This window comes from Lynx canadensis, chromosome C2 (assembly GCF_007474595.2).
Source record: "Lynx canadensis isolate LIC74 chromosome C2, mLynCan4.pri.v2, whole genome shotgun sequence".
Lineage (NCBI taxonomy): Eukaryota > Metazoa > Chordata > Mammalia > Carnivora > Felidae > Lynx > Lynx canadensis.
This window is the reverse complement of record NC_044311.2, coordinates 58391244-58535422: the sequence shown is the minus strand read 5'-3', so window position 1 is coordinate 58535422 and position 144179 is coordinate 58391244. Positions and strand designations below refer to the sequence as shown.

The 144179-nt window shown below is 33.2% G+C and overlaps 1 protein-coding gene across 1 annotated transcript; it reads left to right on the top strand.

Moving 5' to 3' along the window:
- Positions 1-22895: 22895 nt before the first annotated feature.
- SI (sucrase-isomaltase) lies at positions 22896-124954 on the top strand. The gene is made up of 48 exons (XM_030329639.1): positions 22896-22957; positions 25832-25949; positions 27219-27355; positions 33772-33889; positions 34191-34300; positions 35270-35421; positions 36822-36993; positions 38898-38997; positions 39951-40063; positions 42445-42570; positions 43148-43279; positions 43367-43486; positions 45198-45311; positions 50763-50847; positions 51609-51726; positions 53071-53242; positions 56868-56984; positions 58982-59136; positions 60047-60131; positions 61220-61276; positions 68315-68439; positions 70211-70299; positions 73222-73271; positions 74014-74184; positions 76420-76575; positions 78027-78233; positions 80141-80295; positions 81953-82121; positions 83861-83957; positions 84094-84206; positions 84523-84648; positions 86171-86299; positions 87033-87143; positions 89071-89133; positions 93852-93968; positions 99333-99420; positions 100612-100750; positions 107839-107972; positions 109602-109636; positions 109721-109837; positions 112677-112825; positions 114785-114869; positions 114954-115010; positions 115609-115733; positions 117405-117493; positions 121458-121507; positions 121757-121924; positions 124756-124954. Exons 2-48 carry the CDS (start codon positions 25832-25834, stop codon positions 124822-124824), a joined length of 5484 nt encoding a protein of 1827 aa, XP_030185499.1. The 5' UTR covers positions 22896-22957; the 3' UTR covers positions 124825-124954.
- The last annotated feature ends 19225 nt before the right edge of the window (positions 124955-144179 follow it).

The window sequence follows — 144179 nt, the reverse complement described above, 5'->3', positions numbered from 1 at the left end:
GACAAATACAGACAATCGTTTCTTCTTGAGAAGAAACCCAGGTCCACAAAGCTCAATGGGAACCCATGCCAAGGTAAGGAAACCTGAACTACAACTGATGAATAGATGGGAGCTCAATGTGGATAAGTCTGAGAGAAAAAAACCAGGGGACCACAGTCATCAAGGGCTCCCACTCTTTTATGAGTTTTACCTCCAGGAGCTTAGCCAGTTTCTCAAGATGAATATCTGAGAAAAATCTTCTTCCAGCAAGAGGAGAGAAAAGAAACCATTTTGAAATATTCTAGAGCATTCTGTTCTTCTTAACAAGATCTGCCCTCAGGAGAATCTGTCTAACAAGAGCCTAACCCTACTGGGGCTTTATCAGAACCTAACTAACCTGGGAGAAAAGACATCGATTACTACAGCTGGTTCTAACCTTCCGAATGGGAAAATAGAAATACCCAACTCAAGGCTCCTTTAGCTATTTTGTCCCAACTAAGATGGAGAGGGAAAAAAAAAAAAAAAAAAAAACAAAAAAAAACAAACAAACTAAGAAGTATGAGTGAAGTTCATAGTCTAGAAGTACAGGTCACTAAAAGACTAAAACCTTCTCATAACACTGTAGAATTCTTCCCTTCTCTTTATACATTACCAGAAGATTACTGAAGGACTGTTTATAGCAGTGTTTTTTTACACCTAATACATCATATCTAGCTATCAGGAAAAAAATTACAAGAATTACTAAAAGCCAAACGACAACAACAAAAACAAGTTTGAAGAAATAGAGTATTAGAACCTGAATCAGATATGGCAGAGATATTGTATTTATCAGACCTGGAATATAACAAAAATATGACTAAAAAGTTAAAGTCTCCAATGGATGAAACAGAAAGCATGCAAAAACATATGGGTAATTTTAGAAAAGAGAATGGACAGCCTAAGTAATAACCAAAAGTAAATGATACCAAAAACACTGTAACAGAATGAAGAATGGCTTTGATGGGTTTGTCAGTAGATGTTAAATGGCTCAGGCAAGAATCTCTTAGCTTATCCTAATAGAAACTACTCAAACTGAAAAAACAAAGAAGAGTGTGGGTGAAAAAAAAGAACAGGATATTTAAAGACCATGTGACAACTACAGTGGTGTAATATACTCATAATGGGAATTCCAGAAGGAGAAAAAAAAGAAAGAATACAAGAAATATTTGAAGCAATAATGACTGTTTCCCCAATTTTTTAAAACAATTAATGTTTATTTATTTTTGAGAGAGAAAGAGTGTGAGCAGGGGAGGGGCAGTGAGAAAGTAAGACACAGAATCCAAAGCAGGCTCCAGGCTCTGAGCTGTCAGCACAGAGCCTGATGTGGAGCTCACAAACCACAAGATCATGACCTGAGCCAAAGTCAGATACCTAACCGACTGAGCCACCCAGGCACCCCGAGAGTTTTCCCAAATTAATGTCACATACTGAACCATAGATCGAGGAAGGTCATAAAACTCTTAGTAGGATAAATCCTCAATAAACCACACCTATGCATATCATTTTCCAACTACAGAAAATCAAAGATTTAAAATATATATATGTTGAAAGAAGCCATAGATTAAAAACAATTTACTTATTAAGAATCAAAAATAAGAATTACACCCAGAAACAATGTAAGCAAAAAGAGTGGAGTAAATATTTTGAGAGGAAAGAAATTGCCAACCTAGAATTTTGTTTTGAGCAAAAATTGCCTTACAAAAGTGAAGGAGAAATACTTTCTCAGACAAACACAAATTGAGGGAATATGTTGCCAGTAGACATTCCTTGCAAGAAATGTTAAAAGAAACTCTTGAAAGAGAAAGGAAATGATAAAAGTCAGAAACTCAGATCTACATAGAGAAAAGAAGAATATTGGATAATGAATAGGTGAAGGTAAAATAAAAACTTATTTTTTTCTCATTCTTAATTGGTCCAACCGATAACAGTGTGTTCAAAATAATAGCACCAATGTAGTTGATCATGTATGCTTCTGTATTACATGTGTTGTGTATGTTTATGTATAGGTGAAATGAATCACAGCATGAAACAAAAGATGGAAGGAAGGAATTAGTATAAATTTTTTAAATAAGATATACTACCTGTGAAGTGGTAGAGAGTTATTTGAAAGTGGACTTGGGAAGGACCTGGGTGGCTCAGTTGGTTGAGCATATGACTTTGGCTCAGGTCATGATCTCACATTTTGTAAGTTTGGGCCCCACATCAGGTTCTGTGCTGACAGCTCAGAACTGAGTTCTGTGTTCTGTGTCTCCTCTTTCTGCTCCTCCCTTGCCCTTGCTCAAACTCTGCTCTCTCTCTCAAAAACATTATTAATGTTTTAATAAGCATTAAATTTTTTTGAAGTAAATGGATGGAGAAAAATGTACCATGCTAACAGTGATCAAAAGAAAGCAGGAGTAGTTACACTAATTTCAGACAGATGAATTCAGGTCAAGGAAAATTATTAGGAATAAAGAGGGGCATAACATAATGATACATGGTAAATTTTTCAAGAAGAGAAAACTATCCTTAATATGTGTGCTCCACCAACAGAGTATCAAAATATATGAGGCAAAAGCTGATAGAATTGCAAGGAGGAATAGATGAATCTACTATTACAGTTGGAAACTTCAACACCCATTTATTGGAAATGGACAGATTCAGAAGTCAGAAAATCAGTAAGAATACAGCTGAACTTAATGCCACCACCTATCAACTGTTATAATGGATATCAATAGAATGCTTTATCTAACAGCTAAATGCACATTCTTTTCAAGTCCCCAGGTCATCTTCACTGAGACAGACCACATTCAGAGCCATAAAATGCACCTTATCAAATTTAAAAGAATAGATATCATACAACTCAGATCACAATGGAATTAAACTATAAATCAATAAGAGTTGGTAAGTCCAAAAATACATGGAGATTAAGCAACACTTTAAATAGCATGTGGGTCAAAGAAGAAATCACAAGAGAAAGTTCAAAAATAGTTTGAACTAAATGAAAAAATACAACTTATAAAAATGTTTTGGATGTAGCAAAAGCACTGCTTAAAGGAAAATGTATAGCATTGAATGCATATATTAGGAAAGAAGAAATATCTAAAATAAATCATTTAAGCATCCATTTTAAGAAAGTATAAAAATAAGAAAATCAGAATCCAAGGCAAGCAGAATAAAAGAGATACAAATTAGAGCAAAAATCAATTAAATTGAAAGCAAGAAGTGAGTAGAGAAAATTAAAAGCCAGAAATATGGTTCTTTGAAAACTTCAATACAATTGATAAACTTTTAGCCAGGCTAACTAAGGAAAAAAAGAAATAGGAAACAAATTATTAACAACAGAAATGAAAGAGGGTGCAGAGCCACAGAGTACATGAACATTATGAGGAAGATAATATTAACAATTGTATACTTACAAATTTGATAAACTAGTTGAATAGACTAGTTTTTGAAAGAGACGGTCTGCCAAAACATTCACTAGAAGAAAAAGACAGTCTAAATAGGCACACACCTGTTAAAGAAATCAAATCAATTAAGCACTCATCTTCCAGAAAAGAATGTAGTAATCCTAGATAGTTTTGTGAATTCTGCTAAACTTTTAAATAAGAAATTGTATCAAATATCTACAATCTCTTTGAGAAGATAAAGGAAGAGAGATTACTTCCTAACTCATTCTATGAGGCCAGCATCACCCAAAACCAAAACCAGACAAAGATATTACAAGAAACAGAAGCTACATACCAATTTCTCTCATGAACATAAATGAAAAATCCTCCAAATTATTAGCAAATTCAATCCAAAAATGCATAAAAAGAACTATATACTATGACCAAGTCTGATTTATTTCAGATATGCAAGGCTGGTTCAACATCTGAAAATCAATTAATATATCACACAGGTGAAAGATGAAAAATCACATAGTCATAACAATATATTCAGAAAAAGCATTTGACAGGGGCCCCTGTGTGGCTCAGTTGGTTGAGCGTCCGACTTCAGCTCAGGTCATGGTCTCACAGTCCTGTGAGTTCGTGCCCCACGTCGGGCTCTGTGCTGACCGCTCAGAGCCTGGAGCCTGATTCAGGTTCTGTGTCTCCCTCTCTCTCTGCCCCTAACCCACTCACATTCTGTCTCTGCATCTCTGAAAAATAAATAAACATTACAAAAAAAAAGAAAAAGCATTTGACAAAATCCAGTACCCATCCATGATAACTGTCAGAAAACTAGGAATAGAGAACTTTTCATCCTGATAAAGAGCATCTGCAAAAAAACCTGTAGCTAAAATTGTATGTAATGATGAGAAATTCAAAGCTTTCCCACTAAGATCAGAAACAAGGTAAAATGGGGTGCCTGGGTGGCTCAGTCAGTTAAGCTACCAACTTCCGCTCAGGTCATGTCTGGTGGTTCACGAGTTCAAGCCCCATATCAGGCTCTGTGCTGACAACAAAGAGACTGGAGCCTGCTTGAGATTCCGTGTCTCCCTCTCTCTGCCACTCCCCCATTCATGCTCTGTCTCTCTAAGTCTCTCAAGAATAAGTAATAAACATTAATTTTTTTTTAAAAAAAGAAGGTAACATGTCCCCTCTCACCACTCCCTTTCAACATTATACTGGAAGCCCCAAATAATGCAAAAAATCAAGGAAAAGAGATAAAAATTATACATTGAAAAAAAATGCCTTTTTTTTATAGATGGCATAAATGTCTATGTAGAATATCTGAAAGAATTGACAGAAAAACTCCTGGAACTAGGGAAGCTTGGGTGACTCAGTCAGTTGAACATCCAACTCTTAATTTTGGCTCAGGTCATGATCCCAGGGTGTGGGATCAAACCCCATGTCAGGCTCCATGCCTAGCATGGAGCCTGCTTAAGATTCTCTCCCTCTCTCTCTCTCTCTCTCTCTCTCTCTCTCTCTCTCCCTCTCTCCCTCCCCCCTCCCCCCCTCCCCTGCACCATGGGTGTGCTCTATCTCTCTCTGTGAAAAACAAACAAACAAACCAAAAAAGCCTCCTGGAACTAATAAAAAATTATAGCAAGGCTGAAAAACACAAGGTCAGTGAAGTCAGTATACAAAAGTTAGTCACTTTCCTATATGCAAGCAATAAAAACATGGAACTTGAAATTAAAATCAGAATACCATTTACATTAGCACTTTCAAAATGAAATATTAGGTACAAATCTAACAAAATGTGTAAAGATCTATGTGAGGAAAACTATAAAACTCTGATGAATGAAATAAAAATAGGAGTATTCCACATTTTGGATAAGACAACTCTATATGGTCAAGATCTCAGTTTTTCCCAAAAGATGTATAGATTTAATGCAATTCCAACCAAAATCCAACTTTGTGTGTGTGTATCTACAAACTGATCTAAAGCTTATCTAGTGAGACAAAAGACTCAGAAAGGCCAACTGTATATTGAAGGAGGAAAACAAAGAAGACTGACACTACTGCCTTCAAGTCTTGCTATAAAGAAGTAGTAACCCAGACATGTGATAAGGGTGAAAGAATGGATGAATCACCCAGAAGTAAACCCACATAAATATAGTAGACTGGTCTTTCAAAAGGAGAAAAGGCAATACAGTGGAGAAAGGAAAGTCTTTCACCTTATGATGCTGGAAAATTGGACATTGAAATGCAAAAAATAAATCTAGACATAAACCTTACACCCTTGACAAAAATGTAAAACATGCAGATGCTTTTGTAACTGACTGGTTGGCTCAGTCAGTTAAGTGTCTGACTTGATTTTGTCTCAGGTCATGATTTCAGGGTTCATGAGACCAAGCCCCACATCAGGGTCCACACTGACAGTGCAAAACCTGCGTCAGATTCTCTCACTCCCTTTCCCTCTGCCCCTCTCCCATAAGCACACTCATTTTCTCTTTCTCTCAAAATAAAGTTTTCTTGAAAAGTAATTTTAAAATATGTAAATGTAAAATGAAAGACTATAAAACTCTTAGAAGGTAACATATCAGAAATTATAGATGGCTTTTAGATAATTGATTATGGCAATGACTTTTCAAATACAACACCAAGGACATAATTTATAAAAGAAAAATTGACAAGCTAGGCTTAAATAAAATTGAAAACTTACTCTCCAAAAGACAATGTCAAGAGAATAAGAAGACTACTCACAGACTGGGAGAAAATATTTTCAAAAGATGCACTGATAAATCACTCTTATTTAAGATATACAAAGAACACTTAAAACTCAACAATAAGAAAACAAACAACCTGATTAAAAAATTAGTCAAAAGACCATAATATGTACCTCACCAAAGATGATATACAGATAGAAAATGGCCATATGAAAAGAGGCTCCACATGTCTCATAAGGGAAATGCAAATTAAAACAATGAGACACCACTACACACTCATGTAGAACAACATGAACTCTCATTTATCGTTGGTGGGAATGCAAAATGTTACAGCTACTTTAGGAGGGAGTTTAGCAGCTTCTTATGAAAGTAAATATATTATTATGATATGATTCATACAATGCAATAGATTGAATACTTATGTCCATACAAAACCTGCACACATATTTATAGCAGTTTTATTCATAATTTTAAAAATTAGAAGTAAGTAAGATATCCTTTAGTGGGTTAATGGATTAAAAAAACTGTGGTTAGGCACCTATGTAGCTCAGTCAGTTAAGCATCTGACTTCGGCTAAGGTCATGATCTCCCAGTTTGTGAGTTTAAGCCCTGCAACTGGCTCTGCACTTACAGCTCAGATCCTTGGGATTCTATGTCTCCCTCTCTCTCTCTGCCCCTCTATCATTCGTGTTCAGTCTCTCTGTCACTCAAAAATAAAATAAACTTTAAAAAAAATTAAAAAACACTTTGGTACATCCTGGCAATGGAATATTATGCAAGGCTAAAAAGAAATTAGCTATCAAGGTTCCATGAAAAGACTTGAAAGAGCCTTAAATGCATATTACTAATTGAAAGAAGCCATTTAAAAAGGCTGCCTACTGTATCATTCCAACTATATGATATTCTGGAAAAGGCAAAACTATGGAGACAGTAAAGATATCAGTGGTTGCCAGGGTTTGGTAGAAAGGAGGGATGAATAGGCAGAGCACAGAGGATTTTTAGGTCTGTGAACTACTCTGTATGCTACCACTCCTATAGTGGTAAATATTTATTCAAATCTATAGAATGTACAACACCAAATGGGAACCCTAATATAAACCATGACTCTGGGTATAAATGATGTGTCATTTAGGTTCATGAATTGTAACAAATGTACCATTCTGGTGGGGCATGTGAAAATGAGGGCAACAATGAATGGGGTGGTGGAGTTATACGGGAAATCTCTATACCTTCTGTGCAATTTTGCTGTGAACCTAAAACTGCTCTTAAAAAAGTATTAAAAAAAGAAAATATGCTAAAAGGAAATAACTGTTTATATTTGAGGTAAAAGACAAAGAAACATAATCTTGGGGTATGATGAACTACATTTGTGGTTTACTCAAAAACTATTTACATATAGGTGAAATTTCAATACACATACAATAATTATTTATATTGGGTTACTTTATATATTTTTTAAAATTTAAATTCTAGTTAACTCACAGTTTAGTTTTGGCATCTGGAGTAGAACCCAGTGATTCATCTCTTACATATGACACTTCAGTGCTTATCCCAAAAAGTTCCCTCTGTAATGCCCATCACCCATTGAACCCATCCCCCTACCCACCCCACCTACAGCATCCTTCAGTTTGTTCTCTATGTTTAAGAGTCTCTTATAGTTTGCCCCCCTCTCTGTTTTATTTCTTATTTTGGTTTACTTTTAATATTTAAAATGAGAATGAGAACTATCTGTTTAAAAACATTTAGCAAATTACATTTCACATATTGATTGTTCTAAAAAAGAAACAAATCATAAGCAAACAAACAAAATAGAAAGAGGTAGAGGACAACTGCCTTTAAAATTATTACACTTGATACTGGCACAAAAATAGACACACGGATCAATGGAACATAACAGAAAGCCCAGAAAAAAAAAAAACACACAATTATGTGTCAATGAATCTACAACAAATGGGACAAGAGAAACAATGGAGAAAGTCTCTTCAACAAATGGTGCTGGTAAAACTGGACAGCTACTTGCCAAATAATGAAACTAAACCACTTTTTTACAGTATACACAAATTCAAAATGTTTTACAGACCTAAATGTGAGGTCTAAAATCATAAAATTGCCAAGAGAAAGCATAGGCAGTAATATAACATTAGCCATAGAAACATATTTCTAACTATGTCTCCTTTGGCAAGGGAAACTAAAGGAAAATTAAACTCTTGGGACTACACCAAAATAAAAAGCTTTTGCACAGTGAAGGAAAACAACAAAAGAAAACAAAACAATCTACCAAATGAGAACATATATATGTAAATGATATATCCAATAGGGGGTTAATATTCAAAATATAAAAAGAACTTATACAACTCAACACTAAAAAACAAATAATCCAATTAAAAATGGACAGAAGATATGAATAGACATTTCACCAAAGAAGACATATAGACAGCCAACAACACAAGAAAAGACGCTCAACACCACCAATCATCAGAGAAATGCCATCATGAGATATAGTCTCACACCTGTTGGAACCACTAAAATCAAATACACAAGAAGTTAAGTGTTGGCAAGGATGTGAAGAAAAAAAAAGGAAACTTCATGCACTGTTGCTGAGACTGCAAGCTGATACAGCCACTTTTAAAAAGTGTGGAGGTTCCTTAAAATTTGAAAATAGGATTACCATAAGGTCCAGTATTCTACTATTAGGTATTTACCCAAAGAAAACAAAAACACTAATTCAAAAAGATACATGCATCCTATGTTTATTGCAACATTATATACAATACTTAAGATACGAAAACAACACGTGTCCATCAATAGATAAATGGATGAAGATGATATTACACACACACACACACACACACACACACACAGATTATTACTTTAGCCATAAAAAAGAATGAACTCACCATTTGCAGCATCATGGATGAATCTAGAAGGTAATGCTAAGTGAAAGAAGTTGGTCAGAGAAACACAAATACCATGTGATTTCACCTATATGTGGAATTTAAGAAACAAAACAATAAAGAAAAGAAAGAGACAAATTAAAAAAAAGAAGAATCTCAACTATAGAGAACAAACTAGTGGTTGCCAGAGGAGAGGTAGGTGAGGGAGTAAGTGAAAAAAATGAAGGGGTTTAAGAATACACTTATCATGTGAGCAATGAGTGATGTATAGAATTATTGAATCATAATATTGTACACCTGAAACTAATATAACACTATGTTAATTATACTTGAATCAAAAACTAAATTAATAAAAAAAAATTAGTGTGAGCTGTATGAAAAAAATGGTTACACCTGAGTAATTGGGATGTTGGAGTTAAACATTATTTTGTTGTCTCTGTCTCTCACTAAGCTGTGCAAGGCAATGCATTGTCTTTTTATTGTTAAAATCCTTGTGCCTAGAATAGTGCATGATACAGAGAAATTACTGAATAATTGCCAAATAAATTTTTACAATTTAAATGCAAAATGTATTTTATGATAATTATTTTGCAGAGAATGTCTTTAAGAAATATAAGAAGTTAAGAGATTAAATTTTTACAAATGTATTTATGATAAAAATATGCTTAATACATAAAATATTTTACCTGGCAAGTTAATTTTATTCATTTTATCTATCGCATCACAAATTTATTGAATATTTGTTTCTAAGTTAGAGGAACAAAAGATAAAGTTAAATATGCTTAAAATATATGTAGGGCTTAACTGTCATTAATAAGACAAGTTCTGAGAAAAATTGTAAAGAAAGAAAAGTGTGATATAAACAGATTTTCTAGTACTTCTTTCTCTAATATATGCCTCTTCATAAGCAGATTCCATGGTTGAAATAAATATGATTCCATTTTGAGGAAAAACTCATTTGAGAAAATACTTTAACTACCCTGACTGTCATGTACAGTTCCTCCAACTTAGTTACCTGAACTAAATTATCTGTTTTTAGTATTTGACTTTTTTAAAAAACAAAAGATATTTAGAGGAAGAAGGGCCAAGATGACAGAGCAGCATGGAAGTTTTCTGCTTCTTTCATCCCTGAAATGCAGCTAAATCAGCATCACACCATTTTGCACACCTAGAAAATTGGTCTGAAGATTAACACAACAAGATGCATAACTTGAACTGGAGAACTCGGCAGGTACAAGGCAGGTACAAGGCTCGGAGAGGTGAGCTGGGGGAGAGGGATGCTGCAGAGGGTAGAGAGCTGTGTTTGCTTGTGAAGGAAGGACAGAGACATGGGGAAGAGTATAGGAAAAGCACTCCCTCTGAAAGCAGCTGGAGAGAAAAAACAAAGATTGGAAACATCAAGAGACTGACCAAGAAAGGGAGAAAGGAGAGATTCCGATACCATTAGGACTCTATAAACAGGGGAGCACAGATGGTAGATGCAAAATCCTCAACAAGATACTAACCAGTTGGATCCAACAATACATTAAAAGAATTATTCACCACGACCAAGTGGGATTTATACCTGGGATACAGGGCTGGTTCAATATACACAAATCAGTCAATGTAATACATCATTAATAAAGGACAGGAACCATATGATACTCTCAATAGATTCAGAGAAAGCATTTGACAAACATACAGCATCCTTTTTGGATAAAAATCCAGAAGAAAGTAGGAAGATCATACCTCAAGATCATAAAAACCGTATATGAAAGACCCACTGCTAATATCATCCTCAGTGAGGAAAAACTGAGAGCTTTCCTCCTAAGGTCAGGAACATGACAGGGATGTTCAACACATAATATTGTAAGTCCTAGCCTCAGCAATCAGACAACATGAAGGAATAAAAGGCATCCAAATCGGCAAGGAGGAAGTCAAACTTTCACTCCTCACAGATGACATGATACTGTATATGGAAAACCTAAAAGATTTCACCAAAAAACTTTAGAACTGATCCATGATTTCAGCAAAGTTACAGGATATAAAATCAGTGCACAGAAATCGGTCTCATTTCTGTACACCAATAATGAAGCAAGAGAAAGAGAAATCAAGGAATCTATCCCATTTACAATTGCACCAAAAAACATAAAATACCTAGGAATTCACCAAAGAGGTGAAAAATCTATACACTGAAAACAATAGAAAGCTTATGAAAGAAATTGAAGAAGACAGAAACAAATGGAAAAATATTCCATACTCATGGATTGGAAGAACAAATATTGTTAAAATGTCAATACCACCCAAAGCAATCTATATATTCAATGCAATACCTATCAAAATACCACCAGCATTCTTCACAGAGCTAGAACAAACAATCCTAAAATTTGTATGGAACCACAAAAAACCCCGAATAACCTGAGAAATCTTGAAAAGGAAAACCAAAGCTGAAGGCATCACATTCCAGACTTCAAGACATATTACAAAGCTGTAATCATCAAGACAGTAAGGTACTGTTACAGAAACAGACACTTAGATCAATGTAACAGAATAGAGACCACAGAAATGGATTCAGAAATGTATGGCCAACTAATCTTTGACAAAGCAGTTAAGAATATACAATGGAATAAAGACAGTCTCCTCAGCAACTGGTGTTGAGAAAACTGGATAGTGACATGCAGAAAAGTGAACCTGGACCACTTTTTTTTTTTTTAACGTTTATTTATTTTTGAGACAGAGAGAGACAGAGCATGAATGGGGGAGGGTCAGAGGGAGAGGGAGACACAGAATCTGAAACAGGCTCCAGGCTCTGAGCGGTCAGCACAGAGCCCGACGCGGGAGATCGTGACCTGAGCTGAAGTCAGCCGCCCAACCGACTGAGCCACCCAGGCGCCCCTGGACCACTTTCTTACACCACACACAAAAATAAACTCAAAATGGATGAAAGACCTAAATGTAAGACAGGAATCCATCAAAATCCTAGAGGATAAATCAGGCAAAAACCTCTTTGATCTTGCCTGCAGCAACTTCTTACTCAACACGTCTCCAGATGCAAGGGAAACAAAAGCAAAAATGAACTATCAGGACCTCATCAAGTTAAAAAGGTCTGCACAATGAAATAAACAACCAGCAAAACTAAAAGGCAACCAACAGAATGGGAGAAGATATTTACAAATCACATATCAGATAAAGGGTTAGTATTCAAAATCTATAAAGAACTTCTCAAACTTAACACCCAAAAAACAAATAATCCAGTGGAGAAATGGGCAAAAGACATGAATAGACACTTTTCAAAAGAAGACATCCAGATGGCTAACAAATATATGAAAAATTGCTTAATATCACTCATCATCAGGGATATACAAATCAAAACCACAATGGGATACCACCTCACAACAATCAGAATGGCTAAAATTAACAACTCAGGCAACAACAGACGTTGGTGAGGATTCAGAGAAAGAGAATGTCTTTTGCATTGCTGATAGGAATGCAAACTGGTGCAGCCACTCTGGAAAACAGTATGGAAGTTCATCAAAAAATTAAAAATAGAACTACTCTATGACCCAGCAATTGCACTACTAGGTATTTATCCAAAGGATATAGGTGAGCTGTTTTGAAGGGGCACATGCACCCCAATGTTTATGGCAGCACTATCGACAGTAGCCAAAGTATGGAGAGCCCAAATGTCCATCAGTATATGAATGGATAAAGAAGATGTGGCATATACACACACACACACACACACACACACACACACACACATATTTAATATACACACACACAATGGAGTATTACTCGTTAATCACAAAGAACAAAATATTGCCTTTTGCAACAATGTGGATGGAACTAGAGGGTATTATGCTAAGTGAAATTAATCAAAGAAAGACAAATACCATATGAATTCACTCATGTGAAATTTAAGATACAAAACAGATGAACATAAGGAAAGGAAAGCATAAATGATATAAAAACAAGGAGGGGGCAAAACATAGAAGACTCTTAAATATAGAGAACAAGCTGAGGGTTGCTGGAAGGGTTATGGGTGGGTGATGGGTTAATGGGTAAGGGACATTAAGGAAGATTCTTGTTGGGATGGGCACTGTGTGTTATACATAGGGTATGAATCACTGGATTCTACTCTGGAAATCATTATTGCACTATATGCTAACTAACTTGGATGTAAATTTAAAAAAAAGAAAAAAGAAAATGTTTAATTTTAGGTTTTCTTTCTGTATCATTTTTGAGCACCTTCTATTTTTTATTAAAAAACCTATATAGTTCTCCCTGGCTGCTTGAAGCTTGGCCACCGTCATGAACAACACAGTAACTATACAGACCATGAAGTTCATGACCATCCGACTACTTCAGCAAAAACAAATGGTCATTGATATTCTTCATCCTGGAAAAGCAACAAAACCCAAGACAGAAGTTTCAAAAAAGTAGCCAAAATGTACAAAACCACAGCAGATGTCTTCTTTGTGTTTAGATTCAGAACTCATTTTGATAGTGGCAAGACAACTAGCTTTGTTTGGCATGATTTATGATTATTGGGTTATGCAAAGAAAAATGAACCCAAACATAGACTTGCAGGACTTGGACTGTATGAGAAGAAACAGACCTCAAGAAAACAGTGAAAGGAACAGTAGAACAGAGCAAAGAAAGTCAGGGGGACTGCAAATACTAGTGTTGGTGCTGGCAAAATATGAGCTGGTGATTGGACAAAAGAAGGAGTAAAGATTCTTTTATCTGTAGTCATTGTGCAGATTTTTCATGAAAGGATTAATGAACTAAGAACTTAAAAAAAAACTTATGTAAATTTGCAGCCACAAAAATCAAACAATATAAAACAAAATAACAAAGCAATGACTTTGATTTTAAATAACTCTTCCATTTATGAGGAAAACTAGAGTTGATGGTGTTTGTCATATATTCTTATAAATAATTTTTAGTATCTTTTCATGAATAATCTAATTATCCAAATTTATTTTAAATTGTGATAATTACTTAATATGAAACTTGTTTAACTTAACTTCTATTTTTCTAGTTCTTTGGAACTTCTGTTTTTCTAGTTCTTTGGTTATGTGTTTTCTATTAAGTGTAAACCATTTAGATGAATAAAAAATTCACTCAGAATTTAGGGGACTCAAATCTCTTTAGTTGATGACATTTGACCTTGTCTTCTAAATTGGGGCATATAGCTAATAGATTATAATATCTCTGAAAAAAATGTACTTGTATTTAAAAAAAATTGTTATTATAAAATCTCTAGGAGCAGATTATTCATTGGTGAATTCTACCAATCAGTTGCAGAAGAAGTAACACCAGTTCCAAATAAAAATTTCCAGAATAGGTAAGAGTAGGAAGCCCTTCCCATTTCATTTTATGAGTCCAGTTTATCCAGGTACAAAAATCAGGCAAATATATTAGAGGAAATTTAAAAAAAAAACAGCCAGTATCCTCATGAAAATAGACCCCAAAATCCTTAAGAAAATAGAAGCAAATGCAACCAACATTATTGAAAAAGATAATATATTATGACAATATAGGGTTTATTCTGAAAGCACAAGACTTTTTTCTGTACTTATAAATCAGTGGAGGAAATTCACCAGTTTGACAAACCAAACAGGAAGAGTAATTTGGCCATCTCAATGAATGCTGAAAAAAACTTTTAAGAAATTTCAATACTAAGAGAAGAAAGTAATTTCTTCAATGTGATCAAGAGAATCTGTCAACAAACAAACAAACAAAACCCTACAAACATTATTCTTAATGGTGAAAGATTAAATATTTCCCTCTGATCAAGAACAATGCAAGGATGACTGCTCACATTGCTCCATTTAACATTTTACTGGAAGTTCTAGTAAGTGCAACAAGTCAAGGAAAAGGAATAGTAGACAAATGGATTGAAATTAAAGAATATAAATTTCTCAATAAAAGATGATATACATGGTCATCTATGTAAAAATCACAATGATTCTACAAAATGGTTTGGGAACTTACTATATAAGTTTAGCAAAATTATAGGATACAGGGTTGATATACAAAATTCAACCATTTTTCTATATTCTAACACAATATTTCAATTTGAAATAAGAAAATATCATTTAAACTAGCACCACCAAACAAAACCCTTATGTATAAATATTAAAATATGGACAATATCTGCATACTGAAAAATTCTGATGAAAGAAATCAAGGCCTAAGTAAATGGGAATATATATCATGTTTATGGTTTGAAAGACTCAATACTAATAACGTATAAAATTTCCTTAAAGTGACTTACAGATTCAATGCAATCCCAAGTAAAATCCCAGCAGGAATTTTAGGTGGAAGTCAAGAAACTTATTCTAAAACATACATGAGAAAAAGAGAACTAAAATTAACAAAGCAATTCTGAAAAAGAACAAAACTAGAAGACTCATCCTTCTGGATTACATGAATAATTGTGAAGCAATAGACAGTATGGTCTTTAAGAAAACCTAGACATATAGATCACTGGAACAGAGTAGAAAGTCCAAAATGGACCCACACATGTATGAACAAAATTTCAACAAAGGTGAAAAGATATTTAATGGATAAAGGATAGTTTGTTTTTTAACAGTATTGCTAGGACAATTAGTTATTTATGTGCAAAAAAATTAAACTTTGCCAGAACTTCCCCAGCATAAAAATTAAATCCACAAAGAATATAGTACTAAAATTATAAAACTTAAAACCAGAAAATTTCTAAAAAATAGGAGAAAATATCTATGAGCTTGGATAGGCACGGATTTCCTACATATGACACCAAAAGAATGAACCAGTTAATTTTTTTAATTTATTTCAAGAGAGAGTGAGAGAGAGAGTGCAAGCAGAGGAGGGGCAGAGAGAGAAGAAGAGAGAAACCCAAGAAGTTTCCATGCTGTCAGTGCAGACCCTGACAAGGGATTCAATCTCATGAACAGTGAGATCATGACCTGAACCAAAATCAAGAGTCAGATGCTTAACCATCTGAGCCATTCAGGCACCTCTGAACTAAAAAACAAATAAACAAACAAATAAATAAATATTGATCTTTAAAAAATTGAAAACAACTGTTCTTCAAAAGACATTGTTAACAGAATGAGTAACCAAGCCATAGAACATGGAAAAATATTTGCAAATTATGTACATAATAAAATAATATATTTTAAACATGGAGTTCTGTGCAATTTTTACTGATTGTTCATTCTTAACAATGTGGAAATTCCCTCAGAAAGACTTAGCAGGTTTCTAATCTGGCTTCACTGTTCTTAGCTTATTTGCCAAAGAAATATGGCCTTAAATCTCTAGTGAATATTTAGAAGTAGGTAAATCTCATAAGTGCTAAAGGAATGAGATTAATTTTAGACCAGCCTCTAGTCACTTTATTTTTATTTTTATTTTTCTCTACTATTATTTATAAAACTTCTTTTTCAGGAATGTATACATTAAATAGCCACTCCAGAGAAATCATGATCTGTTTAAATTCATTAGTCTTTTTTTATTGGCTATTTCCAATATGTGAATGAGTTTTCTATATTTTAAAACTAGTTTTTTCCAGGGCACTTGAGTGGCTTAGTTGGTTAAGCATCAGACTCACTTAATTTCAGCTGAGGTCATGATCTCAGGATTTGAGAGTTCTAGTCCCACGCTGGCTCTGTACTGATGGCGTGGACCCTGCTTGGGAATTTCTCTCTCTCCCTCTCTCTCTGTCCCTTCCCCACTCTCTTTCTCTCAAAATAAATAAACTTTAAAAAATGTAGTTTTTTCCCACAATAAATCTCCTAGAATCAAAATATGGAAATAGAGTAAATAAAATTACAGCATTAACAAGCTGAAAATTGTTTTTCAAGGGCTGTTTTCAGGAACTAGATAGTATTTTCATCAACGTTTGCAATATAATTTCAATGATATTTACAATATTTAGAATGATAATTATAAAGATTATTCTGAAATTAATTTTAATTAGTCCCATTTTATGTAACTTCATAGCACTGATAGTATTACAGGCAAAATATATTTTTACATATAATATGATTGAAATTTAATAGGTAACAGTCTATTCTGTCCATTTGTTTCAGTGATGATTAAATGATAGGTTTTAAAAATTAACTTATTAGGAGTTCTCTGAAAACTTATATTAGAAATGAAGCAGCCCCTTCCATATTTAAGTCCACAATTCACACTTCAAGAATGCAGAATAGAAAAAAAACATAAATTTTTCCTATAAAATAGCAAAGCATGAGTGAGACTCCTTTTCATTTTCCTTTCCATTTTACAATCATTTATAGTGATACTATTAGGGTTTTTAAGATTTTTATTATTATCTTAATAGTCCCAGAGGTTTATGCCATATATGTGTACCTGTAGTTTTCTGGTTTATGAAAATACTTGACAAGCTACATAATGGAAGTCTAGAGAAGGTAATAAATACACATAATCCAACTACCAACCTCTTGATCCAGAGTAGACACATTTAACATTTCATCATTAAAATTTATTATCAATAAGCAATGTCTGTTCTTACAATCTGTATTAGATGAGTATAAAATGCTTTAATTAAGAGAGTCAAATTATTCACTGGCTCAAGGAAGGTAGATTATTTGTCTCTAATTGTATAGCTCAGAGAAAGGTTAATGATCTAGAGTGAACAGATAGTTTTTGTTTGCTTCAAGTTTTTTATTTAAATTCTAGTTAGTTAACAGTAGTGCAATATTAGTTTCAGTAGAATTTAGTGATTCATCACTTACATATAACACCAAGTGCCCTCCCTTAATACACATCACCTATGTAGACGATCCCCCCACTCACATTCCCTCCAGCAACCTTCAGTTTGTTCTCTGTAGTTAAGAGTCTGTTTTATGGTTTCTCCGTTTTTCCCCTATGTTCACCTGTTTTGTTTCTTAAATTCCACATGAGTGGAATCATATGGTGTTTGTCTTTCTCTGACTGACTTATTTCACTTGGCATAATATATTATTTTTTAATGCTTATTTATTTTTGAGAGAGAGAGAGTGTGAACAGGGAGGGGCGGGGGGGGCGGGGACAGAGGATCTGAAGTGTGGTCTGTGCTGACCGCAGCAAGCCTGATACAGGTCTTGAATTCACTAACAGTGACATCATGACCTGAGCTGACGTTAGATGCTCAACCAACTGAGCCACCCAGGCACCCCATATAGTATATTCTGTCTCCTTCCACATTGTTGCAAATGGCAAGATTCTGTTTTTTTTTTTTTTTTTTTTTTATGGATGAGTAAATTCCATTGTGTGGAATGTGTGCATGTGTATACGTATGTATATATACGTATATATATGTATACATATGTGTGTATGTACATATACCATATCTTCTTTATCTATTCATCAGTCAGTGGGCATTGGGGCTCTTAATATATTTTGCTATTATTGATAATGCTGCTATAAATATTAGGGTACATGTGTCCCCTCAAATAAGTGTTTTTGTATCCTTTGGGTAAATACCTAGTAGTGCAGTTGCTGGATCATAGGATAGTTCTATTTTTAACTTTTTGAGGAACCTCTGTACTGTTTTCCAGAGTGCCTGGACCAGTTTGCATTTCCTCCAACAGTATAAGAGAGTTCCCTTTCTCCACATCTTCGCCAACATCTGTTGTCTCCTGAGTTGTTAATTTTAACCATTCTGACAAGTGTGAGGTTATCTTTTTGTGGTTTTGATTTGTATTTCCTTGATGATAAGTAATGTTGGGCATCTTTTCATGTGTCTGTTAGCCATCTGGATGTCTTCTTTGGAAAAAAATGTCTATTCATGTCTTCTGCCCATTTCTTAACTGGATTATTTGTTTTCTGGGTGTTGAGTTTGAGAAGTTTTTCATAGATTATGGATACTAACCCTTTATCAAATATCAAATTTCAAACCCATTTGCAAATATCTTCTTCCCTTCCATCAGTTGCCTTTTAGTTTTATTGATTGTATCCTTTGCTGTGCAGAAGCTTTTTATCTTGATGAAATCCCAACAGTTCATTTTTGCTTTTGTTTCCCTTGTTTCTGGAGACGTGTCAGTAAGAAGTTGCTAAGGCCAACGTTAAAGAGGTTACTGCCTATGTTCTCCTCTGGGATTTTGTTGGTTTTCTGTCTCATATTTAAGTCTTTCATCCATTTTGAATTTACTTTTGTGTATGGTGTAAGAAAGTGATCCAGTTTCATTCTTCTGCATGTTACTGTCTAGTTTTCCCAACACCATTTGTTGAAGAGACTTCCCATTGGTTATTCTTTCCTGCTTTGTCAGAGATTAATTGACCATGTAATTGTGGGCTCATTTCTGGATTTTCTCTTCTGTTCTGTTGATCTATTTGTCTATTTTTGTGCCAGTATCATATTGTTGTGAGTACTATGGCTTTGTGTTATGACTTGAAGTCTGGAATTGTAATGCCTCCAGCCTTTCCTTTCTTTTTCAAGATTGCTTTGGTTATTTGAAGTATTTCGTGGTTCCATACAAATTTTAGGATTTCTTGTTCTACCTCTGAAAAATGCTGGTGGTGTTTTGACAGGGACGAATTAAATGTGAAGAGTAATTTGGGTAGTGTAGACATTTTAACAATATTTGTTCTTCTGGGAGCCTGGGTGGCTCAGTTGGTTAAGTGTCTGACTCTTGATTTTGGCTCAGGTCATTATCTTATGGTTCATGAGATTGAGCCCTGTGTTGGTCACTGTGATGACAGTGTAGAGCCTGCCTTAGATTTCTCTCTCCCTCTCTCTCTGCCCCACCCCCACTTGTATGCATGCATGCATGTGCTTTCTCAGTTCCTCAAAATAAAGAAACCTAAACAATACATACATACATATATATATATTTTTTTTTTCTTTCAATCCATGAGCTTGGAATGTCTTTCCATATCTTTGGGTCATCTTTAATTTCTTTCATCAGTGTTTTATTGTTTTCAGAGTATAGGTCTTTCAGCTTTTTGATTAGTTTTATTCTTAGGTATCTAATTGTTTTTGGTGCAATTGTAAATGGGATTATAAATTATATTAGTTTTAACCCAAAGTGTATGTTTGATATGCATGATTTAACCACCATATGTTGGAAATTCTGAAATGCACATTAGAAAGTCTAAACAGAACAGAGTCCATAAAGAGAGTAGTTGAACACTAATCTGTTCTGTTTAGTAAAAGTGTCAATCACCAAGTATGGTTCCATTTCACTGTTGGTGTTTACAACTTTTTTTGCCTATTGCACCCCTAACTCAATTTTTGTTAATTTACTTAATGCAGTTTTAAAATTTTGTACAGTTTATATATTAATAAATAAAAAAAAATAAACTCACAATTACTTTTAGATAAAATTATGTTTTAAGTTAAAACACATTTTTCATTATTGTATATAATTTTGTTATGTCTATAATTGAATACCTTTATATTATAGTTTTGTTTGAATTTACTTCCTAGCAATTCATGAACACATTACTCCCCTGGTGGTGAAGTTAATGAATGGAACCAGAACTAGGGTGGGAGGAAGTATGGAACAATGGAAACAAAAGACACTGCTCAAGCAAAAGCGCCTGAGTGGATCAGTTGGCTAAGCAGCCACAACTCTCCTGGTTCCAGATTCAGAGTCTCTGTCTAGCCCTGTGCTGGCAACATTGAGCCTGCTTAGGACTCTGTCTCCCTCTTTCTTTGCCCCTCCCCCACTCACGCATGTGCTCTCGCATGCGCGCTCTCTCTCTCTCTCTCAAAAATAAATAAATAAACATTTAAAGAAACTGTTCAAGGCAAAGGCAAGCTCACACACAGCACCAGACATGGAAACCTGGATATGAAAGAGAAGGCATGAAAATTTCAAATCACATAAACTTTTTAAATCGAGAGAACAAACAGTATTACTTAAAATATATCTACACATAAAAGAAAATCTACAAAATATTAATTAAAACTTGACAGAATTAGTTTCAGTTCAAAGATGTGAGACACTGGAGTGTTTGATATTACTCTTAGAAGAGAAAAAAAAACAAAGGGTAGACAAATTGCTAATTAATTACTTTATTTTGAGCCAATCAGAAAATTTAAATTGCAGAGAAAACAACTAACCTGAATTTTAGGATTGATCCATATAGTTGCATGAATCAGTATTCATAACTTCTATTCCTGAGTAGTATGCCAGGTATTGATGGGCACCTTAGTTGTGTCCAGGTTGGGGAAATTATAAAGCTTCTATAAACATTGATGTAGAAAATTTATAATCAATTTTTCTATATTTATTTCCTGAGATTTTTATTGATAATATATTGAATATGTAGATCTAGTTATGAAGAATAAACAGTTTAATAATTTTCAGTTTTCTAATCCATGAATACAGTTTATCTCTTCATTTATTTAGATCTTAAACTTCTTTTATCAACATTTTGTTGTTTTCAGAATAGTCTGCATATATTAGATTTATACCTAAATATTAATTTTTCATGCTATCATAAATTATCTATCCATTTATATCTATAAAGATATATGTTAGATATATATCTCTATATATATTTCTCTTTATATATATATTTTTTAGATAAAAATTCTAAAAATCTAAAAAAATATATTTATATGTAATACATTAAGTTTCAGTTTGCAATTACTGTTACGTAGGAACATGATTGACTTTTGTACATTGACTTTATATTCTGTGACCTTGCTACACTCACATCCTGACTCTAATTCAGTATTTTGAATGACTTTTCCACATGCATAATTGTGTGCTATGTGAGTAGAGAGTAAATCACTCATAATTTCTATTACATTGGACTTCTGCCCACTGAGACAATCTAGAATGATTCTAATGTTATTTCCATATCACTGCTCTTTATATATTGGAAGTTCTCCTTTATATTCCCCCTGAGTCTTGACAGTAATCCATGTATTCACTTCTTTTACTCCTATTCAGATTGTCTCAAAAAACCAGTAACTGTACTTTGTGTGACCACATTATTTTAATATATATTCCTTTGAAAAGATACTACCAAGATCGTGTGCAGAACTCAGACACTAAGCACTTCAAATTGTAATCTCTGATGACAGAGCTGCAATAATGTTAATAGATTATGTTAGTGCATATAAATCTCACAATGACTCTTTGGGTAGATATTTTTATTTCCTCATTGTAAAGAGGTTTAGGCTTAAAAACATTAACAGATTTGCCCACAGTTTCTTAGGAATATGTAGTACAGCTGGCGTTTGGAACCATGTCTCTTATATTAAATCCTTTGCTGCTAAACATTATACTAACTTAAACAAGTAATGTAATTGATACTATAATTTTACTGTATGAAATGCTGTTTACAATATAATTTTTGATAATTAAATTTGTGCTATAAATAAAAATATAGATAAAATTTTGATTTTATTTCTGAATTACTTATTTATATATCTCTACTTTTACATTTTAGTCTTACGGATTGGCTCAGTCTTTCAACCTTAAAGTTAATAATGAGACACAGGAAATAACTTTTATTTAATCATTGCTTTTTATATTATCTTCTATTTTATATCTATTTTATTTATCTTCCATTAAATATTATCTTCTAATTGTTAGTTCCTGCAAATGTTTTCCAGATCTACCTTACCAATATGTTTCTACGTTTTAGTAATAGTTTAAATTTCACACAATTTGATAAGACAGTTATTCAAACAATATCTAAATAGTGAAAGAAATAAAATCATTAAAAAAAACAATATAAATAAACACTTTTATGTTCTTGGGCTAGTTCATAGCTTCAGGAATCAAAGAATATCTGAGGGCACAATTATTAAATAACTTAGATTCCTATACAGAATTATTTATGCAACTATTTTCAGGGTTGAGGTTTTTTTTCAACGCATGTTGAAGTTTATTAAATGCTGACAGGCTGGTGAAGGTGCAATAAAAGTTTATGAGAAGCTCAATATATATCTGAGCAGTTTCCTTGATCATAACTTTTGCAGCCTTACCCAGCTCTGGTACGGCATAGTGAACAGAACAGGCTATGAAATAAGGTACGTTTATGGATCATATTTCTTCATTACTTTCATGTTTCTAAGTAATTATGTATTCCTTTAATTCATGTTAGCAATATTCCTGTCTATTTGTACTTCTTTAAAAGAGAAAAGACAGCTTATTTTCATTTGCCATTTTAAATATATAGTCTTTGTACTAAAACAGGAGAAAACATTTTTAAATTTTTTTAAGATATGAGAATATTTTCTTTCCCCAGCTCTTCATTATAAGTGAATCAAAGCAAGTTTTGTTTAACTACTTCATATAGAAAAAAGTAAGAATCAAAACATATCTTAAAATATGTAGAAATACTCTAAGTATGACTAAATGTATTTTATTTAAGAAAATATGTATAGGTGGAGTAGAATGCTACAGTTAAAAAACATTTAATCTTTTCTAGCAAATATTTTTTACAAAGTAATTAAACTACCATCTAGTAAAGTATTACTCATTTTTAAAATAAATTTACACAGAAAGGACATCAATATATAATTTCCCGAAAAGTGTTTTGCTTAAAATTGCTGTGATCCAAAATGTGATCAATGTAATTACCACCTACAGCACATGAACAATTTTAGTACTGATTGTTTATGAGTACTCACATGAGTAATTTAATTTTAATACATTAATTTTGTTCTTATTCTTCTAGATAAAAGAAGGTCTGCTTCATAACAATATGCATTTTTGTTTTTAGACTTTTCTTAACAAAAGAAAAGCACAATCCTTATTGGCTTCCTTTTTTTTTTTTTTTCTTTTTTTATGAAATTTATTGACAAATTGGTTTCCATACAACACCCAGTGCTCATCCCAAAAGGTGCCCTCCTCAATACCCATCACCCACCCTCCCCTCCCTCCCACCCCCCATCAACCCTCAGTTTGTTCTCAGTTTTTAACAGTCTCTTATGCTTTGGCTCTCTCCCACTCTAACCTCTTTTTTTTTTTTTTTTCCTTCCCCTCCCCCATGGGTTCCTGTTAAGTTTCTCAGGATCCACATAACAGTGAAACCATATGGTATCTGTCTTTCTCTGTATGGCTTATTAAATATGGCCCTTATTGGCTTCTTGATACCAAAGTAAGATATTACTTTGAGTGAGACAAACTTATCTGAAGTTAAACATTAAATGCAACTGTGTCCTTTCTCACATAACATTGAGCAGTTGGGTTTCATTTTCTCAACAACCTCCTATATCCTCTGTCACTTTGATTAAGTCTAGTTTACATTTGGGTTCTTTGAAGATTACAGATAACAATAAACAGCTTACATATGTGTAATAGGAAATCGTATGTTAAAATTGAATGCTAATCTTTAAACATTCATTCATAAGGTGCAGTTTAAAAAATGAATTGTGCTTACTTGATGTCAGGCTCTGAACTACTTTCATGATTATTGCTAGTAAGAATAGAGCAATACAATTAAGGAAAATGACATATGTATAAAGAAGGGCAGTAGATATGCTATGTAATATGGTAAAATGGAAAAAAGGATGGATTAACTCTGCCTCTAAGAGTAGGAAAGAACTCACAAAGGACATGACATTTGAACTGGCATAAATTGGAAGTGACCTAGAAAAGCAGATATGGAAGGATTGAAGAAAAACTAAACAACATGTACTAAGAAGATATGTTATACAAAAAAGATGTTGCAGTGTTGGAGTTAAGATGAAGGTATAATTCTGAAAATATTTTGGAGGTAGAACCAAGAGGCCTTTTGAATGAATGCATGAAAGAAGTTTTTAGGTTGGGGCAACTGGATATGAACTGATCTAGATAATTACAGAAGAGGCTAGGGTGAGAGGCCAAAAATTTTATTTTAAAATCAGCAATTTATAATCACTATATTGCACAACTGAAACTAATATTATACTGTATGTTAAGTAACTAAAATGTAAATAAAATCTAAGAAAAATAATATCTGCAATTTATTAAAGGATTTACCATGGAAATTCTAAATTCCCACCTGGGTATATGCCATTGAATAAGATTTATATAAAAAATCGTAGAATACAGAAAAGTCAGGGAAACTTGAAGACTAAGAGAGATCAGAGATATATGGTCAAAACTAAACTAAACAAATAAAATTTAAGATAATCGCTGGAAAAAAAAGCTTTTCCCAATCTACATTTAAGTATCCTCTGTATACTAACTGAAATGTATTATGTTATCAGAAAATAAGCACCTGTGTTTGATAGAAGAGTTTAGTATATTTTATTTTCATTTTGAGGGAGGAACTTGGAGATCATGCAGTTCAAACCTTTTTTTAAATGACATCTCCCAAATATATACTGTATACATATATAATTTTTCACAATATTTTATATTTATATTCATATGTATATTCTTTCCAAATATATTTATATTCTTTTCCACAGTATTGTTATAAGAAAGCAGTATTGAAATTGAGATCCAATTGTATAACTATGGTTAAAAATCATTTTGACTTTGAGAGACAATAACTTATTTTCTCTAAGCTTGAAGTTGCTAAGAAGCAAAATGTGGATAACATCATCTCCTTCCTAAAATTGTGAGAAGTAGGGAACACAGTGCAAGTGGTAGGTTTCTTTCACTTGAGAAAGGCCCTAAAATGAGAGAGCAAGGCACATCTGCTGAAAGATCTTTGCTTCGCTTTTCCACTATTTATGTTTCACCTTAGTTACCACAATAATGTGTACCACAAATTCACTCAGTTTATTAAAAATTGCAAGTGTTGTTTACATTTTTGCCAATATTTATTTAGATTATAAACAGAGCCGTCTGCAGCTCTGCTTGTGTTGTAGCTAAAAAAAGAGGAATGTATATACTTTAATGATAATGATGGTGGAGTACTGTAAGTACATATTTTACATTTTAAACATATATTTCTTTTCTTTCTTTAGATGGCAAGGAAGAAATTTTCTGGATTAGAAATCTCTCTGATTGTCCTTTTTGCTATAGTTACTATAATAGCTATTGCCCTAATTGCTGTTTTAGCAACTAGGACACCTGCTGTCGAAGGTAAGTAATGTTAAAAAATACTTACACATTATAGTGAAGTTAAAGAAACTTTACTCCATATTAGTTATGGGTTTTTAAAAGTTATCTACATGAGATGAAATGTTAAGAAAGATCTCTGGGAAGTTACATAATTACTCCAGTTTTTTCTATCTATTACAGTTATTTTAGTTAAGACCTGTTGTAATTAAGGAATCTATCTGCTTTGACATTAATAACCTTCCCCACGTTGTGTTGCTTGAGAAATAGTGAAGAGGCAAAGGGATCAAGGTGTTAATGGAAGAAGGAGGAATAATCATCTACTGTTTTTAGTGAGGTTCTTCTAATTAATGGAAATACCTAGGTTTTTGCTCTGGCCTTCAGATACTTGGAAAAGTGGGGGTGGGCGGTGGAAAATCTATGGGACTTCCCTCTTTATTTTAGGCTCAGTTTTGTTTTTTGTTGTTTGTTTTGGTTTTTTTAAAGGAGAGAGGATGTATAACAAAAAAAGGATAGAGGGAAGGTGAAACAAAGCTTGAAAAGTTTATCTATTTTTTTCTGAATATTTCTATCCTCATTTAGAGTAAATGCATACTACTCCTATCCACCTCACCTGCTTTCCCTTTTTCATCATTCTCTCTAGACCAAATCAGGACTGGAAAGGATAATGTTACAAAGTATCTTCTAGTCTAACCATAGTTAATTTTCTCTGCTCTTAGTCATTTGTTTTACTTTCTTCTAGTATACTGCAAACTCACTACTTTGTGAAGTAACCAATTTTGTTACCCATATCTGATTACTGGAAAGGTCTTATATAGAATTGGGATTTACTTTTCTTTGCTGTGCCCTGCTTTCTCTTCTGTCCACTCCAATGTGTTTTCTCCCTCTTACCTTTCTCTCTTCTGCAGTAATTCTTGTCTCTTTCTCTATTTCCTTCTCCCATCCATATTTCTCCATCTTCTTTCTTCATCTATAAAACACATTTTTTTGTAAATATGGTGGAATGTACATTTTGTTTCCTTTTGAATCTACCTCAAGACCTTCTGTGAAAATATTTTGGTTTTCTACAAAAACACTCAGTAGGGCTCTGCACAATTTTTAAATACCATTTGGATATCTTCCTTTGGTAACCAGGACTTGAAAGTGTCAGTTTTTTATTAATGTAAAATTTATTTTTATTTTTATTATATATAAATTTAGTTGTTCTTACAATGTAAGGTATTTATTACTCCCACAATATGAAAATATTAATTTAACACAGTGTTTTATTTTATTGACCTCTCTATTTCCTAGCGATTAGTCATTCTACTTCAAGCCCACCTACCACTCGTACAACCACTGTGTTTCCCGGTTCAGGAAAGTGTCCAAGTGAGCTAAATGATCCTATCAATGAGAGAATAAATTGCATTCCAGATCAATTACCAACAAAGGTCTGCAACAAAAGACTTTAATGCTTTTTATAAATAGATATATATTATAGTAAGTATATTAAGATAATTGCTCAACATCGGATCAATACCATATTTTTAAAGATCTAGCCATCAATTGGGCTACATTTATCTTTCTCTTGTAGCTCTGTATAAAGAGATGAGAAATAACAGAAATTACTGAGCTTGCTTTCCTGTACTTGTATTCAATTTAAATTCACAACTTAATATTTTTCGTGCTTAACAACCTATTGTTAATTTTAAAAACCTTTATGAAATCTATTCTTACAAATCTACTTCTTAAAAAAATTGTAACCTTTGAGAGTATAAGAGAGAGAGAGAGAGAGATTATGAGAGAAAATGAATGCTCCAAAAAAGTATTTGTAATGATGGCATTAAGAATTGTCTGTGGAAATGGTGCCTGGTTGGCTCAGTCCATTAAGCATCTGACTGCTGCTTGGATCATGATCTCACAGTTTGTGAGTTCGAGCCAGGCATCGGGCTCTGTACTGACAGCTTGGAGCCTGGATCCTGCTTCTGATTCTGTGTTTTCCTCTCTCTGCCCTTCCCCCATTTGCTCTCTCTCTCTCTCTCTCTCTTTTGCTAGCTCTCAAAAATAAATAAACATTAAAAACAAGAATTGTCTGTGGAAAATAAAGTAATATGATTTTTTGGAAAATTATTATTTTTTAATTATTTGGTAGTTTGGGAGAAGCCCAAATGGAGAAAATTAAGGGTAACTTAATGGGTTCATGTAACCCTGAGTTGACTCTTCCTAGTCTTCATAACCTATGAGAATAAAGGTCAGTGAAGGTGTGTGTTTGTGTGTGAATGTGTGTGTGTTCACAATTTGCAATATCTATGTAATCTATAATACCCACATAATGTAAATATATATTAATTATATATTATATATTATTATATTATATATGTTAATGTAATATGCATAGCTATAGTATATTATTTATCTATTATATGCATGTAATATGCAGATCTATAATATATGTTATCTGTAATAGACATATCTGAATCTCACCTCTCTCACTCTTTTCATCACAAGCAGATTAAGTAAATGAACTATAAATTTTTCTATTAGCCTTAACCTAAGCTACCTCATAGTTACCACATAATTTTTTTCAATGTTTATTTATTTTTGGGACAGAGAGAGACAGAGCACGAACGGGGGAGGGGCTGAGAGAAAGGGAGACACAGAATCGGAAACAGGCTGCAGGCTCCGAGCCATCAGCCCAGAGCCTGATGTGGGGCTCGAACTCACGGACCGCGAGATCGTGACCTGGCTGAAGTCGGACGCTTAACCGACTGCGCCACCCAGGCGCCCCCCCACATAATTTTTTAATATTTGCTATGAAAAGTAGCAAATGAATGAGATTTTTCTTAGGACAGTATTAGGAACAGTTAGTCTTTATAGTTTACCTAATGATAATAGAGCTGGATAAATAGTGTTTACTGTGACACACTAAGATAATTGGCCAGATATTCTCTTTAGGTGTATTCTTCTTAGGGAACAATTGAAGCTTAACATAGAATTCTATTAGGGACAATATGGGCTGCTAAGATCTTAAAGGGAAATGACATTAATTATTTTATTTTATTTATTTAGTTTGAAGGCTGTATTTACTTATAATTTATTATTTAATTATTATATGTTAAGTTTTTAGTTAAATTCTAGTTACTTAACACACAGTGTAGTATTGGTTTCCGGAGTAGATTTTGCTGATTCATCACTTACATATAACATCCAGTGCTCCAGGGAAACAATATTTAAAAGCTAATTGTTTAAGGTTTTGATGGCTACTATTAGTTTTTACTGTCAGCCTGTAAGGTTGCTAAAGAGTGTTTTCAATGTGAAACAAATTAAACTTATGAATTTAACAAATTTCAGCTAACAAGTATTTGTCATTTAAGAAAAGAAGGTGAACTTATTTTAACAGCAGCTATAATTCTACCCAGAATGTATTAATCAGCCTGGGGTTCTATAATAAAATGACAGGCCGAGTGGCTTAAATAGTAGACATTTACTTTCCCACTGTTCTGGAGACTAGAAGTCATGATGCTACCAGCGTTGGTTTCTAGCGAGACATCTCATCCTGCTTTGTAGACAGCTGGATTCTTGTATCTTCATTTGGCTTTCCTTTGTGCATGCACAGAAGGAGAGAGAGAGTATATATGTGACCATGCTCTGGCATCTCTTCCTCCTTTTATGAGAGCACCAAACCTTTCAGATTAGCATCCCAGCTTTATGTCTTCATTTAACCTTAATTACCTCCTTGAAGGCCCTATCTCCAAATACAGTCATATAAGGGGTCAGGGATTAAGGCTTCCTACCTAAGAATTGTTGGGGGACACAGTTCAGTCCATAAAACAATCAATTGCTGTAACTATAATAATAACAATATTATTACATGTAATTCTATATGTATACTAACACACATATAATAAAAATAAGAAAAAAACAAATTTATTGTATTTTTATCTACCAAAGTTCATGACTATTGATGGGTATTTAATGTGTTTTAATTTTTTTGCTTTTTCCAATTAAGAAAAAAGAAAATTGAAGTTCACTCCCACGTGGAATTTGAGAAACAAAACAAATGAGCAAAGGGGAAAAAGAGAGAGAGGCAAACCAAGAAACAGATTCTTAACTATAGAGAACAAACTGATGGTTACAAGAGGGGAGGTGTGTGTGTGTGTGGGGGCTTAAATAGGTGATGGGGATTAAGGAGGTACTTGTGATAAGCCCCAGGTATTTTATGGAAGTGTGGACTATGTTGTACACCTGAAACTAATACTCTGCGTTATGTTAACTAACTGGATTTTAGTTATTTTTTATCAAGTTTATTTGTTTTGAGAAGAGAGAGAGAGAGAGAGAGAGCAGGGATGGAACAGAGAAGGGGAGAGAGAGAATCCCAAACAGGCTCCACACTGTCAGTGCAAAGCCAGTCATGTGGCTTAGTCCTATGAAACAGGAGATCATGACCTGAGCTGAAATTGAGAGTTGGACACTCAACTGACTGAGACACCCAGGCACCCCTGTCTCATAGAGTTCTTGAAGGGACTAAACATGTAATGCACTGAAAGCACTCAAATATTAGACATTATTATGAGCACCTGTTCCTTCCCAGCGGCTGTCCTAAGCAGCTAGCTCACTTAAACAGGAACAAGTCTTCATGGGATCATTCACTGTTGTGTTCTTGCCTCATCTGTTCCTCCTGAGCAAAAAGAATGATACTGTAAATATCCAGTTACTTTCATGTCATTAACAATTCTGGAAGGGGTTCTTTAAAAAAAAAAATTAACGTTTATTTATTTTTGAGAGAGACAGAGCATGCAAGCAGGGGAGGGCGGGGACGGGGCACAGAATCTGAAGCAGGCTCCAGGCTCTGAGCTGTCAGCACAGAGCCCAACTTGGGGCTCAAACTCATGAACCATGAGATCGTGACCTGAGCCGAAGTCGGACGCTTTAAGTGAGCTACCCAGGCTCCTGGAAGGGGTTCTTTTAACTCAAGAGTTTACAAAGATATCAGAAGTGACTAATTGAGAATGACTGAGCTCATATCATAAAATTAATTATATATAGATTATTAAGCCTAACTGGAATTTAAATAAAAACAAGAAGTAGCTTTTTAAACAATATTACAATAATAGGGGAAAATGCCTGTAATCTTGAAAAATAGGCAGAATGACTAAACATAAATAATAATTATCAAAATCTCTAAAGATAAACCAATATTATCCATATTTTAAAAACAATGAGGATTGGGGCGCCTGGGTGGCTCAGTCGTTTGAGTGTCCGACTTCAGCTCAGGTCATGATCTCACAGCTCGTGAGTTCAAGCCCCGCGTCGGGCTCTGTGCTGACAGCTCGGGGCCTGGAGCCTGCTTCGGATTCTGTGTCTCCCTCTCTCTCTGCCCCTAACCCACTCACATTCTGTCTCTGTCTCTCTCAAAAATAAATAAACATTAAAAAAGCTTTTTTAAAACAATGAGGATATACAGTTTTGAACTAGTATTTTGCTGTGTAGGTGTAGTGGTATGAATGATATGTCCTCTACAAATTCATGTCTACTTGGAGCCTTATAATATGACTTTATTTGAGCCGAGTGGCTCAGTCAGTTAAGCATCCAACTCTTGATTTTGGCTCAGCTCATGATTTTGTGACTCATGGGATCAAGCCCTGCATCAGGCTCTGCATGGACAGCACATAGCCTGCTTGGGATTCCCTCTCTTCTCTCTCTCTGCCCCTCCTCCCACTCTCTGTCTCTGTCCCTCTCTTTCTCAAAATAAACATTACTTGGAAATAAGATCTTTGCAGATGTAATTATATGCTAAATGAAATCTTCCTATTTGGGTGGGTCCTAAATCCAATGACTGGTGTCCCTTCAAGAGAAGGGGATGACATACAGAGAACCACAGGGAAGAAGGCAGTGTGAAGATGGAAGTACAGATTTGAGTATGGTGTCTTCAAATCAAAAACTGCTGACTTTCCAGGAGCCATCAGAAGCTATGACTAGACAAGGAAGCAGTCTTTCCTAGAGCCTTGGACAGAGCATGGTTCTGCTAGCACCTTGAAGTAGGACTTCTAGATTCCAGAACTGTGAGAGAATAAATTTCTGTTCATTCAGACAATCCTATTAGAACAGCCCTAGGACCCAAATATAGTATGTTTGGAAGAACTTCATGTAACTCCATTTTACTATATTTTTTTTATTTTAGCAAAATGTGATTATAGTTTGCTTATTTATATTTTCTTAACAGCTTTACACCTTCCCAAATCCGTTTCTCTATGTTTAGTTCTACCTCTCAGTTTTGTACCAACATTTAAAGAGCTTTTTGTAAAGATTACCATAAATGACAATTTTTTGTGTGTGTAATTATCTCTTTCTATTGCTGGGAGTACTTCTATAAGTTCTATAACTAGAGGGAAAATTACCTGATCAGAAGTCACACATACTTTAGATTCTGATAGGTAATGAACCCCTAAAATATCAGGTCAAATTGTACTTCCATTTTCAATGTACATGTATGTATGTTTGTACTTGTGTGTGTGCATGTGTATGTGTATCTGAAGCCAGTTTAATTTGATGTTAAAGTAGGAGATAAGTTAATATGTCAGCCTGTGAAAGAGTAGCTTTAAACTATTTTCAAGACAAATAGGCAAGAAAAAAAACACACAGATGCTCAAATTATGAAAGTGTGTAACACTATTAAATTTAAATATTAAGTAGATTTTTAATTATACCAATGTTAACACACAGAATTACCATGTGCCTCAACTTTTTAATAAGCATATATAGTTTTTTCCACTTCACATAATCTTTCCATACAGATCATAAAACTACTCAGGAGCTCAGTGTTTTGCTTTATTCTTTGGATATAATGGCTACAACTAGTTACAACCTGGCACATAAATTAGTTTAATTATTTACTTAAAATATTAAACTAACAAGTGGCTGGAAATAACTGCCTTAAACATGTTATGTAGGCTTGAATTCAGGGCCATGTCTTCATCTTTATACACTCACTTGTAGCTTGATACATAATTGATAGTCAAAAATATTCCAGTTCTTCTGTATTGACTATGTGACAACAGAATACATTATAATTACTCATAAGGCAGACTTTTAAAAAAACATAGGCTTAGTAGTAGTAGATCTTGGAATCTGGGATTGTGATACCTTCAGCTTTGTTCTTTCTCAAGATTACTTTGGCTACTTGGTGTCTTTTGTGGTACCATCCGAATTTTAGTATTATTTGTTCTGGTTCTGTGAAAGATGTTGTTGGTATTTTGATAGAGATTATATTGAAACTGTAGATTGCTTTGAGCAGTATATTCAAATAAAAAAATTAAAATCAAAGACATAAAGAAAAACATAAGTTTACAATAATGTGCACAGATATGTAAATTTGATAAATCACAACTCAGAGTATCAATTTCTGATAGGGTGTAATTAATTCACATTATCAAATATTTATATTTCTGCTAAGTGAAAGGAACAAGAGAATAGATGATTTTGTTTAATTTTTTTAATGTTTACTTAGTTTTGAGAGAGAGAGACAGAGACAGAACATGATGAGCAGGGAAGGGGCAGAGAGAGAGGGAGACACAGAATCTGAAACAGGGTTCAGGCTCTGAGCTGTCAGCACAGAGCCCAACGCGGGGCTTGACCTTAGAACTGTGGGATCATGATCTGAGCTGAAATCTGATGCTTAACCAAGTGAGCCACCCAGGTGCCCTGAGAATACATGCTATTTTAACATACGGTATTCTTGAAGAAATAATCTTGTTTTCCAGGCATTTAATTCAAACATTTATTGGAATGGATGTTTAAAAACTAGGTATTAACACATGATAACAGTACTAATCATATGATATGATTCCTTTTATAAATGTTTTAACAGGCAGTTTGCTCAGAGAGAGGCTGCTGCTGGAAGCCATGGAATGACTCTCTTATTCCTTGGTGCTTCTTCGCAGATAATCATGGCTATAATGTTGAGAGAATGATAACAACAAGTATTGGTGAGAAATGTTCCATCATGGTGATCCAATATAATATATTTTAATTGGAAAACAAAAAATATATTTTAAATTTTTCTTTGGGAAAATATCTTAAATAGAATCAAGTGGGAAATTTGTATGCAAGAATGTTAAAATATGTTAGATCAAGGATTTTATTTTTGCAAGATTGTATCTTCCAAATAATAAAAGAAGTCATTATTTGTAATAAAGGAAATATAATTATAAAAATATGAAAAATATTTAATAATTATTACTCTTTATAAATAAAATCACTCGCACCAACTTTTTTTCTTCCTTTAAGGGCTGGAAGCCAAATTAAACAGGAAACCTTCACCTACGCTCTTTGGAAATGACATTACTAGTGTTCTTATCACAACTCAAAATCAGACACCCAATCGTTTCCGATTTAAGGTTTGTTTTTTGATATTTATAAAGAGGAATTAATCATAAAAGGAAGTTATGAGCACATTCTTCATCTTACCAAGACATTTTCTCTCTTAAGAAATACTTATTCCAAAGCAAAGGACTAATTGGACTAGTTATTTCAGTTCTCTGAGCCTGTTTACTGAAATGTATCATAAGAATAGTTTCTCTGCCAGTTCTTTTTGAAAAATTTCATAATACAGTCAATGTAAAATATTGGATACAGTGTCTTGAGAAGAGTAAACACTCAATAAACTTTAGCAGTTTTTATTACTTCAACCATAGACTATGATGAAGGATTAGTTTAAAATTTAATTTGAGAAACATGTTAATTGTGGTGTATACATGTGACTTATACTTACTAGTTCTTTTTACAGGTATCCCTTTTATTCATGATTTTAAAGAAACTAATTCCTATTATTTTGTAAGTGAGTAGTTTACTTGAATTTTGGATCTTTTGGATTTGGAAGTGAAAAAAACACCATATTCTTTGTACACTACTTTTTCAGCAATTTCACAAGAATTAAGTATTTTTTTTAACCAAATATAAAATTCTTCATGGGATTTCTAAGGAGATGAACACTAAAAAGCAATAAGAATAATTAAATTCACAAAGATACAGTATTCAAGAATCAATATTTAGTAATACTATCATTAATATATATTAATATATTAATATTATATTATATAATTAATATATATTTTTAACAGCCAAAAATATTTTTATTATATACGGTACTTTTATGACCAATTATATATTCCTTAACAATGTGTACAATTCTGTGCATAACCATACAACAACGTTAGAATTAAGTTTATGGCCAGATTAATAGTTCCTCTGTTAAGTTACTAAATTTAGTATTTTTTATTCAAAACTTGCATTTGATACTTAATTTTGAATTGGAAGATGAAATAATGGTTTTGAATCAAATGATGCTAATTGTTTAATCTTTATAGATAACTGATCCAAATAATAGAAGATATGAAGTTCCTCATCAGTTTGTAAAAGAATTTACTGGTACCACAGCTTCTAATACATTGTATGACGTGCAGGTTGTAGAAAATCCATTTAGCATCAAAGTTATTAGAAAAAGCAATAATAGAATTTTGTAAGTATCTTATTTTACATTTCTCTAAGGTTAAATAACCAGTCAATTGTATTCTGTTATAGAATTAGGAAAAGTTTAATTTTAAGGCATTTTCAGAAAGAATAAATTTCCTCCCAAATGGGTGGATGTGCATCCTTGTAAAGACTATAATGTAAAGCAGTTTTATTTCCTGTGGATGAAAGGTACAAAGGTGAATGAAAATGTACAAACTAGGGCCAATCAAAGATGAAGGTAAAGAGCATCACCGAAAAGCATTTTAGCTTTCCCTGTATTTTTGCATAGCTAGAACTCCTGTTTTGTCCTTTCCCCATTGTTTATCATATTCTGTTGCCAATTTTTAGGATCAAATAGTTATTAAGAAAGGGGCTAATTCCCATAGTCATATTAAAGGACTTCATATATATATATATATGAAAAAATACATATGTATGAAATAATGTGTATGAAAATGTGTATACTTAATTAAATATTGCCTGAATGCTTTCATTATGAATGAATTTGGGGGGATATTTGCAGCAAGGGATTTAGCAATTTTTAAGATACCTCACATCTCTAAGAAGGTTAAGGTTAATTGAGCAGGGTGCCTGGGTGGCTCAGTTAAGCTCTGACTTTGCCTCAGGTCACCATCTCACAGTTCGTGAGTTCGAGCACCACATCGGGCTCTCTGCTGTCAGTGCAGAGCCTGCTTTGGATCCTCTGTCTTCCTCTCTGTCTCTGCCCCTCACCCTCTCTCTCTCTCTCTCTCTCTCACAAAAATAAAATAAACATTAAATTAAAAAGGTTAACTGAGCAATTGTCAAGATTAAATCTCAGCAGTTACTTTCCTTAAATATATTTTAATGATTTGCAATTGACATTATGTTAATTGTCACAGAAGTATTAAATGCATTTAACATTTCTTGTAAGATATATTTGATATGAATCCAACATACAATCTTCTTAATTTTAGAAAAATTATTTTGAACCTACTTTAATATATGTGTTAGAGGTGTGAAAGCTAGTTTAGTACTATATTTTAAAATAGTGTCTCTGGAGCAAGGCAGAACTGGGTTTGAAATCTGGCTTTGCTAGTTACCAGTTTGTCACCTTAGAACACAGGACAAAATTTTCCCAATTTGTGTTATTTGTAGAATGGAACTGATACTGGTAGTTACACTTCAAGTTTGTGATGATTAAAGGAGAGGATGTATATGGAGATTCATATTGGTGGTGATGAAGCAAATTGTGTTGATGGAATTAACAAATTCTGTTTATGGTATAATTCATATATTCCTAAGAAGTGATCACAGCTAAAGATTGACATATTTAAAGTGAAATATTCAGCATGGTAACATAGATCCTTATTTGGTAGAACATTTTATTTGTTTCTAGATCATTTATTTATTTATTTTATTGTACAGGTTTGACACCAGCATTGGTCCTTTGGTGTACTCTGACCAGTATTTACAGATTTCAACCAGACTTTCCAGTGAATATATTTATGGCATTGGGGAACATATTCATAAGAGATTTCGTCACGATTTAAACTGGAAAACATGGCCAATTTTTACCCGGGATCAACTTCCCGGTGACGTAAGGAACTCTTTTTTTTTTTTTTTTTTATGTAAATAAAATCATTATATTGGAGCAGGTGATAATGTTACCCTATTTGAAGCCATCATTTATTGTATGTCAGTGATACCTAATACAGGAGCTTGTTTACTTCAGGGGTGATGATTTGTAGTAGTCTCAAATTAACTCAAAAAGTAACCAACAGATTTTAGTTCAAATAGGTATATCTATTTTATGAATATTTTCTTTTGATTTGATTTTTGTATTCTATCATTCCCTTTTCAGTCATTCTTATGCTTAAACCAATACATGGCTAGTCATTGAGCTATAATAATTCAAACACTTACTGTGTTCTCTATCACTTTGTATGATATGGTGTCTGCCTATTTATTGGACATCATATTGTACATCTATGTCTGCATCTTCCCCTTCCATAACATATGATAATCTTATGTAAGTTTATATATTTGCACAGAGGGTTGGTTCCCTTTTTAAATACTGCAACTTGAGGTTCCTTATGATTTGTACAATAAGTCACTGAGAGATAATTTGAACTTTAATCTCATAAGAACTTCTCCCAAACTCCCCCATGCAGAATTAGTCTTTATTTCTAACCTTTTTTTCATATTTTAGTATGACAGTCACTACAGGTTAGTCTTTGTGTATATATTTGTATATAATTCTAAAATAAGATTCTTTAGAACAAAGACCATATCATTAAAAAATTATTTTTAGGGGTGCCTGGGTGACTCAGTCATTTAAGCATTTGACTTCGGCTGAGGTCGTGATTTCATGGCTTGTGTGTTCAAGCCCCTCATCAGGCTCTGTGCTGATAGCTCAGAGCCTGGAGCCTGCTTCAGATTTTGTGTCTCCCTCTCTGCCCCTCACTCCCACCTCTCTCTCTCTCTCTCTCTCTCAAAAATTAAATCAACATAAAAAAATTTAATATTTTTAATTGATTCATGGTTGCTTTGAGTCAATTGTTAGTGACTTTTAAAATGCCAGTGTTGGGGCGCCTGGGTGGCGCAGTCGGTTAAGCGTCCGACTTCAGCCAGGTCACGATCTCGCGGTCCGTTGAGTTCGAGCCCCGCGTCAGGCTCTGGGCTGATGGCTCAGAGCCTGGAGCCGGTTTCCGATTCTGTGTCTCCCTCTCTCTCTGCCCCTCCCCCGTTCATGCTCTGTCTCTCTCTGTCCCAAAAATAAATAAACGTTGAAAAAAAAATTTTTTTTAAATAAAAAAAAATAAAAAAAAAATAAAATGCCAGTGTTATTTCATTCCCAAAAATGAATAAATGGTGGTTGCTTTAAAGAGCCTCATTTGGTACAGAACTACTACTAATAAAGATTCTACCAGTCTGTTTTTATAGCATCGCTATCTGTAATGAACACCTAATAAACACCAGGCTATTTTCCATTCATTCTTTTCTTGGAACTTCCATATCCTATCAGCCAGGAATTCTTTTTTCTTTTGCCTTATAAGTGTATTCCCAATTGTTCTCAGCTATTTCATGTACTCCTTGGTTTATAGCAAATGTAGTGGGGAAGTTCTATAAGGTTGGACGTCATCTTGGAATTCCCTGTCCTGCCTTGGACATAACATGGGCCATAATGAATAAAAGTGCCATTTTCTTAACATGAATGGCTAATTAAAACTCAATCAGATAAAACATAAAGGAAAGTTAAGTAATCTAGTCATAGTATAATGAATATATTATGTTACATATTTTATATAGTAACATATTAATAATCAAAATAGGTTCATTTTTTTTGCCACAGTGTTTCATATGGTATGTATAGTAATTAGTATAGAAGTATGAGGAGTAAATTACAGAAACTAATTGGAATATATAAAGGCCATGTTAAATATATAATCTTTTTTACTTTAAATATACTTTAAAATTAATGTTCAAATTTTTGCCTTACAGAATAATAATAATTTATATGGTCATCAGACATTCTTCATGTGCATTGAAGATACTTCTGGAAAGTCATTTGGTGTTTTCTTAATGAACAGCAATGCAATGGGTAAGAGTAATTTATCTGGTAATATATTTAAATGAGATATAACTTGAAATGTTTGAACTGTTCTCTTTATTCCAATCATAGATAATGTATGTCAGAGTAAAATCTATTGGTAATGATTTAGTATATGAAATTATTACAAGCAGAGTTTGTAGTAAGACAATGGAATTTTACTTATAAGTGTGTCTATTTTGGGGAGAGTATACTATGTTATTATAGTCAGGCACTTTCTTCAGAGCTTTCACAGCAATAGTGAAACACATCCATGGAAAGGAATATTCCCATTCCCACAGCCTCACTTGTTAAGATAATTTAACATACCACTATAACCAAAAAAAAAAAAAAAGGGAAAGTCTATATAATATAGGGAGAGAAAGAAGAAGATTAATTTTTGAGTTTATCATAATTCAAGTAATGTAGAAGGTTTTTTTTTAAATGTTGTGAGTGTAATACCAATGTATAACATATGAATTAGTGATAATAAAAAGTTCCAAAATTCAACAGTGTCCCAGTGAGAACAGTATATTAAAATGGTTATCCAGGCAATTATTGTCTATGTAGAGAAAAAAAATTCTGTAGTTTTTTCTTAAAAATTAATGTGAGAATATGATCTTTTAGAGAATCTTCAATTAACACAACTAATTGAAATGCAATTTCAGAAAACAAAATTTTGTTATAAAAGGACTGATTACTTGGCTATGCAGTTTCCAGGGAGAGATTCTGCCAACATCTGTAGAAGGAAACAGCTGTGATTTCCTATCATAAACCTCATAGATGGTGGTGTTGTACTTTTCTCGTATATTCTTCCTATCTTTAGTATCTTATTTTACCTTAGTTATTTAAAAACAGTGCAAAAATGTATGGTTAATATGAAGTACTTAAAATAGACACTGCGGTTATTTTATCACTGTGTATATTTTTACTAGTTATATATGTTTCTCCAATTTAATTTGTAGAAATTTTCATCCAGCCTACTCCAATAATAACTTACAGAGTTATTGGTGGAATTCTGGACTTTTACATCTTTCTAGGAGATACACCAGAACAAGTAGTTCAACAGTATCAAGAGGTATGTTTTACATCTATTTTAATAAATTAATTTCTACTATACTTTTCTTTCAACCATCATGTCTAATTTTATTTAAGATATCTGGGGCCTCTTAGCTAAATATATTTTTAAATCTTACCATTTTAAGGTATGAGTAGGTGGTTTTTGTTTTTGTCTTTCCTATACAATGATGACTATGTATATTTATATGTCTATATTTCTTATATCAAATTATTTATTGGTTCTAGGCAGCTGAGTTCAGGAGTAGGATTTTTTTGAAATGTTGCATATTAAATCTTTACTTATTCATGACCTACTTTGGTAGGATAAAGCCAAGGAAAGTATTTTCTTTTTTTTTTTTTTATGAAATTTATTGACAAATTGGTTTCCATACAACACCCAGTGCTCATCCCAAAAGGTGCCCTCCTCAATACCCATCACCCACCCTCCCCTCCCTCCCACCCCCCATCAACCCTCAGTTTGTTCTCAGTTTTTAACAGTCTCTTATGCTTTGGCTCTCTCCCACTCTAACCTCTTTTTTTTTTTTCCTTCCCCTCCCCCATGGGAGGAAAGTATTTTCTATTCAAGGCTGAGGATATGCAAGGGTGTGTAGGTCATACACCCCTTTGATAAAAATCCTAGAGGCAAATGAGTTATAAGGAAGACTAGTAAAACTTGCTGTTAATGCATAGTAGGTAAACTCCAGGAAAATTGTCTCTGATGCTCAGGCTTAGAACAGAAGATTTTGAAACATAGTGTGAAGTCTTATGTCATCTGTCTAAGCAACTCTTGCTTCCCTATTAAATAATGTCTTCATGTACCTAAGTCCAAGATGGGTCTTAGAGAGACAGGGAATCCAGGGGTACCCTGAGTCTACTTCTAAAATATAATTCTGTATTTCTTTTATATAATTCTTTTATATAGTTGTTCTCCTGTGACTGTTGGTACATAATTCTTGGTGTTAGTATGGAAAAATAAATTGTTTTTATTGGCCTAAGATTTATGGATTATGTCTTTTTAAAATTTTGTTTTATTGATGTGTATTTTGATATACATTTCCCATTTGCTAAAATGATCTTAAAGGAGAAGTAATTACTATCAAAAACTTTTCTTTAATTAGGATCCAAATGTCTGATATGAGAGTAGGTAGAGTTTTACACAATTAAATAATTTACAGTGTCTAACAATTCCCAAATTGCTATTGATAAATATGAACTTCAGAAAAGGATACAAAATTTACAATCTATAATACTAAATTATAATTACAGTGTTAGGCTGGCCTTTATACAACTTTGCATATGGTTACCACACCACCAAAACTGTGGATAGCACATTTTTTAAAAAGAATTTGACACTGGATTTGTGAAATACCAGCTAGGATTGTTGTCTGTTACATGCTGAGTACAGTCTGTGGTCAGCAGGAATTGAGTCTGAGTTATGCATGGCGTATGAATGCAGCATACATTTAGTATAGTAGTGCACTTGCTTTAAATCATTTTATGGGCAGTCTTCCAAAGGCGTGTATTTAAGCAATAAGATACAATAGTTGTGTAGAATGTAATATAGTTAATCAGTGCATTTAAATGAGGTACAAGCTATGTAGAGAGTAGGCAAAAGAAACTTTATTGTTTGAAGAAAAACAATTTTTTTTACGGTCTCAATATGTTAAAATATAAAGCAATTCATTTGACTGGTGAATAGTTTTAAAAACAATGTTTCTGTATACAGTGTAATATAAATAATATGTGAGCTAATATAACATATAATAATATTTTACATACTTTTATGAAAAATTATGTTACATGTGTATACTACACACACGAAGAAATTTCAATTATATGTCCAAATCTATAATGAAATGTAGTGAAACATAAGATGTTTGTGAAATGAGATGAAAAATGCTAACTTTTTCAATTTTTATACTATTTTATTTTTAAAATAAATTTAATGTTTAAATTGAATAGAATATATAACCCAATATAAGTAACTTAAAAATTGTTACATTGTAGTTTTTTATGCATATATGATAGAGAAATCATGGAATGTGTGTGTATGTGTATGCCAAAATTAAAAAAAAATCATTATGCCAAAAAGGTTATTATACTATACTATACTGTACTATAACTTAATACTCAGTTTTAGTTAAAACTATTTACTATTACTTACACTTGGATTTCCACGTATTTCCAAAGTCATGTCCTCTTGTTGTGATGACACACTAAATTATAATAAAATTCTAACATAAAATCCAGAACGCATTTTAGAATGCAGGTAACACTAATTCTTTGTTCAAAATATGTAATTTAAGTTAAATAAATATCAGAGATATTAGAATAATAAGCATATTAATAATAATTTTAATGTTCTTTATTGAAATTAATCAAATATCCATTTACTTCAAGCTTGTTGGACGACCCGCAATGCCAGTATATTGGAGTCTTGGATTCCAGCTGAGTCGCTGGAATTATAAGTCACTTGATGTAGTGAAAGAAGTGGTAAAAAGAAATCGGGATGCTGGCATACCCTTTGTAAGTGGGATGAAGGGTTTATGGGATTACATACCAAGTTAAATATTGTCACATAATAATTAATGTAATTGTCAGCATTACACATGATATTATACTATATAATATAAATGTGGATTATTAAGATGTGTTTTAATGATAAAGTATATTTTAATTCTATACACAAGGCCAGGTCTACTTGAGATTTTAAGAACTAATTATTATTTATACTAGAATACATGTTTAACTGTGAACATCATATTCAGTTTTTTAAATAGATTATTTTTTACTGCCTATATACTTTTTAACGTATTTTATGTAGCATATAGGCTTTGTTTTCTATACAATGATTCCTGTATATAAAATATAGTACTTATTCAGTGATCATCACTGAAAAAAATGTGAATAATCACTTAATGTTTTTGTATTTTAGAATTAGAAAAATTAGTTTATAAACTATTTCATGGTTTTTAGTAAAATAAAAGAGATCTAAGTTCATTTACCTTTTAATCATTACATTTATAAAGCATTGGGCTTAAAGGTTGAAGTGATTAGAGTCCTTTCAGTACTATTTATTGAAATATACTCTATTAATTTTCAGGATACACAGGTCACTGATATTGACTATATGGAAGCAAAAAAAGACTTTACTTATGATAAAGTTGCATTTAAAGGCCTCCCTGAATTTGTTCAAGATTTGCACGACCATGGACAGAAATATGTCATCATCTTGGTAATGACATTATGTATTAATATGTTTTTAGTATTTACTTATTTGTAACTTAATATATTTTCTATAGTTTCTTCTTTCTATTATTAGGATCCCGCAATTTCCATAGATAAGCTAAGCAATGGAACGGCATATGCCACCTATGAGAGGGGAAATGCAAAACATGTGTGGGTAAATGATTCAGATGGGACTACAGCAATTATTGGCGAGGTAAATTCTGATATTCATTAAAGTTGTGTTGCTTAGATTTTCTGTTGTGTAATGACAGTTTTCGTAAGTGTGTGTGTGTGTGTGTGTGTGTGTGTGTGTGTGTGTATTTGCTTTCAAATATGGACTTGGTATTTTAATTGTGTAAAGAAATTTTAGAGAGGAAATATTTCAAAATTTCTATCTCTAAAACAGTTTTAGTAAGAAGACATAGATTTCAATGCTGTACACAATTAAAACAAAGCTAACAAAATATAATTAGATTATTACAAAAACTCTGATATTTTGATGTAAAATAAATACCTCTATAAATTGAGTACTTTTGTGCTGGATACTAAATTTTATGATTTATATTTAATCCTCACAGTAAAATAATGAGATACATACCTATAATTAGAATTTTTACTTTATAGGTGAAAAAAGTGAATTTGAGATAGGTATAGTAACTTTCCTAATATCACAGAGCTAATAAAGAACAAAGTTATGAAAATGACTAGTTCCCAAATGCATAATCTTAACCAGAACACATATTCTTTTGAAGACAGCTTTCTAAGACATATCAAAAACTATAAAGTCTAGATACACTAACTTGGTAACTCCACTTCTGTAATTTAGTCAAAGGAAATAAAGTTAAGAGATAATGTCAGTGTATAAAAAACATGTATTATAGCATTATTTACTGTAATGAAGATATACTAGCCATCACTTTTTATTGAGTTCATCAATATCAAAATTTCTGGTGAAAGTCTTATTCAAATAATTATGAGCTCCATCAGAAACAAAAGCTGAATTTCTTCCCATAATTCCTATTAATATCTCACAGAATATACCCTGTTAAACCTACTCCATTTGCTGTGAACAGATTGGATAGCCAATAGTCATATTTTTGGATATAAAACAGTATTATTTTTTTCATTCATCTGAAACTGAATTTCTCTAGTCTGTCATTACTTTAAGTAATGAGCAAATAATTTGAAGAAGTATAAAAAGACAGCATAGTATGGGTAGTGTCTAATAGCCTGGACTCAGATATGTGATTGCTGTGTTTGAATTCCTTCTGTACCACTTATTAGCGGTGTGATCTTGAAAAATGTATTTGGTTTCTCTGTTTATCACTTCTTTCATCTGTAAAGCAGTGATTAAAAAAATACCCATCTTCTGTAGTTCTAGTGAAGATTAAATGAGCTAGTAATTATAAAAATGCTCGGAACATTACCCAGCACAAAACAAATGTCATATTCTCATTTATTAAATAAATAATAAATACACAAGGAGTTTTTTTGCTTGAATTTCTTGGAAACAAATGCTTTTGGAAATTAAACTGTGTACTTTTTTTTATTCAGACAATGAATACATTGTCTAGTTTTTATTTGTTTTTAACCTAACCCATTAGTATGCTAAGAAATAAATTTAGTTGCAAAATAGCAGTTTCATCCCATGTTTTTATATTTTTGCCTTCCTAAATGCCTTATGCTCTCTCTCTCTCTCTACTTTACTCTCATTATATGCATTTTATTTTATTTTTTAAAACATTTTAAAATAGGTCTAAGATTATTATACATATAGATGGTGCATGGATCACATAAACCTTAAGAAGTACAATATTATAACTTTAATGCTTTTTTACTATTCTTATCTACTCAATAACCTTGAGTTATCATTTATTTATTTTTCCTTTTATATATGTATATATATGAATGATCTATTCTTTTAGGTGTGGCCAGGATTAACAGTATACCCTGATTTTACTAATCCAAACTGCATAGATTGGTGGGCAGATGAATGCAGCATTTTCCATCAAGAAGTGAAATATGATGGACTTTGGATTGTAAGTAGCTATTTTAAATCACTAATTTTAGACAATTAGCATAGAATTATTTTTCTATAAATAATTATTATTATAATAAATAAATAAAATATATAAAATAATTATAAAGTTGACAAGGTAAATTTTGTAATCATTTGAACATGAAATTTAAAAATTTTATAATATTTTTCTAGAATGTATAAATTCATACCTGTCATGTACCTGGGTTAGAAAAGAATCTTAAGTAAAAACTGCAAATTGCAAGTTTTCTTCTTCAGTGATACACTTTATAGAATAAATTCCATTTCAATCAGTAAGATGCCATATTTTTATGACTAACAATTTATGTTTGAAAACAGCAAGATTTGGAGGTAAGTAGTGCAGTTTTAAAAACATTTATTATAGTCTACAGTATTCAAGCGATTGCAGCACTATGGATACAAAATAACATATCACTAACCCTTAGAAACTTTCTTTTTTTTAAAAAAAGCTTTTTTGGGGCGCCTTGGTGGCGCAGTCGGTTAAGCGTCCGACTTCAGCCAGGTCACGATCTCGCGCTCCGTGAGTTCGAGCCCCGCGTCAGGCTCTGGGCTGATGGCTCGGAGCCTGGAGCCTGTTTCCGATGCTGTGTCTCCCTCTCTCTCTGCCCCTCCCCCGTTCATGCTCTGTCTCTCTCTGTCCCAAAAATAAATAAAAAAAACGTTGAAAAAAAAATTAAAAAAAAAAAATAAATAAATAAAGCTTTTTTTTAAAAAAAGCATATTTATTTATTTTGCTAGAGACAGAGTGAGAGTGCACGTATGCATGTGTATGTGCATGCGAGTGGTGGAGGGGCAAAGAGAGAGGGAGAGAGAGGATCCAAGTAAGCTCTGCACCATCAGCACAGAGCCAGCCCTACGTGGGACTCAAACTCAGGAACCGTGAGATCATGACCTGAGTTGAAATCAACAGTTGGACGCTCAATCAACTGAGCCACCCAGGCACCCCTAGAAACTTTCTTTTTAGTAAATTATGGAATAAAACAAATCAAAATTGAAATAGGTTAAATGTTTTATTTCAAGATAAACAACAACAGCCACAACCAAAATCCTAGATTATTGGTAAAGCTATTAAAGGGAAATGCTAATGTTTGAAAATTTCTTTGGATGAAGTTTTGTATCTGTAGCTATTGATTACTTATTTCTGGGTTTACCATATAGAATAATTTAGTGTCTTTTGTTATGGAAACTGCAACCATATTTGGTGAGTGAAACTACTTGGTGACCCCAGAATTCTATGTTCCAGGGGAAAAAAGAAGTCTAATAAACTTGAATACAGAGGAACATCAGAGATTTTGTTCAAAGTTATTACAACTGCACAGAATTTTAGAAGGAGATAATGGATGTCTTAGGGACATCCATGTCTTTGTTGAGTTACACAATAGCTCTACTTTCATGAAGTGCTCATTATTTATTCAGTGATTATTTATTTTTTTTTAAAATTTTTTTTCCAACGTTTTTATTTACTTTTGGGACAGAGAGAGACAGAGCATGAACGGGGGAGGGGCAGAGAGAGAGGGAGACACAGAATCGGAAACAGGTTCCAGGCTCTGAGCCATCAGCCCAGAGCCCGACGCGGGGCTCGAACTCACGGAGCGCGAGATCGTGACCTGGCTGAAGTCGGACGCTTAACCGACTGTGCCACCCAGGCGCCCCTATTCAGTGATTATTTAATCAATTACTTAGTTAAGTGTATATTTTGCACCATCAGTATATCAGGTATGTTGTGGAGAATACAAAGAGGAAAATTATGTTTTTAGCTGACAACATGGAACTGAGTTAGAGGTTAGCATACTCTTCAGGATTCTTAAGAATAGAATGAAAATGGAGAGGCTTTAGTTATTGGACACAAAATTAGTGAGGTCACAATAATACCTAGCAGCCTATAGGAATAACAGAAAAATTTGCACTCCATTCTTGGTTTTGTTTTTAATTCCAGCTCCAATTTCAGTTGTATTAGTTAAGTTAAAATGTTTGGGTTTTTGTTTCTGCTAATGAAATAATTTGAGTCCATTGGAGCACAGTTACAGTATAACTGATACTTTAGGAATAGTGAAAGAGAATCTGACTGTGCTGTAGAAAGAGAATACTTCATTTCCTATATCCATTGAACACAAATACAGTACCTGATTCAACTCCAAAGAGAGGGAGGGCAGGGAAGGGGAGGAGCATCTGAGAAAGGTGGAGTTGTTCTCCTCCTAATACATAAGCATTTGACTAAGCTTAAAAAACAAAACAAAATGCAATATAATCAGTATGACTTCAAAGCTCACTAAACATCACTGAATTAATTTATATGATATATAAGCAATGGTTATTCTGCTTCCAGCTTTTACTTGAATAACTATCAAATCCTACTGATAAAATTGTTTCCTTAATTCTTTCATTTTCTTCAGATTATTCTGATAGAATGAATGTACAATAAAACAAAGTATTCTTATTTAACTGAAAACATTTTATTTTTTTGTCAAATTTAAAATTAGTGTCATCATTTCCTAGATTTATAATTTAAATGCCAAGCTAATGTTTTTGAATTTTAATTTTAAATATTAAAATCACTTTGGAAAACAATATGAGCATAATTTTCATTGAAAAATAGATTTTTGTATATAGACATATAATATACTTGAATTATCTTTTTTGCAACATTCTTGAGATAATTTCCTAATACTTGAGAAATAAGAGACTAATGCATTTGGTTTTAAAGACTGAAGCAGTAATTTCAAAATAAATGTACCCAGTCAGTATTTTTAAAATTCAAAGATCACTTCCACTTTCTCTGAACAAATATATATATTGTTGTGATCGTGTTGTTATTATGATTTCATTCTTAAAAATCTAATAAGCAGAATTTTTCCATAAAAAAGCTCAACAATTTAATACATAGTTCTAGGAAACTTAAAATTCAGTGACAGACTTAAAATTCAGTGAATTATTTTTAGAATTCTTTGAAAAATGGGGCTATTTTTATGTAGACTTAGTTTAAATATGAAGTGATGAAATTATGAAATACCAAGATTTTTTTTAAATGTTTTATTTTAAAAAGTTACCAAACTTTTGTACACAATTTTCAATGGATTTTAAAGAAAAGAACTTTCAGAAACATCCCTAAAAATGGCATTGACAATTCCTAGGAATAATCATTACTCGATTTGGGATGGTTTGAATGATACTTGAATATCTGTAGGTATACTTATTACTATCAATTCACTGAGGCCTTTGCCTTGTGACTTCCACTGCTTTCAACCTGCTGGTTGTAATATTAAAAATACTAATTGAGTTGATTTTTAAATGACACTAAATACATGTAGCATCATTTAAATAATTTATAGACATTAGAGAAAAATACTTTCAGAATTTTCAAAAGTGCAAATATACAAAATACATTAAGAGAGATACAAATAAATTATATTACGTTATGTGTAGTATGTTTAATTAATAACAAATCTTTCCAAGTAGGTAGGATATTTTAAAAATAAATAATCAAATAGCAAATATTGTGTTTATTGTAAAATATGGTTACAATCATGTAAAAGTGGTTTTTTTCCCTTTAATAGATGAATACATTTATCTTCTGGAGTACAGAGACTCTTTTCCTTTATATTGTGAACTGGTGAAATCAAACATTTGATTTACTCTTATTTACATGGTTGCATGATAAAATAATTAATTTTATCTTAATTTTTATTTAAATTCCAGTTAACATACAGTATAATATTAATGATTAAACAAATATTTTTGATCAATTTTTTCATGTGAAATAAATTACTTTCTTTAAAAATTATGTTTATTCTTAAGTTACATAAATTATGTCTATTTTGAGCAAATGCTGGAAGAACTTGTGAATTCTATTTCAATTTGCAAGTACATAATTCTAATAAAATAACATAAATTTCATAGTTAAATGTTTTGCTTTGTATTTTCTCAAGAATAATTATACATATAAGAAGCTAAATAGTTTAGAAAAGGTTAAAATTTAAAATAATGCAACTTGATTCCCAATTATGAATGTCAGCAGTTGAAATTGTTTTTAAATTTAATTTGGTTCATGGATTCATGAAGAAAAAGTGCTTAGGTTCATCTAAAATTATTGGCGCCCCAACTATAGTATCTCTTTGTATTAATTTTACTAGACATAGGAAAATCAAATTGAATATAATATTCCAGGTAATTTCAATAAAGTAACCCCAATACTGTAGAATAACTACATAATTTTTCTTCTTTGTGGCTATTAAGAAAATATTTGGAGCCTGGGTGGCTCAGTCGATTAAGTGTCCAACTTCATCTAGGCTCATGATGTCATGACTCAGTTCCGTTAGTTAGTTCAAGCCCCGTATCGGGCTCTGTGCTGACAGCTCAGAGCCTGGACCCTGCTTCAGATTCTGTGTCTCCCTCTCTCTGCCCCTCTCCCACTCATGCTCTGTCTCTCTGTCTCTCTCTCTCTCTCAAAAAAAACATGAAATAAAATAAACATTAAAAACTTTTTTAAAGAGAAAATATTTGGGAAATGAAAACATTTACCTTTTAATGATGAAAAATTTATTTTGCAACTTTAATGTTTCACATTGATTCCATCTGGGCATGATGTGTATGGAAGAAAAAAAGAGTAATAAAGAAAATTTATTCCTTCTGAAGAAAAACAATAGTAACAAGGGACTTGACCGAGTATGAAGTCTTTGTGAGAGCAGAGACTGCATATTATAGACATGTGGGAAATAAGCTTCAAAAATGTGTGGAAGTCCTACAATGCAATTAACAGAGAAGGAAAAAGAAATAGATTATATTTTGAGCATGTGTAGTGTGATATATAATTTTATATATATTATCTTTTTAATTCAAAGCCTTTATTTTTTTAAAGTAATGGTCACAAACTAGTATGTGGCAAGATACTATCGCGGCTTATGTTTACACGGCAAAAAATCTATAAACACATCCCCACAATTCTGCCTCCAAGAGATGTTTAGGTCACTGGTTCTTATAATGTGGTCCAGCTGCCCTAGGGTTCCCTGAGACTGTTCAAGGGGTTAAGTAAGGTCATAACTATTTTCATTTAATGCTAAAATGCTATTTACCTATTTTCACTTTTACTCTCTCATGAGAATGTAGGAATGAAGGGCTATACAAAACATGCTGTGCCTCGCGGCTGGCAGTGCACATCACAGAAACTAGATAAATGTCAGGTAAGATGAGCAAACTATGGTGCATAAATGAATGTGCCAGAAGTGTGGCACAATGGTGGACTCACCTTGAGAAAATTGATACAACTACTTGGAAAAGACAGTTGCTTAATACTTATAATGTTATTAATATTTTATAGGTATAATTAAAACTAGGTAAGTTAAATACATTTTTGTTATATACAATCCCTGAATCCCATACAAGATACCTCTGTTATCACTTAAAATCTGCTGTTCTTCATGTTATATCCATTTAGGACATGAATGAAGTTTCCAGTTTTGTTCAAGGTTCAAAAAAAGGATGCAATGACAATAAACTGAATTATCCACCTTTTACTCCTGGTAAATTTTATTTGGTTATTTACTTACCATTAACTAAGAATAATTTTCCTGGTAAATTCTAGCATATATTTCTATATCACAAACCTTGATAAAATTTTGAGTCCCTGAAATCAATGTGTTTTTGTCTGTTTTTGTGTTACTTTTGGGCTAAAATTTTTATGCTTAAGAAAAGAAGAATGATTTTAAATTTTGGGAAAGGTTATTGATTTCTCTTTATTACTGATAAACTGCCCATGATCAAATAATTAATGAAAAGAAACACAATTTGTTTGAAATTATAATTTAAATGATCAACTTCTTTCCACGAGCCTTATGCAGTAATTTGTGCAGTTTTTAGAATGAACCTAATGGGAATAGTTACATGTCACATATTCTAAAAAATAAGTTTTTCACCATTAAAAGTGGATAAAAATACAACCAAAGAAAGATTTGCTCTTAGGGGAGAATAGACAGCAATAAGTACATCTGAAGATGACAGTAATTATTGCAACACCACATAAGCCTGTAAGTTGAAGCACAATAAAAAACCTGAAAAGCAGGGATTTGGATGGTTTGTAATTGTGTAACAGATGTACATATATAAAATTAAATTATATTTAAATAAACTAACCTAGAAAGCGTTAAAGGGGTATATATATTTGTGTGACGTATAATACAAATAGGTATATATATGTGTACATATATATTGTGTACATAAGGATTATGAAGCTTAAAATGGAAACTCTCTCTTAAGAAACATTTCTTACATATTTTTTTCTAAGATATTCTTGACAAACTCATGTATTCCAAAACAATTTGCATGGATGCTGTGCAGTACTGGGGGAAACAGTATGATGTTCACAGCCTCTATGGATACAGCATGGCTATAGCCACAGAGAAGTAAGTGCAGTTTCATTCAGAAACCTCTTTCATACTTATTGTCTAGAAATATGTTGTAATACACTAATATACTTGGAAAAGAGCAAGAGTAAGAAAGCAAAGAAAGATAGTATTTTCATGGTGTCAGTACTTCTACTAATCTTCATGAATTTGGAACTTAGTTCATCAAGAACTATGTGGTGTATGTATTTAACTGTGGTCCTTTTTTAATTCATAGATTTAAAGTACGCTTCAACATTTTGATTCACTTTGCTATCTCTGAATATAATTATGTTCTAAGCATGAACTACACAATTGGCCTGAGATAGTGGTGCTTCTAGAGTAGGTCTTTTTAAAATCAAGGGTTTCAATTAAAATGTAGTTTTCTATGTAGTATCTCACAAAGTAACTTTCTAATGCCGTGTGTACTTGGATGCAAAAAAATAACAAGTTACAAAACAAAGGAAGGGGATAATCTTACCCTGATTGCCTATTCTTTCTCAAGTATTATATAAGAACCTACAATGCAATAGTCAATAAAACCCAGATCCTGAACTCAATAATTTTTTAATCTTTTTCAGAATTAAATTAATAAATATGATTAAATTTAAAGACACACCTACATTTGTCTAGTCCCAAAACATACCATGGTATCTCAACTCTTATACATTATCTTCATAGAGTTTGGTTACTTCACTTTTTAAACTCAGTAGAGCATTTATATATTGAAGTGTATAAATAAATAAATTCTAGAAGGAAATAGCAACACTATAGTTCAATGTTATAAAGATATTAATATAGAAAAACCACCTGAGAATACCATTACATCTTTTTACTAAGGTAGTCTGGATAATTTTATATACTAAATCAAACTTTGTATCTTTCCTGAATATTTCCTATTTATAGAAAAAAATTATCAGTAATACTCAGGTACCAAATAGAGGTGAGATAAATAATGCTAGTAGTTGTGGATAGTAAACTTTTTGATACAAACAAAATAAAATGCCTCTCAAATATGTAACTTTCATCCCAACATTGCGTGCTAATATTTGAAAATACAGACATTAATATATCATTAGCATCATTGCATCTCAAAACTTTGTAGACAGTTCAAGTTCAGATTACGACATTTCAGGTTAAAAAAGGATTTCAGTGAGTTTAAACCATATATTTTAAAAACAAGTGTTGAGTGGATACAAAAAGTATGTTTATTTAATTTGGTAAAGGAAATCAAAGTCTGATTTCCTTTCCCTGATTGGAATGTTTTTAAGTAAACATTGGTAGATAAATACAAAATTGGTAAGAAAGGTCGATAAAAAGTTATTTAAAAATAAATCTGATTTATTCATTTGCTTTTACTTTTAGAGCCATAGAGAAAGTTTTCCCTAATAAGAGAAGCTTCATTCTCACCCGGTCAACTTTTGCTGGGTCTGGAAGCTATGCTGCACACTGGTTAGGGGACAACACTGCTTCATGGGAGCAAATGGAATGGTCTATCACAGGAATGCTAGAGTTCAATTTATTTGGAATGCCATTGGTAAGCAATTTCATACAGTGTCATTTATATTAGCTGTGCATGACTTTTAATTTTGTAATGTGATCTTAATAATCTTCAATAAAATGATTAAATGTATGTTACAGAAAAATCCAATCTTTATTCTTAGGGAATTTATGAAAAAAAAGAATATAGGTGGTATCTATAACATTCTAGCCATTAGAATGAGAAATAGGAATAAATAAAATTCAAGGAACTCAAAATAATACATGAAACAAATATCAATATAAACAAAGCAAAGGAAAAGCTTTTATAAAGTAAATAAAGCCCCAGATAAGATGGTAGGGAAAAATCCAAATATAGTGGTAATAAAGATAAATGTCAAAAGTCTAAATATCTTTAAATACTAGATTGTCAGTTTCAGATAAAAACCAATAAAGCTGTTTCCTGTATTTAAAAGAAAAAAATAAAAGATAAAAAATAAAGACAGAGATAAGTCTCAAATTTTAAAAGCAGAGAAAATTTGTTCCAGGCAACTCTGGATATTTAGAATCTAATCAGTCTCTATATCAAATAAAAAATGTATGCAGTGTTGATAACTGAACATTAAAGAGAGCCACTACATAAAAAAAAAACAATGTAAAATGTGTTAGGAAATTATAGTGATTCATTTGTTCTTTCTTTCATATGCACAAAACAAAATGAAAACCTGAAAAACGTAACAGAAGACCATGGGGGAGGGGAAGGAAAAAAAAAAAGTTAGAGAGGGAGGGAGCCAAATCATAAGAGACTCTTAAAAACTGACAACAATCTGAGGGTTGATGGGCGGTGGTAGGGAGGGGTGGGTGGGTGATGGGTACTGAGGAGGGCACCTGTTGAGATGAGCACTGGGTGTTGTATGGAAACCAATGTGACAATAAATTTCATATTAAAAAAAACCCCAATCAAATAACAACAAAAATCACACACGTGTGCGCGCGCGCACACACACACACACACACACACACACACACACTCAAGAGTCTTGACTTGGGAAATTAAAAAACGCATTTTAAAATGATTCATGAGTGAAAAAACAAACTGAATGGAGACAGAGGGGGGGAATAAATCCTTAGAACTGAGTGCTAGCAATTATACTTAATATCAAAACTATAAGTTGTCAACTAAATTTGTTTTAGAGGAAAACTTACAGCCTTAACTGCTTAAATTAAAAACAAAGAAAGGCTGAATATTAATGAGTAAAGTGCATTAATTAAGAAAATGGAAAAAACAAAGTAGAATAAACCTAAAGAAAGAAGTAAGGAATGAAAATAAGAGAAGACATTAATGCAGGGAAGCAAAGTTTCTAGAGAAAAATTAATAAAATGAAATTACAAAGATGACTTTGGAAATTTGAATAAAATAGATTTTTGGCACATTTTGTCTAAAAAAGGTTGAAAGAAATAAGCAATGTTACAATGTATTTTAAGATAAAGTGTTAATTTATTATAGCAAGTAATTAATACACAGTTACCAGGAGTAAATATTAAAAGTAAATGTAGGATAGTTTTGAGAAAATTTTAAGTAGCTAAATTAAATACATGCCATGTTCATAGATAATAAAGCTTAATATATTAGAAATATACATTCTCCCCAAACTATTATCCAACATTAGTGATATTCCAATTTAAACTATAAAGTGAGTTTGGGGAACATAAAATATTATTTAAACTTCATGTGGGAGACAATACAATGTAAAGAAGTAGAAAAGAGCACAAGGATTCACCCTATCCAATGAAACAGTAATATAGCACAATTCTTGACTCTGTATATTCAAAGAGAATAATATGGCATAATATGGAATAGGCTCATGCATTAATGAAATGCATTAACTGATTGCACTATCACTATAAATCAGTGAGGAAAGTATCAAATATTCATATGTGAAGTATCATTTATTCATAATAAAATAAAATGGGTCCATGACTTACACTTCACACAAAAATCAATCCCAGATAGATTAAAGAGCTATGTATGAAAAGTAAACTTTAGAGGCGCCTGGGTGGCTCAGTTGGTTAAGTGTCCGACTTCAGCTCAGGTCACGATCTCGCGGTCCGTGAGTTCGAGCCCCGCGTCGGGCTCTGGGCTGATGGCTCAGAGCCTGGAGCCTGCTTCCAATTCTGTGCCTCCCTCTCTCTCTGACCCTCCCCCGTTCATGCTCTGTCTCTATCTCAAAAATAAATAAATGTTAAAAAAATTTTTTTTTAAAAAGAAAAGTAAACTTTAAACATATTAGAAAAACATATGAGTAACTCTGTGATGTTGGGTTAGAGGTATAATTTCCTAAACAAATCACAGAAGGCACAAATAATACAGAAATATAAATTTTACTGTAACAAAATAAAAACTTTTGTTCATTAAAAGACTATTTTGAAAGTTAAAATGACATTTTCAATTCATATAGTCAATAAATGACTAATACTCAATTTAAACTACCTACTGTAAATTTGTAGAAGGTAAAACAATGGAAAAATTAGCAAAGGTTGTAAACAGGTAATTCTGTAGGAAGAGAAACCAATATGGACTCAGTAAGAATATGAAAAAGTTCCCAACTTCCATAGTAATCAGTGAAATACAAGTTAAAATTTTAGTGAGGTATACATATCATATATATAGGTGGCAAAAATTAAAAGTCGAAATATAACAGGAATTGACAAGAAATGGAACAAAGGAAATTTTCATGTACTGTGAATGTGCTTACTAATGGTTACAGCTAGTTTTGATTAAACAATGTGCATTTCCAATAAACCAGAGAAATAATCTTGAAAATATTTGTATATATAAACGTATATATAATACCATAGAGTAAAGGTAAATATGTGTGTGTGTGTGTGTGTGTATATATATATATATATATATATATATATATATATATATATTTCCATAGAATATTACTCACAAAAAAGCCTACAAATAAGTTTGATAGGAACATTTTTCATAGTCATGAGATCCCATATGATAGAAAACTAGAGCCACATTAACGTAAGTGAATCTCACAACAATAGTACCTTGAGAAAAAAATGAAATTCAATGTCATTCGTACAGTCTGCCATTTATATAGAGTTAATAAACATGCAAAAAATACTATATTTTGTTTATGGATATTTACATACTATTTAGAAAAATAAAGAAATGGCTGTAAACATTTAAATAAATGTAAACATACTAAATTAAGGATAAGAGTTTTTCCTGGAGGGTCCTTAAAGGAAGAGAAATGAAATTTTAATGGCTACATGTTAGACACCATTTAATTTTACTATTTTACTATTACAGTAATATATTATAAATGGAAAAAATCAGATCATGGGAGGGGAGTTTTGGATTAAGAAACAACACATTTTAATAATATAAATTCACACTATAGATTAACAATGATTAGATCAAAGGAGAAAATAAATACTTGAGACTAATAGTGTATAAAGAGTGAAAAAAAGTGTAAAATGATGCAATTAGAGGCAAATAAATAGCAAAAATGGAAAATAAAAAACTAAGTTAAGGAAGAATATATGAAGACAGTAAAATAAAGATTGTAAGTAATGCAGGTTAATCTGTTGAGGCATAAAATATGATGCCCTAGGCAAATTTGAGACTCTTTACACTATGAATGATAGATATATTTGTTATTTAGGTTGGAGCGGACATCTGTGGATTTGTGGTTAATACCACAGAAGAGCTTTGCAGGAGGTGGATGCAACTTGGGGCCTTTTATCCATTTTCCAGGAACCATAATGGTGATATATATGAGGTAAATTCCTTTTCTTCTCCATGTTTTGAAATAAAACCTTATTCTAGTTTTAGCAATGTACTTAAATTTATATCTGTAGAAGAAAGGGGCTGAAAGTTTGTAGCATAATTTTTAAAGAGGAGTTAGAAGTTCCCTTCTCAAGGCCTATAAATATTTTGTATATTTAGAAAATGGTCAAATAAAGGAATCGTAAAATGTAATGGGGTCACAACATAAATATCTTATTTAAGCATAAAGCATATACAAGGAAATTAGATCACTTTAACTTAAAATAACTTAATACTTAAAATTAAAGCCAAAGGGTTTTGAGTCTAGATTCTTGGATTCCAACAAGGTAAATTCCAGGTAATTTTTCTTTCATAAAAAAAACAAGGTAATATTAAGGATTTACAGTTTTTGTTTCATTAAAGAAACACAAAAAGTTCAAGACATTGTAAAAGTAGTTTGAGTCCAGAGTCTTTCCATAATAAGTAAAACTGGAATGACAGCTTGGGAAAAAATAAAACTAACACTTACCATATGTATCTGAACTGGTGGGAGTTGATATATAAGGACATACTGAAGTACCAGCCCTGTGAATTCAGCATGCTCTGGGCTCTCAGAAACATATTGCTTAGAGAAACTGGGAAAATTAGGTGAGACCATTAAGTCAATTAAGTGCATGTTAAGAAATGATTCATTGTTTACACACTAGTTACACATAGGGCCTTAATTCTGTTTGAGAAGAGGGACAACCACTCAGAGCTCAGCCTGGAAGAAGGCATGACAGAACAAAAGTAAGAGGTATAAATTGGAGATTAGTCATTACCTAATCTACTGAGACATGCTTTCAAGAAATTTGTGCTCATGGGGAATACTGATATGAATTATATTACACTGTGTGTTAATTTCTGACCCCAAAAAGCAGATGCTGAGACAGACATGATAGAGATTTATTAGTGAAAAACTTGTGAAGAATAAAGGGGAGGGAGAGGAGAAAATAGAGAGAGCCTTCACATCACAATTGGGGTCTGAATCTGGTGAGGTTGAAGGCAAGGAAAGCGGGTTTTTAAAGAGAGTCACACACTGCAGCCCAATTCTAAGTAAGTTTCCACTCAGCCCAGTGGTGAGTCCTCAGTGCAAAGATAACCTTGGGAATGTCCTGTGTTTTCTATGAATGGGCCTGAATAGTACTCCCACCATGCTCATTGATTAGCTGGGAGCAGCCAAAGGGAAATGTCTTCAGAGTAAACATGATGGTGAATCAAGGGAGGCAGCAGCTGGTGCCCTCAGTATAATTTTGCTACCCGTAACAGGAGATCTAAGCAGGTTTGCTCATATCACTGCACCTAGACTAAGAGAGTCCACTGATCTAGCGTGGGCTTAGCAGGAAAGCTGTCCTTCAGGTTACAAGCTGTCCTTCAGCTACAAGAGCTGGCCAAGCTGCTCTGTTCCCTGTATCTCTGGGCCAGTAGACTACCTGGGCTTTTTTTCCTGATGGCAAGGACAAGGCACAAGGCAGTAAGTCCTCAGGCAAGCACATTTCAAGCCTTTACATGAATGGGTCGCATGTTACTAAAACTCCATTGGCCAAAGTATGTCACTTAGCTGAGCACAAAGTCAAGTGCACTTGATGGGAAATACACTCCATTTTATTGGTAGGGATTTCAGAGTTATACAGCAAAGGTTGGAGGTACAGGAAGCATGAAAATTGGAGCCAATAATGCAGTCTACCACAAATAATATAGGTGAAAATTCGTTAAAATATCTTTTCATCTCTAATATATAAAAATGAAAAATGCCCAGTTTAAAACAAAGTTTAATTAAAACATATCCAAATAAAAATATAAAAACTAAAAATACTTATATACTTTGATGATGAAAGAGGAACAATTTCAGATTTTCATACACAAACTAAAATGTATATAGTTTGCATTTCAAAAACAGCTTAAATGCTTCTCTTTAATTTTCATTCACATTTTAGCGTTTTTAATGTCAATTTCCTTTTTATTCCATAGCATCAGGATCCAGCATTTTTTGGACAGAATTCTCTTTTGGTTAATTCATCAAGGCACTATTTGAATATTCGCTATACCTTATTACCTTTCCTATATACTCTGTTTTACAAAGCCCATAAGTTTGGAGAAACAGTAGCACGACCAGTTCTTCATGAGTGAGTACTACGTTCAAGAATTTTAATTTTTTCAAATTATATGAGACATATATTGAAAAATTAATGGAGATTAATCAAGATGTCAAATGGATTTCTGCTTTTTTTTATATTCATATAAATCATTTGATGAACTGTGGAATAACATTAGTAAATAAATATGGTTAATTTAATGAATTGGACAAGATTAAGTTAGAAATGTGGGAATTAAATAGATCTTAAAAGAAAAAATATATAGAAAATATATTGGGTAAATTATATTAGTAATATTAAATATGCAGTTATTGAAAACTTATTATGTATTGTCAAAACCATCTGAGTATATAGATCAAGAGTACAGTATAGTCACAGAGCAATGAATTGTGTTTGCCTTTGTATATTTTGAGCAAAGCAGGACCTTTCCTCAAGAAATGACTTTAGAATCCATATCAAAACAGGAATTTTTTAACGAAAAATTTTAAAGGAAGAAAGTCGTGTATGAAAGATTTCTGGTACTTTACAAACCTATCTTAGAGGGGAAAATGAATTAAACAGAATAGTTGTTTATTACAGATAACAGATAACCTTATCATGTATCATAGATTTTTTTGAGCCCAGATGAACTAATTTCCTCCCACCTTCCCTCCTTTCTTCCCCCCTCCCTTCCTTCCTTCCTTCCTTCCTTCCTTCCTTCCTTCCTTCCTTCCTTCCTTCCTCCCTCCCTTCCTTCCTTCTTTCTTGAGTGTCAGATGAACCATAAAGATATAAGAACCATAGATTCAAAATGACAGGTCAAACAAGTAAAAATTAAAGCTAATAATAATTCCCGGGAAAAGACTGAAATGATAAACCCAAGAAGGAATATGGATAAACTTATTTTTTTATCTTTATATTGTAAACATGGCATTATGTAGCAAATTGTCATTATTCTTAGGTTTTATGAGGATATGAATACCTGGACTGAGGACACTCAATTCTTATGGGGCCCCTCATTACTTATTACTCCAGTTTTGAAAGAGGTAAGTTTTACAACTCTAATACATTTATTGCTTTTAAAGGAAAACTTTATAACCAAATCCACACTAAATTATAAAAAACAAAAAACACAACTTGGTAATAAATGTTACTCAGTAGACTGATTCAACCTGATAAATGTTGAATTGAATTCTAAAATGTAGAAGAAATGCTAAAAATAATAAAAATGATAAGTAGATTTATGCTTTTCAAATATATAATGTGTAACTGTGGAAATAAAATTATATAAAATTAGTATTCTTCTTAAGAAGACAACTTTATTTATGGAATCAAAATCAAATCCATAGCAATAACAATGAACTCTCATTTAACTATACATAGACATGGAAATTTTGCTAACTTTTAGATAAAGAGGTTCTTGAAAGTCAGCTGATCGTATGACCATATTGAAAATGTAGTGGAGTGAGATATTTGGTTTTATCTATCATTTAAAAGTCTATATGCCCATGGAAATATACAAAAATTAATGTGTACACATTTGCAATTACCATGTAGATTATGACAGTACAAATGCAAGTGTGCATTGTTTTTCTCAATTGCTACTTAAATTAATTTCAACTTTGCTTCTGGTGTGTTTTAAATTATTATATTATATAAAACTAATAAAAGAGTCTGTTGATTATTATTTATAACAAATATGGGAATGTAACAATACAAAGGAAGTTTTTTTCTTGACTATTAAAACCCAACTTAGGGGCACCTGGGTGGCTCAGTCGGTTAAGCGACCGACTTCAGCCCATGTCATGATTTCGCAGTTTGTGACTTTGAGCCCCGCGTTGGGCTCTGTGCTGACAGCTCAGAGCCTGAGGCCTATGTCTGATTCTGTGTCTCCCCCTCTCTCTACCCCGCCCCTGCTCAACCTGTGTCTGACTTTCAATAATAAATACACCTTAAAAAAAATTTTTTTTAATAAAAAAAAATAAAACCCAACTTAATACTTGGTATAATACTTTTCTGATAAAAGTAAACAAATTAAAGTAAACAAATGAAAAACATAGAAATATTTGGTATAATACTTTTCTGATAAAAGTAAACAAATGAAAAACATATAAATTATCTTGTTTTATTTTAGGGAGCAGATACAGTGAGTGCATATATCCCTAATGCTACTTGGTATGATTATGAAACTGTAAGTAACTTTAATATAATAATAGACTCACAAGGATTATACTGTGAAACATCTGATGTGGAAACTTAATTCCAAACATATAGCCTATCTGTTGTCAGCATTTGTGTGATTCTTAGAAAAAATGAATAATTTTGGATAATGGTACTATTTGTGCCGGTATACATGTTTTGTTGCACATGGGCAAGTATATGTTTGTTGCATGTGACTAATATAAAGCTATATTCTTTAGTATAAAATCTTATTTGTTTTTATTTTATTTTTTAAATATGAAATTTATTGTCAAATTGGTTTCCATACAACACCCAGGGCTCATCCCAACAGGTGACCTCCTCAATACCCATCACCCACCCTCCCCTCCCTCCCACCCCCCATCAACCTTCAGTTTATTCTCAGTTTTTAAGAGTCTTTTATGGTTTGGCTCTCTCCTTCTCTAACTTTTTTTTCCCTTCCCCTCCCCACGGTCTTCTGTTAAGTTTCTCAGGATCCACATAAGAGTGAAAACATATGGTATCTGTCTTTCTCTGTATGACTTATTTCACTTAGCATAGCACTCTCCGGTTCCATCCATGTTGCTACAAAAGGCCATATTTCATTCTTTCTCATTGCCAGGTAGTATTCCATTGTGCATATAAACCACAATTTCTTTATCCATTCATCAGTTGATGGACATTTAGGCTCTTTCCATAATTCGGCTATTATAGAAAGTGCTGCTATAAACATTAGGGTACAAGTGCCCGGATCCATCAGCACTCCTGTATCCCTTGGGTAAATTCCTAGCAGTGCTATTGCTGGGTCATAAGATAGATCTATTTTTAATTTTTTAAGGAACCTCCACACTGTTTTCCAGAGGGGCTGCACCAGTTTGCATTCCCAACAGTGCAAGAAGGGTTCTCGTTTCTCCACATCCTCGCCAGCATCTATTGTCTCCTGCTTTGTTCATTTTAGCCACTCTGACTGGCATGAGGTGGTATCTCAGTGTGGTTTTGACTTGTATTTCCCTGATGAGGTGTGATGTTGAACATCTTTTCGTGTGTCTGTTGGCCATCTGGATGTCTTCTTTAGAGAAGTGTCTACTCACGTTTTCTGCCCATTTCTTCAATGCGTTATTTGTTTTTCGTGTGTGGAGTTTGGTGAGTTCTTTACAGATTTTGGATACTAGCCCTTTGTCTGATATGTCATTTACAAATATCTTTTCCCATTCCGTCGGTTGCCTTTTAGTTTTGTTGATTGTTTCCTTTGCAGTGCAGAAGCTTTTTATCTTCATGAAGTCCCAATAGTTCATCTTTGCTTTTAATTCCCTTGCCTTTGGAGATGGGTCAAGTAAGAAATTGCTGTGGCTGAGGTCAGAGAGTTTTTTTTTCCTGCTTTCTCCTCTAGGGTTTTGACAGTTTCCTGTCTCACATTCATGTCCTTTATCCATTTTGAGTTTATTTTTGTGAATGGTGTAAGAAAGTGGTCTAGTGTCATTCTTTTGCATGTTGCATGTCTCCCAGCACCATTTGTTAAAGAGACTGGCTTTTTTCTATTGGATATTCTTTCTGGCTTTGTCAAATATTAGTTGGCCATACTTTTGTGGGTCCAATTCTGGAGTCTCTATTCTATTCCACTGGTCCGTGTGTCTGTTTTTGTGCCAATACCATGCTATCTTGATGATTACAGCTTTGTGGTAGAGCCTAAAGTCTGGGATTTTGATGCCTCCTGTTTTGGTCTTCTTCAAAATTACTTTGGCTATTCAGGGTCTTTTGTGGTTCCATACAAATTTTAGGATTGCTTTTTCTAGCTTCAAGAAGAATGCTGGTGCAATTTTGATTGGGATTGCATTGAATGTGTAGATAGCTTTTGGTAGTATTGACATTTTAACAATATTTATTCTTCCAATCCGTGAGCATGGAATGTTTTTCCATTTCTTTGTATCTTCTTCAATTTCCTTCATAAGCTTTCTATAGTTTTCAGCATACAGATCTTTTACATCTTTGGTTAGGTTTATTCCTAGGTATTTTATGCTTCTTGGTGCAATTGTGAATGGGATAAGTTTCTTTGTCTTTCTGTTGCTTCATTATTAGTGTGTAGAATTCAACTGATTTCTGTACATTGATTTTGTATCCTGCGACTTTGCTGAATTCATGTATCAGTTCTAGAAGACTTTTGGTGGAGTCTATCGGGTTTTCCATGTATAATATCATGTCATCTGCAGAAAGTGAAAGCTTGACTTCATCTTTGCCAATTTCGATGCCTTTGATTTTCTTTTGTTGTCTGATTGCTGATGCTAGAACTTCCAACAGTATGTTAAACAACAGCGGTGAGAGTGGACATCCTGTTGTGTTCCTGATCTCAGGAGGAAAGCTCTCAGTTTTTCCCCATTGAGGATGATATTAGCTGTGGGCTTTTCATAAATGGCTTTTATGATGTTTAAGTATGTTCCTTCTATCCCGACCTTCTTGAGGGTTTGTATTAAGAAAGGATGCTGAATTTGTCAAATGCTTTTTCTGCATCGATTGACAGGATCATATAGTTCTTTTCTTTTATTAATGTGATGTATCACGTTGATTGATTTGCAAATGTTGAACCAGCCCTACAGGGATGAATCCCATGTGATCATGGTGAATAATTCTTTTTATATGCTCTTGAATTCAATTTGCTAGTATCTTTTTGAGAATTTTTGCATCTGTATTCATCATGGATATTGGCCTGTAGTTCTCTTTTTTTTGCTGGGTCTCTGTCTGGTTTAGGAATCAGAGTAATGCTGGCTTCATACAATGAGTCTGGAAGTTTCCCTTCCCTTTCTATTTTTTGGAACCGCTTGAGAAGGATGGGTATTGTCTCTGCTTTAAGTGTCTGGTAGAATTCCCCAGGGAATCCATCTGGTCCTGGACTCTTATTTGTTGGGAGATTTTTGATATCTGATTCAATTTCTTTGCTGGTTGTGGGTCTGTTCAAGTTTTCTATTTCTTCCTATTTGAGTTTTGGGAGTGTGTGGGTGCTTAGGAATTTGTCCATTTCTTCCAGGTTGTCCAGTTTGTTGGCATATAGTTTTTCATAGTATTCCCTTATAATTGTGTATTTCTGAGGGATTAGTTGTAATAACTCCATTTTAATTCATGATTTTATCTATTTGGGTCCTCTCCCTTTTCCTTTTGAGAAGCCTGGCTAAAGGCTTATCAATTTTGTTTATTTTTTCAAAAAACCAACTCTTGGTTTCATTGATCTGCTCTACAGTTTTTTTAGATTCTATATTATTTATCTCTGCTCTGATCTTTATTATTTCTCTTCTTCTGCTGGGTTTGGGGTGTTTTTGCTGTTCTGCTTCTATTTCCTTTAGGTGTTCTGTTAGATTTTGTATTTGGGATTTTTCTTGTTTCTTGAGATAAGCCTGGATTGCAATGTATTTTCCTCTCAGGACTGCCTTTGCTGCATCCCAAAGCATTTGGATTGTTGTATTTTCATTTTCATTTGTTTCCACATATTTTTTAATTTATTCTCTAATTTCCTGGTTGATGCATTAATTCTTTAGTAGGGTGTTCTTTAACCTCCATGCTTTCGGAGGTTTTCCAGACTTTTTCCTGTGGTTGACTTTAAGTTTCATAGCATTGTGGTCTGAAAGTGTGCATGGTATGATCTCAATTCTTTTGTACTTATGAAGGGCTGTTTTGTGACCCAGTATGTGATCTATCTCAGAGAATGTTCCATGTGCACTTGAGAAGAAAGTATATTCTGTTGCTTTGGGATGCAGAGTTCTAAATATATATGTCAAGTCCATCTGATCCAATGTATCATTCAGGGCCCTTGTTTCTTTATTGATCCTGTGTCTAGATGATCTATCCATTGTTGTCAGTGGGGTATTAAAGTCCCCTGCAATTGCCACATTCTTATCAATATGGTTGCTTATGTTTGTGATTATTTTATGTATTTGGGGGTTCCTCTATTCAGTGCATAGACATTTATAATTGTTAGCTCTTCCTGATGGATAGACCCTGTAATTATTATATACTGCCCTTCTTCTTCTCTTGTTACAGCCTTTAATTTAAAGTCTAGTTGGTCTGACATAAGTATGGCTACTCCAGCTTTCTTTTGACTTCCAGTAGCATGATAGATAGTTCTCCATCCCCTCACTTTCAATCTGAAGGTGTCCTCAGATCTAAAATGAGTCTCTTGTAGACAGCAAATAGATGGGTCTTGTTTTTTTTATCCATTCTGATACCCTGTGTCTTTTGGTTGGTGCATTTAGTCCATTTACATTCAGTGTTATTATAGAAAGATATGGGTTTAGAGTCATTGTGATATCTGTAGGTTTCATGCTTGTAGTGCTGTCTCTGGTACTTTGTGGTCCTTGCAACATTTCACTCGCAGAATCCCCCTTAGGATTCTCTTGTAGGGCTGGTTTAGTGGTGATGAATTCCTTCAGTTTTTGTTTGGGGAATCCTTTATCCCCCTTTCTGTTCTGAATGACAGACTTGCTAGATAAAGAATTTTTGGCTGTCTATTTTTTCTATTCATTGCACTGAAGATTTCCTGCCATTCCTTTCTCGCCTGCCAAATTTCAGTAGGTAGGTCTACCACTACTCTTATGGGTCTACCCTCTAAGTTATAGCATGTTTATCTCTAGCTGCTTTCAGAATTTTTTCTTTATCCTTTATTTTGCCAGTTTCACTACAACATGTCATGCAGATCAATTCATGTTACGTCTGAAGGGAGTTCTCTGTGCCTCTTGGATTTCAGTGCCTTTTTCCTTCCCCAGATCGGGGAAGTTCTCAGCTATGATTTGTTCAAGTACACCTTCAGCCCCTTTCTCTCTCTTCTTCTTCTGGAATTCCTATGATATGGATATTATTCCATTTGATTGCATCACTTAGTTCTCTAATTCTTCCCTCATACTCCTGGAATTTTTTTTATCTCTCTTTTTCTCAGCTTCCTTTTTTTCCATAATTTTATCTTCTAATTCACCTATTCTCTCCTCTGCCTCTTCAATGCGTGCTATGGCCACCTCCGTTTTATTTTGCACCTCATTTATAGCATTTTTTAGCTCCTCATGACTGTTTCTTAGTCCTTTGATCTCTGTAGCAATAGATTCTCTGCTGTCCTCTATGCGTTTTTTCAAGCCCAACAATTAATTTTATGACTATTATTCTAAATTCTTTTTCTGTTATATTGCTTAAATTGTTTTTGATCAATTCGTTAGCTGTCGCTACTTTCTGGAGTTTCTTTTGAGGAGAATTCTTCTGTTTTGTCATTTGGGTAGTCCCTGGGATGGCATGGAACTGCAGGGCACTTCCCCTGTGCTGTCCAGGGTAACTTGTATTGTGGGCAGGGCCGCAGTCAGACCTGATGTCTGCCCCAGCCCCCCGCTGGGGCTCCAGTCAGACTGGTGTGTACCTTACCTTCCCCTCTCCCAAGGGCAGGACTCACCATGGAGTGGTATGGCCCCTGTCTGGGTTATTTGCACACTGCCAGGCTTGCATGGGATCTGGCATATTAGCCCGGGTGGATCTGCAAGGTGCACAGGGGCGGGAGGGGCAGGCTTAGCTTGAATTGCCGTGGGAGGTCCTCTGTGGGAGGGGCCTTGCAGCACCAGGAGGGAGGCAGACCCGTTGGAGGGATGGATCCACAAAAGCACAGAGTTGGGTGTTTGCACAGTGCAGGCAAGTTTGGTGCCGGGAACTGGTTCCCTTTGGAATTTTGGCTGGGGGATGGGAGGGGGAGATGGCACTTGCCAGCACCTTTGTTCCCATGCCAAGCTGAGCTTTGTCTTCCGGGGCTCAACAACTCTCCCTCCCTGCATCGTCTCACCCTCCCCAGTCTCCGAGAGCAGAGCTGTTGACTTTTAACATTCTAGATGTTAAGTCCCACTGGCTGTCAGAACTCACAGAGTCCCACCCCTCGGCTTTTGCAAGCCAGACTTCGGACACTCTGCCTTGCCTGGCGGGGTGCCCCTCCACCACCCAGTCCCTCCCGCCAGTCCGTGTAGCACGCACCGCCTCTCTGCCCTTCCTACCCTCTTCCATGGGCCTCTTGTCTACTCTTGGCTCTGGAGAGTCCATTCTGCTAGTCTTCTGGTGGTTTTCTGGGTTATTTAGGCAGGTGTGGGTGGAATCTAAGTGGTCAGCAGGATGAGGTGAGCCCAGCGTCCTCCTATGCTGCCATCTTCCCCCTGGAGTCTTACTTATTTTTAGTTTACAGAAATAAGTCAGGGGTAATTTTAGTAAGGAGTGGGGATTCATTTTAATACTTTTCCTATTTTATATATTTATTTTAATGCCAGAGGAATTGAGTACTGAGCTAATCCTAAACATTTGTTTTTATAATGGTACATTCAAAAGTTCGGGAAAGATTTTCATTTCAACTTTGAAAAGGCAACATGGTAGCATTCATATTCAACCTATTTTTGTAATTGACTAAGACCTTTAAGAAGTATTTATTTTAAAAGGCATCATTTTGTAGATCACTTACTTTTGCTAAGCAGACTCTTTATTTTTATAGAAACAATGATTTTTAAAAGCTTTTTAAACAAGAACAAACAATAAAAATAGGGCTAAGAAAGAGTACTAATTATCATAGAGGGGAAATGGATTTCTCTAAGTTGGGTTTTTGTTTTGGGGGGGAAAGTAGATTTATTTTTATCCTGCTTTTTTCAGTAAACTGAAAAATTTTTTTTTTCAAAGTTCAAAGTCAGCATATTAATACTCATTTATTTTTATTTATTTATTTTTTTTCAACGTTTATTTATTTTTGGGACAGAGAGAGACAGAGCATGAATGGGGGAGGGGCAGAAAGAGAGGGAGACACAGAATTGGAAACAGGCTCCAGGCTCTGAGCCATCAGCCCAGAGCCTGATGTGGGGCTCGAACTCACGGACCGCAAGATCATGACCTGGCTGAAGTCGGACGCTTAACCGACTGCGAAACCCAGGCGCCCCTAATATTCATTTTAATGACCTGAATTGCTCACAGTAAAAATTATTTCAATGTGTAAATTCAAATTATTGTGAAATGGGATTAAAATTTTTACAAATACTAAAAAAACTTCCTAACTTCTAAATATTAGGGTGCAAAAAGGCCATGGAAAAAACAACGTGTTAATATGTACCTTCCAGGAGACAAAATAGGATTACATCTTAGAGGAGGTTATGTTATCCCCATTCAACAACCTGCTGTAACTACAAATGCAAGGTAAAATGACAAATCATTAACTTAAATCTGAAATATAATTCAAGTTTTAATGTTTCTATTTTATTAAGAATCAAAGATTAATGTTTCATTTTTTTCACCAGAATATTTATGTAGAGAGGGAATTCTTAAATATAATCATTTATTAAAAAAATGCAAATTATATACATTATTACAAATTGCTTGACTTAAAGAATGAACATAATTAGATTATAAATTTATTTCTTGTGCCAAAAATGTGCTGACATTCTCTATAGAATATGTATAATTAAAGTTAAGTCCTTATCTTAATAAAAATATGAGAACTTAAAGTAAATTATATAATTGTTAAAAATTCAGTTACATACTTAGATTTTCCATATGTAAATGACACACATTTTTCTTTCTGCTAAAATGTTTTACATTTAAATTGATAAATGAGGTGGAAAATTCTGTGTAGGGAAAGAATAAGACAGAAACTAAGTTGTTCGTTAAGAATAAATTACAGAAATATTTAGGAAAAAAAGAAGAAACTTGAAAATTCTGGCTCAAAAGTGCACATAAGGTGTTATATTGAATCCACATATTTCCTCACATTCTGCAACATCCCAAGAGATAGTCACTCTCTATTCCTTATCCTCCTGTGTTTTCTTCATAACCTTAAGAATATCTGGAGTCGTATAGGTAGTGTGTTCACTCCCCTAGACTGTAAACTCCATGAGGGCAGGGACTTGACTTTTCGCTGCTTTAGTCCCCAAACCAATAATAACATCTGACTCATAATCTGATCCCTATTTTCGCTAAATATTTGTTGAAGGAACACATATATGAGTGAATGAATGTGTGCTAGTAATGTAATTATTTTGGCATTCTACAATTGATTATTTTCAGACTGTAACTGTTTCTTGAATGTGTTCTCCAACAAATTAGTTATATTCTAGAGCTGTATTGAACAAGAGAAGCATACGCTTTGGTGAGTGTATGCAGGATGGAATATGTTGTATACAGAGCAGTTGCCTGGACTACATAGCCTCAGGGGTACTATTTTAGGTTTAAAAACCTACAGTAATATATAACTAAGGAAAAAATTTTATTTATTATGTCTCAGGATAGAATTAGCTTGATTTTTAAGGTTATTAGATATTCCACTGAGCATTAATTTTTTTTTAATTTTTTAATGTTTATTTATTTTTGAGAGAGAGACAGAGCATGAACAGGGGAGGAGCAGAGAGATAGGGAGACACAGAATCAGAAGCAGGCTCCAGGCTCTGAGCTGTCAGCACAGAGCCAGACGTTGGGCTCAAACTCACGAACCATGAGATCATGACCTGAGCTGAAGCCTGACACTCAACCGACTGAGCCACCCAGGCGCTCTGCATTAAATTTTTTATATTGTACTTTTCATTTTTATGTATATAAGATGTAGCCCTGATAAATTGCAAGGTAGAGTTAATTGAGGTGTTGCAAATACATGTTAAATATATTCTGCATTCATAAAGTATATTTAATTTTTCTTGTTTGAATTGAAGTATCATTATACTGTTTCAATTTTGCTTGTGTCCTACATAGCCTCCAAACAATTACATATTATATTTATTATATTTATTTTTATTTATAAATTATTTTCTTGTGGACAAATTATTAATAAGTATAGACATAAATTTTATTGATATCAATGTTCTCACATGAATGCAGTACTCCTACAAATCCATTAGGTTGAAATGGACTTATTTATAGGATATTTCACTATTATAAATTTACTTTGAATAACAAATCTCCCAAACTTACTTAACAGCCGAAAGAACCCTCTAGGACTTATAGTTGCATTAGATGAAGATAACACAGCAAAAGGAGACTTTTTCTGGGATGATGGTGAAACTAAAAGTAAGTCTCAATGTGATATGCTTTTAAATGTTCATTCTGATGAGGGAACATTTGCCTTTATTGATATACGCATCTATTTAAAAAATGTCACAAGCTTTATTTTTAATTCTTGTTTTTTATCTATTTTAGTCTATGAGGTTACTTTCTGAAATTTAACATTGTTCTTTAAATTGTCAATATTAAATTACAATATTTAGTTTTGTCTATTAGTTCATTGTCAAGTTGTTTGACAAGTGTAGATATCTTTCTCTATTAGATTATTAATTTTAATTAAAGTAGTTAATAAATTCACAGATATATAAATTGTATCATAGTTTCAACTCTCTTAAATGGTTGTAATAGTTAAAACTAAAATTTTATTACTGTAAAAAAACAAACATTTAAAAGTTTAGTTAATTAATGTTAAATTATTTAAGGTAAGAATATTATCATATAAATGTTTCACAATTTAATTATTGTCTTTAATTTTATTTCAGGAGCCCCAAACTTGAAAATTCAGTAATCCAAATGAATAAACAATGAGCCATTTTTTGCTAATATATAATTACACCATAGTAAAAATATCGGTTTAGTCAATTATAATTACCCTAATAAATGTGTTAACTTTCATATTATCTTTTCTTTTAATAGAAGGCTCTTAGGTATTTGTTTTATATATATGTGTACAAAGAATTATAGTTTAGCTCCTATTTTAGCCCATTACTTCTCAGATGTATTAAATATCCCATATGTCTTTGTATGTGTGTGAAACATCCAAATATCTCTAATTTCAAGAAAAAGTCTATGCATTGTTGTGCTCTCTTATAATTTGAAAATATGGAATCTATTAAAAAAATTCATGTTCATTTTTAAGTCTTATCTATAAACATATAGATTACTGCAATATATCTGCTCCACCTACAGTCTTACCTGTCAGTTGATGGTAATTTCATCTCTACGAGATGCCAAAAAACTTCAGTTGACCATTTTCTCTCACAACCTAGGAATCTCTCTTGGTTCTCCCTTGACCTAGTTCTCTCATCAGTTCCACCACTATCATTACTGTCTTTCATTTTAATTACTGTAATACCTCCCTAACTGGTCTATGTCCATAGTTCTTCTCAAACTCCATGTACATTTTATTTACAATCCAGCAGGTAGATTTTAAAATCATCTTTTAAAAGATGATTCAGTTAGGAACCATAGACTTTACCAAGACCTAGACCACTGACGGTGATCTGTACCTTTGCACATGTGTGCACACACACAAGCTCACACACACACACAGTTATCCCCTACTGCTCTTTATTTCTCATTCTATTTCTCATTCTACTTCAGCACACCAGCCTTCTTGCTCGGTTTCAAATACCTTAGGGTCTAAGCACACTAGGGTGAGCTCTGTCATGATAATAGGTTCCAAACATTTACTACGTAAAAGTTACTTAAGATTGGATTCCTGGGGCACCTGGGTGACTCATTTGGTTAAGCGTCTGACTTCAGCTCAGGTCATGATCTAACAGTCTGTGAGTTCAAGCCCCGCGTCGGGCTCTGTGCTGACAGCTCAGAGCCTGGAGCCTGCTTCGGATTCTGTGTCTCCCTCTCTCTCTGCCCCTCCCCTGCTTGTGCTCTCTCTCTGTCTCAAAAATAAATAAACATATAAAAAAAAGAGATTGGATTCCTGCTGAACTAAATTATTTGTGATCATCAATTAAAGAATGTTGTTGAGATCATATCTGTATTGGTAGGATGTGGAGCTTGGTTTTAAGGCTATTCTTTTTTTCTCAAATTATATAAATATACCCAAATATATTTCTTTCTACTCATGAAAATGTATGTTGATAATTTACTTTCATATAAGAAGATGGTTAAATATGGATGTGTGATTTGGTCATCTAATATGGTATCTATATAGGTATGTGCTTCGAAAAGTTAAAATCAGAATTTTCTAAATAATCAACTCATAAATAAACATGAAAGCCGTGAAATGACCTTCAGTTTATGATGTTTATCTCATTAACTATGATAAATTTTAGGTAAATTAATGTTATTGAAAAAATATTATATGTTCTTGAATTCCTTTGACCTTTTTTCACTTTATTTCTTTCAAATTATTTTAGCCATAATCTTCAGTTCCTCTGTTAAATAAAAATATTAATAAAAAGTTGTATCACATATATAGATAGTATAGAAAATCATTGTCTTGGGGTGCCTGGGTGGCTCAGTTGGTTGAGCATCCGACTCTGGCTCAGGTCATGATCTCAGGGTTTGTGACTTCAAGCCCCACATCAGGCTCACTGTTGTCAGCATGGAGCCCTTTTTGGATCCTATGTCCGCCACCCCCATCCTCGGCCTTTCCCCTTCTTGTGCTCTCTCTCACTGTCTCTCACTCTCTCTCTCAAAAATAAACGAAACAAAAAAAAATTTTTTTTAAATAAAATCATTGTCTTGTTCCATTTTCCTCATTAAAGTTTAGTTCAGTCTTTAACATGTCTCCAGATTCACTTTATTTCCTCAAATAAAGAAAAAAATTTAAGATACAGAATAAAATTATGGTGTGCCACGTCTTCCAAAATAAGCTGAATGTTACATGGTTTATTTTACTAGCAATAGATAAAGTATCGTTAAAAATAATGAATTTATTTTATGTACATTTTAGTGTAAATTTTTCTTTCTCTTAATTTCCATAAATATCTTAGGCATCTCTGAAAAATTAAATGAGGCACATATGTATTCATTACATTAACTTACTGTGATAATAAACTACCAAGATTATTGTGTATAGAGGTGATCAAAAACCTTAATATGAGAAGATAATCTGTTTAATTTGCTTCATTAATAAACCATATTTTTTTCAAATTTCTTAATTGTTATACTGTAAAAATAGAGAATTTAACAATAGAGAATTACATTTTGATCTGATATCTTTATTTTTTCCCATTTCAGATACCATACAAAATGGCAGATACATTTTATATACATTTTCAGTTTCTAATGTAAGTATTTTCCTTGGATACACAGCTAAACATGTATCTTGTTAATGTCTGGGTTAGGCCTTTATCATGGAACTTTTTTTGAAAAGATGTTTACATTTACCTCCAAATTTCAATAGAAATAAATGAAATACATTGTTAAATTTTTAAATTTAAATTGTTAAACTATAAATACATTTTTACCTTAAATTTTAGTATTTATATGTAATGTGATGATGAAATTGATGCACAAGAAATCTTCAGACATCTTAAAGTTCTATGTCTGGTTTAAGCAACATGACCTAGAAAAATAATGTCAACATATTTGAAAAGGTTTTAATATACCAGTCACAGCAATAATTGTCATGGATTTTGAGTGAAGGTGAAAAATCTTTGTACAAAGCTAAAATTTGAATATTTAATAGCAATTCTGTTTTAGATGTTGGTTTTCTTCTTACATTCTTTGTGGCCAAAACTGTTATTCTTCATCAACATTACACCTAGAATGAGAAGAGACATATATTAATTGCATCATGGCTAATTTAGGTTATGTCTGAAAATAAATTTTATGGCATGTGTACAAAAAATGAAAAGAGTTATTAATGAGTGTATTTATATATGCTACGTGGATGTGGAGAACTGAAGGGAATGGAGGGATAGAAGATTGGTTCTTTTTCTGTTTCACACTTGTATACTTGTATTGTTATTTCAGGTTTGTATGCAGTGAACTTCTACTTAATTTACACTATTATATACTTATTTTCAGAACAAATTAGATATGATATGCACACATTCATCATACCAGGAAGGAAACACATTAGCATTTGAGACTATTAAAATCCTTGGGTTGATAGATCCTGTTATACAAGTCACAGTGGTGGAAGATAATCAGCCAATGAAAGCTCACTACAATTTTACTTATACAGCTTCCAACCAGGTAAATTAAATGTTTAAAAAATTTGAGCTGTTACATATTCTCACCTTTAACATAACTTAACCATTCAGTCTCTTGGTTTTGTGATTTTTTTTTCTTCACAACATTACTTTCTCTCTTTCCCTTTTGCTACCAATATTCCATTTTAGATCATTCTAATTTATATTTAGATATCAACATTAAAGGGACTCTTTGCTCTACTTCTCTTTATTTCACTGTATCTTGGATATCACTTACATATACCTTCATAATATTTTTTCACGCCATTTTCCTACCCTGAACTCTAACTTTCTAATCTGTTGCATACAGTAAAGGTTCTAAATGTTTTAGCTTTGCATTTAATACTCTTTAAGATATTGATTTATCTATAATAAATCACTCTCTATGCTTCTTCTTTCATGAATCCTCACTGTCCTTGATATATCTTGTAGCTTTTTCATCGGATTTTTGTTTACACTCTCCCCTTTAGGTGCAGTTGTAATTTTTGTCTGTCTTAAGATATATACTAGAGGGACACTAGCCTGGCTCAGTCAGTGGAGCATGTGACTCTTGATTTTGGAGTTGTAAGTTCGAGCCCCACATTGGATGTACATCTTAAGATGTATTCTAGACAGAGAAAGGGAGTCATAGGATGGGGCTAAAATTCTAGCCCTGTAATCTTTGCATTTAAGCATATCAAATTAATCCCTTTTTATCACAGCTTCCTCATCTGTAAAATGTAGTATTTGAATCATAATGTTGCTTTGGGTAGTCAAGTACTGCATTTAAAATGTAGGCCATAATAACTTAAAACATCAAAGTGATTTTATTGGTATTTGTTTTTCCACCATTCATATAAATCTTAAATTATTGGTAATATCAGCATAAATTCTAAATTATTTGGGATAAAGAACATTTTCTTAGAGTAATTTTTTCCTACTCTGGCCCAGAGTTTCTCACTTGGCCATTTTCATAAAAATATGTACTTGTTAATTATTTTTATTTAGTAAATATACTATAATTTATATATTCCTAAAACCATAAAAATTAATTAATATAAATTAAATAATACAAGCCTATTGAGAATTTTACTCTAACAAAGATTATCAAAACTCATTTTATTTGGGGGCACCTGAGTGGCTCAATCGGTTAAGCGTCCGACTTTGGCTCAGGTCATGATCTCGCGGTTTGTGGGTTCAAGTCCCCATCGGACTCTGTGCTGACAGCTCATATCCTGGAGCCTGCTTCTGATTCTGTGTCTCCCTCTCTCTCTGCCCTCCCCTGCTCATGCTCTGTCTCTCAAACATAAATAAACTTAAAAAATTTTTTTAAATAATTTTATTTGTTTTTTGCGATCTCAGTTTATATCTATATTTATGCTTATGGAAGATTTGCACGGACTTAATAGATACACCTTTCTAATTCTGCTGTACTTAGATTGATCTTTATGTGAGTTTTCATTCATGCATGTAGAGTTATGAGGGTAAGTTGATATCATAAAGTAAGCTATGCAGATGGAAGTCTGGGATAAATTTTGTCAATATTATTCTCAAGGTATACAGACAATAAAAAAAATAACTTGCAATATCCTAACAATAGAAACAATTATGTATTATTATATGTATGTATGTAATTATTCTTTTTTTTTTTCTTTTTTGCATCATGTCTTATGTCCCATCTAACTCATCCATCAAATACGTAAGCAGTTACTCAAATTAGAGACAGAATTGAAGAAATAAGTATTTCCCTCCTCTGACTCTGGGAGCCTCCATATCAACCTAAGTGGTTAACTTTTCCCACCCTTTTTCTTTCTTGAAGAAACTAACATTTATTTCATACCTAGTAATCCCCAGGAATTGTATTAGATGCTTTAAATTACATTTACCATTCAGTTTGTATAGCAATTCCTTTAGTAGGGTCCATCATCCCCATTTTACAAAGGGAGGAAATTGAGGATAATACAGGATAGACAATTTTCCCCAAGACTCATAAGCATTAAATGGCAGAATTGAGAATTGAATTCATTTAGCAATAATGCTTTTCATTAGTATTCTACCTCATAGTTCCTATTTTACGTTTTCTAGCCTTTTCAATAGCACGACATGTTTTCTCCTTCTTTTCTTTTCCTTAAGGATTCTATTAAAAATATGAATGATTTAATTTAAAGAATTGCTGTGGTTGCTACATTTTATAAATGTTAAGTATTTTTAAATTGTCCAGTGCTCACAAATATTCTTTAATGTTTCTTTGTCTTCAAAGAGTCTCTTAATTTATAGTCTCAAGTTTAACCTTGGAAGAAACTTTACCGTTCAATGGAGTCAAAAATTCTCAGAAAATGAAAGGTTTACTTGTTATCCAGATGCAGACATTGCAACTAGAGAAAAGTGTGAAGAACGTGGCTGTTTATGGGAAATGGTACTAAGAATTTTAATTATGATTCATAACATGGCTTTTACATAAACATCTCAATGTAAACACTATGTATTATAATCTTAATTCTACAGCATATGAACTAAATTCATCTAGAGAGGCATTTGGAATTTGAAATTAGGACTTCTTATAGGCAATTTATTTTAATCTTAATTCTCCAAAGACATACTTTAGTAAATACTAGACTGAATGAATGTGTAAGTTGCTTTCCAGGCACTTTGGATAGTGTGCCTTGCTTTACTTAATAAAGTATGCCCATTTTACTTAATAAAATAGTACTCTATTTCTTGAACTCTTCTTAAGTATTGGCTGTGGCTGACCAGCTTAATTGACTAAGATACTATGTCAGTAGGAGACAGGCTTTCAAAAGCATTGTCTCAAGTTATTAAAACTTCTCAAATTATTGGGTTGGTTGTAGCAGTTCCACTAGGGGTAATTTCTAGCCAGTTGTTTTGGTCATCGATTCAACAGAATGATGATTTGGTTAAACAAGACATGATTTATTTGTCTTTTACAAAAAAAGAGTCCCAGTCCTAATATACTGGCCTCCCAAGGTCATCAATGTCTCATATTTATCATTTATTTTTTTTATCCTCAAGACTGTATTACGTCTTCTGCCATCATGTATGCATTCCAGGGCCAAAGGAGGGAGGGCTAAGGATATCTTATTTTCATCAGCTTATTCCCTTTTCTTTTAAGAGGGTCTTGGGGGTCATATACAATTTCCTCAAAAGAGATAGGGATGCAGATGGGCATGTTGCTTCTCCCAGATGTATAATAATATAATTAATAAGAAAGATGGGAAAATGGACTATTGTAAGGTAACTAGCCCATCATGCCACAATTTACCATTGTTTTTCTTAGGTCCTAGCTTCCACCCCTATATAACAGTAGTAGCTTTGATCTTTGGCCACAGTCCCTATTCAAATACTGGTCAGTATGTAATTGACCTGTACAAGGACCAGTCATGAAATATGGAATGATACAGTTTCATTATAAGTAAAAGAAAAAAACCTTTAAGAACAGACCTTTCTGAGGGTTGTTGTAGAGCCATCTTACACACAAAAGACAATAGTCAATATGAAGATTGAGAACAAGCATGGAATAAAAATTTATGAGTAATATACTTAATTTTTGCAAAGATCACAGAATCATTTTATTTTCTGTTGGAAAGCTATGACATTTGATCCTTTTCCTCTACTGGGTCTATCTTTAGAGTCAAAATATAAATTATTCTATTTATCATTTAGTATATAGTATTTATTTGGGTCGCATAATAGATATTTTCTGCTGTGATTACAATTTAATTTTAGCATTAAATAATAAAATTTACAAATTATACATCATGTGATTAAACATATCTACCTTATTGTTTTGAAGAGTCTAATATTATAATGCTTACGATTTCTGGCAATTAACCTGCATTGTGTTTTTAGCCTACCTTTAGATCCCAAGCACCTAGCTGTTACTTTCCTAGACAACACAACCCTTATTTAGTCAGTACAACTCAATATTCATCAATGGGTATAACAGCTGACCTCCAACTGAATACTGCAAGTGCTCGAATAAAGCTACCTTCTGAACCCATCCCAACACTTCGTGTGGAAGTGAAATATCACAAAAATGATATGCTGCAATTTAAGGTATGTTTGATATAAACTATCCCAATGCAAGACTCATCTCTTAAGACAAGATATTCTGAATAGATTAGATACTTGCATTTTTAATGTAATATTAAGGACTATTAATTGAGTTGTAGACGTTTTGATTTTATAAAAACAATTTCTTTTCCAATACAGCTTCTTATTTTTGCAAATTTGTGAATAATTAAACAAGTAGTGGTGATTTAAAAATTTCAAATTCTTGCTAAATACATATGTTACTTAGAATCAGATTATGACGATAGTCCCATTGGGATAAATAAAACAGAAAAAAAGAAACAAAACGGGATATTTACTATTTCCATTATTTTTAAACAGTGACCTGAATTTTCTGACCAATACAGTAAGACATTTTAAAAAAAGTCTTTCAACAGGTACACTTAGCAGTTTTTTTTTTAATTGAAGTACAGCTGACACACAATGTTACATTTGTTTGAGTTGTATAAGATAGTGATTTGACAAATGCATACATTATGCTATGTTCACCATGAGTATAGCTACCATCTGTCACCATAGAACTTTATTACAGTACCATTGACTATGTTCCCCATGCTGCGCCTTTCATCCCTGTGATGTATTCATTCCGTAACTGGAAGCCTGTATCTCCCACTCCTCTTCACCCACTTGCCCATGTCCCCACCTCTTCCCCTCTGGCAACTATCGGTTTGTTCTCATTATTTTTTGCTTAAAAGCTCCAAAGGAATCCATTAAGAAAACTATTAAAAATGACAAGAAAATCAAAAAGACTAGATGTAAAATAATATCTCCAAAAAATGTTTTGGTGTATTCTGTTATTCACCATTTAGAAATTGAAATAAAGGCAAGTCCCAATGGCAAAATCAAATGAGAAAAACAATTAAAAAAAAAACACAAAGAATATATCAAAAATCATAGGAATAAATTGACTTTATAAGAAAAAAACGTAAAAAGTATTGAGAGATTAAATAAATACATTAAAAAATAAAAAATCCTGATTAAGACTATTTTTTAAATTTTCTTTAAGTTCATCTGGAAAAATAAACATATAATAATGGCAACAGTTAAAACTCAAAAAAAGAGGAGATGATGTAGAATTTGCAGAATTAAAACAGTATGAATTCGGAGTACCTGGGTGGCTCAGTTGGTTAAGTTTCTGACTCTTGATTTCATCTCAGGTCATGATCTCATGGTTTGTGATTTCAAACCCCATATTGGGCTCTGCGCTGACAGCATGGAGCCTGCTTGGATTCTGTCTTCCTCTCTCTCTGCCCCACCCCTGCTTGCTCTCTATTTTTCTTTCAAACTTTAAAAAAATAAATGAATGAAATAAAAAATAAATGATTTTATTTTAACATAAAATAACATTAGAGTACACATTTTGGTTAGAATATTAATTAGTACACTAATTCTGGAAAACAGATATCAAAGACCTTACAAATTTTAGTATAGTCTGTCTGACCTAACATTATAACTTCTAAGAAATCTACTGAGGAAATAAAGACATGAGTAAACAAATTACCATTACCATTCATTGTCCAATCAAACATGTGACCAAAAACATTGAAACAAATTCTGTGTCTAACCATGAAGTGGTAAATAATTTTGTGTAACCATATAAGAAAATATTTAACTCTAAAAATTTGTTTTTGAAGATTTCTCATAGTATGAAAAATGAATTATAAAACATTAAAAAGTGATAAAATGCAATTCATAATTTGATCCCATTTCATATATATGTGTGTATGTAGATTTCTGTATAGATATATGGGCCATGGATGCAGAATTAAGACTTATATAAATAAGAATTCTAATATCTTGTTTCAGCAATTATTTAAGTTATATAATGATTATTTGCATGGTATTTCAGCAATATGAGCAAAACATTTATTTTCATTATTTCTTTGCAATAGATTTATGATCCCCAAAATAAGAGATATGAAGTTCCAGTACCTTTAAACATTCCAGCCATGCCAACAAGTACTTATGAAAATAGACTTTATGATGTTGAAATCAAGGAAAATCCTTTTGGCATCCAGATTCGAAGGAGAAGCACAGGAAGAGTTATGTAAGTGATTGAATTATTTGACATGAGGAGTATTTTGATTGTAGAATGGAGGGGGTAAGATTATTTTCACTGTGCTAGAGTATCATCACATTAAAAAATAGTTTCAGTTCTATTAAGTAACTTGGCCTGTTTCAATATTAAAAAACATTTTTTTTAATGTTTATTTGGGGAAGGGGCAGAGAGAGAAAGGGAGACAGAGGATCCGAAGCGGGCTCCCACTGACAGCAGGAAGCCTGATGCTGGGCTCAGACTCGTGAACCATGAGATCATGACCTGAGCTGAAGTCAAAGTTGGATGCATAACCCACTGAGTCACCCAGGCACCTGTTTTAACATTTTAAAACTAAATAATTATCACACTCGTGGGACTATCATTAAGATTTGGAAAATTTCATCTACATTTTGCATATGATTGATTTAATTATTATCACACTCATTCAACTAATCAGGTTGAAAACCAAAACCAAGGCTCCTCTTGAAAAGTATGAATGTTGTAAAATAAGTTAGGTGGAAATGTGTTTTGTAAATATTTAATTAGAAATTAATTGAAATTGAGGTTTATTAGTTCTGGAATCTGATGGAGTTAATACTATCTCTGCCAGGTATTGATGAAAAGAAATTATGATACATACATCTCTCTATATTTTATGAATAACTTATTTATGAATGAATAATTATATGAATTAACAAGTTTATGTAAAAACATTTTACTTTAGTAAAAATAAGAGGTTTGTAGACAAACCATAGTATACTAAAAGACAGTTTATGTATTTTAGCTTGCCTGTCATTTTTTAGAAGATGTTGTCAGGAATTGTCAGGCTGGATACAGATAATGAAGAAAAGTATGTCTGTACTGTTTTAAAAATTCTGTTGATATGATAATATTTTTGTTTCAAAGGATAAGTGAAGTCATTTTGTAAAAAAATTCTTGTACAATGGCATTATTTATTTTTATTTAGGAAACATTATTTTTAGTAACTACTTTTCCAAAATCATTAATATAGAAATTTAAATATGTCTCAAATTCTTTATAATTTTTATGTTACTTTTTCCTGCCAACTTTTATCTCTTTTCTTCCACCTGTATGCTTTTACAAATGACTAGAAAGATGATACATTCTCTTTGATACATTTCTTTTTAAACAATAATTTTTATAAATACAAAATGAAATTTTGTATCGTATTTGTATTTTGTATTTGTATTTTGGAGAAATTACAGAGAGCTTGGAATTAAAATACCCATCATGCCTTATAGTTTATTTTGATTTTTATTTCATTTTATTCTATATGTAGCAAAAATTTACAGAGGACTTTCAGTTTCTAGGACATATATTACTTCTGGGTTATATATTATTTATAACTTTATATTAATTTTATTTTAAAAGAATTTATATCTAAAGATAAATGTATAATCATATTTTTCATATAGTTTATTTTATTAATAATGCTGAAAAAATGAAACCTATGTTAGATATTTTTTAACCTAGTCAAAAGATAAATGTATTGCGATAATTATTTTCATATTTGAGTACAGTATTTGAGTACAATAAGGCATATAGAGAAAAATATTATTTGTTTTCATATCACATAAGAGTTACCATTATTATTTTTGATACTACTTTCGATATATTTATTGGATTTGAATTGTTTTCTTTTCAGTTGGGATTCTCACCTGCCTGGATTTGCTTTTAATAACCAGTTTATTCAAATATCTACTCGCCTGCCATCAGAATATATATATGGTTTTGGGGAAGTGGAACACAGAGCATTTAAGAGAGACCTGAACTGGCATACTTGGGGAATGTTCACAAGAGACCAACCCCCTGGTGTAGGTACCAGTATTTGACTACTACATGAAGCAACTAAGACCATGGTTAGGACAGCCACTTCTCTGTAGGCCTAGACTCAGCATTAAAGTAATAACAAGGGGGCTGGAGATCTCTAGACCTGCTATAGAGATTTAAAAAAAAAAAAAAAGGACGTTAGAGTGGGAGAGAGCCAAAGCATAAGAGACTGTTAAAAACTGAGAACAAACTGAGGGTTGATGGGGGGTGGGAGGGAGGGGCGGGTGGGTGATGGGTATTGAGGAGGGCACCTTTTGGGATGAGCACTGGGTGTTGTATGGAAACCAATTTGTCAATAAACTTCATATAAAAAAAAAAAAAAAAAAAAAAAAAAAAAAAAAAAAAAAAAAAAAAAAAAAAAAAATAAAATAAACAAACAAACAAACAAGCCACAATAAAGTACAGGTGAAAGCACAGGATTGGATACATACCATCATTGATTACAGTGAAAAGGGAGGTTGTGACCCCATTCTTTACCTTCTTAATTGTATAGAAAGAATATTCAAACTCAGAATCCCCTGCCAGGTCTACTTTTACTCTAGCTTTTAGAAATAACTGACTAGGGTTCTTCTAGAATTTTTTTATTTATTTTTTTTTTACTGCTTGGATGTTGATTTAATGGTAACTTTTTCCTTAATGATACCCAGCTATAGTTGTGTATGTTAGGCGGCCATACTGCTAGTTACATCTTTAGAAAATGCTTTTTTATGCTCATGTCACTTTTTACTACGTTTTGTCTTATTAATGGAATACATTTCATGAATATTTCATGCATTGCACAATTAATATTAACTATAATTATTCTAAGCATATCATAAAAAACAATTTTAATAAAAATACTAGCTCATTTCTATTTTTCACATATGATGTGAATCTAAAGGATGTATTCAATATGAGATTATAAATGTGTATACTATTGCAACTACTTTTATTGTTAGGTGCTCAAACAATTTTTATTTGTATCATAATAGTTCATGCCTAAGTTATGAAGGCTGTTTTTAATTTATATCGATTTGAAAGAATATGTTTTATAAAATATATTTCTTTAAAAACCATTCAACATTAGTATTGACATTAATAAGTTAATATAATCTTGATTCTCAATATATGAATTTACTTTCACATGCTAATTAATTAGTGGGATACATATGGGTCAAAGATGTCAGTTTGAATAGGGATCATCAACTTAAAAGTTTTGTGAGTTTTGATAAGTCATTTTATAACCCTGAGTATAGATTTTTTACTCAGGTAAGACCTAGGTAAAAATTAAAGTAAATGTTGTATACACTATTACATAAACGAGATATTATCATTTAAAATACTATCATATAATATTATGTAAACTTAGATATCTTGTAATCATTTCTTAGAAATTTTATTTTTGAAAAAGAAGTGCCAATTTATAAATAAATTAAGACATATGATCTGTGGAAAGAAACCCAACTACACCAATACCAATTTTTTTATATCAATTAATGTATTTGTGCATGTTACAAATTTGTATATTCATTTGCATGCTCTGAAGCAGTACAGGTTTCAATAATAAAGCAATTATTTTCTAAAGGAGATGTATTTATTTTAGTACGTATAGTTTTGTGTACAAAAAGGAACCTTTAAATTCTTATAGGCTCAATCTTATAATGAATTTAAATATTACCTTGACAAAATTCATATGCTATTGCTATTTAAGCACTATATATTATGTTTATTTTTCTTATTTTAGTATAAACTTAATTCCTATGGATTTCATCCATATTACATGGCTCTGGAAGATGAAGGCTATGCTCATGGAGTTCTCTTACTTAACAGCAATGGAATGGGTAAAACAATCATTTGTTGAATTTCTTACATTTTATGTGATTCTCCAGTAATCTAATTAACATATTATATATATATATATATATATATCCACACATATATATATATGTGTGTGTAATTATATTTTTTGATTTTCAGATGTTACTTTTCAGCCAACTCCTGCTCTAACTTACCGCATAATTGGAGGAATCTTGGATTTCTATATGTTTTTGGGTCCAACTCCGGAAGTTGCAACAAAACAATACCATGAAGTATGATTGTACATTTTTTTAATGTTTATTTATTTTTGAGAGAGAGACAGAGTGTGAGTGGGGAGAGGCAGAGAGAGAGGGAGACACCAAATCTGAAGCAAGCTCCAGGCTCTGAGCTGTCAGAACAGAGCTCTGTGCAGGATTTGAACCCACAAACTGTCAGATCATGACCTGAGCCGAAGTTGGACGCTTAACCAACTGAGCCACCCAGGCGCCCCAGTATGATTGTACATTTTGTAAAAACCACAAAGTTTTCTCTGTGATATATCGTAACTCTCTTAGTTCACAAATAACGTTGTTGTTTTTTTCCCCAAAGGTAATTGGCCGACCAGTCATGCCACCTTACTGGGCTTTGGGATTTCAATTATGTCGTTATGGGTACAGAAATACTTCAGAGGTTCAGCAAGTATATAACGATATGGTGGCCGCTCAGATCCCTTATGTATGTATATCAGTTTTTAAAATAATGTTAAATGTGTCATCTATAAAAGCAAACAAATAAATATGTCTACTTTAAAATTATTTTAAGCATTTGTCAATAATAAATGCTTAGTTTTTCATAGTACCTAATGAATTGGTCATGAGATTTTTACAAAATGTTTTTTATTAGATTGATGAAGGAAAAGGGATAATAACATTCCTTTCCCCCCCTTCTTTCTAGTTCCATGATTGTGAGTTGTACTAAACAAGTGACTGTGCACTTGGTTTTCTCCAATAAACTTTGGGTGCCATAAGTAATCAGGTGTATTCCCCATATTTTCTTTATATGAGAATAAGAGTTCACAGAAACCTACTTCATCAACTGATGTGACAAATTACAGAGAAGAAAGTGGAGATAAAACTGAGTGATTTTTGCCCTGCAATAGGTGATAGTTGTAATGTTGGAACTTAGAATTTGAACACTTGCAAAATATCCTCTTCCCTCAATATTCAGGAAACTAAATATTACTGAGTATCTAGAAATAAGAGTCCCTGTGATTTTATTTTTTAGCAAGATTAAGGAATCCTAGGGGGTCCTTCTGGGAGCACTTCAACAGTGACATCTAGAATACTTGGTATATAAGAACTTAATCTAAGAAAAATGAAAAAAGTCTCATTATAAGACATTGGTACATGCAGTAGAATCAAGTATATGGCTCCTGAATACATTATTATGAGGAAATTTAATGTATAGGTAGATGATATAAAAATATGCACATGGAATTTTTTTTATAAAAAGGGAGGTTTTCCATTATTTTGTGTACTATATCAGCCATACTTTTTATAACACCTAGAAGAAGAAATTGAATTAATGACTAGTAACAGAAAATAATTGACAAATTTGTTATTTTAGGTCTAAAATGAAGATATCATGATAGAATCCAAGCATTTATTAGTTTAAACATGTTTGTACATATGTATTTGTAAGCAGTGTTTTGTTTATTTATGCTTGGGCTATAATTCTAAAAATGATTTTGATAGATAATAAAAGAATCCTATAATTGACGGATTTAATAAATAATTATTTCTTCTCCTTTGGCAATATGAAAATTATTTGAAATTATCCCCTATTTGCTTTATGCTTCCAGAAAGGGAACAATGCTTTTTTCTGTATATAATGCACAAAATTCCAAATTGCCACTTAACATAATTTCATAGCCTCATAAATCTTTTACTCTTGTGTCTTTCTATTTTCTTTGAAAATTACATAACTAAGGATATGTCTTTCAGGTGAAAGACTCTTTAGAAATCAAAGTTGTTAAATGAATTGTTAACAAAACAGTACATTTATATGAACTTATTCATGGAATATTTTGCACCTTTAATACAGTAGTTTTATTTGTGTTACTTGATTAATTCTCTTTAGTATTACATGAAAAGGCATTTAAACTTTCATATCGGTATTAGTTTTATAACTATGATAGAAAGTGATGCATTGATTCCTGTGATTCTTACTGCACTACCACTATCTTCATATGTTTTAGGATGTTCAATACACAGACATTGATTACATGGAAAGACAACTAGACTTTACAATTGATGAAAACTTCCGTGATCTTCCTGAGTTTGTTGACAAAATAAGACAGGAGGGAATGAGATACATTATTATCCTGGTTAGTTTATATTTTATATTTTATCTGGGTCTTATTATCTTGATATTATTAAGATTTCTCTTCTAGAATGATGTTGTGGGGGGTGTTTCAAAATAGAAAGACAATTACTTTAAACTCTACTCCCCCATCTAATATTTTCTTCCTTTAACACTTTTATTTACATGGGCTGCTACCAGGCTATCTTCACATTTTGGTATATCCTTAGAGATCTAAGACTGAATCTGGAAGTCAAAGGCAAGCTGTCTTCTAATAATCATTGAAGCTACAAACTGGCCTCAATTTATAGAAGCTATCACAAAGTTGTGATGGATTTTCTATTTCTATACAATTCTAAAATCATTTTCTGGGATTGCTTCTTATGCTTGTCATGTTTAAAAATTTGGCTTCAAGTTAGTGATTCAGTGGGGAGAATATTTTATCAATATCTTACAGGAAGCAAGCTAGGCAGCCAGTAAACCCACTGGGAGGAATAAAAACAAAACAAAAAATGCTAGTAATATTTCTTGAAATCATAGCCAATACATTTTCAAAAGTCCTTAAAGTTTCCTTCTAAGGAATTTAGAGGACAGTCTAGCTGGAACACTGCAGTTTATACTGTCAGTCTGTCAGTCAGTCTATGTGAGAGCACAGTAAATGATAACGTAATCATGGAAAATTATGCCTCATAACAGTGACCCAAGTGGCTGTACTTTTATTCCAGAGTTACCTGGTTTGTATTTCATTTTAATATTAGGATCCAGCCATTTCGGGAAATGAAACAAAGCCTTACCCTGCATTTGACAGAGGACAGGAGAAAGATGTTTTTGTCAAATGGCCTAACACCAATGATATTTGTTGGGCAAAGGTATGGAATTGATATCTTGAAATAAAATAAGTATAAAACTGTTATTTCATTGAAAATTTCTATTGAGTAGAAAAAACTGTTAAAGACTTATTCAGAAGGAGAGATATATAATACAGAATGTAATGATTTAGTAGCTAATAATTAAAGTAATATGTACTCTAAGTTCGACCCAAATTATTAGAAACAGAAAGAATTTATATTGCTCATATATCTAAATACTATTTGTTTCATCTTTATATTGTCTTTTATTGCATTTCTTAGAATGTCTTGTGTTTTATTATAAAATTATTAAGAAGATGGTTGTTCATTATTCTACACTGCAAGTCATTTAAATGTTTGTACTTCTTTCATTAATAAAAGAGGCAATGTTTTTAAAAGCTATACTTATATTCCTGACTTGACTAAGGAATATAATTTACTGTGTTTCACTTAAGCAATAATATTCAGACCTGGGTATATTAATATATTATAGAAAAATCCTGATTTGACTTATATATAAAAGAGTAAACAAAAATCCATTCATCATAACTAAAATGAAAAAGAAAAATACAAACAAAATTCCATAATATGGGACATAATGAAATGTAGTATGGAATTCTTTTCTCTCTTGGACCAAAAATATCACATTAGTGAAAGAAGTGCTGAAATTCCAACATGGCCTGTAGATTTCTAGGTTTTGATAATTGTACAGACGTTATAAATATGTTAACATTAGGAGAAACAAAGTGAGGATATAGAAAAACTCTAGGTAGAATTTTTGCAGCTTTTCTGTAAGTCTGAAAATATTTCAAAATAATGAGATAAAATAGAAAAATCCTACGATAAACTTAATGAGAAATCATAACATTTCAAGAAACATACAAGTATAGAGTATAGCAGATTAGCCATAGAAACGGGTTTTTTCCTTCCTACCTTCTTCTCAGTTTACATGTCTATACATTTTCTCAGATTTCTATCTTCTGTTCCATTCCTTAAAAGAACTACTCACTATCAGTAACTAATCCCTTGTAGGTAATTAGTCCTTGGGGATTATCTATATTTTTTTAAAATGAAACTTTCTGAAAGAGAAAGAGAGCTTTCAGCATGATTAAATTTGGACTCTGTTTCGTGTGTTTGTGGTTGGGGTAGAGGAAAACATTGGTAGATGGTGAAGCAGGGATGGGGGTAAGGGTTTGGAAGGGGAGAGAGAGAAGAGGATATAGTACTAACTGTGAAAACTAAGAAGATACTTGCCTCAACATGGCATTATCCATTAGTTTTTCAATTTCTTTTAAATAAAAATATATTTATATGTAATACTGGAATAATTGTAGAAACAGTTTCAATATACATTAAATTAAATTTAGTATATGCCTTTATATTATTTCTTGACTAGAACCTTTGGTTATATGCATTGTTTTTATTTAAAAAAATGTTTAATGTTTATCTATTTTTGAGAGAGAGTGAGAGAGACAGAGTGTGAGGGGGGAGGGGCAAAGAGTGAGGGGGAGACACAGAATCCGAAGCAGGCTCCAGGCTCTGAGCTGTCAGCACAGAATCTGACGCAGGATTCAAACCCGTGAACTGTGAGATCCTGACCTGAGCCAAAGTCGGATGTTTAACCTGCTGAGCCACCCAGGTGTCCCCCTTTTTAAAATTTTTTTTTGACGTTTCATATGCATTGTTTTTAAAACCACTACCTTTTACAAAGGTTTGTATTCTTTTCCTATTTGCCATATTAAAGAGGAAATTAATATAGCAGTTAGGAATAGTTTGCAAATGGTACATTTCCAAAACACAAACTGAAAAAAACAATGAAAGGAATTACTGAATTGGGGAACTTGAGTATATAATATGCCTCCAGAACTCTATTATACTCTATTTACAGCATGGTCATACCATACTGAATTTATTTTGAACTATTTTCCCATTTCTTCCTTCTCTGTAGGTTTGGCCAGATTTGCCCAATGTAACAATAGACGAAAATCTAACTGAAGATGAAGCTGTTAATGTAAGTTTTACAATGGTTGAGTACATAAGTAAAAGCACTTGGATTTAATGATCAATTTGACCAATAATTCAATTTGAGTATTTTCTTTAAAAAAGAAGATTGATTGTTTTTAAATTCTCTATACAAGACCATATTTAAATCATATGGTAGTTCTATTTTTAATTTTTTGAGGAATCTCCATACTGTTTTCCTTAGTGCCTGTACCACTTTGCATTCCTACCAATAGTGCGCAAGCATTCCAGTTTCTCCATATCCTTTCCCAAACTTGTTGTCTTTGTTTTTTGAATAATAGCCATCCTAACAGGTGTGAGGTGATATCTCACTATAGCTTTTGTATTTCCTTGAGGATAAGTGAATTTGAGCATCTTTCCATCTACCTGTTGGCCATTTGCATGTGTTCTTTAGAGAAATGTGTATTCAAGCCTTTGCCCATTTTTTAAGAAGTTGTTTGGGTTACTTTTTTTCTTTTCCTTTTCCTTTTCTTTTTTTTTCCTATTGAGTCATAGGATTTCTTATATACTTTGGAGATTCACACTTTATCTGATATATAGCATTTAAATATTTTCTCTCATTTTGAACGTTGCCTTTTCACTTTGTTGTTCCTTTGCTGTGCAAAAACTTTTTTGTTTGATGTATTCATGTGTTTACTTTTGCTTTTGTTGCCTGTATTTTTGACATCATATCCATAATATCTTTGCTATGGCCAATGTCATGAAACTTTTTCCCTTTGTTTTCTACTAGAAGTTTCTCAGTTTCTTGTGTTACATTTAAGTCTTTACTCCATTTTGTGCTGATTTTATAAGATAAGGGTCCAATTTCATTCTTTTGCATATGTGTATATCCAGTTTTCCCAGCACCATTTGTTGAAGAGACTGTCCTTTCTTCACACTTTTGGCAGTCTTGTCAGTGATCAGTTTACTATATATGTATGGATTGATTTCTATACTCTCTACTCTGTGCCATTAGCCCGTGTGTCTATTGTGCTGGTATCATTCTATTTTAATTACTGTGGGTTTGGAGTATATTTTGAAATCAGGAAATGTGATGCCTCCAGTTTTGTTCTACTTTATCAAGATTATTTTGGCTATTCAGAGTATTTGTATTTCCAAATGAATTGTAGAATTTTTTTTTTCTATTTCTATGGAAGATGTCATTGGTATTTTGATATAGATTGCATTGAATCTATAGATTGCTTTGGGTAGTACAGACATTTTCACAATATTAATTCTTCCAATCCATGAACATGGGATTTATTTCTGTTTGTTTGTGTCTTCTTCAATATCTTTCACCAATGTGTTGTAGTTTTCAATGCACAAGTGTTCCACCTCCTTAGTTAATTTTATTCCTAAGTATTTTATTCGTTTTATTGCTGTTGTAAATTGGATTATTTTCCCAATTATCTTTTCTGATAGTTAATTGTTAGTGTATACAATGCAACTGATTTTTCCATGTTGATTTTACATCTGGAAACTTTATTTGTTTATTAGTTCTGTGTGTGTGTATGTGTGTGTGTGCGCACACCTGTGTGAAAAACTCAGGTCTTTTTGAATGAGCATGATATTAGCTGGGTATGTTTAATATATGATCTTTATTATGTTGAGATATTTTATTCTATTCTTCGTTTTTTTAGAGTTTTTATCATGAAAGGGTGTTGAATTTTGCCAACTTTTTCTGCATTGTTTGTTCATGTGATTTTTTTATCCTCTTTGTGTTAATGTGGTAGACCACATTAATTGATTTTCATATATTGAACTATCCTTATATAACTGGGATAAATTCCACCTTTTCATGGTGTATCACTTTTTAAAATATACTGCTGCATGTAGTTCTCTAGTATTTTATTGAGGATGTTTGCATCTGTATTCATGAGGGGTATTATTGTGTAGTTTTTCTTTTTCTTGTGGTATATTTGACTTTTTTAGGAGGTTATGTGAACCTTTTAAAATGAATTTGGAAGTATTCTCTCCACTTCAGTTTTTTGGGGATAAATTTGGAAGGATTGGCATTAATTCTTCCTTAAATGTTTGGTCCACTTCTCTAGTGTAGTCATTTGGTCCTGTACTCCTTTTTTTAGGAGGTTTTTTTTTTTACTACTGATTCAATCTCCTTATAGGTAATTGGTCTTTTCAGATTTCTGTTTCATCATGATTCAGTTTTACTAGGTTGTAGGATTCTAGGAATTTATCCAATTTTTTCTGTTATCCTGTTTGTTGCTGTGTTTCTATAGTATCAGTTATAATGTTTGATCTTCCATATCTGATTTTACTTATTTGACTTTTCTCTCTTTTTTTTCTTAGTCTAGATAACAATTTGTCAATTTTGTATGTGCTGTCTACAAAAAACGTAGTTTAGATTTAAGGACACACATAGGGATGTGAAAGGATATGAAAAAAGATACTCTATATAAATGGCAACCAAAAGAGAGCAAGGGTGGCTATACTTATATCAGAAAAAAATACACTTTAAGTCAAAAACTGTCACAGGATACCAAAAAGACAGTATTAGTTATAACAGGTTCAATTCATCAAGAAGATATGGCAATTATAAATATATATGCACCCAACATCAGAGCAGATGACTATGTAAACCAACATTGACAGAACTGAGGGAAAAGTACACAGTAATACAATAATAGTAGGAGACTTTAATACTTCTCCTTCAATAATGGATAGAACAAGCAGACAGAAAATCAACAAAGAAACAGTGAGCTTAAAAACAACACTATATATAGACCATATGGACTTAACAGACACTTACGGAACCTTCTACCCAACTGTAGCAGAACATTCTATCCAGTAGCACATAGAATGTTGGCCAGGATATATCCCATGTTAAATTGCAAAACAAATCTTAACAAATTTAAAACTGTTTAAATCATAACAAGTTTGTTTTTTGGCCACAGTGAAGTGAAACTAAAATCAATATCAAAAGGAAAATTAGAAAATTCACAAATATGTGCAAATAGAACAACACATTTTTGCATAATGAGTGGGTCAAAGAAGAAATCAAAAGAGAAATTAGAAAATATTTTGAAACAAACAAAAATGAATATCCAACACACTAAAACTTATTGGATGCAGCAAAAATAGTACTAAGAGAGATGTTTATAATGATAAACACCAACATTATAAAAGAAGAAGGATATCAAATAAATAACCTAACTTTATACCTCCAGGAACTATGAAGAGAACAAATTAAGCCTAAAACTAGCAGAAGAAAGTAAATAATAACAAATTAGAGCAGAAATAAATGAAATAAACCATATCAAGGCAACAGGAAAAAATCAGTGACACTAAGAGCAGTCAATATTTTAGGTAGGCTAAATTATAATCATTAAGTCATACAAGTTCATGTGTGAAAAATTAGAGGAGGATTCTTACTTTAAAACTTACCAGATTATTTCTAGAGTTGAGCCAAAGAATTACTAAACAATATTCTTGAGGAAAAAATCAGAGTCTCAATTGTAGGTATTACCTTGGGTAATATTAGCAACAGTAGATAGGAAGGCATGGCTTCTATATATAGATTTGGGGGGTGGGAATCCCTTCAATTTACAATGGTTTATGTATAATCACTGGCATAATCTAACACAAAAAGTACAGAGAATCTTGGATCACATATAACCGATGAAATTTCTGGATGTAATTAATGATTTGCATTAAAAGAATGAAAGCAGCCACCTAAAAGAATAAAGCAAACAGAAAAATGAATAAATTGTGGAAAGAGCAAAATAGATCTTAAACAAAACATGACATTAATTTCTTACTTATTTTTCATTATACTCTAGGGACCTAACATAAAAAATATTTGTTGACTATACCTACTGAGCCTTCTTTCCTTATGAGTAAAAGTAATTATTGATCATAATGATATAATGAATTTCCCTTCAGTCCTAAAAGTATCTATGATATATATGTGTGTTTTATAAATCCCTATATTCCCTACCCTTTGCATTTTCTCTATGCACAGTGCCATCCCATACCCTATTCATAGAGAAGACTATCCTGGCAGTTACTACATACTATTAACGTGTGGCAGGAAAGCATGCAGGTGATGCCATGTTTTTCAGGAAATTGGTTTACTTGCAGAAGGTCAGTCCTCAGCTAGCACAGACTTTGACCTTGGAATTTATATGGGTAGGCTGACAAGTAGGGAATGTTCTTGGTAGGGAAAGGAGTAAATCACCTCTTTTCTGGTTAGGTCGGAACGATTAGATGTGAGAGAGAAAGACAAACAGTTGGGGTAGTGAAGCTATATATTACTGGTCCTAGAAGGACAGAAATATGGGTAAACAAAATTTTATCAGATAAACTGGCTAAACAAAAGCCTTTTTCTTACCTATCATGCTCCAAAAAAGTAAATATGCAGTATAGGTCTCTAAGGACACAAAGAAAAAAATTTCCTAAAACTGTAAGAAGCACTGAAAATATATTTCTATGTTGTGAACTTTTTTTTTTGACAGTTCAAAAAAAGGACCCCATAAGGACCCCAGTGCTATTCCCTTCTCACTCCATGTATCTCTCTCTCTCTCTCTTTTACTCTTTGTTGTTGGGGTGGTAGAGGGAAATAATATATGTTAATGCAATTAAAGTTAGGATCAGGTTGCCTTCATTATCATTTGTGCACAACTTGTGAATCAGACAGATAAATGTTGGACTTAGACACTCATGGTCTCTGTTTTGACTTCCTACATATAGGCCTGAATTTTGTTTTTACAGGTTTCCAGAGCTCATGTAGCTTTTCCAGATTTTTTCAGGAATTCCACAGCAGAGTGGTGGGCAAAGGAAATTATAGATTTCTACAATAACCAGATGAAGTTTGATGGCTTGTGGATTGTAAGTAAACTTTGAGCAATTTATATTTTAAGTTGTTATCGTTTTAATTTATTGTGTAGTGATTCAGCAAAATTATTACTCGATTCCAATAACATCAGCAAAGCATTTTTTTTATAAAAATCAGCCCATTCAGCCTGGGTGACTCAGTTGGTTAAGTGTCTGACTCTTGATTTTGACTCATGGCATTATCTCACAGTTTGTGAGTTCGAGCCCTGGGCCATGCTCTGTGCTGACAGCATGGAGTCTTCTTGGGATTCTCTTTTCCCTTCTGTCTCTGCCTTTCCTCTATGCTCTCTGTCTCTCCCTCTGTCTCTTTCTCTCTCCCTCCCTCTCTCTCAAAAATAAATAAACAAATAAACATTAAAAAAAATAAAACTTTGAGGCACCTGGGTGGCTCTGTTTAGTTAAATGTCTGACTCTTGGTTTCAGTTCAGGTCACGATCTTAGTTTGTGATTTCAAGCCCCACATCAGGCTCCATGCTAATTGCATGGAGCCTGCTTGTGATTCTCTCTCTCCTTCTCTGCCCATCCATTGCTCGTGTTCTCTCTCTCTCTCTCTCTCTCTCTCTTTCAAAATAAATAAACTTAAAAAAATTAGCCCACTCATTTTTCCATAGAAAAGAAAGTCCTTTCCATATATAAAGGACAGTTAAAATACAGTGTTAACAGTTTATGTATATAGATGCTATTTCCTGAACATTTTTACTTACACCAATGAATCAAATAAACTCTTTCTAACTATTCACAAATGTTTATAAACATTTATTTTATTTTTATTCAGTGTAGTAATAAATCTCACACAACTGTCCATCTTTGGTACAAAAAATCATAATCTCTTACAAATTTAGCAAAAATTATCTTTCAAACAATCTGCTAATTTTAGGTGTAAATTTAAAATGTTGATAGTAAGAGAGCAGGGAGGTAAGATGGAGTGGTAGGAGGATCCTAGACTTGCCTCATACCTTGAACACAGCTAGATAAATATCAAATCATTCTGAATACCCAAGAAATCAATCTGAGGACTGACAGAGCAAACTGCACAAGTGGAGGTAGAGAAGAGGCCACATTATGGAAAGTAGGAGTTGCAAAGTCGTGGTTAGGGAGATAAAAGGATTATAGGTGTGGTGGAGAGGAGAGAATCCTGGTCTTGGAGAAAGGCAAGAGAGAGAGGAGTGCACAGGGAATTGCACAAGGAAAACACTTCCCCTAAACCATTGACTAGAAAAATGAGAGGGGCTAATTTTTATGAGTTTTTGCAACCAGTGGGGCTCAACGATTGGAACTCTTGAGGTCAATGGTGTGGCTGGGATAGATCCCTGAGGGCCCTGCCCTACTCCTGGAGAGAAGGCAGGTAGATAAGATGGTGTGATCTGAGAATTGCCTAAAATGCACTGGGAAAGACTGTTCCCTTTTTTATGAAGCACATTTGAGAAAGATGGCATTACTTATCTGGGAATAAAAGAACTGGTGGGCAATGTTTCTTTCTCCCACTCCTTAACATAGATTCAGACACCTTCTGAGGGCAACTGACCTGGACACTAGCTGTTTAGTATGCTTTGTTCTAAATCCCATGATCCTACACTCTGGTGTGACTGCCCTTCTGGGTCAAACCTGCATTAACCCCAGCATGGCGAGACCCTCCCCCTGAAGACCAGAGCAGGTCCACACCACACCAGATCCCTAAAGTTTTAAAACTCAGCTGGTGTGGCTGGAATAGAGCCCCAAATGCACTACACTTCTCCAGGCAGGCAATCAACCAGACACAGACAGTGTGAAAAGAGCAACCTGAAATATTCCTGGAATGCATGAGGGGAAATTATTTGCCCTTTTGAGAGGGCTTCCCTGACAGCAGCAAGCATGAACTTCCCTCTTCAAGGACAAAGTAGCTGGTGGCACCATTTCTCTACCTTTCCCCTCAAAATGAATTAACTTCAGTATGCAGCACAGTGCCAACAGTGGCAGGCTATACCCCTTACACCAAATTCCACCCCCTCTACACTCTAATGATACTGCTTTCCTAGGGCAAGTGCACCTAAGAATCAGTGCTTCAGGGCCCTCCTCAAGAAGACCAACACAAACCCCCACATGTGTCATGTATCCTAGCCATTGAGTTCTGCAAATCTTCAGTTCTAGTGGAAATAGCATAAGGTTTCTTCTAACAAGCATATCAGAGCACAGCTAATTAAAACTCACCATACTCTGGGCAAGGTCCAAACACTCCCCACTGCAGGCAAGAACTCTGCAGAGGGTTGACCTCAGGGATAGAGCAGCCATAACACAGCAGCAGAGGGCTAGCAGAACACACTGGAGACACTTCAGGAAGTTCCAGGACCTGGACATTGTATAATCTCTTCTTCATAAAGCCATTACTCTCAGGAGCAATAAATATAACAGGCTGTCTTACAAAGAAGAAAACAGAGATTTATGCAAAACGCCAAGATGAAGGATCCATCCCAAAAGAAAGAACAAGAAAAAGACACAGCCAGGGATCTAAGCAAAACAGATATAAGTAATATGCCTGATCCAGAATTTGAAGCAACAATCATAAGCTGGGCTTGAGCATAGAAGACATCAGGGGTACCCTCCCACAGAAATAACAGAGTTTAACATTAATCGGGCTGACATGAATAATACAATAAACAAAATTCAAAACCAACTGAATATAATGACTAAAAGGAAGAAGAAGCAAAGGAATGAATAAGTGATATAGATGATAGAATTATAGGAAAATAATGAAGCTGAACAAAAGAGGAAAAGAAAAATCTTGGATCATAAAAGTAAACTTAGGGAACTCAGTGACTCCATTAATCACATATCCTATAATAAATTTGTATTATAGGAATCTCAGAAGAAGGAGAGAGAGAAAAGGGGCACATTTATTTGAGACAGTATAGCTGATCTGGGGAAGGAAAAAGACTTCTAAATTGAGGAGGCACAGAGAATTCCCATCAAAATCAACAAAAGATGGCCAACTTCAGACACATTGTAGTTAAATTTACAAAATATAGAGATAAGAAAAAAAATACTAAAAGCAGCAAGACAAAAGAAGTCCCTAACTTAAAGGGAAGACAAATAAGGTTAGCAGATATCTCCACAGAAAATAGGCAGGCCAGAAGAGATTGGCATCCTATATTTACTATACATAATGAAAAAAAAAATGCAACCAAGAATACTCTATCCAGCAAGGCTATCATTCAGAATAGAAGGAAAGAGAGAGTTTCCTAGGAAAAAAACAAAAACTAAAGGAGTTGATGACCACTAAACAAGCCCTTAAAGAAATATTAAAGGTACTGAATGAGAAAGAAAGACCAAAAGCACAAAGACTAGAGAGGAACAGAGAAATCTCCAGAAACAACAACTTTACAGGTAATGCAATGGCACTAAATTCATGTCTATCAATAATCACTCTGAATATAAATGGACTAAATACTCCAATGAAAAGACATAGGGTATCAGAATGGATACAAAACCAAGACCCATCTATATTGCTGCCTACAAGAGATTAAGTTTAGACCTAAAACACCTGAAGATTGAAAGTGAAGGGATGGAGAACCATCTAACATACTAATGGGGGCGCCTGGGTGGCGCAGTCGGTTAAGCGTCCGACTTCAGCCAGGTCACGATCTCGCGGTTGTGAGTTCGAGCCCCGCATCGGGCTCTGGGCTGATGGCTCAGAGCCTGGAGCCTGTTTCCGATTCTGTGTCTCCCTCTCTCTCTGCCCCTCCCCCGTTCATGCTCTGTCTCTGTCTGTCCCAAAAATAAATAAAACGTTGAAAAAAAATTAAAAAAAAAATAACATACTAATGGATGTCAAAAGAAAGCGAGAGTAACCATACTTATATCAGACAAACTAGATTTTAAAACAAAGACTGTAACAAGAGATGAAGAAAGGGCACCATATCATAATAAAGTGGTCTATCCATCAAGAAAATCTAACAATTTTAAATATTTATGCCCCCATCTTGAAGTATCCTAATATATAAATCAATTAATAACAAACATGAGGAAACTCATTGATAACAATACAGTAATAGTAGGGGACTTTAATACCCCACTAACAACAATGGACAGATCATCTAAGCAGAAAATCTAAAAGGGAACAATGGCTTTTAATGACACACTGGACCAGATGAACTTAACAGATACATTCAGAACTTTTCATCCTAAATCAGCAAAATACACATTCTTTTTGAGTATCCATGGAACATTCTCCAGAATAGATCACATAGTAGGTTACAAATCAGGCCTCAACGAGTACAAAAAGATCGAGATTGTACCATGCATATTTTTAGACCACAACGCTAAGAAACCTGAAGTTAACCACAAGAAAAAATTTGGAAAGACCACAAGTACATGGAGGATAAAGAACATCCAACTAAATAACGAATGGGCCAACCAGGAAATTAAATAAGAAATTTAAAAAAAACATGGAAACAAATGAAGATGAAAACATGACAGTCCAAAACCTTTGGGGTGCAGCAAAAATGGTCATAAGAAGGAAGAATATAGCAATAAGTGCCTACCTCAAGAAGCAAGAAAAATCATAAAAATGGCCTAACCTTACACCTAAAGGAACTAGAAAAAGAAGAACAAATGAAGCCTAAGGCCAGCAGAAAAAAAATAATAAAGACTAGAGCAGAAATAATATGCCAAACACCTATATCACTGTACATAAAACTCCATCTAATTGAACATAGTGGGGAAAAGATTAAGAGAGAAGAAAACAATGAAACACACTCTTAACTATGAGAACAAATGGAGAGTTGTTGAAGAGGAGGTTGGCTAGGGGATAGGTGATAGGTGATGGGTTATAGGAAGGGCACTGTTTGTGATGAGCACTGGGTGTCGTATGTAAGTCATGAATCACTAAATTCTATACTTGAAACATTAAATAAATAAATAAATAAATAAATAAATAAATAAACAAACAAATAACGTTTTCTGTGTGTATAAACTATACTCTGTGGTTTTAAAGCCACAAACCATTGTTTTGTTTTGTTTTGTTTTGTTTTGTTTTGTTTTTCAAAAGCAATTGATAGAAGGTACTGGGGCAGGAGAGGAGAGGACATGGGAGAATATACACTACTATAATTTTATGTCTAGAAAACAATTCACTTTTTATGTGTATTATATGTACAGAGAAGAGTAGGACATTTTATGTTTTACAAAGAAGTCATGAAATGTAAAACAGAAACACTGAGCTAAACTAACTCTTTAGTATTGAGATGTCTTATATTTTTGCTTTAGAACGGTAAATGTGCCGTTACTCAAATATGCTGCTTTAATTTATTGGTTTTCTGAATTAGTTCCTTTAAGAATATATGCTCTACTTTATTTTTTGTTTACTTTTCTCTCTTTTTTTAGGATATGAATGAACCATCCAGTTTTGTACATGGAACAGTTACTAATCAATGCAGAAATAAAGAGTTAAATTATCCACCTTATGTCCCAGGTATTATTTTGTTGCTACACTTTTGATGTTATTGCTATTTATTAATCGGGTTTATATACTTTATGATGTAGGGAACTGGATTCACATTCCCAATTCACACTACCCATCTACACATTGACTCACATCACACCTCAACCCATTCCCAATACTATTTAACATTATTTTGAAAAGAAAAATCAAGAAACATATTTTATTTATATGTACACATTCTTATGCATGTTTGAAATTGTTACTGTGATTTTCTTAAGAACCTTCCCAGATTTGAAAATTGTCAGTATTCCTCAAGATTAAAAAAAAACACTTTTAAAAGACTTATTTCTAAATTTTTCTTTATTAGGAAAAAATGAAACAATACTAACAGTACTTCTTTGGTTGTCCCTGACCCAGGAGAGAAGGATCCAGTTGCTCAGTATTCATCCTCATACTCTTATGTAGGCAGTAAACTTCATAAACTTTTGATATCTAAAGTGATGGCAATGGGGCGCCTGGGTGGCGCAGTCGGTTAAGCGTCCGACTTCAGCCAGGTCACGATCTCGCGGTCCGTGAGTTCGAGCCCCGCGTCAGGCTCTGGGCTGATGGCTCAGAGCCTGGAGCCTGTTTCCGATTCTGTGTCTCCCTCTCTCTCTACCCCTCCCCTGTTCATGCTCTGTCTCTCTCTGTCCCAAAAATAAATAAACGTTGAAAAAAAAATTAAAAAAATTAAAAATAAAAATAAAGTGATGGCAAAACTCTGAAAAAATGTATCATTAGCTGAGAAAAAGTGTATCAAAGAATAATGTTGTTATTGCATTGCCTGGTTCTTAACCCCAGGGCTTCATGTTACTGAATGGATGTTTTATCAAAATCTATTTAATCAATATGTCTCATCTGAGTGCATAAAATATTGTAGGCATTTAGGAGTACGCTTATCTTTCAGGGTTTTATTAATTCATGTTAATTCATAATATTTGTGTTGCTGAATACAGTAAATTTTTTCACAAATTTTTTCAGTTACAGGTATAAGTGCAGCTATAATTACAGATTATTTTTCACTTTAATTAGCAGAGACAAAGTGTACAAATGATTAGAAAACAATATTATTTTAAAACAATGGTTAATATTTTTTGCCAAAAGAATATATAGTTATTATTTAGACATTCAAATATAGGGTAATTTATAATATATTAATATTTTCCCATTGGTTCTCCCCAGAAATCACAAAAAGAACAAATGGATTACATTTCAGAACTATGTGTATGGAAACTGAACAGATTCTTAGTGATGGATCATCCGTTTTGCATTATGATGTTCACAATCTATATGGATGGTCACAAATGAAACCTACTTATGAGTAAGCGGTGTTCATAATTATCTTTTTTGACTCTTTATTACCTTTTAGATTAATGTTCCCTACTTTCAGAGTTCTTCCCTGCTGACCTTTTCTAGTAGCAATTTCTTACCCAATGTTCTCTGTAACTTACTTGGTCCTTTATGACACTTAGAATTATTATGTGTCTCAGGGCACCTGGGTGGCTCAGTTGGTTGGGCATCAGACTTTGGCTCAGGTCATGATCTCCCAATTTGTGGGTTTGAGCCCATCATTGGACTCTGTGCTGACAGCTCAGAGCCTGGAGCCTGCTTCCAATTCTGTGTCTCCTCTCTCTTTGCCCCCCCCCCTCATGCTCAGGGGGCCTCTCTCTCTCTCTCTCTCTCTCTCTCTCTCTCTCTCTCAAAAATAAACATTAAAAGAAATTTTAAAAAAATAATTATTATGTGTGTCTCTCTCTGTCTCTCTGTCTCTCTCTTTCTCTCTTCAAATGTATCATTTATCATTGCTTTAAATTTTCATCCTATTCCAAAAGGTATCCTGAACAATGTTATTTTGATCTTTCCTAGCTCATAGTGGCAGTGCCTAACAAATAATTGGTATGCAATAAATAGTTGTGAATGTATAAATGAGTAAATAATGTATAGTTTGATGTCATTAATTAAGGCATTAAAGATAGGGTAAATCATGGGGCACCTGGGTGGCTCAGTCCGTTGAGCGTCCGACTTCTGCTCAGGTCAGGAGCTCACAGTTGACGAGTTCAAGCCCGGTGTTGGGCTCTGCGCTGACAGCTCAGAGCCTGGAGCCTGCTTCGGAGTCTGTGTCTCCCTCTCTCTCTGCCTCTCCCCCGCTCATGCTCTGTCCCTTTCTGTCTCAAAAATAAAGATAAACATTAAAAATAAATAAATAAATAAATAAATAAATAAATAAATAAATAAGTTAGGGTAAATCAGTTAAGTCCAACATTACCAAATTAGAATATGTATAAGTGAACTTTATTTAATGTCCACATTAAACAAACTTTTATGTGAGGCCGGTGATAATGGAACACAAACCATCCTTTGAATATCAAGTCTTTATTAGCACTGTCCAATAAGACTTTTTGTAATGATTATTACATGAATGAATTACCACATATTTGTTCACCAAATTCCAATGTAGTGACACTAAAATCATGTAGAAAGACTAGGAAATGCCATTTTTAAGAGTAATAAACAAATTGGTCTTTACAATGCTTTTTTAAAAATTTTTTTAATGTTTTTATTCATTGTTGGAGAGGCAGAGAGACAGACTGTGAGTGGAGGAGAGGCAGAGAGAGAGGGAGACACAGAGTCCCAAGCAGACTCCAGGCTCTGAGCTGTCAGCACAGAGCCTGATGTGGGGCCCGAACTCATGAGCTGTGAAATCATGACCTGACCCAAAGTCACACACTTAACTGACTGAGCCACCCAGGAGCCCCTATGATGCTTTTTTATTGGAACAAATGCTTCTTTAGATTAACCTTACTGGAACATAATTTTGGAGCACATTTATCCTCACTTTTTAATCTTCAGCTGACCTCATTTTATCATAAAGTGAAGATATTAAAAAGAACAAAAATATTGAGAATTCACTGATAATCCTGTTGGCAAAACTTACACATTTTTTAGATCAAACTATGTAGTTTAAGGGAAATTGAAAAAAAAATTATTCACTGAGGTAGTGAATTGAACTTGGGAACACGTTTTATGGTTCCTAACACACTGGAAGATGCTTAGTAAATTTAGAGACATGCAGGTAAATTTTTAAATAGTTGATATTCAAAGGTAATTAGGGATATTGAAAATACATTTTACTCTTAAATAGCAAACATTATGAGGAAGAGATCAATACAATCTTCCAAAGAACATTTTGTGATTTAAAGACATTATACATTTCTTGGGGCGCCTGGGTGGCTCAGTCGGTTGAGTGACCGACCGACTTTGGCTCAGGCCATGATCTCACAGTTTGTGAGTTCGAGCCCCGCGTCGGGCTCTGTGCTGACAGCTCAGAGCCTGGAGCCTACTTCAGATTCTATGTCTCCCCTTCTCTCTACCCCTCCCCTGCTCATGCTCTGTGTCTCTTTGTCTCTCAATAATAAATAAATGTTAAAAAAAATTTAAAAAAAAATAAAGACATTATACATTTCTTTAAAGTGTTAGTTCATAAAATTTTCAGTAAATGTTTCATTTGTTATTTAAATTAAGCAGATTAATAAATTTTAAATGTTGAGTTAAATATACCCATACCCAGTTTACACATACCCATAGACTTTTCATATGTTTTAGATACTTTCTTAATATTTATTTTTTGCAGTAATATTAGAAGAAAAATATTGAACTCTCCTTCAGAAATTTTAGAGATTAAATATAGTCAAATTTTTAAAGACCTTGACAAATGTAAAAGGATGCTATAAGTAAATTATATTTACACTGAAGCAAAGGATGGATAGTAAAGACTTTTTATTTACCATTGGAGGAGAGTGAAAGGATTAAAAACATAATGTGTTTCTTTATGTTATCCAGACTGTAGCATTTTATTGTTTCCTTTTTTGATTCATTTTGTGTCTTTTGACATTCAACTAGTTCTTGCTACTGTGCTCTTCACTAAACATGTCACAAACAAGCAAAGCAAGGAAAGAATACAATGAGGGGATTCAGAAACAGAAGATAAATAATCAGCTTGAGAAATTGTAAACGGTTTTAGAGGAAGGCCTTGGCTACCAGTTGCAAATGAAAAGTTTCATATGTAAATGCCATACAAAAACTTTCAGTCTTCAATAGATCTCCCTTATTATTTAAAATTCAATCTTGCACTGAAACAAGCAAAGTCTATGCTTCAAATGTATAAATAAATACACTTTAAAAACTACCTCAAAGTGTGTGTTCGAATTTGAGAGAATTATTCAATGATTATATGACTATATATTTCATATTTTCAACTTCAATAAATACCTGGAATGATGTTAGAGATTACTACATTTTTTTTCATTAGAAAGGATACAGAAAAATCAAAATCTTGTGTCTCCTTTTGGAAATTCAGATGGTGTTAAAGATACAATTTTTAAATAAATGCCACAGATTTTTGTAATCATAATTTAGAATGGAGTAAAAATAATTGCAAGTTATTTTTTTAGGTATTTCTATAGACTGGGTTAAATGGCAAATTAAAACATCATATTCTACTTCTTTCTATGTTTAATGTATCTAACTGGAAAAATAAAGGTGCTTTTTTGGGAGGATTATGTACTATAGGAAGTGGCCTCTTGTAAATTTTTTTTAACAAAAAATAAGTTTGGTAGATAAAAACAAACACAATATAGCTTGCCCTTCCAATAATTTTGACATTTTCTTGTTTACAACTGTAAGTTTCTGTTAATTAGCTATTAGTCATTGGAATAGATACTGGACATATGTCTCTTAGACATTAATTTCTGATTAATATGGCTGAGCTGAACATTGATGTAGCTGGTGTCAATGCTTATTTAAAAAAATTGAGATCTGGGACACCTGGGTGGCTCAGTAGTCTGAGCTCTTAATTTCAGCTTGGGTCACGATACCAGATCTCATGGTTCAAGCCCCAAGGCTCACTGACAGTGTGGAGCCTGCTTGGAATTCTCTCTCTCTGCCCCTCCCCAATTCATGCAGGCTCTCTCCCTCTCAAAGTAAATAAATAAACTTAAAAAAAAAATTGAGATCTGAATCCATAAAGCTATTTCCATGGTTTAGCCCTTCACATTATCTTCTCAATTACGGAAATTTCAAATTTAAATTTTATTATACACTCAAAAACAATGGAAATATTTCAGAAATGGGTACATTACTATTTCTAATGGATATTAAATATATAATACTGAATTATTTGCTTTCTATAAAGTAATTCAATAAAATATCTTTAGTTTTCAATGAATTTGTTTAAATAAATATTGAGAAAAATACTCCTGCAATAACTTTATTTACTCTAAGCAACACTGGTCAATATTCTAAAATAATTTAATGCCACCCAGAGACAGAAGTATCTGGAGTATAGTTATCAATTGATTTCATCAGTAATTAAAAACAATAGCCAATTGAATAATTTCAAATTATTATCTTTAGTACCCATGGTGAAAATAAATATATTCATTTTGAAGATTTAAAATATATTTAAAAGTTTCAATTTAATATTTTCCTTTCACATTATCCACTTTTGTAATATATATCATATCTATTACATGTATATACAATATATGTATGGGTATATACATATATTGTATATAATATATATTAAAAATCATTTTTAAGAAGGCTTAATTATATATTCTATACAATATAATGTAATATAATGTAATAATATAATATAAATACTAAAACTCATTTTTTAAGAAAGATTTTTTCCCAGTAACTTAAGATATATTTAGAAGTTTTTAAATCCTTTTCAAAAAAGTGCTCATGTAGGTGACTAAAAACATACAATAAAAATACTTCCATAACACAACATTGCAATCCTTTGTATTAGCTAAATTTTTCAAAATCAAGCGGTAACAAAGGACAAACTGTCCTACAGGTGAAAAATGTTTCTTAAAATTGAGCTAAATTCATTATGACTAAACCATTTTTAAAATTAGAACATGTCAAAAATATTTGGAAAATATTTATAGTGATGGGATTTTAAATTATATATTTAGTGGCAGCAAGTATTTCCCAAAGTTTTGTTCTCAATTCATTGAAGGGTTACAGAGAAGATTCTTCTAATGTAAGAAGTTAACTCTTTCTTAGAAAATTATTATAAAAATACCTAATGCAGAATTTTTCTCAGTCAGATATCTAATAAGGCATATGTTCAGTTATTGATTTAAAGCCTAAGTAAATAATTTTTGCAAAAGTAAGACATACAGCAGAAAAAAAATTCTTTAAGAATATATATTTCTTGGGGCGCCTGGGTGGCGCAGTCGGTTAAGCGTCCGACTTCAGCCAGGTCACGATCTCGCAGTCCGTGAGTTTGAGCCCCGCGTCGGGCTCTGGGCTGATGGCTCAGAGCCTGGAGCCTGTTTCCGATTCTGTGTCTCCCTCTCTCTCTGCCCCACCCCCGTTCATGCTCTGTCTCTCTCTGTCCCAAAAATAAATAAACGTTGAAAAAAAAAATTAAAAAAAAAATAAAAAAATTTAAAAAAAAGAAAGAATATATATTTCTTGAATGTTAAAAATTGGGGATAGTTCTATCCCTTTAGATAATTTTTTTATTAGTTAAATGAAATCAATTTTGTTTTCAAATTAATTAAAATTAGAATATATGTTTCACATATATTTTTAGATTGATCATATGATATTTTATTCTCTACATCAATAATCATTCATTTTTTTTAAGTTTATGTATTTTGAGAGAGAGCCCACGGGGGAGGGGCAGAGAGAGAGAGAGAGAGAGAGAGAGAGAGAGAGAGAGAGAGAGAGATGGAGAATCCCAACCCAGGCAGTCTCCACATTGTCAGCACAGAGCCTGAAACAGGGTTTAAACTCAAGAACCATGAGATCATGACCTGAGCCAAAATCAGGAGTCAGTTGCTTAACTGACTGAGCCACCCAGGTGTCCCAGTAATCAGTCATTTCTTGTGAAATGTCAGCAAATATATGTAATGTATGTTAAGTATATTAATGTACCTAAATAGACTTGATCCTTTATATTTATTATAGAATATTAAGCACTGAAGATGATTTTCTTATTGATCTTTTTAAAGATGGACATACATACAAGTAGGAAATTTTAAGTTAGCAAATACAATATGGTGTTTATTATTAACAGATAGTTCAATGTATCATATGTCCATTGAAAACACTTTCAGTTTTCTGTAACTTTGATTGGAGAAATTCATTAATCCAAAAACTTCTTGAGTTACTGTTATATGCTAAGACTGTATTAGGTGTAAAAAGTACAAAGAAGATTAAGACATTATATTTAACATCAAGAATTTCAGGGTCTCATTAAAGAAACTTTATATATGAAGCCATCAGTACAAACACTGTGATCCATGCTGTAATAAGAAAATGATTGGAAAGTCTGCCTAATTAGGTATTTGAAGAATTTTTTCCTGAAATAGTTCTATTCATATGCAGTTGATTTCAAACAATATAAAAATAAACATTTTACTTCCAATTAATAGTGGAAAATTTTCCGGGGCATCTGGGTGACTCAGTTGGTTGAGCATCAGACTCTTGATTTTTGCTCAGGTCATGATCCCAGGGTTGTAGGATCCAGTTCCTCATCAGGCTGCAGGCTGAACGTGGAATCTGCTTAAGATTCTCTTGCTCTCTCCCTCTGCTGCCTCTTCCTCGCTCACTCTCTCTCAAATAAAATAATAGTAGAATATTTTTTTCTACCTTAGATGCTCTTATAGTATCACACACAGAGAGAGAGAAAGATGCAGATAATGTAAAATAATGCATTATTATATTATTTTTAGCACTAGAATGTGTTTTAAAATGAATAGTAAATCATTTAAAGTCACTGTTCCAAGACTGAGGAGGGGAGAGAACAAAAAGAAATATAATGTAATTTGTAAAATTCATTCTCTTGAGATATGGCTTGGATAGATTCTGTGCTTGAAATAAAACAACTACTTTTATTTTCACCACCCAAAATTTCACTCCCTTTAATCTACCCTCTAAAACAGGGAATACTATAGCAAAGATTCTCTGTTGAGTAATGTGGAGATTAAGTGTTGACAAGCTATAATTGAGAAGGGTTGGAGCAATCAATAGTTAGAGCGTATTCAAGAGAACATATTTAAGTAGAATTAAATGAATTCATTCAGAAAACTTAAGATATAATTAGTTACCTGATTTGATAACTTCAATAGTTGACTTAACTTGTATTCATTGAACAAATAAAGGCCACTTAGGCATGTCAGTCTGATAAATGTTGGAAGGGAAGAAAAATGTCCTTTATGTCTATGAGAATTTTATAGTATAATGAAAGAAGACTCACTTATAAAGCTAGTTGTAATAAGAGATAACAAAGACACCATAAAAAACACATCTTTTTAATGAAATGCTCATAAGTAGAAATATCTGAAAAATACCTCATGTAAGAACTCATAGATACTTCTCCATCTATATTAGTGCATTGCAGAAGACAACTGGCAAAAGAGGAATTGTTATTTCTCGTTCAACATATCCTACTGGTGGACAATGGGGAGGACACTGGCTTGGAGACAACTATGCACAGTGGGACAATTTGGACAAATCAATCATTGGTATGTGAGTCACCATCTTTATCATTACTCCTTTGCGTTTTCTGTTAAGTATTCACTTTTTCTGGTAATAGTTTATATAACTTATAAGTCCTTCTCAGAAACATGCTTTTCACATCATATTTTATGGCAAATAGCATCATGAAAATGTAGTGTGCCAGAAAGTAGGAGCTGGGATGCTTTCTAGAAACTAATAATATCCAAATAGTTTATTTTGAGATAGTAATTTCATCCCTTTTGGTCTCAGTTCCCCAGGAAAAGGGCTGGAGCTGGGAAAATAACATGTGGAGCTAAGAATAGAAATGGGTCGAAATTCTAGATTCTAGGGAATAAGAATCACTCATAGATGCTAAAGAATGAAACATTTCTAACCAAATTTTGAAAGAGTGTTTTGACAATTGTTAGGTAAATAAGATATTACCGTTTTAAAGGGGAAATTGATACTTTTCATTTCAGATCTAGTCTTAAAATTACTTTACGTTTATATTAGGATTCAAGGAAACAATGTTACTACTTTAAAAGAAGAGCTGGGATATCACATGAATCCTGTTTTATTGAAGTGATCTCAGAGGATTGTATTTAATGAGGATAATTCTTATTTGTTTGTTTTTTTCCAAATAATGAGGCCTATGGTTAAATAATTACATAGATAGCCTTTTATATTATATTATATTATATTATATTATATTATATTATATTATATTATATTATTTTCTAAATCATCATCTACATAGCAACCAAACAGATCACTCCTGTACCTCTAGCTTATAGCTCTACTTTTCCTCCTTTCTGAACGAAATTACTAGCCTGACTGCTTTTTATTTATTTTTTAATGTATTATGTTTATTTTTTAGAGAAAGAGCATGAGTGGGGAAGGGACAGAGAGAGAGGAAGACACATAATCTGAAGCAGGCTCCAGGCTCTGAACTGTCAGCACAGAGCCCAACATGAGGCTTGAATTCACAGTGAGATCATGACCTGAGCCGAAGTTGGATGCTTAACTGACTGAGGCACCCAGGCACCCCAGTTTTAAAAACTGAAACCAAGGTGGTGCCTGGGTGGCTCAGTTGATTAAATGGCCAACTCTTGGTTCCAGCTCAGGTCGTGATCTCACAGGTCCCAACTTTGAGCCTGACGTTGAGCTCTGCGCTGACAGTGCAGAGGCTGCTTGAGATTCTCTCCCTCCCTCTCTCTCTCTGTCCCTCCCCTTCTCATGGATGGTCTCTCTCTCTCTCTCTCTCTCTCTCTCTCTCTCTCTCTCAAAATAAATAAATAAACAAATAAAATTAAAAAAATAAAATTAATATTAAAAATGAAACTGCTTCCGTAACTTCTTCCAAACTGAGACAGAAACACCGCCATTTTATTCTCATGCTATAATGTATTTATACCTATTTTGTGCTCTAAATATACCATCTTGAAAGTGACAAAGAAGCATAGTGTCTTATTTTTACATCATTAACATTATAACAGCATGAATATTTTAAGAGGAAATGATAGGTGTATTAAAAATCTGAAAAATGTTTCATTAGATTAGAGGTTATTAGAAATGGAACATCTTAACAAATCAAATCATCAAATATCAAAATATATGATGTAGTATCTTTCTAAATTTTTCCTGATTTTTTTTAGGTATGATGGAATTTAGTCTCTTTGGAATCTCATATGTAAGTAACTGTATTTCTTTTATCTTGATAACTTATAAATTTTAAGAAAAAAACATTGAAATTAAATGTAACAATATATTTTAGACTGGTGCAGATATCTGTGGTTTCTTCAACAACTCAGAGTATGAGCTCTGTGCCCGCTGGATGCAACTTGGAGCATTTTACCCATACTCAAGAAATCACAACATTGCGTTTACCAGGGTATGTAATGACTGCATGTGCTTTCATTCCTTTCCTCCTAACCTTAGAAGTTTTGAATAGAACTCCTCCTGCCAGGCTGATTTCTAGCGCTTGCTTTGAATGAACTTCTTTACATTTACTGAGGACATCGGAGCCCATCACTTTGAGAATTTTCTGATTTGGGTTACTCTCCTTTCTACTTTAGGGTTTAGAACTTGGTTAGCTGGCATACTTACTGCTGTTCCATATACTTTTAGAATAGCCAGGGAGGGGGAAAAAAAACTGCTTCTGTATGTAACTTCTTCCAAACTGAGACAGAACAATAAAAAAAAATGAGCTTCAAAGTAAATTACAAATGAAAACTCCTTGGAAATACTAGTATCAGTGCATGAAAATGAGCAGATTTAAAAGGCAAATGTTAAGACAATGAGTTGAAAATTTGAGAAAAAAAGGAAGAGGGAATTAAGAGCTAATTCTTGTGTGGTGGCACAATTCTGCACTTTACTAAATTGTCTGAAGGAAATGTTTGAATAAGAGGGGTGACAGTATTACAAATTATGGAAAAGTATGAACAATTAAAGGCAATATCTAAGAGCTTAATTTTGTGATATTGACTTTAGTGAAGAAGTGCAGGGGAAAGATGAATTATCAAAAGTAACTCGTGGAAGAGTTGTAGACAGAGCTGCTCTTTGAAGGATGGGTTCTAGCAGCAGTAACTGAATGGTGAATCTCATCAGGTGCTGTGAAATCTTTGTGTCCCTCCTGGGAAATTTTAGTTAGAATAGAGGAGATTTATTTTAGAAAATAAAAATCTATACAAGGATAGAAGGCAGTATGGGACCACATTTTGGAAGAATTTGAAAGTTGGGCAATAACAACATAACTTGATGAAATAGGAATATTTTAACAGGAAAACTTGCTGTCAGTAATGCAATTTAGAAAGCTGTAATATTGGAAGAGTGGGATGAATCAAAAGCCTGGACAGGGATTTATTCAATAAGTATTTATTAGGAGGCCACTATTTAATATTTACAATGTCCCTGCTCTATGATTCATAAATTGTAGGCAGGATAGAGATAATAGGCAATTATGTGTGTGTGTATGTATATATGTATAATCAGGTATAAATAAATGCATATAAAGAAAAGATAGTGCAAGCTAAAGTGACAGCAATTTGGGGGATTCTGTTTTAGAAGTGGTACCTATGAAGGTCCCTCTTGGATAAAGTGACTTAAGCATTAGAGTGGAGACTTTAGTGAGGCACAAAAACCAAAGCAATATAAGGATATGGGGGGCAGGGAGAATTTCAGACAGAGGGAGTCAGTGAAAGACTCCAAGATGGAATTTTGGAGAAGATGAAATAGAGGAGGAGGAAGAGACTGAAGAAGTGTTTCTCAATACAAATCTGCAGAACAGAAAGCTCAACTTAAGTTTAATTTTGAGGTAGTACAATTAAATTTAGAATTCATAGTTTAGGGGCATCTGGGTGGCTCAGTCGGTTAACCACCCGACTTCAGCTCAGGTCATGATCTCACCGCTTGCGAGTTTGAGCCCCATGTCGGGCTCTGTGCTGACCGCTCGCATCCTGGAGCCTGGAGCCTGCTTCAGATTCCGTGTCTCCAACTCACTCTCTGTCCCTCCCCCCCACTAATGCTCTGTCTCACCTTCAAAAATAAATAAACATTAACTTTTTTTTAATGTATAGTTTAGACTTAAATGCTTGTATATCAGCTTGTTAAAACTGAAATAACATCAGTTAAGTCAGCAAGCAACAGATAGGATCTTTGCGTCTTTCTTACTTGACTTTGGAACTAGTAAGGATAGAATCTTATAGCTTAATTCTTGGACCTTTTTACTTTCAAGGTTTTGCCTCTTCTAACATTTTTACATATACAAACACCCAGTCATCATTCAAGCTTTCTAATCTAAAGCTCATTAATCTACATCAAGCTTACTGAAATCTAAAAAAGTTGGAATCTTCATAGATATGGCCAGCTCTTAAGGACCCTCTCTGTCTGTTGAAAAACATAAACATATTGCCCCCTAGAGTTATGTGGCAGCCTTGTTTGTTCCCCAGCACACATTAAAATATAAAATGCTAATCGCCTTCACTATTATTTTTTGACCAGTAAGTGCAACAACATTTCTTAACAGGCTTTTAATCTTTCCAGTATCAACTTTAGTTTTTTACCTGGAGTGTGTATTCCAGAGTGTATCTGGGCATGTTGTTCTTCCTTATCCAGCATTAATTAGGTCCTTTCTTTCTGCTATCTTAATTCTTTAATATCATAACTTATCCATTTCTCAGGAGAACACATAATGTGGGGGTCACCATGATAGGTTCTGGGTATCTCTGTTTATTCCAATCCACTTTTTAAAAATTTGTTAATGTTTATTTTTAAGAGAGAGTGAGATAGCACAAACCGGAGAGGGGCAGAGAGAGGAGACAGAGGATCCTAAGCAGGTTCTGTGCAGATGCAGATGCTTAACCCACTGAACCAGTCAGGCACCCCTGTTTCAACCCACTTTTATACAGCATTTCATTTATTTTCTAGTCTTTTCACCCTGATTATCATTATGTTGTCATCTATTCAAATTGAACTGTTCTTTACATATGTTCACCTAAACTAAATCAAACTATGGGTATAATTTGCATTTTTCTTATTGAAATAGTAATATTATGTTCTTTCTCCATCATATGATAGTAATATTATTGCATAAGGTTTTTGGTAAGAAAGTATATAACACATGGCAATGAATGAATATTATTTTCTAGTTTTCATTCTCTAAATATGTATCTGAAAATTATGATTTAAACCAGGACAAATGCTTATGACTATTTCATTCTGCTTTGTTTCAGAGACAAGATCCTGCTTCCTGGAATGAAACTTTTTCTGAAATGTCAAAGAATATTCTAAATATTAGATACACTTTACTACCCTATTTCTATACACAGATGCATGAAATTCATGCTCATGGTGGCACTGTTATTCGACCCCTTTTGCATGAGTAAGTGCACATTTTATTTCCTGCCAAAAAGAAATGGGTTTCATTTAATTTACTCAGTAATCTCTCATAGTATAGAATATTTGAAACTGGAAACTTTTTCATTGTTATTTTAGTATATATTTTCAGTTAATAAACATTTACATAAATAAGTCTATTGATAATCAGGATGTTATTAAAAATGAAACATTAATCAGTTATTACAAAGTAATAATTCTTAGAAATAACTACTGTACACCCAGAGTAAATTTAGATTTACATACTTATTGTATTGACTTTTAAAAATGGAGACAAGTAATATTACCTTTATATTATGCTTTGATTAACTGAAGTTTAGAGCAATTAATTAAATCTACCATATATATACCTTACTGAAGAAAACCATCTCACCTCATCTTGGAGGTGTATTATAGAATACCCTAGAACAGTTCTAACATTCTCCCTAGAAAATTGTTTTGGATTCACTTCTTCTTATATTTTTTAATGTTTATTTATTTTTGAGGAAGAGAGAAAGAGACAGAGGGTGAACAGGGGGAGGGGCAGAGAGAGGGAGACACAGAATCTAAAGTAGGCTCCAGGCTCTGAGCTATCAGCACAGAGCCTGATGTAGGGCTCGAACTCCTGGACCATGAGATCATGACCTGAGCCAAAGTCATACGCTTAACCGACTGAGCCACCCAGGTGCCCTAGGATTCACTTCTTAAAGCTCAAACTGATACATGATTAAATCTTGAAATTCTATTCTATGGAGCATAGTTGCATAAATTTTAGCCTGTTGTATTTTTAAGGCAAATACAAGACAATTCTGATTGCTGATGTCACAAAAACAACACAATTAAAAGTAGTACAAAAAACCTTTGAAATAATCATACTTAACTTCTTATGTACCTTATATTACCAGAGTAATTGAGTGAGGTGATTTGTTAGACTGCACAACTGATAAATCAGTAAAAATATACGGCACATGTTTACTAAAATAAATAATAATACACAAGGCAAAATGACAAAATAATAAGTTGATCAGTATGCCTTCTGTTCTCAGAATAGGGTTTTAAAAAATAATAGGTATTCCTAGATTCATATCAGCCTCTAGTTACTTTATTAATTTATCTACCATAATCCATTCTTTATTTTTGATAAAATTTTATTAATATCTTGCCTCTCTTATTTCCAGACTTTCCCCTCTTGTGTTCTCCCTATTTACTTCCCAGCAGAGTCAAATTATCAGCTCTGGACTGAGTCCCCAACCAGAAACATTATTATTAACTATGCAGACTCTTGTCCTATTGAGAACATCTGGGCCTTTGTTCCCATGGGAAGTCCATGAAGGAGTAAATTCAGAGTCCCATTTGGCATTAATCTCAGTTTATAGTACAACAAAGCAAGACAAAAACAAGAGAACAAACAAAAATGTGCAATTCCATTTCAATTAGAGAAAAAATGTGGTTATTTAATAGTGACTATTCTCAAACTATGAAAAACAGATTCTGGTGTTTCCAACCATTTGTATCTGAAATTCAGAAATATATTAAGTTAAATGCACCATTCAGTGAGCTTTAAGTAGGATAAGCAAAATCTTTTTGAATTACCAAATCAAGGTTCTTAGAGCACACCTGTTTAACAATTCTCATCCAGAGTACTTACAACTTTTGCTTCCTAGTTTGTTGATCTTTTATGAGGCACAGTTAATATTTGTACCTCTATGAGTTCTCTTCAGAGGTTTCTCATTCAGCTGGTCTTATAGACATTCTCTGTATTTTGAAGTAAATTTAGTTAGAATCTAGATTTACTCATAAAATAGTGTGCTAATTACTGCATATTAAATCCTAACTGATAGAATTGTTTTTGATTTGTTTATAGTTTGGTTTTCATTTCAGTCCACACAAGTCTATACTGCAAAATGTGATTTGAATAATTATTTTATGATATTCAGATTTACTTATTTGTGAATATTTTGTCAAGGTTCTTTAATGACAAGCTAACCTGGGATATATTCAAGCAGTTCTTGTGGGGTCCAGCGTTTATGGTTACCCCTGTACTGCAACCTGTAAGTTCTATCATACATTTTTGTTCACAAAATAGTTTTGTATTTGGTTTATATGTTTTCAATGATTATATCTTTAAATTCCAGTATAGGGACACTGTAGCAGGCTACGTCCCTGATGCTCGGTGGTTTGATTATCATACGGTAAGTAGTTAAGAATTCTAGGGCATTGCCAAAGTGGAAATGAGTAACAATTTGATCCAAGCCTTTTCTTTAGGGACATATTTGGTCTACTTTACATTTAAAAAGAGTAAGATAGTTCTTGCTAATTACAGCTGAATCAAATTAACACACAGTGAAAGAGAGTTAATTTATGCCCCATTGTTTGTTATGTAGACATTGATTTATTTTACTGAATAAGCATAGAGAGTGCACATTATACACAAAAAGTTCATTGCCCTTTATTGAATATATGAAATTATCATTAAAGGTGATGTAGTCCTTCCAAGAATAATGTATGTGAAAAGTCAGGAATAACTTTTGTGACTTTTCAAAACCCACACATTTTCTTCATGTGAGCATCACAAAAACAAATAGTAGTAAATTATTTTCAAAGCTATTAATAATTAAGAAGTACATGCTTTAAACAATATGATTTCCTGAATAAGTATTTGAGTTTTTATTAATTTATAAATTAAGTATATCATTTGATTTATAAAATGCAACCTCTCAAGCACCAATATTGCTGGTGATTCCATTTCTTATTGCCTGTGTTCTTTCCTTCCAAACATCTCATTTCCAGGGCCAAGATATTGGTGTTAGAGGAAAATTTAATGAATTTGAAGCTCCTCTATATAAAATAAACCTACATGTCCGTGGTGGTCACATTCTACCATGTCAAGAGGCTGGTTTAAACACATTTTACAGGTAAGTGAAGTGTTTATAGAGCTCAGATTAAATTGTGGATACGTCATGTCAGAATTGTCAAGAACTGGGAAGGGGTCTGAGATTTTACCCTACTTCAAAGCTTACAAATTACTTTGTAAGTTAGTCTGCCACGGTGTCATGAATTTTGGGTAGGACACAAAGGTCTGTTTTACTCAAGGCATAACAAGACACACAAACTTCATGTTTGCTCTTTTCTTTGTCCCCAAAGTTCCATGGGGATGACATGGAGTGGCCTATGCCGAGGCAGGTGCTACACATGTAGGAGGTTTGTGCCACAGCTAAGGAACTCCAAACCTAGGCAATCTTTTATAATGGGCTGCAAGCAAACATGTTCATTGTTTGCTTCCAAGGGAGACTTTACCTTTGTTATTATACTGGCCAGTAAATTTTTTTAAGTTTATTTATTTTGTGTGTGTGTGTGTGTGTGTGTGTGTGTGAGAAAGAGACAGAAAGAGTGAGAGAGAGAGACAGAGAGAAAGAGAGAGAGAGAGAGGGACCCAAGCAGGTTCTGCGCTGTCAGCCCAGAACCCAACACAGGGCTTGATGTCACAAATGGTGAGATCTTGACCTGAGCCAAAATGAGGAGTGGGACACTTAACCGACTGAGCCACGCAGGCGCCCTGGGCAGTAAATTTTTCTTTAATTAACTTAAAAAGAACACTGCCCTATCTTCCAATACTGTTTGCTTTAAAAACATGCTTTTTTAATATTTTTCCCTTTTTTTAATTTAAATTTTAGTTAACATACAATAAAATATATAGTTAACAATGTAACTCCATATATAGTTATAACAATATAACTATATATAAACAACTTAACAATATTAACTATAGTACTATATGTTAACTAAAATTTAAATTATGTATATATATGTATATAAATTCATGCTAAGACATGTTAACATCTTTACATGGAAAATATTAAGTTGCTGTAGAGATTTGAATGCTAGATGTTTTGGATATTTTAGGGAATTTCCATGGCAGTACAACCTTCAACATTTGTGATTGGAAAAGGTAATTATGCCTAAGTGTAACTGTCTGAGAAATCCTTCCTTAGGAATATGAAGCTATCAAATGAAATCACTTGTACAGTGAGCATGGAAGCAGATATTTAGTTCATAAATGGGCCTATGCAGGCACAAGCTTGGGACGGATTGCCCATTTCAAGAATAGAACTTAAAATTTTCATACTACTCTTCACATTCTTGTTAATAATTTCCAATGATATTTCAGTGATTTATGTATGGAAATGTGAAGAAGGTTTAAATGATAATAAATGAAAATTGCTATTAATATAGTTTCATGTCTAATGGTCAGTGACAGGATTAGCAGAGAGAAAAATAAATAAATATATCAATAAATTTAACATGGTTATAACTGTTATAAGTGAGGCTCCTTTCAATTTGTTACAATAGATCAAAAGACATGCATGATATTTTCTATTAAATGTGAAGGATTTTACGGTTTATATCGTTCCCAGTAGCTCATCACAAAAGGAAAGTCCTTTAATTTTATTGGTCTAAAACAGTTTGTATTCTCCTTAGTTGATAATCATCTTTGTTTTCATTTGGATACTTATGTGGGTGCCATATCATAACTAAACATATGCTACTGTATAAACATTGGTTAAAATTATGTCTTTTTTTTTTAGTCGACAAAACTACATGAAGCTCATTGTTGCCGCAGATGCTAATCAGATGGCACAGGGATCTCTGTTTTGGGATGATGGAGAGAGTATAGGTGAGTGTTCCATTTAGTTGAAAAATGTAATTGCTGACATACATATATGTCACATTAGTTTTATGTATCTACTACTGTACTTTGGAGGCTGAATGAAAGCTAATAATATTATACAAAGCTGAAATCATTTAATAATTAGCTGAACCAACTTAAAAACTTAGTGTTACGAACATTAAAGACTTTTCTCTTATCCTAAATATAGTAGATCCCTATGGTAAATGTCTGCATATCTAAGAGATGTGTGTGTACAGAGATTGTATATGGATCATCTTTTACTCCTGAAGTTAGCCCATGCCATTCATGATAGACATTCCATATGTATGAGGTCTGCCCAGCTGAAAAGCCATGTTCCATGTGTACGTGGTGATGCATAAAGGATGCCACTAAAACCTGACATAGTCTAGAAACAAAACTCAAGTTTGATTTTGTATTTCATGGCTATTTTTTTGTATTCAATATTTTTACATGAAAACTTTAAAGATTTAAACTTAGATCTATGTTTATGACTATTTCTTAAAACCAAACTGAACCACCAAGCTTCCAGCAATGTGTGTTTTGCTGGCCATTGTCCTCTGAATCACTTGCAGTAGGCTATTAAAAATGCAAATTCTGAGGACCACTTAATTTCCATTAATTTGGGGAGAGGCCAGGTATCACCTTCAGGTGATGATTATGCTGTTAGTTAAACACTCATTGTGGATTAGGTTTATTGACTGTCATTAATAATGCCAGCTCTACTAGATGGGAAATCTGAATATTCACTTAACACAATCCACATAAAAACTAATATCTGGGTGAGTCGTTGTTCTCATGGAGCAGTTCATTGCAATCTAATTAAATTATCTGTGGAAGAGAGATCTTTCAGTACTAGCAAAGACATTTATCTTGTATCTTTTTAGGTGAATCATAGTTAATATTTTTCAATATTAACAATAAGAATTATTTATTAGTAAATAAAGTACATCAGAAGATTAATATAAGAATCATATTGTAATAATCAAGACTCTTAAAAAAACCCTTTCCTAGTATTTTGTGATTTAAGGTGAAGAATCGACCACTATTAGTTAAAATCCTGTTTTTAGAGTCCTGACCTTTATTAACACAAAAAGAGGGGTTGTACTAAGTTTGCAGCCTTTCTCACCTGGGTCCAGCAGGTTGTACTTTGAATTTGCCTACAGCTTCCCAGGGTTGTAAAGTTGAGTAGTACATAATTTAAACCTTGTCTTGGAATCTTTGAATTTAACTATCTAACAAATTAAGTTAATTCCTTTGAACAGCAAAGGAGACAACGTGCCCCTTAGAAATTTTTCTGTAGCTCTACTTACCAAACTAAGATATAGATGAAAGAAGTTGATATGACCTTTACCCTATTAAAGTTTCATGGCAGGTTTTTTTAATTACTGAAAAGTAACATAATTCAGATATTTATTTCTTGATCCCTCTATATAAACATACAAAATTATTTTGGCTAATGGTATTTAGCGTTTTTTGGTTATATTGCACAATCTCAGTATTTTTGTTATAATTAGGTACAAAGATTTCAGATAATCCCTTGACATTTCTTGAGTAAACAGCAACAACAATACACAACAGATGCTTAGAGTGCTCGGATTGAGTGGATCAGAATCTCCAAAGAAGTTTTCTCTCACAGCAAACTCATCAATCTAGTTGATAGACACTAATTTTTTTCCTCCTTTAAGTACATTCACATTTTATAATGTATTATTTTTTGCTGATATATATTTTTTACCTCAAAGAAAATCAAAGATAAAATACAGCATTTCCTCCTTTTCCATGGTTTTGCTTTCTGCCATTTTGGTTACCCACAGTCAACCGTGGTCCCGAAGCAAATGATCCTACTTCTGAAATGATCATTTCATCATGTAGGCATTTTTCATCTCACATTGTCACAGCAAGGATGAATATAGCACAATAAGGCATTTTGAGAGTGAGAGAACACATTCACATAACTTTTATTATTACACCATATTGTTATAATTGTTCTATTTTTAGTTACTGTTCATCTATTACTGTTCTTAATTTATAAATTAAGCTATATCAGAGGTGAGTCTTTTATAAAAAAAAAGCAGAGTGTATACAGGGTTTGGTACTGTCTGAGGTTTCTGACATCCACTGTGGGGGCATCTTAGAATGTACCCCCTACACATAAAAGGGGACTTCTGTAAACCTATCTTGAAACTCGTGTATATTAAGTAAATTTTGACCATGCTAACTAATAAAGTTGTAGATTAGTAAAATCTTATTTTGTCCTACTTATCTTTTTTTTAAAATGTTTATTTATTTATTTATTTATTTATTTATTTATTTATTTATTTTAATAGAGTGCATGTGAGGAAGGTGCACAGGGAGTGGGGAGAGAGTCCAAGCAGGCTCTTCACTGTCAATGCAGAGCTGGACAGGGGGCTCGATCTCACGAACTGTGAGATCATGACTTGAGCTGAACTCAAGAGTTGGATGCTTAAGTGACTGAGCCACCCAGCCACCCCTGTCCTACTTATCTTAATGAAATAGATGTATGTGTACTCTTGACTAACATCATATGTGGTATTTTTTTCTTATTTATGAAAAACAACAAAACTGCCCATATCTTCCTAATAGTTATCACTTCTGTGTTCTTTTACCTCATGGTTCTATAAACAATTGGTCTTAAAAACTTATGCTATATTTGTATAGTTAAAAGTTAAGACTAAAATTTTTGCCTCAGAACACATATCAAATAAGCCATGCATACATTGGTACATATAGAAAAAATGTTTTAGGCAGAACATAATTTAATTTTAGTGTAGGAAAAATTAATTGCAAACTAATTTTCAGAGAATTATTTAATCTAATGCCGGCATTTATAAGTTGGAAGAGGAAATTAAAATTTGTTACTTTTTCAATGTTTTTTTTTTAAGTTTATTTATTTATTTTGAGAGAGAGAGAAGGTGCATGCACTCACATGTGCACCTGGGGGGAGGAGCAGAGAGAGGAAGAGACAGGATCCCATGCAGGCTCCCATGCTGTCACTACAGAACCCAGAGTGGAGTTCAGACTCATAAACATGAGATCATGACCTGAGCCCAGGTCAAGAGTCGGATGCTTAACCTACAGAGCCACCCAGGCACCCCTCAATGTTATTTTGTTTCAGTCATGTATTTGTCTCCACTTTCGCCTTTCTGTCTTACCCATGCTTGTTTAGTTTTACCTCTAAACACAATCTTAGAATTCAGGGAAATCTAGACTTGTTTCCAGCTTTTGTTAATAATTAGTTCATTTACTTTCAGCCATTTATTTAACTTCTCTGGGACTCACATTCCTCTTCAACCATAAGAATAATAAAATAACTTATCTTAGAGCAATGTGATAAAGTACTTAAAGTTTGACGAATAGTACTTAATTTAAACTGTGAAATTATTTTAAAAATTGATTTTAATATGGCAAGATTATATTTTGATGAACATGGATATAAACCCTGTTTTATTATTTGTATTTCAGTAGACCTATAATAGTCTCTAACAACTGAATATTTTTCTCAAATGACACTAGAATATGTTACCATCATATTCATTTGCCTTTATACATATTATTATGTTGTCAGTCATTGAAGTGGCCCATAAGTGTCCACCACTATCACCACCCAATTCTGTTAATTCTTTTACTTATTTCACCCTCCCAGAGGTGTTTAAAGTGATTTTAGACCTGTCACCCCTTAGTGTTACCCTCCTACATACAGATACACACACTCCTGGCCTTCTGTAGCCCTCTCTGGTGAGACTCATCCTTCATATCTTAGTCCTTCTTGGACTATATTTGAAAAAGTTCAGTAAACTTAGAGAAAAATTTGATATGTGTTGATGGTATTTGATACCCTTTATACTGGGAAAGAGAAGCAAGATATACTAGTTTTTACTATTTTTCTTCTTTGGAAATATAAATATATTACCTTTTTTTCTCTCTACAGACACCTATGAAAGAGACTTATATTTCCTGGTACAGTTTAATTTGAACAAGGTATGTATTCATGCCAGATCATTTGTATGCAATTGCGTTAAATAATATTTGAAATTTTATGCCAGATTTTATATTTATTTATATTTTTGTATTTCATATTTGTTGTATAATGTATCTCATTTCAAATATGTGAGTAAATAATTTGCTATACTATGAAATCCACTGTAGTTAACAGACATAGATTTTAAAAGATTTAATTGCTTTTGAAAATGAAGGGTTTATATTACTTCTTTTTCTGTGACTTTATAGAATACCTTGACAAGCACTATATTGAAAAATGGTTACATAAACAAAAATGAAATGAGGCTTGGATTCATCAACATATGGGGGAAAGGAAAGACTTCTGTTAATGAGGTTAATCTCATATATAATGGAAATAAAGTGTCAGTTAAATTTACTCAAGAGGCAAACAACGAGGTAAGTGACAAAGGAAAACACACTTTTTAATAGAGTTTTTCAAAATGTCTATATGGATATCTTATATTTCCTATCCGTCAAGAAGCATAATTATGGATACCTATGACCTTTGTTGTTTATTCATATTCATTAAACTTCCTGAACTATCGCCATTATTATCATCCTTAGTAACATGTCATATGAATCAACCTAATGGAATGTATGTTACAATTCTCCTGATATAATCTAAGCAAGATAAATTTCCATTAAGCCTCTAAATCAGTTGTCCCTATATGGTAAAGTGCCTTAAAATTTAATTTTTTTTTCAAATATAAAATGTCTACATTTAAACATTTAATACATCTTAGATAAAATATACTTGGAAATGCTTGCAAGATGTGTCTGTTGGCACTCACGAATAATTTGACACACAGGTGTATGAGGATATGGTTCATATGTTAAATAAGGTATCAGGATTTTTATGTTATAGTCCATTGTTGCCAGTAATTAGTTTTTTACATTGAACAAATAATTTTAAGTCTTTTTTTTCTTTCAAGTTAAATAAGAATATGCAAGTGAACAATCTCTTAAGCTCCTTCCGATTTAAATTCTGGAATCTTTGTTCTGAAAAGGTAGATTCCAAAGTGCATATATTCTAGAAAACAGCTAACTGTCATAAGTGATCCAAGTATAAGGCTATGTCTGCACTGCTAAAACTGTGTGATTGTGTGTGTGTGTGTGTGTGTGTGTGTGTGTGTGTGTGTACCTTTTGTCTTTGTAGCTGTATAAAAATAAGTATCTGTGAGTCAACCAGTCGCTTCAGGTGAACGTAATTTACAAAATAGCCAGTTACTTGACTGACTTCAACTTAAAAAAAAATAACAATCACATCTTGGACCACAGTCCTAGGTCCTCATAGATTTTATAAACATGAGAGATGCACAGCACCTGAAAGATTGTTTCATCCAGTTGAAACTTAATACCTGTCTTGTTGTTACTACTGTTTTGTAGCCAAGTACCGTTTCCCCTTTAATACAGAACTATGTCTTAATTACTATTTTTGTATCAAAATAAGTTTATTTCTTTAAATTATATAGAGGTTGGGAAGTTAGAGTTTTGTATATTTAATGTCCTTCCTTGGTAATAAAAAAATTGATTAACACAGTGCTCCACTCCCATTTTTCTTCTTTTTAAAATTTTACTGGTTTATAAAATTGTATGGTAAAGCCATCACTGATTTAGTCCAGTGTTAATCATATGGTAGACCAAGAAACTGAGTTCTGCAAGAGGAAAATTAATTCTCCAAGAATAAATAGTTAATAGTTATCAATCATAATTAGCAATCTGTGTTTTTGAACTGCCCAATATTCAATCAGAATAAAAAGGGTGATTTGCCATATATACTTTCTTACTCTTTATTTACTACTACATTGGTAAAAATAAAGTTCCTAACTTTTACTATAAAAAAAAAAAACAACTAAATACAATCAGGTGAACAATGTCAAATAAGATATTTTAACATATCAAATATCTTTTCAAGTTGATTTTGACTGAATATTTGGCATAAAAACACATCATTTATAAAGAAAAATTCATTACACTACTTCTAGATCCATTCACAAGAAATTTTACAACATTTCATTACCTCAGGGATTACAAAAGATTTTAACTACTAACAATTGAGCAGTGCCTTCTAAACTCATTTAATTAAAACAAATATTAATGAGCACCTACTATTTCCAACCTTTCTACATATATGGGAAAACTAGAGAGTGGTCAATTTCTTTCTTTATCCTGGTTGCCCTTCTCCATGGGTGTGGGAATTATATGCAAAACATGATTTAATTGCTTTATCCATATTATTTAAAAAACATTTTCCTAGCAATAGTTACATTTTGTTGTCTTTTGTACAGCTATTAAAAGCTATCTGACGTACTTGTTGCTTTTCAGTTTTGGTAAAAAGGAACTAAGTTAGATTTTGGTGTAAGATGGTCAGTTTCAAATCTGGCTAATTTATATTTTAAAAAATTATTTAACTTTTACCTTTTAAATTCTTCTACTGCCCAGAATGTTGTGCTTTAGAAAAGAATATATTTTATAAAGCCCCTATAAGAGTGCCTGGTATTCAGTAGGCAGTAAAGGAATGTTGATTCTCTTCCTCTTCTTTTGCATCTTTGATAATTGAATCTAAACTTTCTGAGCTAAGGCACAGAAAGTCATGTGAGTGTATTGGAGAAAAAGCAATGGTAAGGTCTAATGAAATCATATCATAAAAACATTACATGTGATGGACTACAGCTGCTTAGACACCTCCATAATTAGTCCCTACGTGGTCTAATTGAGATTCTGTCCAGTGAAAGAAAGTAACACAACAAAATTGAAATTATTGGCGATAAATTCAGCATCCTAAACCTTTAGGGATTGATGCAAAAGAAAACATATTTCTAATCTAATTTGTGTGTGTAGATGACTGGCTCATATTTGAGAGCAGGAAGCACAGAGATTTATCTAATGCAATTATAAATAATACCATGTTTCAGAATATGGAGAAAGAGTAAAGTAATAGAAATCAAGATGACTGGTTAATAGTTTTAGTTTTTCACAATCTTTTAACAACCATTCCACCTATCTGAGATTTATTTTTATTTGAATAATGAGTGGGTTGGGTGAGATTATTAGTGAAATAGTTGTGAGCTCTCTGGAATAAAAATTCATCAAAAAAAAAAAAAAGAAACAAAGACTATCATGTTACTTAGAGAAAATTTATTTATGGAAATAGTCTTTGTTAAAAAAACAAAGGGACCCAACATTGTTCTGATTAAATAATAATTATCATTTTACTTTCTTTTTAGATATTAAATATTGATCTGACAGTAAATAATGTTATTCTTGATGAACCAATAGAAATCATCTGGTCATGAAGATCACCATCAATTCCAGTTGTCAAAAGGAAATTAACACCTGGATTTAAGATTCACTGTACTTACAGTTTTTTCTCTTTGTTGGTTTCTTATATTGTATAAAATATTTTAATAAAGTCTATCTAAAGTTATTCCATAGGGTACATTGATATTAATACTAATTTTATTACATTAATGTGTTCTAAATCCAGTTTTTTAACATATTTAGTAAGATTTAAGTAATTCTAGTTACCTTGCTAAATATCAGCCAAAACCATAAACTAGTTACTAAATATATATGTGCATAACTGAGATATAATTAAAATAAGTGATTATTTAAATGACATTTTTGTGTAATTGTATACAGTATTTTCTCCAATGTTTAGTAAATTTAAGTCAGGTAACAACAGTTGTCATCATATTTATTTCTTAGTATCTACATTTAATTAGGACACAGAAAATAAAATGCACATAGGTATAAAAAATATACATTTCTCTTTATTTTCCAAAAGAAAATTGTTTTAGTTTAGGTTGCTGTGACAAATTATCATAGACTGAGTGGCTTGAGCAACAGACATTTATTTCTCATTGTGCTGGTGGCTGAGAAGTCTGATGAAGTTGCCATAAGATTTGGTGTCCAGTGAGGACCCTCTTTCTGGTTTGCAGATGGCCATCCTCTCCTTGTATCCTCACATGGCCAAGAGCAGAAAGGACACCAGCTCTCTGGTGTCTCTTAGAAGGCATTAACCCCATTCATGAGGGCTCCATCCTCATGGCCTAAGTACTTCTCAAAGGTGCTCCTCCAAATGCCATCATTTTGGAGATTGGGGGTTCAACCAATGAATTTGGGAGGGACACAACCATTCAGTCTATAACAGAAACCCAAATTTCTGTTTTAGCTTTGTTTTTTCTTTAAAATTTTCCTTTAATGTTTATTTATTTTTGAGACAGAGTGTGAGCGGAGGAGGGGCAGAGAGAGAGGGAGACACAGAATCCTAAGCAGGCTCCAGGCTCTAAGTTGCCAGCACAGAGCCCAACACAGGGCTTGAACTCACGAACTGTGAGATCATGACCTGAGCTGAAGTCAGACGCTTAACTGACTGAGCCACCCAGGTACTCCACGTTTGCTTTTTATACAGAAAAAAAAATATTAATTTTTTTTCTATTTACCTAGTTGAATAAACCATTCTAACTCATTTATGTGGTTTGCAAGGCTCTAAATCATGGTCTAAAATAGTATTCATTGGTATTTTTTAACACTTGGGTTTCTTTGAATTTACTTAATCAAGTAATATCTGTAACTTGATACAATTCTTTTCTAACTAAAAATTAAAACATTATTAAAGTAGAATATTTAAGGCAATTAATAACTCAGAATACAAGGACTTGGGAAACAATAAGAAGGATAATAATTATTATTATCAAAAAGACAATAAATAACAAGTGTTGATGAGGATGTGGAGAAAGGAGAACACTTGTGCTTTGTTGGTGGGAATGTAATTGGTGTAGTCACTATGGAAAACAGTATAAAGTTTCTGCAAAAACTGAAAGCAGAACTATCACAAGATACAGGAATTCTACTTCTGGGTATTTATTTGAAGAACACAAAAATATTAACTCAAGATGTATGCACTCCATGTTCATTGCAATACTGTTTACAATAGCCAAGATATGGAAACAATCTAAGCATCAATTGATAGATGAATGGGTAAAGAAATTGTGGTATATACACGCAACAGAATATTATTCAGCCATTAAAATGAATGAAATCTTGTTTGTGATTTGTGGCAACCAACATGGTTGGACTTTGAGGACATTATACTAAGTAAAATATGTCATGTAGAGAAAGACAAATACCATATAATTTCTCTTATATGTAGACATTACAAACAAAATACAAGTTCATAGATAACAGTGAACAGATTGTTGCCAGAGGTGGGGGAGGGATAGAGGGGAAGATGAAAGAAATGAGAGAAGAAGGTCAAAAGGTAAAAGAAAAGAAAAGAAAAGAAAACAGAAAAGAGGGAAGAGGAAAGGGAAGGGAAGGCAAGGGAAGGAAAGGAAAAAATGCTAGAGTATTGTTATAATGGAATATTTAAGACAATTCATACCTCAGAATACAAGAACTGGGGGAAAATAATAATGACAATAATGGCAATAATAATGATAACAATAAAAATAAGTTTACTTCTAAGAAACGTTATAGCAGTTAAGGAGAATTTACAAATAGATTATAAATTATAAAATCAGGTGCTGGCAAAGAATACACAATCACTACAGATGGGATTATAAATGAGCATAGCCATCTTTAAATGGCAATCATGCAGTATTCTCCTCCATATATTCTCCCAACACCTTTTGTTGACCTGAGTCGAAGCCTGGCTGATCCCTGATGACACCATTTCTCTGGCTGTTTATTATTTCAAACTCCAGCAACCTCCAACTCTAGGCCAGATCCTACCAGTGGCTACACATCTGTGTATTCAACTCCCACTTTTTCAGCAGCAACCTGGACATCTCACACACATCTCGAATGCAAACTTTTCAAAAGGAAACTCATAATCCCCTTGCACAATTCCCCAACTCCACGTTAATTGCCAAACTAGCTCTTCATCTACTTCTTATTTAAGAATATGGCCCCACCACTCATCCAGTAGTCATGCCAAATTTTGGGTCATCTTTGACAGTGGCTTCCTTTATATATCTCAGATCTAATGTGTCAACAAATCCTACTCATTCTAGTTCCTAACTCTTTCTTGACAATGTCTCCTGCTCTTCATCTCTCCTGCTACAGTCATAGTACAGGTCATTGTTAAGGTTCATTCAGAACACCCCAACAGCTCACTAACTACTCCACCTTCTTCAATTTCCTCAATTCCTGCCCTCTCTGTGTCTATTCTCTTTGTGGAAGTCAAAGTGATTTTTTTTTATTTTATTAACTTTGAGAGACAGAGAGACAGAGAGAGAGGGAGGCAGAGACAGAGAAACAGAGAGACAGAGAGAATCCCAAGCAGGCTCCATGCTGTCAGCTCCATGCTCATGAACCATGAAATCATGACTGAGCTGAAATCAAGAGTGGGATGGTCAACTGACTGAGCCATCCAGGCACCCCTCAAAGTGATTTTTAATAAAAACAGAAATATAGTTATATCACCACCATGCTTACTCTTAAGGTAGAAATAAAGCCCTAACATAAGCCCTGGGATCTTTCTGGTTTGGTATCAATTTAGTTCTTCATACTTTCCTTGAGTCAAGCACTCTTTCACTCTTTCTGCTCCAATTATACTCACCTTCTTTGTGTTCCTAGGAATTCCAAGCTTCTTCCCACTTGAGACATTTGAACATACTCTTCCCTTTGGTCGTACCTTGTTCTCCAGGTAATAGCACATCTAGTTTCCTCACTTCCTTCAGGTCTTTGCCAAGCATCAGCTTCTCAGTGAGTTTGTACTTGACCATATCCCCGCACTCCTATCCCTCTTCCATAGTGCATCTTTACTGATAATTACCATAAAACATACTATATATGTTATTTATGTATCAATGTACTGTCCTCCTTCAACTCAGAATGTGAGCTCTTTGAGAGCAGGTCTTTCTTATTTGCTCATTGCCTTATCCCTAACTCCTAGAAGATTGCCTGCCAGTGAGTAGACACTCAATAAATGTTTCTCGAGGAACTAACAAATCTTATTTAACTCGAGTTCCTGATGATATTTGAAGTTTGTATTTTTACCTCTGTTTTTAAGATGAGGAAGCTGACTGCTAGCATCAGACACCAAGAAAGAGGCAGAACAGAGATTAGGATCTCAGCTGTTTGGCCAGTAAATATTCTGGTTGATGCCCTCATATGCACTTGCATGAATCAGGAAAATAAAGTGTTCCTTTTCACAAAATGGTTACAATTTTACATGGGCATCCCTGGGGCACTCCATTTCCCTGTTGCTATCTCATAAAGAAACAGATATCAGTATTATTTACCTTGGCATTGATGGGTTTCTGCCTGTAATTAGTCATGTGTGTGGTAAAATTTAGCTGATCTGAGGAGCATTCTCACCCCTGAAACATCGAAATACAGGAAATATTTGCATTTGACACAGTGAAAATTTGGATGCTTCCTTTTTCAGTTCAACACATCCTAATAGGTGTAAATTGGCTTAAAATGGGATTCAGACATGTGTTTTATCTCTTCAAATATTGTGAACTTTTAAAATAGACTTTTCCTTAACAGGAACACAATTTGCCTTGCCAAGAATTATGTTATGAAATGAAAACTTTGGAAACTGCACGCTACATTCCATATTTATAATAGCGGAATCCCCACAAAACATTGTCACAGCTACCTTCACAAGAACTACCGCAGCAAATACATTATTTCTTTGGAAAAACTTAAGTATATTTTCCCAAACACAAGATCACAAAAGTTAGATAGTTATCCAGTTACAATTGGTGATTTCAAACCTTAATCTTTGGTCTATTTTAATACCCAATTGTGATAAACAGAAGAATGTCCCCCTCAAAACGTCCATGTCCTAAGCCCCAAACCTATGAATATGTTAAGTTACATAGCAAAGGATAATTAAGGTTGCTGAAGAAATTAAGGTTTCTAATCAACTGACCTTGAGATGGGAGGATTGTCCTGGATTATCTGAGTAATCCTGATATAATCAGATGGGTTCAAATAAATAGAAGAGGGAGGCAGAAAAGAGTCATTGTTACAATGATGTGATTGGCCATTTTTGGCTTTGAAGATGGAAGGGGAGCTCAAGACAAAAAATATATGAAAATTTTGGAAGATGATAAACGTAAGAAAACTTACTTTCACCTGGAGCCTCCAGGAAGAGCAAAGCTCTGCCAACACCTTGATTTCAGCTAGTAAGGCTCATTTCAGACTTCTGACCTCCAGAACTGTAAGATAATACATTTGTGTCATTTTAATACTCCAAGTTTAAATCTGTAATATTTTGTTTCAGCAGCTACAAAAAACTAATACACTGATATTTAAGGTATAACCTCAAATGGCACTCAGAACTGTAGTTTTCATATACAACTTTTGATTCATAACCTTTGAATCTGTAAGCAATATTTTAGAGTAGAAATGCTATTAGTGTATACATCTAGAGTTAAGTCTATAATTCTGAATCAGTAAGATGTCTGATCCCTGCAGGCAGAATCCCACATGTATTCTCTGAAGATATAGATACACCAGCCCATAGCTGTCATCGTAAATAATGACTTCTCCTCTGGATTCTGTATCAAATACAAACTTCTCTAATAAGAATTCTTTGACAATAAAGTGTGTGAGACACCTAGTACCCCTGTGGTGACTTTTTAGTAAGACAGGCATGCTATTGAATATCAATAGGCATTGGTGGGAATATTGGCTGTATGTAATTATTTTCATCTGTAAAAAGGGTATAATAATATCTACTTTGTATACTTGCATGGATTAAAGACAATGATTCTTGGAAATAATTTCAAGAAAACATACACAGAAACAACCTAATGTAGTTTAGCCGTTCTTGTCTTAATTTCAGAAGAAAATATTAAAATAATAATACATGCAAGAGTCAGGTGGGCATGGATTTAAATTCCGATTATTGTATCAGTTACTAGTTTTAGACATTTACTAAATTATTTATTCCTCTAACATTTTCTTTCTTCAGCTATAAGATGTAGACCCACTCACCTATGAGATAACACACGGCTGGCATGTTAGGTGATCAATATATTGAAGTCAATGTTATTAATAATTGTTATCACAAGTACAAATTTAAATTGAATACATATCTTCTGGTTAGAACAATTTATTTTGTCCTTCAACAAATGAAAGCTGAATAGAAATATCTTAAATGTAAAACAGGGTTTGAGATTACATTTTAAGTCCAGCTTTATCTTGAGAAGAGATGTCAAAAGTGATAATTCATTAAGAACTTTTTCTCCCTATCCCCATTTCAGTTAAAAACTATTGTGTATTGAACTCAGTTGACTTGAAACTTGGGCTTCTACTGTATTTAGTGAATGACAAAAGCATTCAAATCATCTTTAGAATTGCCTTTCTAATATGTAAAGCTATTAAAAAGGGTTTTATGTTATTTTTAATTGTTATTTAAGTAAATACACTGCATTGCCATTTTTTTAAAAAATTAAGCAAAGCAGAAAATTATGGAGAAAAAATTTCAAGTCATCCAAGTCACACCACCCAGAAGTGACTCTTATTTACATTTGATGACCATCATTTTAGAAATCTCAATTTTTATATGTACAGAGAGATACCAAAACCCATTTTCTATAGAATATTTAATTTTCACTGTTAGTGCTGCAGCATAAAAATTCCAATAGCTATGATATCCTTCTTTCTGTTCTTTATACACATTTTATAACTAGTACTATCTTAGAAAAATGTATAGACTTATAATGAAAGAAGTTACCACACTACGGTGTTATTAGAAATTATCATTTTAAAATATTCTCTTTAGATGTCATTAGGAAGGTGTTAGAAAAGATAACATTGTATTCTTTTACTTCTACAAAATTTTCAAAAAATCTCTTTCCCTTTAACTTTGAATTTACCCTTTAATGACCATTAGACTACAATTTCCCTAACACGTGTGTGTGTGTGTGTGTGTGTGTGTGTGTGTGTGTGTGTGTTTCAGAGAAGGGCTCTTAAAATTCTTATCTTTATTAAAAAACAAAGCTTTTGGGGCGCCTGGGTGGCGCAGTCGGTTAAGCGTCCGACTTCAGCCAGGTCACGATCTCGCGGTCCGCGAGTTCAAGCCCGGCGTCGGGCTCTGGGCTGATGGCTCAGAGCCTGGAGCCTGTTTCCGATTCTGTGTCTCCCTCTCTCTCTGCCCCTCCCCCGTTCATGCTCTGTCTCTCTCTGTCCCAAAAATAAATAAAAGTTGAAAAAAAAATACTTTTAAAAAACAAAGCTTTGTAAGCCCATTGTCAGGGTCAAATTTCCAAATTATGTACATAAAAACTATCAATGAAATCTGTAGGTGACGCCCTTCAGCCCCACATTAAGATTATTGATGGAGCAGACACATGTGTAGAAGAGGGAAACTGTATGGAATTTTTGATGTTGTGTAGTGAGCTAGGCTCAATTCCCAGATAAATCCCTCCTTTCCACATATAACACTTCCGAAATGTGAATGTTTGAATTTGTTCCACTGCAAAGTTGCAAATTACCATATCATAAACTTTCCCAGTCATTCATGAATTGTCCAAACCAAGAATGCAAATGAAAGGTTTTATGGCATTTCATTACAGATATTTATATTTGCACTTCTGGCATGATTTCAAGAAGTTGCTTTGAATTATTTAAAGAGAGCTATAACTCTGACTTTTCAGACTGCTTGAGAAAAATAAATTCACTCTTGGTGACTTGATAAAAATCATTCTCCTGAGTTTGCAACTCTGCTGGGCAGGTTCTGGTTCTTGGCTAGTTCAAGGCAGCATTAACTTGTGGCTACACATACTGATTTCTCTGAATCACCATGGGCAAAGTGGCCGACTTTCTTCTTACTAGAGATCTCAAAAATGTGCATTTAAACTTGAAGAATATGAGCCATCAGATAAATTTATTATTGTGCTTGAGAATAAAGTCTGCTCGCTCTGAGATTAATAATATCTGGATGCCTTGATTTTTTATAAACCATTTTGACATAGTTGCTCTACGTTTTACTTTGCAGAAATGAGAATTTCAGTGGTGTGGAGAATTGCAGCACACAGATGTTCAACTGCCAGGAGTTGAGCATCAAAAGGAACAGTAGCAGTGGAGAAGGGCTGGCTCGGCACATGCCTATGTGATTTTCTTGTGCATTTTGATAAGGGGGAAGATGGTAGTACCATCAGCCAAGATACTGAGATGATGAAGTCAGAAAATGGGGAAATTCCAGAATATAGAGGAGGAGTTGCTGGGCAGATAAGTCAACAGTAATTTGTTAAAAATTACCCACTTTTGTTTTTTGGCTTTTTTGATGTGCAAGGAAGGAGAGCATCCAGTAGAAAGTGATTATGCATCTTGTCCAAAGTCCGTCAGCTAAAGAAAGTGAAGTTAAAAATTAAAACTCACCTTTTTTCTGGCCCCCAAATCAGTATCTTATCCCATATACTGGTTAAATAAAATCATGTATGTAAATGAAATAATCATTGAAAGGCATGTAACATAAGGAAACAATGAGATTAAGGTGGAACTCTGGAAAAGATCAACATTTAATATTTGGGAAAGTAAAAGAATCTTTTGAAGATCATTTAGAATTAGTCTGGATGATATTAAAAACCAGAGAGAGTGATCTCTTGAAATCACAGAGAGCAAACAATCTCAAGCTGAAATGAGAAAAAGTCATCAGACAGGTGCAGGAAACAAGAACACAAAATATTTTATCCAACTTCAATAATGAAATGGAGAGGCGCCTGGGTGGCGCAGTCGGTTAAGCGTCCGACTTCAGCCAGGTCACGATCTCGCGTTCCCTGAGTTCGAGCCCCGCGTCAGGCTCTGGGCTGATGGCTCAGAGCCTGGAGCCTGTTTCCGATTCTGTGTCTCCCTCTCTCTCTGCCCCTCCCCCATTCATGCTCTGTCTCTCTCTGTCCCAAAAATAAATAAACGTTGAAAAAAAAAATTAAAAAATAATAATAATAATGAAATGGAATAGTGTGAAAAAAAATAAAAAAGTGAACTGAGAACTAAAAATTGCAGTCTAGAACTAACTTCTCTGTGCCTCAACATTTTCAAACCCCAAATGAGTAGTGTGTAGACAAAAACACTGATCATCCTTACCAAATTTGTAATAGTCCAGGAAGAATTCAAGGCATGGCTTTAGGGAAGGGAGAAATTTTATATTTAATTTTGTTAAGGAATAGGAGAACGGCTAAATTCTATGACTAACTACCTTACCTTTAAATTAGAGCTATTTTATAGCCAATCCCAGATTGTTAACACCTTCTTTTAGTTTGGGTAGTCAATTTATTTCAATATAAATATACCATTTGCACTGTAATGCTCACTTATCCCAATAACAACAACAACAAAAAAAGGAAAATTTAAAGAAATTCTAATGAACAAGGAAAAATAACTGAAATTTCTAGAGATAGACTCCATTTTATATTTTGCCTGCTTAGGTGATTTCTTTCCTCTGGTTATTATGTTAAGAATATTTGATCCCATGAGGTTTGATTTTGTACTTACTACATGATAAATGCTTACTAGAAATAGATATAGGTCAGATACGTTTATAATAAAATTTCAATACTCTTGAGTGAACTGCCATGTTAGCAAATACTGAGTAATAATTAGATTACTCATTCATATTGTAAAATGAGAATCAAAATGGTTTTCCCATAGGGGGTGATATTTCAGTATCTCTCATGTTTGAGTAGGGGAAGATTTAACAGTAAAAATAACTTATAAGCATTGCATTTATTGTTTCTTAAGTGTAATAAAATCTTATACAGAGCTGAATTAGATATATATGGTCTATTTCTTAAAATAGTTACGGCCCAAAATATCTTTTTCCTATGTTTCATTCTGTACTAAAATGTGATTGTTTCTCAATTTTTGATTCTAAAATATAAGATTAATTGTCTAACCTAAGATATCTATAGAATTGATAAACAATGGTCAATCATAATACTTGCGTTAGGACGTGATTGTAGGAAAAAATAGAAAGATTCTATACATAAATTTATTTATGGAAATTAAAACTTTTTATTAGCATATGAAATGTAGTATGAAATCCAGAACTATTAAAATCTATATAAATTAGTTTACACAGAAATTTTCAAACTTGTATGTCCATCAAATCTGTTTTCCATAATATCTTTCAACATACAGTGGAATTATTGATACAAATAATGTAATTACTAGAGTGTGAGTATAGCCCCCTTATTAAAATTTATTTAGGGGCGCCTGTGTGGCTCAGTCAGTTGAGCATCTGACTTTGGCTCAGGTCACGATCTCACGGTTTGTGAGTTCAAGCCCTGCATCGGGCTCTGTGCAGTCAGCTCGGAGCCTGGAGCCTGCTTCAGATTCTGTCTCTCCCTCTCTCTCTGGCCTTTCCCCTCTCGACCTCTGTCTCTCTCTCTCAAAAATGAATAAACATTAATTTTTTTTAAATAAATAAAATTTATTTATACTCCCTAGATGTGGGTTATACCATACCAATTTTGGGGGAGGCAATGTAACCCATTTTCTGAAATTCCTATTTTTATTTCCTAGATTACCTGAATCATTTGCATAGCAAAGGTGATCAGCCTTATAATTAAGATTTCCTATAAGATACAATTACATCATGATTCAGAGTGTCATTTGCTAAACTAATCATAAGCATATTTTAGTAAAAAAATATTACTATATTCCAATTTTACAAATAGAAAGCTAGGACTTCTCATTTCAGAGTATATTGGCAAACTATTAGAATTCTTCGAATTAACAGCAATGTTTTTCATTGCCACTGAATACTAGACAATGTTTTCCATCTGTTACTCAAACGATTCTCTGGCATACAAAGACAGTAATTTTGTTCTGATTCTTTGCACACAGTTAAGGGAATCTGTTGCAATATGATATATATGAAGAGTCATATGCACTGGGAAGATGTGTTTATTCCTCAGTATTGCTTCTTTATTCAACAAGAGAAAAAAAATGGATTTTATACAATTCAATATTTTTTAAACTTCCAGATTTTAGAGGGGTATGAGTATACTATCTTATACCTATGATGTGCATTTATTTCCAGGATATTTTAACAAATTTATTTCCTTTCTCTCTCCTTTCCCCTCTATCTTACTTGTAAGGAGCACATCTCTATAGCAGTATCCCTTAGAAGACACATTAGGAAACCTAGTATCCATCATTTCCAATTATGTTATCCTTATTTTTTTTTAACTTAGATGTTTTAAGTTAATTTTTTTCTTTACTTAGTAAAACACATTTTTTTAATTTTTTAATGTTTATTTTTGAGACAGAGACAGAGACAGAAACAGAGCACAAGCGGGGAAGGGGCAGAGAGAGCTGGAGACATAGAATCCAAAGCAGGCTCCAGGCTTTGAGCTGTCAGCACAGAGCCCAACGTGGGGCTTGACTTCATGAACTGTGAGATCATGACCTGAACCAAATTTGGATGCTTAACCGACTGAGCCACCCAGGCGCCCCAGTAAAATATTTCTTAACATCAAATCATATGGGTTTAGTCATAGCAAACTGAAACATTATTTTGGATTCTGGAAAGAAAGATGTGAGTTGACAAATATAACTGTGTTCTTGAAAACAGAATACATAAGGGTTTTAATTTAATTCAACTATTTAGTTTAATTTTCTATAATGTGATAACACTGTTTACAAAGACTGAATTCCAATTTTTATGTTTTGTAGTCATGCAAAATTATGTGTTGTTTTATATTCAGAAAGCAAGTGTGTGTGTGTGTGTGTGTGTGTGTGTGTGCATGTGTGTTTGCGTGTGTATGCTCATATATGAGCTTAGGTGCTATTGAAATTACTTATAGATAAACTATGTTGAAGGTCTGCCTTGCAGTCTACATAGAATGTCTGTGAAAGTATACAAGACTACTTTTCCTTTTATATTGTTTACATATTACGACTAGCAGATAAAACTAATGAAGAGTTTACAAACTGGTTATAAATACCTTGGATTTGGCTTTATTCCTCTCTAGATTCCCAATCCCTCAAATCCTAAGGCATAATATACTAATAACCCAAAGCCCCTGAGAAAGAAATAATATCGAATTTCTTTCCATTCAGTCTAAATTATGATAATAAGGAACCACATCATTGAGTACACTTACCAAGAAAATGGATTTTGAATTTATCTTGAAATGATAATTCCCGGGGGCGCCTGGGTAGCTCAATCAATCAGTTCAGCATCTCTTGAATTCAGCTCAGGTCATGATCTCGCAGTTGTTAGACTGAGCCCTGCGTCTAGCACTGCACTGAGCATGGAACCTGCTTAAGATTCTCTATCTCTCTTTCCCTCTGCTCCTCCTCTGCTTATGTGTGCACATGCAAGCAAACTCTCTCTCAAAAAAAAAAAAAAAAATCACTAACTTACCCATAAACATTTACAAATTCTATTCTTCCTCACTTTCTAAATCTCACTTTAAATCTAAAACAGTTGTATGAAGAAAAAAATCCTTCTTGTTAGTTATGGTCCTAAAATGTCAATACTCAAAAATATTTACACATAGCATGAAAAAAGATGTATAATACTCTCAGGTATATTGAATTGTTTACATTTACCAATATAACAGAAAACAGGAAGATTGACATAGAGTCAGATAATTATTTGGTAAGTAAGAGAGAGCCAAAACTGAGTATTCTGGAAGAAAATGAAGAAACAATTTAAAGAGGATTTTGAAGTTTTAGAATCGTACGTATAAAAACTGAATTATAAACCAGTAGTGAACATAGACTAAAATGAGTTCAGAATGAACAGTAAATGGCACATGGGAACTCAATAAACACCAAATGAGTGAGCCAATTAACATATCATGGTAACTTCTCATTATTTTAGCAAAAGAAAATAAAGATTAGAAAGATGCTTGCAAGAAAGAACCAAATATAGAAACCTCCAATCTTAATTATTGATTTATATGAAAAGAAAGAAAAATATACAGCAGAAAAAAAAGAGATTGTGGATAGTCATTCAGAAAGCAATGTAGGGGTGCTTGGGTGGCCCAGTATATTAAACGTCTGACTCTTGACTTTCGCTCAGGTCATGATCTCATGGTTCATGAGATCAACCCTGCTTCGGGCTCTGTGCTAATGGTGTGGAGCCTGCTTGGAATTCTCTCTCTCCCTCTCTGTCCCTTCCCCATGCATGTGTGGTCTCTCTCTCTCTCAAAATAAATAAATATTAAAAAAGAAAACAATATAAAAATAATACATTTTAATGTCAATTTACAAATAAAGATAAATTGAGTTGGTAGCATAAAACTGAGATTGGGGATAAAGTTGAGAGCATTAAAATATCAGGAAGATATTTTTACAAAGGAACTCTATGCATGTTGATAAAATATAATGTGTAGTACTCCAAAAATAGGACATTAAGGATAATATAGGGGCACCATATACTAAATTTCAAATAAGAAATGACACTTTTAGAATTTTCCAGACAAGAGGGGGTTTCTCACTCAAAGTCGTGATAAAGAAGAGATTGTGAAGATGTCAGTCATCATGTTGGCAAGCCAAAGCCGGGTAGAAATTGAAGTTAGAAAATAGCACAAAGCCATGTAGTAAAGAGAAATGTCCAATTGAGCCTGTTTTTAAGGACCATAAAATTTACACAATTGTTGAACATATAATACCATTCCTAAGAATTAATCATGAGACTATGAAGCAAATGCATTTTAACTAATAGTTATCCATATTAAAAAATAATAATATCTAAGATTTTTAGAACTTAAATGACAAAGACTCCAAAATGTTATGTGTACAATTAAAACTCATTTATTTGAATAAAGTCCAGAATGAAAATGAAACATTTAACTTAAGTAAGCAAACACATATAGGCACATTTATTAGATAGATTGACAGAAATATACAAACTATTTTGAGTTGAAGTACATTTTGAAAGTCTAAGTGTTTATGTTGTGTGTTTTATGTTAAATAATAATGCATATTATAATAAAACTTGAGCAAAGGGCAATAAAAAGTAAGGGCATCTATAGTTCTTTCATCCAGACATATCCACAGAACTTTAAAAATTTTTTTTATTTTAATCACACTGTAGGTGGGTGACAGGTTTTTTTTTTCTTTCCTTTACATCTTGTACACAGTCACTAGAAACATCCTGTTGTGTCCTGTTTTATTTACAATATAATAATTATTTTTCATTGTGATTAACATTTTGATATTTAGTTTAATCATTCCTCTCTTGGGGTGCTAGCGTGGCTTAGTCGGTTAAGCAACAGCTCTTGGCTTGGCTCAGGTCATGCTCTTGCAGGTTCATAGGATCCAGTGTTGAGCTCTGCCCTGACAGAGCAGAGCCTTCTTGGGATTCTCTTCCTCCCTCTTTCTCTGCCCTTCCAACCCTCCCACCTCTCTCTCTCAAAATAAGTAGACTTGAATCATTCTTCTCTTAATCACAATTTAAGTTGTACGCATTGATTTGTTCCTATACATGTCGTAAAACATCGTATTTTATCCTGAAACAGCAAGGTGGTCTATCAGGAATCTTGCCACAAATACATTTTGTTCCCTAACCCTTGTCTAAAAAAGAGCAGATGAGCACTGAAGAGACGGAGAACATGGAAAATGGTGAGGTGTCTATCTCCTATCTTTGCTTCAGAACCTAGATCTGATTCCTAGGAGGAACTACCAGGAGAATGTGACATTTGAACCAAGAAGTGAATAACAGGAAAGTGACAAACGCAACTCCTGCAGGATAACCTGTAACAATATGTGCAGGAGCCCTGAGAAAAGACCCAGCATATGGTGCTTGAGAACCAGAAAGGCCAGTGTCTGATGAGCAATGAGTGGGGAGGAAATACTAAGAAGTATGTAGAAAAGGTGAGCATAGGCCATTTCAGGTAAGGTATTTGGGTTGCAGAAACAAGAATATATTTGTCCTAAGGGAATGATATGATTCATATTTAAAACAGTAAGACTATGTTTTAGGCATTTGAAAAAAGGTACACAATGCTAATTTTTTTTTTTAATGAGAGTTAAAGCAGACTCACTTAAAAATTATAAAAATAACCCAAGTCATGTACAGATGTGGGAAGGAAATCTACTTCTTCCTTAAAAGGAGTATATAAATTGGTGAGGTTTTTTTGTCTAATAATTCATTTATTAGCATCGTCCACAAATTCAACTCAATAGGAAAAAAATAACTATTTTTCATACCTGTTTAAAATTCATCATTGAACGCAAAATGTTTCTTAGCCTTAGCATTAGCTAATACCTGAGCAGTCTGTAAAATTTCTTTCTTTTTTGGCGGCAGCGACTGCAGCCAACAGAAGGGAGCACGTACTGTGCCCGTCCTAACCTCTGCACACGCACAGTGGGTGCGGCCCATGACACCATGGCCACCTATGCTAGTCCAGCCCCTTTCCTAAAATTTATTATTTTAATTAAAATGATAAAGAAGTAGAAATGCCTGTGTAAAGTAACACAAAGAAAACTAACATGAGTACAAAGTAGTTTAATCTGCTTAAAAGAATTGAAAGAGTCTATAGAGTTTCGAGGGAGTTCATGACACATTTCCCCCCCCTTATTTTTGTGGTAAAAATATGTAGATATCTAATAAACAGTATAGTAAAAGAATATGAAGAATAATTAGTCATATTGTCAAAGTTATTAAGTGATATATCTATAAAATTCAAAAGTTTAATTCAAAAAGAGTAGCGACAGTAATAGTAGACCTGGGTATGAAAGCAGATTCCTGGTTGAACAGATGTTTGTAGCACCATAGTTTGGGGATGCAAGAGGTTAAAGGGTTGGAAAGTATAGAAAAGACGATATTAAAACTGTTGAATCACTATATTGTACACCTGAAAGTAATGTAACAGTGTATGAAAACTAATAAATATTCTATTTTTTTTAAGTGGAGGTCGTTAGGGTGTGACGTAATCCAACATGATGGTGTTCTTATCAAAAAAGGAATTCTGCCACAGACACAGGCATTTACATTGTAAGACTATGGGAAGGCACATAGGGAGAAGGTGATTTGAAGATGAAGGCAGAGGTTAGAGTGATGCATCTACAAGCCAAGGAGTGACAAAGATTGCCAGCAAATGACCAGCAGCTAGGAGAGATGCGAGGAATAGAGATTTTCCCTCATAAAGAATAGCCTCCAGAACTGTGAGGCAACATGTTTTTGTTGTTATAAGCTACTTAGTTTGTGGTAGTTTGCTGCGATAGCCCTAGGAAACTAATATAATAACATATTTTAAGAGGAAGTGGGTGGGCACTGTGACATTTATCACTAACAACTTATTTTAATGCCCTTATCACTCTTTCCATGTCTGAATTCACTGCTTAGATCATAACCTTTGATTACATTTTTGATTATTTTGGAGATACGATCTCGGAATCAGTGGCTTTTAGTAGCTGCCATATAAATCATGGAAGATAATGTTGTAAGTAAACAGCATTTAATTATAATCTGTTTCTCAATTATTGTCTAGATGTTTTATTCAGTTATCAAAAAAGTTTTTCAAGGGGCTACTATGTTCAGCATTGTACTAAAGCTTGGAATGGTGAAATATTCCCACTTTTTAATGTAGAAATGATGAGGCAGAGGACAATATCTGAATGCTTATATTTATGGGATGCCTAGCCATACCAGTAACAAGAGTTTCACTTTCCACTCAAGGAATCTCACATTATCCTCAATAACTACTTATAATGTACCAGAAATTCATCTCAGTGGAGTATACTGCATCCATTTATTCCACTTTTTTTTTTTTAATTTCCTGGTAGGCAGCAGTTAATACATTTAAAGTTTCTTGAAAGCAGATCAGAAATATACAGTTTCTGAATTGGATCATATTAATATATTTCAGTATTTATAAGATAATTTCCCATAGTTTTGTACACCACTTTTTTGTTGTTTGTTTGTTTAACATTTGTTATGCCAGTGAAAAGCCAAAAAAGGAATCATGTACATTTGGTTACAGGACTTTGGATGGCAGCAGACAGTTGAAGAACAGAAAACTGGGAGGTAAATACTAAAATGAAGAGAAGTTGCCACTAAAGACATGTCAAGTAAGTAGTTGCTGTGACTTAGGTCAAAAAGGTTGCTGTCCGTTTTCTCCTGTAGAATTTTGATGGATTTCTGTCTCACATTTAGGTCTTTCATCTATTTTGAATGTCGTTTTTGTGTATGGTGTAAGAAAGTGGTCCAGTTTCATTCTTCTGTGTGTCACTGGTCAATTTTTTCAGCACCATTTGCTAAAGACACTGTCTTTTTTCCATTGGATACTTTTTCCTGCTTTCTGGAAGATTAGTTGGCCCTCTATTTGTGGTACCATTTCTGGGTTCTCTATTCTATTCCATTGATCTTTGTGTCTGTTTTTGTGCCAATGCCATACTGTCTTGATTATTAGAGCTTTTTAATACAGCTTAAAGTCCAGAATTCTGATGCCTCCAGCTTTGGTTTTCTCTTTCTTTTTTTTTTTTTTTAATTTTTTAATTTTTTTAATGTTTATTTATTTTTGAGGCAGAGAGAGACAGAGCATGAATGGGGGAGGGTCAGAGAGAGGGAGACACAGAATCTGAAACAGGCTCCAGGCTCTGAGCTGTCAGCACAGAACTCGATGAGGGGCTCGAACTCATGGACCGCGAGATCATGACCTGAGCCAAAGTCGGCCGCTTAACCGACTGAGCCACCCAGGCACCCCTGGTTTTCTCTTTCAACATTACTTTGGCTATTTGCAAAAATGAACTATTGGGACCTCATCAAGATAATAAGCTTCTGCACAGTGAAAGAAACAATCAACAAATCTAAAAGACAAACGGAATGAGAGAAGATATTTTCAAATGACATATCAGATAAAGTGCTAGTATCCAAAATCTATAAAGAACTTACCAAACTCAACACCCAAATAACAAATGATCCAATGAAGAAATGGGTAGAAGTCATAAATAGATACTTTTCCAAAGAAGACACCCAGATGGCTAACAGACACATGAAAAGATGATCAACATCACTCATCATCAGGGAAATACAAATGAAAACCAACATGAGATACCACCTCACATCTGTCAGAAAGGCTAAAATTAATCCAGGAAACAACAGATGTTGTCGAGGATGTGGAGAAAGGGGAACCCTTTTGCATTGTTGGTAGGGATGCAACTGGTGCAGCCACTCTGGAAAACAGTATGGAGTTTCCTCAAAAAATTAAAAATAGAATAATCCTATGACCCAGCAATTGCACTACTAGGTATTTATTGAAAGGAGGGATAATTTGAAGGGGCATATGCACCCCAATGTTTAGAGCAGCACTATCAACAATAGCCAAATTATGGAAAGAGCCCAAATGTCCATCAGTTGATGAATGGATAAAGAAGATGTGGTTTATATATACAATGGAATACTACTTGGCAATGAAAAAGAATGAAATCGTGTCATTTGCAACAGTGTGGATGGAACTAGAGGGTATTATGCTAAGCAAAATAAGTCAGTCAGAAAAAGATAGCTATCACACCATTTCACTCATATGTGGAATTTGAGAAATTCAACAGATGAACATGGGGGAAGAAAAGGAAAAATAAGATAAAAACAGAAAGGGAGGCAAACCAAAAGACACTCTTAAATACCAAGTACAAACTGAGGGTTGCTGGGGAGATGTGGGTGAGAGGATGGGTTAAACGGTTGATTGGCATTAAGGAAGACACTTTTTGGGATGAGCACTGTGTGTTATATGTAAGAGATCAATCACTGGGTTCTACTCCTGAAACCAAGACTACGCTGTATGTTAACTAACTTGAATTTAAATTAAAAAATTTTTAATTCAAAAAAATTAAAAATAAATGAATGAAGGGAAGATACCTGAGTCTTGCTAGTACAGTCAAAATGCCAAAACTTGTTTCTTTTCAAAATTCTTTTAGTATTTTCCTTGGGATTTTTTCCTCCCTTATTAGGTAAAGGATGAAAGAAGAAGTGGAAGATTTTCTTAAGTATCCTCAAAGAGTTAAAAATATAATTGATGATAAAACTAAGATGATTCTACTTCAATTTGAAGCATTAATATGATGCATTAATGAGAAATATATAGCGGTAGTTACATATAATTTTATAATGTATATCATAAGTATGTATTTTGATATGGTAACCTCTTACTTAAAAGCATTTAGCCAATCATTAATTGCTTCACTCTAAATTCTAAATGTTTAACAGAACTTATTAATTCTAGTAGACTTTTTGTTGAATCTTTGGGATTTTCTATGTAGACATATCATCTGCCAACAAAGACAATTTTATTTTTTCCTTCTCAATCTATATACTTTTCATTTCCTTTTTTCTTTTTTTTTTTTTTTCTTATTGATTTAGCTGGGTCTTCCAGTATGATATTAAATAGCAGTGATGAGAGAGGACAGTCATACTTTTTTCCTGATCTTAGTAAAATAGTATCTATTTTCTCGCCATTAAATATGAGATTGTTGCAGGTTTTTTCTTTTAGGTGCTTTTTACGAAGTTGCAGATATTCCCCTCTATACAATAAATTTTCTGAGAATTTTTGTTATGAGTGCATGTTGGGTAGAGCATACAGTTTTTACGTAAATTGTGTCTACTTGTAAACATAAAAACATTTTAACTCTAAGTTAGTTTAATTTCTGTTTTAAATGATAACTTTGGCTACCAGTCGAAACTAGTAATCTAAGTGATTTCAGTTTCTAAGCTTTCCAATGTTACATCTAA

What these genes read in the sequence shown, in the direction of transcription:
- SI (XM_030329639.1), top strand. Translation starts at nt 25,832, where the DNA reads ATGGCAAGGAAGAAATTTTCTGGATTAGAAATCTCTCTGATTGTCCTT. An exon ending in GGGATGCTGGCATACCCTTT is followed by an intron (nt 42,571 to 43,147) that starts GTAAGTGGGATG and finishes ATTAATTTTCAG; the next exon opens with GATACACAGGTCACTGATAT. An exon ending in ACAACATTGCGTTTACCAGG is followed by an intron (nt 109,838 to 112,676) that starts GTATGTAATGAC and finishes GCTTTGTTTCAG; the next exon opens with AGACAAGATCCTGCTTCCTG.